Source organism: Durio zibethinus, chromosome 3, assembly GCF_047325235.1.
Source record: "Durio zibethinus cultivar Kanyao isolate XHJ-2024 chromosome 3, ASM4732523v1, whole genome shotgun sequence".
NCBI lineage: Eukaryota > Viridiplantae > Streptophyta > Magnoliopsida > Malvales > Malvaceae > Durio > Durio zibethinus.
The window spans coordinates 37893908-38011204 of NC_143164.1; the positions used below are offsets into that span (position 1 = coordinate 37893908).

The window sequence follows — 117297 nt, forward strand, 5'->3', positions numbered from 1 at the left end:
AAATATATATTTATTGATTTAAAATACGATACGAATACGATATGAATATAAAATATGAAAGTGATTAAATTTAAAATTTTAGTAAAATAAAAAATATATTTATTATATTTTTATGTCAATATAAATTATAATATCTAATTTTTATGTAAATTTATATATAAATATAAAAATTTTAATATTTTATATAACACGAATATACAAATTATCAAATTTAATTAAATTTAAAAAAAATCAGTTTTTTCAAATTTGTATATTTGGAAGTAAATATATAGTTAGATCTATTTATTAACGGCTAAGATTAAACAATAAATATTACATTTATCAAGTATCTTGAAAAATCAAATTATTAATCAATTATAATTTAAAATTTTTTAAGTAATGAATTTTTATATGATTTTTTATTGTGATTAGATAATTATAGTATTATAATAAAAAAATTATAAATGACATGTTCTCTTATTAAAAAAAAAAAAAAAACTAAAGTTAGTAATTTTCTAATTGTAATTTTGGACGTCAGAACTTGACGGGAGGAATGGGAAAACCTTGAAAATTAAGGAGAGAATGAAAAACTTTGGGTGAGAGTCAGTAAAGGAAAATTTATTCTATCAAATTAGGCTAATAGTTTTAACAAACTGCGTGCTACTATTAGATTAACTAAAATGAACAAACCAAGAAATTAAGCCATGATGACAACATTGCTTTACAAAGTTTGATTAAAATTTTGGGAACTTTGGCTCACATCAATTCTACTCAAATCTAAAGCCCCATAAAACATTTCTTTATACTCTCTAACTATATAATCTGATTTTTTTTAATTAGAAAAAATACCTTTTGTAAAAGAGCTCTGACTCTATGGACATTCATGTGTTAATAATGGCTTGGATTGTGATTTGCAGATAATTTCCCAAAGGTGGATCACAAAGAGTCACTATTTAATTATTATTATTATGTTAATAAATTTTAGGGTTCCAACCTAGGTTGGCTTACTTGAATTTGAGTGGTTTATTATTCAGTTAATTTATTTGAAGCATCACATCACATGGTTAGGGTGGACCCAGGCCTAAATAGACTTGACTTTTCTTAGGCATGCGTGGCAGAAGGGCATAAAAATGAGTGCTGACCCATGTGAAATGATGCTTTTCTTTTCATAGCATTTGGAGTCCTACGTTCAACCTCACATATGCATATGTACCATACTTTTCACACCAAAAAAGAGATTTGGGGAATTTCGTTTCACTCCTTTCATTCAATGGGAGCAGCAAGCATCGTGTCTTTCGTCAGCTATTTAATTGTTTTGGGACCAACAGAAGATTTTCAATAAAAAAAATGTCTAACTGCTCATAAAATGACATGCGACTTGTGAGTAATAATCGATCAAAATAACCTCGTTAGTCTAGATTCATGTTATAAGTAACTTGATTAAATTTGATTTTTTTTATTTTAATATATATATATATATATATTTTAGTTACTTTTATTTTGCAGCTAAATATAAAGAGTGGTAAAGGTTAAGAAACTGGGAGAAAAAGCATGATCTATATATATCAAAGATTTGGGCTTTGTTTGGCTTTCACTGGGCTTGTGGAAAAAGAACAAATTTCAAATAGGTTATAAAAAACAGGCCCATGTCGTGTCAGGGACTTTTCATACGTTAAAAATGTTATAATTTCTGTCACCATTGTAGGGATATTGATGGCAAGATATGGATTAGGACTTGATCCATTAGCACTTACATAAAATCTCCGACCAACCAGAGGTTTCTTCAACCTTCTCTAACTCATCTTCTCATTTCTGTCATGAGAAGATATATTAGCACCACAAAGATAATAATATCTCTGTCTTCAACGGTGTCTAAAACCACAAGATATACTACATTGTCATGGAAACAAAATCAAAGTACCTTGAAAAGTTTCTTGCAGTGTCATTTGATAATTTCTTATTGGATCTGAATCTAATCACTGGTATTTAGGAAATGATTATCTGAGTAATGAAAAGCCACCAGATTTGTTGCCTAATGACTATCTACGTAAAGTTTTAGTTGTTCTAATCACAACATGAACACCATTAAGCATATAAAAAAGAGCAGTGAATCAAACCTACGGACAAGATTTTCTAGAAATCAAAACTTTGGTTTAGGGCCTTCAAGAAAGAAAAACATATATAAATCCAATGCTTATGATTGTGCAAACTGCCAAGAAAAGAGGACATTCTCAATGAAACTTTTACTAACCCAGCAACCTGAGTCCTGCCCCTGAAAATGGTTCAGAATCAAAATTAACTAGATGGCATTAAATGAATGAACTTTTTCATTCCTTGTGCAAACAGTAAATTTTATCTTGTTTATCACATAAACAAACAAAGGATAATATATACTGAATTTTTTTCTATAATAAACAAGCTATATAGGCCACGCAGGCACAGGAAACAAATACAAAATATGCTCAGGCACTGTTTCCTAAACGGATGTTTGAACTTTAATTTTTGGCAAATACATGGAGTCAATCCAATTCATCCCCACTTGAATTGCTTATCTATACTTGAGCTAACATAGAGTTCAAGCACTTTCAATCTGCCTGACAAGATTTCCACTTTCTTAAAAGTTCTTCGCATACCCCTTCCTTTTTTGCTCTTCGAAGGCTCTGTTTCAATCCCGACAAGGTGCAAGATGCGACCTTGATTCCCTTCTCAATCATACCCTCAGCATACTTAACTGCCTCAGGAAGCATGTTTCCAGTCTCCTCCATATCAGAATCATAATTCTCTATCATGAATTTCCAAACTTTTATAGCCACATAAGGGTTTGTTTTACTTGGAAAAAAATTCGTTTTTAACCATTTCATTGAACAGCACTGAAGCCTTCTTCAATTTCCTATTCTTAACTAAGAAATGAAACAACACAATGTGTGATTGAAAATCTGGAAATGCCCCAGTACAAACCATCTCATCTAACATCTTCTTAACCACATCCGTGTAATTCTTATAACAATACAAAGCGATCATCGAGTTATACATCTCTGTATCTGGCTTAATCAACTTTCCCCACCATCACCTCACAAATCAACTCAGCTCCCCTAACATTACCAACTTTCTGAAAAGCCTCGCTCGAGTACTTCCTTAAAAATCTTCATCCCCGGATAACACTACCTCTTTAGAGTTTTGGTTTCTGCATTACTAAAATCTAGGTTATCATATCCTCTTAATAAGAGTTTTTAATCGTTAAGTTTTTATAGCTAACTCTTAAGAGTTTTGATTCCTACATAACTTTCTATATCTAAATTAGTAAAATTTTCTTCACAAGCATCAATATTTTTTATTTTAAAAGGATAAGCAGTAGATTTTTGTATTTAATAAAATTTTAAATTAATTTTTTTCAAAGGTAATATCTATTCTAAACTCTATTATTTTCTTATTTTTCATTTTTTAAGTTTTTTTATTAAAAATTCAAAAAATTTCACTTACCTAATATATATATATATATATATATATTATATTACAACATATAAAGTTACATGATAAAAATTATTTATGTGAATGCCTAGATGAATAATCTCTTTTAATGACACATATAATAATACTTATATTATTTTATTTATCAAATAAAATTTTTTAATAAATTATTTAAATTGAATGTTCTGGATAATTTTTTAAATTGAAATAAAAATCTATCTGAGATTGAAATTTTTACATAAAATTTGAATTCAAATATATTAAATCATAATTTATCTTTTTTTTTAATTTAATGACAATTCAAAATATATATACTTAATAAAATTTTATTTTCTGTCAAATAATTTTATTTAATAAATTATTTAAATTTAATATTTTTAGATAATTATTTAAATTAAAATCAAAATCTAAAAAAGATTGAAAATTATTATATAGATTATTTAAATTTAATAATTTTATATAAGTTAATAAATTATTGACTATAAAGCATATATTTTTAAAGTAATAAGAGCTTACATTTTTATATAAAAATATGAGACATTTGAATGTTGATAAAAAAGTTAGATAAAAATATGTTTTTACTTTGAAAACAAATATAATGTTTTATTAATGTTCTAATTCAAATATTTTGATATTATATATTTGATTAATTTATTTGTTTCTGTTTAGTCTATAACTTTTTTTAATTTTGCTTGGATTGATTATAATTAACTATTTGTATTATATATTTTTTTTATTCATTTTTTATGTTTTTATTCTTTATTAATTTATTAACATATTTGCTCTTATTATTATATATATTTAATTTTGACAAATTAATATGTAAATTTATATTCTTTATTTCCTTTTGCTATGCCTTTTATTATTGAATTTATTTATCTAGAATGGATGGTATGAGTAGAATAATGATCACTACCATATCTAACCTAAAAAAAATACTATCAATTATGTTAAAAATGATTAAAAATAAAAAAATATTTTAAAAAAAAGTTTTTAAGTATAATATAAAAAATCATTGTTTTCATTTTATCTAAAAAATAACTTTATTTTGTTGACATATATAGAAATAATTGTTAGCCTAATATATTTGTGTAATAATTACTTTAAAAGTATGTCAAAAATAAAAACTAATAAAAAGCAAATGATTATGATCAAATTAATAATTATGATTTATTGTCCAATCAAATATATATATATATATATATATATATATACACCCCATCAACATTATGATAAAAATAATTATTAATCTTAACTATTTAAATATTAATTTTTAATTTTTTATCAAGGAAGAAAAAAGCTGTAGCAAAATTTTTAGTATTTAGCAAATAAATTGAAAAAAATATTTTTTATGAAAAAGAAAAGATTTTTATAATTCTTGAAAATTGATAAAAATTTAGACTTATTTTAGATTAATAGTATCATTTATAATATATTGTGTATAAGTTATCATTTAATTATAACTTAACATTTATAAATATATAATTATATATTATATCAATAATTAAAAAAATTTTAAAATTACAAAAAATTTAATAAAAAATCTCGTGCGTTGCACGGATTAAGAAAGCTAGTTTTAAATATATAAATTAATATAATTAATGTGAATGCTTGATAATATTTTAGTTTTTTTTACAATAAAATTATTTAAGAATAAAATAAAAAAATAATACATGAAATCTGTTTAAAAATTTTATAATTATTTTATACATGCAACCCAATAAATTAATATTTTTTCTCAAAATTCAAAGGTCTAAAACCCATTTTAATTACAATGTTGTTTTTATATACAATTAAATTAAAATAAGCATAAAAAAATTCGTTAAAAGTTGATATTATTTGTATACAACTAAGCTTACTTCAGATATTATACACATATTAAATATATATTCATATAATATGATTTAATTAAACATATTTTTTATATATATTAAATATATCAAATATATTTAAAACAAGGGTAATATTATATATTAAAATATTTATAAGGTGACTATAAAAAAACATTTTTTACTAAAGATATTTTTTTTTGGCATCGTGTCGACTAAAAAGACGTCTTCATGATAAATACTTTGACGTATATAACCCTTACGGCCCTAGCCAACAGTAACACAATTGGTCTCTGGTCTTTGGCTTAACAATAAGTTTCAGCCTCCACTTTGGAGTTTGGAGAAAACTATGATGCTGTCCAAAAGAAAAAGAAGAAAAAATCCAAAATTGGAGAATCCCTCCTCAGATTTTCCTCAACCCGATCTCTTCAATCAACCTTCGGCTCCAGTCGAAGCTCCTGCTTTTGTCCAGGTCCCGCCTTCAGCTTCGCCTCAGGCTCAGTCATTTCCTTCTGGTAAGTATTGCATTCCAATTGTATTGGGCTAGTCTTTCTATAAAGATTTTGTATTCTATGGTTTTTTGGGAGAAAGTCAACATTTTCCTTCACACTTAAAAAAGTTTGGGTTTTTCTCTTTATAACTGATTTCTCTTAAATGGGTTTGAAGAATGTTTGGTTGAATTTGATTTGTTGTATTTTAATTTTGACGTTTGATTGTTTATGGTGTTTGACATGGTGCTAATTTAGCTAAGGTTTTAGACTTTGATGGTTTCCAGCACACAGAAAATAGAATAGGAAGGATTTTGAAATGTGGGTTTTACAGTTCAAAGGTGCTCTTTATTTGATGTTCCTATTTAATTTTATGAAAAAGTTAATTACTTAATTACTTATAAATGTGGGTTTAAGTAGTTAGAACTATAAAAATCTTGGAATAGTTTAAGTTTTCAATGTTACAGTAAAACTTGAGGAAATCTTCTTTCAAACTTGATGTTAATTTAAAACTATTTTAGCCTTTTTGTGAAATTTGAAATGGCATTTTTTTTGGTATTCCTTAAAATAGATTCTTGTTTTTAAAGGTCTTCATAACAATGATGCCTTGGCAAATGTTCTTTGTGCCATTTTCATTAAGAATTATAAAACTTAACTTGCTCTCGTTGTGAAAGGGAGCAATTTCTCTCTCTCTCTCTCTCTCTCTCTCTTTTTGCCTATTAACACGGAGGGACAAGGGGAGCTGGGGAAGGTGGGGGATGGGGCGACGGTGCTTCTTAACATGGACTGTTGTTTTGGAAAGTCTTTCCTTTCCAAATGTGCTTTGTGCTGTTTTCATTAAGAATTATAAATGTAAACTTGCTATTGTTGTTAAGGGAGCAATCGTTTTTTTTTTTTTCGTATCAGCATGGAAGATCAGAAGAGTGGGGAAGGGAGGGGAGGGGAGGGTGCGCTATAGCTGGTTCCTCCAAAAAAGTGGCTGGTTCCCAGCAAGCCAAGAGGTGGGTGACTATGCCTTCTAAGGAGAATAAGAAAATAGGGAAAGGAAGTAAATCTGTAGATAACCATCCTTTTATTTGGATGCTATTATAGAAGGCTAGGAATGAAAGGTGTAAAAGTAGCTAACATTATGTGGTTTCAGGGTGGCAAAGGGTGAGGATATAGGGTTTAAGTAAAGTGCTAAATAATATCGTTCACTGTTACACATAAAGAGGGGCTTATGAGGGTAGAATTAGAATGAAAGTCTGTCGGAAAAGTTGGCTACAGTAGCACAAGCATATTTGTAAAGATTGAAGGTTGGCCTGTTTAGAAGTGAAATATCTTTCCAAATCTCTTTCCATTTTGCTTTTCAGAAGCTTCCAAACATTGATCCAACACCATCCCTCCCTGTCATCACGAACAACCCAAAAGTACCTTCTCTCCTCCCATTAGCTTTCATCCAAATGGGCTGTGAGTCATTGTGTATGAAACATTGAAATGGTCAATGTTGGCTGATTTTAACTTCCTTTTGTTGGAACAGTGTGATATTTTGGCATTTCTCTCATTAAATTAAGGTTTAAATCGATTATGCTTGATAAAGGCACTGTTTCTTAGTCAACGTACTTCTAAAAGCTTGAATAATTTTGTGTTTTCAGAATTTTTTTCTACGATATATATATTTTTGTTAAATTCATGTTATATAGTTTAATTTACCTATTTTGCTTATAAGCAATGTTTTCATTGAGTATTTTGCCATATTTTAAAGTCGGCATCCCTTACTAATTCGTGCATTGATTTTGCTCAGGGCCTCTGGAACCCTTGATGTATAAGAATCGTTTGCAGGAGTATACTCAAAGATCATCCATACCACTCCCAGTGTATCAAACTTTTAATGAAGGATTGTTGCATGCTCCAAGGTTCAGGTCAAGTGTGATAGTTGATGGAATATGCTATGTTTCCGGGGAAACCTTTTCACATAGAAAAGCAGCTGAACAGGATGTTGCCAAATACGCTCTAGAGTGTATAACAAAGAAAATAAAAGATGAAGGATGCCCTCTTATTCCTGAGGTTTGATGCATTCTGCTGGAACTTTTGGTCTTTTATGGTACAATTATGTTTCTTTTTCTTTATTTAAATGTTTGTGGGTCATTCATAATGGTTTGTTTCTCTTGAAACTTACTAGTCAAAGTGGTACGATCTTGGGTTCCCTTTGTCTCATATCTTGATCCATGTTAAAAAGAGGACAAAGTTTTAAAAGGTGTTTTGACTTTTGACTTTGATGGCATGAGATTTTTTTTCCATAATTATATAATTTTTTTTATCTTTTAGTTATTGTTTGCGTTTAGTAGAGAATATAGTAGGATTGTTGTTGAGTATATAAACTTTGGAAGTAAGACAACAATATTATGTGTCAAATAAGTACAGATGTGCTTCTGCAGAAAGTAGAAGAACAAAGAAAAAGGGCAAAAAAGCTTAAGCCTCATCTAGTTTTAGAAAAGTTTTCCATTTTACATCTCCATTTTTCCTGTATAAATGATCAATAGCTAAATTCAGAATCCCTTGTTTTCCAGTTTTCTATAATATTGGAATATTAGTATCAATGGGTTTCGAAACTTTTTACTACATTTGGAATCCCTTTTTTCGAATTTCAAATTTATTTATTTATCTTATCTTGTTGTTCATGTTTAAAGTGTGATGTTATCTAAAACTAAACATCATTAAATAGTTTCATTATGCTTGCATATAAGCTAAAAATTTGACATTTACTTTGGAGTTTGCTAAACTTTTGGTGGCTGGTGTTCTAGGATACAGTATTTTGCAAGTCTATCTTGAATGAATTTGCAGTCAAGATGAATCTGGAAATGCCAACCTATAATACCATTCAGTTTGAAGGATTTCTTCCCCTTTTTGTGTCCTCTTTGGTCTTCAATGGTGTGACTTATAGTGGAGAAACTGGTAGGAATAAGAAAGAGGCTGAACAATTAGCTGCACGGGCTGTTATCGTCTCTCTTCTTGGTATCTCTCTCTCTCTCTCTCTTTTTGTGAAAAATATATGCTCTTATATACATATATATGCCATGATTTCTAGACACATTAGCTGGATGAGTCCTCATCTTTTTGTTGGATCAATAATGCAGATGATCCTAGGTATGGAACATTTCTTCCAGAGATCATCGAGTCCAAATCTAAACTGTATGTTGCTTTGAATAAAGTCAAGGATTCGAGCATCTTCCATCTTGGCACTACAGCTGCTGGAGCCGAAACATTGATCCACAACAATAAAGAGGTTGAAACTGCTGCAGCCCCTAACAGTGTGCCAACCATTGCAATTCTTCAGCCAAGCTCAGGAGCAGAACGTCCTCACCACAAATTCAAGATTACAAAATCAGAACAAGGTCCTGAATGTGTTGATCTTCCAATTTCTTTTGTGCCTCCAGTCGTTGGACAGTCTTCAGGTGTTGGTGAAAAGTCAACAAGAAAGCGACGTAAGAAGAAGAAAAGGGCTAAACCGGACACTGCTACTCAGTAAGTTTTGGTTTGTCATTCTCAATGTTCTGACCTGTTCTCATGTTGTCTTTCTAAATCACTTCCCTGAATGTCAGTTGATGAGCTTTGGTGTTGGATTTTGGAGGTCCAGTAGAAGTTCTACTTAATTAACATTCATGTACTGAAATTTGTAGGTTGGCTGTTGCTGGCGTTCCATTAAATCAAACTGCTCCATGTTCAGTGGCTCTATGAACCTTGCCAATGGCCCGTTGTATTTTATAGCAATTATTTTGTTAGTTTGGCTCATACCTCAGCCATTGTCCTTAGACACAGAATCCTTCTGGTTTAATATAAAGTATGTCCCATTATAATAAAGCATATGGTTAACTATTTTTCTCTGTTTAATTAATCTTTTGGTTATTGCTTAAATTCCAGTCCTAAGGGCTAAGGGTGTGTTCTGAAACACCTGTTTTTCACTAAAGCAGCTAAGAAGCTTTTGTTAACCAGCTCTTGTGCGGTATCTTTGCTTACCATCAGAGACAATAGTGGCTGGAATTGAAGAAACAAATAGCTTATTGCTGCTAAAAAAAAAAACCGTGGTTAAAGTTTTTTGTTTCATTAAGTAGGTGCTGGTTAATCTATGATTTGGCTCAAATGTGGAATTTTTGTTTCCTCAAGCTTGTCTTTCTAATGGTTGCTAAAACAACTATTTTTTGCTTAGTTATCCCACTTTGATGACATTTGTTGGACGGAGAACCAAGTGAAAATCTTGTATGCAGTGGAAAAATACTACCTGAAAGTGTGTTTCATTGCCATGAATTCATTTTTGTTTTTTGTGGTTATTTTTTTATTGTTATTTTTAGGTTTCTCATTTCCCTTTTCTTTTGCTCTTTCTTTCTTTTGATCATAATAATTAATGTAATAAAAATTTTAATGTATCCGTTGAAAATATTATTATAAATAGTAATTTTAACATTTGTTCTTAACATATTCGTTAGATAATAACTTACCAAAAATATTAAATTCCAAACGCACCATGGTCGCCCTGGCCAGGATAGTTTCCATGAAGAAGCATGTTTCATCACCAATGCATCAGCCTTTTATCTGAAATTTAATAAAAACATGAATATCGAATTATCCAAAGTGTTAAAGATAAAATTATTCATAACTTTTAATTGATTAAAGTTTTCGCCACATTAATTAACAAAATCGATATCAAATTTTTTTGAAGTTTTTTTTTTTTTTAATTAAAAGAAAGATTAAAGCTCAAATGTTCTTTTTAAAAGAAAACGATTCATCAATTAGTGAATCAAATTCAAATACTCAAATGCTTAATTTTATTTTTACTTTTTGTACAGTCATGGTGCTTAATTCTTGTCATGGATCCAAAGTTAGGAGAAATCCTCATTTAAGTATGTTTTAAAATTTAACATGTGGTAATATGACACCATGATCGTTTTCTGAGTAAGAGTTTCAAAATTCATGGTATAAGGACAGCTACATTACTCCTTAACATGGAATTGCTCCTCTCTAGGCCAGCTTTGCTTTCCTCCATTTCCCTAGACCATCGAACAGGAACAGCAACATGTGGAGGATGATCTTCATCGGCTTCATAAATGATTTAACTAATAATCGGATACAATTAACTTTCTTACATCCCATTAACTGCAATAAATGCAGAATATGTTTTGTTCTTTTGTAATCAAAGATACTTTATTTTATAGATATCCAAATAAAAAATAATAATTTAAGAATAGGAAAATCAAGCAAAAAATGTAAGATAGATCGGCGGAAAAAAATCTCACATCTAAAAAAAAAAAAAATAGATTATAATTTATAAGCAAAGATTATATTTCTTCTATGATAAATTTTTTAAAATATAAAATTACAAAAAACATCACATTAAGCTTTAAAACGAACAAAATCTTATAATTGGATGCAATCAAATAATCTTAATAGTCGTAGATGACATTATTTGTGAGGAACTATATTGATCTATCAAAGAAAGTACAATCCAAACTCTTGACCGAAAAGATTAATGTTGAAGGAAAAATGATCTCACATTTAAGCTAAAAGTTTTTCAAAAGAAAAAACTATAGGGGAGATTGCCTTGGGCTCCCAAAGTGATTAATACTTCATAGCAAGTACAATCTAACGATCCTTACATCAACAAAATATATACTCTCTTATCATTGAGATTATAATAACCCTTTGAGAGTATTACAAATTCTCACTCATAGAAATGAAGATTTAATAATTCAAAATTGAACTAATAATTATTATTCCACTTTAAAAAGGTTGAGGTTCAACATTTGAATCTATGCTTTTCCTTTAACATTTCATATATATCAGAAAAAATTGAATATTTAATTTCTGTTGCTACTGTTGAATTTACTAATTGCAAATGATCACTGTTAAATTTTAAATATTTTTTGTTACAAGTATTTTATTATTTAATGATCATATGCTGTCAATAACCACACGTTAATTAGAAAACAGTATGGTGCAGTAGGATGGAACAAACTAGACAGACAACATAGCCGTCAAAACGCATGAATGCTTGTAATGTTTGTAACCTTTTTTTTTCTTCAATTAAAGATATGATCGATGACTCATATTGGATTTTGATTTACATAATGAAAAATAATAAGTAATTTTTTAATTTATAAATCTCATCTCTTTCATTTCAAGATTTAAACTTGAAAACTCATTCTCTAGAACTCGTTTTCACTAATTTGAAGTCAATGGAGATAGATCACATTCACATTAAAGTGTTATGACTTGAGTAGTTAATTTTAGTTGTTTGTATTTTTCCTATGTTTGGCCCTTTAAAGTTAATTCAGTGGGAGTCTGGAAGTATTGGCAGGAGTGGTTGCCTATTAATCCATAAACGCGTATTCCACCTCATAGGGAAAAAAAAAAAAGAAGCAAAGAACTTAATTATAATTGTACAAAACTTTAGCCTTGTATTGGATATGAAATTTAATTTTTCCCTAAGAAATTTAATATTGAAATTTACTCTCCCATGAATAAACGCAAGACTTTAAAGAAATGATTATAGGTCGACCTATTATCACTTTGATAATGAAATTGAGCATCGAAATTAATTAGAGAGTTCTGAATAGTTTTATATATAGGTGGTTTATGCAAATGAAGGTGATTTATACTAATCTTGTATTTATTATTTTTTCAGGTGTATATATTTTCAATTAGATGGTTAAAGCTTTATAATTATGTAGATCGGATAATTATTCAGAGAAATCTCATTGATGTATGGTCTTAAGAATCTAATTAATATTCTTTTTCAGTCCTTTGTAATTAACCAAGTAATCAAGCTGATTCAGTTACGAAAACTCCACATGTACAATAACAAAATCTTCAGCTATAGATATGCATGGCCATATACTTTAAATTTGCCAGATAATTGAATTGAACCACAATGCAAATCACAGGGCCAAGTGCTAGATAGCTAGTTGGATAACAGATATGTATGACTTCCTTCATTCCATGATTAACTTAACAAGCCAGCATGAACCATGAAATTGTAAACAAAACAGTAGAAATCCACGTGCAGAAGTGAAGAGGAAGGAGTTGTAGGAAGCACCTAAGAAAGTGTTAAAAAAAAACTGTATACAAAACTATAGGAATCTGATAGACGTGGCGATGGCGAAATATCCGCCGAGGCTTATGCAGCTTTCGCATTCTTTTTCTTAATTTGTTTTCCTTTAATCTTCTATCAGCTTCCAATATATATTCACCTCTGCCAGCTAACAATCCCGATACAATCACATTATTATATATATAATTTGCTAGTTCATTACATCTATGCAATAGCAGCAATAGTTAATGCAGGTTTCTTGTTCCAAACGACAGTACTGAGACATTTTTTTAAAGTATTTTCAATCCCATATTTTAATTACTCTTTCTAGTTTAAAAATACAATGAAACCCATCATTATTAATATATATTTAATGTATCAGTTTGAATCTCTACATATATAGGCCTTGTAGGGAAGCTGTCTTCTGCATATGCCTAGCTATCAGCTTGAACTAGTCCAAATAGTTCTAGTCTAGTTCTATTTACTGATCTCTCAATGGCACTTGCCAAGGACCCTATCTGCTCAGTTCAAACCTCTGCCTTCACTACTGGAAACCTGTTTGGGGATGATTCTTCCCCTGAGCCTTACACAATTGAAGAAGGAGGTAGCTTGAAAAGGAGTTCTGGTGGGATTGTCAAGAACTTTTGCATGTCTACTTCTTCTTCATTTTCTTCTCCAAGCAGTGCGAATTCTGACGGTTTCTTTTTCCGGGCTGTGAACTATCAACCTGAGGAAGCTCATTCTTTGATAAACTTCAAGGGTCCCGGGTATGATAACTTCATTCATGGGACCAATGGATCTCTGCTTAGCTTTGAGCAAAATGAGAAGGCTCTGCAGAACCCTTACTTGAAAACTACTAGTTACAAAGATGATTACTCAATGTGGGAGGGGAATTTGAGTCAGAATTACCAGTGGAATCAAATGAATACAAAGAGCAGTACTGATCCTCGCCTGGTGGAAGATTTTAGCTGCTTTGAAACTGCTAGCAATTTTAATTCCATGACAAGTGTTACAAAAGAAAATTATGGGGATTGGTTATACTCTGAAGCAGCTCTAGTTGCAGATAGTATCCAGGAGTCAGGATCACCAGAAGCAGCTGGCCTCAAGCGTCCTCATAAGGTACTACTCTTCTTTTCCAATCAAACCATAATTAATATTCGGATCATTTAAGTAGCAACTGATCTTACTGCTGATAAAATTGGTTATAGGGAGAGAGCAATCAAGCTTTGAAGAAACAATGTACTAACGAAGCTAAGAAGGCAAAAACTAAGTCAGGACCATCAAAGGATCCCCAAAGTATTGCAGCCAAGGTTTGCTTCCACCTTAAGCATACTTGTTTTTTATTATGAAAAAGTTTGATTCCAAATTAAGAAAAATCAAGAATGAAAATTAACGTTGAGAGAATGTTTGCTATCCAGAATCGACGTGAGAGGATCAGTGAAAGGTTGAAGATACTACAAGAACTGGTACCCAATGGCTCTAAGGTGAGACATTGTTACTACTTATATGTGATTTTTCCAAATGCACTTTGCTTATGGTAAAAGCTGGAATGATCTTTCATCTTTGTGCTGCATAGGTTGATCTGGTTACCATGCTGGAGAAAGCCGTTAGCTATGTCAAGTTTCTTCAGTTGCAAGTGAAGGTGTGATTTCAGCATCTGATCTTATCAACCTAAATTAATCATATAGAGTTGATCAGTGGCAATTTCAGTTAAAATTGGATTATGATTTATGATGCAGGTGTTGGCAACAGATGAATTTTGGCCTGTTCAAGGTGGGAAAGCTCCTGATATTTCTCAAGTAAGAGAAGCCATTGATGCAATACTCTCATCTCAGAAAGAAAGGAACTCGGGCAAAGTAAATGGTTATGGAGAAGAGACTTAAATTTAGAATAATACAGTATAATTTAAGGACAACTTTCCAGGCAAAGAAAAGCTTTGTTTTGGATGTTAGTGATGTCGAATGGCAAAAAAAAAGTAACAAAAAAGGAGAATCTGAGTAGATAGCATTAATATTTCTTTTTTCTTCCGAAGATATTGTAATGGAAATTTTCATTTCTTTATCTAATTTGAACTAAGATGTTCAACGTTATCTTAGTTTCATTTCACAGAGAATCTGTCAAATTTGTTTTTTTCCCCTTTACATGTCAGGCTTGTACTATTCATTAACTATTAGATCTAAATAAATCTGACAATTATAATATATATTTTCTTTTTTAATTTTTTTAACCTATCCTTTTCAATGAGTCATTACAAGCTTGTTACAAATTTTAAAACTTGCCACCAACTTGGAATTAATCAGCCTACCGTTCACAAGTAGTAAAGCTAGTGACAAATGCTTGGCCAAATTAGTATTAGGAAAAAACAAAGTCAGAGTTGGAAAAGGTGCCCGTGCATCTATACTGTACAATGGGCCCTGAAACAAAACTACATCACATCTTTCTCTCCTTTGTTAAGTTCCAAGGTCATGTCAAATATTGGATTCAAGTTATTGTCTGTATGCACCATTACTCCAGAATCTTTTTAACACCAATTTTTCAATTCCTAGAAGCTTTTGAGGTATTTTTCTATGATAACTAATGGCATTACATTACAGCAATGTTGGAGGTGAAATATTACCTAACTAATTGCTATACAAATTCTTTAACTTTCCTTTGGCCCCATTCTGATTATGATATTAAAATTTTTGGACTGATATAGAAAATTAAGAAGTTATTTACATGTTTATCATTCCAAATGCCTTCATGCTGAGACTTTCATAAGATTATGCAAGAATTGTCCTAATGGATCTGTATCTACATAATATTGTACTAAATTAATTGTTTGCAAATTATCAAGACTTTCAGTTTGTTGTGTTTGGCTCATCGGTTGTTACTCTTCAATGGAGATTAAGGTTTAAGTTTCAAATCCTCACTATCCTTTGACTTTGTTCCATTGTATCCATAAAAGGAACACATTAATGTTGGACATGACATCCATGTCTCATGCATGAAAATCAAAAGAAAGATCTCCTCCAGAAGTCTTAACTTTGTTAATTAACAGTAATGAGCTCTATGCCGGTTTTCTCTCTGACTTTGTGATTTTTAACAAGAATTAATCACATGCTAATTCCAGGTAAAGTGGAGCATAAATATTAATCTACAAGAGCTCAAATTGAAAAAAAAAAAAAAACTAGATATAATTAAATTTTCCCTCAATACAATGGCATAAGACACGTAAATGTATTACAAAACTTGTGAGTACGTACCTCTGAATGTATTACAAAAAAAAAAAAAAAACTACTAATTTTAGAGCTCCACGAAAGAAGCATGGTTCTTGGTTGACATTATTCCGATTGGGGAAGGTTCCCTAATATTTCTGGACAATGGCGAATGAGATAGTACTAAACTTATATTCACTTTTACTACCATAGAATAGAAAATTTAAAGATCATGTGACATTGGAGAATGGCAGGGTGGACTTTTGATATAAGTACAATTTAATTAATGACTCAAATAATTGAAATATAAAGGTTGAAGTTAGCAGCCAGCTTGCTTGCACAGTTACACGCATGCATGCCAGAAATCACACAGTTCTGCAACCAAAGTTTGAAAGAATGGAATTCAATGGTCCAAATTGAAGGCACATTAAGGAATCAGATAGATATTTGCATGTTGACAACTTTGAAGACAAATTAAGCTTACAATAATAAAAGCTTGTTTTTTTAATTTGTTTTGCCAAGCTTTGGAACATGGAAAACAGGCTAGTATGGGGAACTATTCTGTGTTTAACAATACCATAAGGTGTGATGTGGGAATTTGGTCTCATGAATTAATTATGTAAAAAATGAGACAAAGTTTGATTTTAATCATTCAATTCCTCAACAACCATCTGACTTCATAAATATATGAATTTTTTTGCTAATGACTGCACTAGAAACACTATTTAAGGTTACTTTTTTTTTTTTTTATCTGCTAAGATTACTAAAAATACTATTTATAATAATATCTTGGTATTAAATGAGGTAAATGACTGTTAAGATTACAAATTCTATTACATATTGAAAAAAATAAATTACTTAATATAATAACCTTAAAACACTTAAGATTTTCATACTCATTAAATATTGATTTTCGATAATTTATAACAATAAGCAAGTCGCAAAATATTAATTGATAATGCATTTATTTGTGTGATGCTAAAGCAAGCAAAAAGACTTAAACCTGAAAATATCATGCCCAAGGTTTCCTTTAATCACAAGGCCACCTTTTTTTTTTTTATATATATATACTGACAACTTAATTTTGATTGCAAATTAAGTGAGCAAAAAGAATGTTTGCCTTTCAGATGCAATTAGAGAGGAGTTTCAACGAGCAAACTAGAGGATTTATTGCTGTTGGCACTTGCTTCTGATAAGTATAAACCATGCATGAGTGGTCCTTAACTTACGAAGTTAAACTTGATCCTTTAATTTGTTCTTTTAAGATTGGCCCTTTTTTCTGCTAATTCATACAGTAATTTAATTATTATATGAAGAATCAATTATACATGGTTGTTGAATGAAGAAAAGATTTATGGGATAGATAGCAAATTTAACTACTCTAATCAGTATACTTATTATAAAAATCCAAATTCAATTCAATCAAAATTCAACATTCAATAAATCAAGGTATGAAAATATTTTTTTTAATTTTACGATTTTTCGACCTCCATTAAGGCTATATACTTGAAACTTTAAAGATTCTTTTAGCCAATTACATTATTACAATTTTATGAAATTTATTGCTAGCCAATCGGAAAGAGAAAGGATTCACTAATTAATCATTGGCCATAATTATAGTTTATAATATAGTTCCTGCTTTAGTTTTAGTTGAATCTACGTATATACATTTGTTATGTACAAGATTAGTTTCTTCAAGATTTTGTGAATGAAAAAGGATTTTTTTTTTCTTTTTGATTTGCATCTTTTTAATAATCGAATTGAACACTTGATTAATTTCTATTAGTGTTAATATCATGAAATGGCCCTAAATTATAATAAAATATTAAATATAATATCTAATTTTTAAAAATTTTTAATATGATATCTAAATTACAAATTTATTAATTAATATAATATTCATCTTTAACATAATTAATTTCAAATGATAAATTTAACCTACAAATAATTTTTTAAGTATCATATTGATTAAAAAATTCATAATTCATATAATATATTAAAAAAAAGTTAAATTTAAATATTTTACTATAATTTAAAAATTAATCATATTATTATTCCCTTCTATTATTGTATGTGAGTTGAAATTCCATGCAAGTATTTAAAATAAGGAAATAGTGATGTGTCTCCCAATTAAACGGCCCAAAAAAGCATTCAAAATTCCTTTTTTTTCCCATTTGACCAATGCCCATGATTGAAATTTCTTTCTTCTTCGCTTCTTTCCAACGTAGTAATAATAATAATAATAATAATAATAATAATAATAATAATAATAATAATATTTATAAAATGCTATATGCAATATGCATAGTGAAAAATAATATAATCACTCCAACACAAGCATTTCTCAATGTATCGTGTGTCTGTCAGCTATCTGCATATAAAAATTGCTATGCCTCGCTTGATTACAATTCTATAGGTAGTATCAAAATATTACTGTGATAATAACAAAAGCATCAGATTAATTAAAAAGCAATCCATTATTAACAGTTATTAAAGATCTAAAAAAATAAAAATTATAATATTTTAAATGTCCTAATCAATGTAATACCAAAAAAAAAAAAGTAAATTTTAAGTTGAAAATTTTTCACTGATGTATATGATAATAACTCGATCTGTTCTTGAGGGGCGAATTATTGCTGTGACTGTCAACAGATCTATCAGCCCATTTTGTGTACATGGGTAAAAAATGGCAGTCGTAAATTCCATGATCCATATTCAGCCCAAAAGCTGTCATCTATTATCTAATTATGGCCCATTTAGAGCTCATTAAATATTGTAAATCCATAAATATTCCCACTTCCACACCCAACATTCACATTTTCTTTTCTTTTCTTTCCCTCCGAATATTTTCATTCCAACCAATCAAAAAATCAGAGCACGTAATTAAATTTAAACCTCCAAAACTGAAAAATTTTAGCATATCAATATGATAAAAATCTAATTTGTTTTGGTGCATAAATTAAAGTCTAATTCAAACATTATTAATCCTTCTTTCCTTTTATCTTTCCTATAAACATAATCAAACATTCTTCAATTATAATTTGTTACATCAAAATGGATAACTTTTCCAAAGTTTCGTGGCTAATTTGGTGATAATTAGCGTGAGTTCAATTATTTTGTAATTAAACTCATTTTCCTCTCTCTTTTCCTTTACACCAAATTGAGTGGTATTCAGCTGCATGCAGGGAGTTGAAGATGTGATATTCAAAATTATAATGATATATCCAATTCCAATTTCCACCGAAAAGGAAAACATCTTGATAAAAAAAAAAGTGAGAATTTTGCTTATTTATGTTTCATCTAATGTATATTTTGTCGGCATTCTCGGCATCCCTGACATGGCAGGGCAATATACTGCATTCAATCGATTACAATTCAATTTCATGTTTGAAAATTTTAATTTCTTTTGTTATTGACGACATGAGCAAAATTTTAATTAATTTTAGTATTATATTTAATCTGAAAACCTTGCCACTTGTTCCAATTTAAATCCACTAGAGCGTGCATATGAATCCATATAAATTCTTATAGGCCAAAGTCCGAATTTAACCCCTTTTCCATACGCGCCTTTGGTCCATGTATACTAATTTTAATAAATTTAATTTCTATACTTTTATAAAAAAAAAAAAAATCATTCAAGGATAATTGATAAGGTGTTAAACTTCTGTAGTTAAATTTGATTATAGAAAAATTTTGGATGATGATATAATATATTAATTTGAATTTTTTACCATGTGACAAGCGTTATTACAGAAAACATTTTATTTTTACTAAAAATACTAAAAAACTATTTTTTTTAGAATTTAGAAAATCATAATTATTATTTAATTAAAATAAAATATGGGATCTTTAATTGATATTATTACGTAACCAAAAAATCAATCCACCTCAACAAGCCAAATAATCACTCAAAATTTTATGTTATTCAAATTAAAGATAAAATCTTAATAGTGTTATCAATCATTTCTAAATTTCCTTTTAATAAAAGAAAAAGGACTAAAACAATAAAATTGGGATAGTATAGAGATCACATTTAGACTTTAACTTTTCTTACAAGGCATGCTTAAGAGCAAGAGTACTTAGGATGCATTTGGATGAAAGATTTTAAGAAAATATTTTATTTGTAGAAAGATTTTTAAAATTTTAAAATAAAAATTCTTTGTTTGGCAAAACAAAAAATGGAAATTAGATTTGTCAAAATTTTTGAAATTTGAATGAAAATTTTGGAAAACTCAAATTATTTTTTCTAAATTCACCTAAAGAGATAAAATATGTGAAATTTTTTGTTTTTATAATGAGAAGTAAACATTTATTTTTTTTAAGTAACTTTTGTTTTTTCAATTTTAATTGCAAAAACTCATTATAAAATTTATTTTTAAAATTTTTATATTATTAGTAATATTTATACATTTTTATAATTCTAATTACACCCATATTACATATATATATATATATATAGTATTTTACTTTTATCTATCTCTAATATCATTATATATTTGTTATAATTTTTTTAATCTCATCAAATTCTAAGATTTAAATTTTTTTCTTCTAAAAATAATTATCCAAACAATGCAAAAACAAATTTTATTATTTTAAATTGATACATTTCAAAATTTTAGCATTTTAGAAATTTTTCGAATTTTCAAAAATTTTCATATAAATAAACCCTTATTAATGACTTCATAATTACCCAAAAATCTGTGAAAAGCAAAAATTTAATGGCGCAAATACATTAAAATTTGAAAATGAAAAACAAAAAAGAGACATTATCTGTTCAATACATTAATTTGATTAAATCTAAAAAGAAATATAAGTCAAATCTCGAGCCTCTATTCTTTTTTAAATGGAACAGCGATAGTAAAGTGAAATATATATATACATATATATATATATATATGAGAGGAGAAATTCATTTATATTAATATAAATTTTATATTTTATTTAGAATTTTGATTAAAATTATTAAATTTAAAAATATTATTTTAATTCAAATGAGTAATGGATATAATTTTGATCAAAAAATTAAAAAAATAAAAATTACACTAATATAAGTAAATGTTTCCTCATATTTGTATATATAGTATTTAGCTTCTGGATTTAGTAATTAAAAAAATTTTACAAAACATATAAGATAGGAATTCGAATCCTATCATTTTTATCTTCTATTTTGTGGAAAAAAAATCTAAATATAAAAAAATAAGGCCACCTATGGGGTAATTTTTAAGTTTTAGAAGTCAAAGATTTATCGTAAAATGAATATTTAATTTCTCACAAGAAAAATATTGTAACTCCAAAGAAAAAGAAAATCAACCAACAGCAAGACAAAGGAAAAAAGAACCACCTTCGCTTTATTTTCAAAGAGCCTCTGCCTGAGGTTTGTCGGTTTCTTCTCTTTATTTTGTTTTTAATTTATTGGCAAAATTTTATATATGAAATATAAAACTATTAAGTTAGACTAAAAGTTAAATAGCAATCAAAACTATTAAACTAATCGAGTTCATTAAATTATCATTCATGCCAAATTTAAATAAGTTTAACAAACTGATTTAAATATTTCATTTAAATAAACATCCATATGAATGGCACTTGAATGCTCACGTGCTAAAATAATGTGAGGACGTTTGATTTTTTTAGATTGAGATTTATGGCATGTGGTGCTCAGGTGACATAATTAATTATTTTTTGGGTGCGGATCACAAATTATATAGATTTAAAAATATTTTTAAAAAGATCCACAAATTTAAAAATTAAAATAAAATATTATAGAAAAACCATAAAATTATTGGTACATTTTTTATATATTAAATGTTAATTAAGCATGAGCAATCTTCTATATGCTTTTAATTTTTTTTTTTTTAAGTCAAGCATGGGTAATTCACTTCCATTGTTATAAGGACACACGTAAAAGATGAGGGAAAAAAAAAAGACTAGCGAGGTCAATTAACAAAAAACGTTACTACCTATAATTGGTTGAACTACAAGTTATATCTTCTTACAATCACTTTTTTTTTACTTCCTTTAATAAAGTATAGGCAAGAGAATTGTCTTTATTATTTCAAAGAAAACTCCATTCAAACTAATTTTTAAAAAAAATGCCGAAAATGAAAAACGTGGAACATGAAATATTGACGATGAAATTTGTTACTTGCTAATTATTTGCTTGTAGAAAAGAATTAAATAATTGAAAGCTACATTTTCTTGTTGTATAATCACGATTTACATTTTCTTTTTATAAAACGCGATTGTTTAGAGGGGAGAGAATTGATTTTAACTCTTTGAATCTATCAAACACATACATTTTATGGTTAAATTGAATGGCAAAGCTTAACTAATCAATTTTTTACATTATTGATGGACAAGAGGAAAAAATGATAAAAGTGTAATAATTTTCTTTTTTTTTTTGAAAAATTACCATCATAATAAAACAAATTATTGAATGATCAAACAAAACAAATTATTGAATGATCAAACAAAACAAATATAATATAAAATTAAATTAAATTCATACATGATGAAATTTGAATTTAAAATTTAAAATTTTCTTTTTTACCATTAAATCATTATTTTATTGAGAACTAAATTATAATTTTGTTTAGAAGAATATCTATTATTTTTAATTTTTTAACATTGAATTGGATAAAAAAAGTTAAAAGAGTTTTTTTTTTTTCATAGATTTATCAAAATTTAATAACTCACAATCTTTAACTTTTAGATTTTGGTTTAACTTACTTTCTCTTTTTTCTCCAATAATTAAAAATTTTTCGTCTTTTAAATTAATATTTTTATAAAAAATTAGTTGTCTTTCAGAAAACAAAAAATTCAAAAGACATATCTTTTTCTTTGTAAATCCTTATATTGTTTACATATTCACTTATTAATTATGTTACTTTCTCTTTTATTTTTTTTTATAATTAAAGGAAATCGTGAAGAAATTTACTAATTTCAAGTTACAATGAGATAAATAATTATAAAATTTATTCCTGGAAATATATGGTCATTTTAGTCAAATCATACCCAAAAACAAAAGTTAAATAAAAATCCGTGTTCAAGCATTTTTCGAAACAACAACAACATCAACCAACCCCAACTGCCAGTTCCACGGATTACATGTCTTTTAAACTGTTGCTTGACGCCACCTCTTCAAAGCCTTCCTTTAAATTTCTCTCTCTTTCTCTCTCTCTCTCTCTCTCTCTCTGTCTCTCTCTTTACTTCCACTCAGATTTTTCGTTGTCGCTTCCGCAGCCTACTCTTTCTTTTTCCAATGGACATGGCTGCAGACAATCACAGCCCTTCATCGTCATCTTCTTCTTCTTCTTCTTCGGACGCGGACGTGACGCCGCGCGGAGCAACCTCTGCCGTCCATCGAGCTCTACAGTTAATCCAATCCGACGACTCGAGTTCGAAGGTGCAAGCCGCTAAGGAAATTCGGCGACTGACCAAAACTTCCCAGAGGTGTCGGCAGCTTCTCGCCGACGCTGTTATCCCACTCGTTTCTATGCTCCGAGTTGACTCACCTGAGTCCCATCACGAGTCCGCCCTTCTCGCCCTCCTTAACCTCGCCGTTAAAGACGAAAAGTACGTATACCCTTTTATTCTTTATATCATACTCCCAATTAATAACATTTATACATGAATAAAAATTCCTAACATGTTTATTTTAAAAAATAAAAAATAATTTTAGTGATTCGGGCTTTTTGGAATTAGTTTAACAATTGTGGATTGATTTACATGTTGATTATTCTTTACTTTATATGTTTCTCTTGCTTTTTCTTTCTTCTCGAGAAAAAAAAATTTATAAATATATATTTTTACACCTTTGGTTCAGGAAATTGAGAAAAAAGATTATAGTCTTTACCTCTTTCTATTTTTTATTAAAATTAATTTTATTTTGTTCTTTTTTTCTTATATATATATATATATATATATATATCTAATCTCTGATTACCTGTTAAGAGAATATGCAGAGCAGAGCAGAGCATCAAATTATAATTATCTAAAATTTCCAAATATTTTGGACCGTACAATTAAATAATTCAAAGTATTTCTTTTAAAAAAATTATTTATCCTCGCGTCACTGGCGAAATAAATAATTGTTGAATCACGTTATGTTATATTTTTTTAAAAAAACTTTTTTTAATATTATGGTTTAAAGTGAAGGTGAATTTTGGGATTATTCTTTTAATCTTTAAAAAGAATTGGATGTTTTTATTTTTTATAGTTAAGCTCTATATTTTTTGATTAATTCGATTACAAAGTGTGGTTGTTGTTCTATATTTTCTCCTTTTTTTCTTTTTTCTTTCTTTTTCACTTTTTTTTTCCTTTCCATTATCTTCACTTTCAAGTTATTATTTTGTCATCATGAATTTGTTTGGTGATGAAGAAATATACATGTACTTTTCTCCAAAAGAGGAATTTTTTTAATCTATCTTGTTTACCTTTTTGTGAATTTTTTTTCTTTAAAAATCTATGAAAGTATATTTTGTTCCTTTAAAATTATGCAACCCAATGGATCAATTAAAGAATTCTGGACTAGTAATCCTAGATTAATTAAGACATTCTATTTTTTAATTAGTTTGGGTTTTTTTATAACAATGAGTCTACTTAATAATCCTTGATTAATTAAGACATTGGTCCTGATTTTTTACTGCCTAGAGAATTAAAACAGTTATTCTGCAACACAAGAATCATTAGATTAAAGGCAGTTCTTTGGGAAATTCATCACTACAATTTATTTATTTATTTATTTTCGTTACTATTCAATCATGGGAAGATCATTTTAGAAACTTATCTATAATAACTTTGTCCAATTTCTTTAATTTTTGTTTATTGTAAGTAATTTACAGTGCTAAAACTCTCAAATCTATGATCTTGTTCTTGTCACTATTTGGTGTTTGAATGAAGAAAAATCTTATTATTTTGCAGGAATAAGATCACCATTGTGGAAGCAGGTGCCTTGGAACCAGTCATAAGCTTCCTTCAAAATGAGAACTTAAACCTACAAGAGTATGCAACAGCAGCTTTGCTCACTCTATCTGCTTCTGTCAACAACAAGCCAATTATAGGCGGATCTGGTGCCATTCCTCTGCTTGTGGATATCCTTAGACATGCAAGCACACAAGCTAAGGTTGATGCTGTAATGGCTCTTTCCAATCTCTCAACACATCCTGACAATCTTGCCATCATTTTTGGAACCAGTCCCATACCTCCTATAGTTAATTTACTGAAAACCTGTAAAAAGTATTCGAAAACAGCTGAAAAATGCTGTTCTCTGATAGAATCCTTGGTGGGTTTTGATGAAGGAAGAATAGCTTTGACAGGTGAAGAAGGTGGAGTATTAGCAGTGGTGGAAGTGCTTGAAAATGGCACTCTCCAAGCTAGGGAGCATGCTGTTGGGGCTCTACTGACAATGTGTGAGAGTGACCGGTGTAAATATAGGGAACCAATTCTTAGAGAAGGTGTAATCCCTGGACTACTCGAGCTAACAGTGCTAGGAACACCCAAGTCTCAGACAAAAGCTCAATCCCTTTTGCGGTTACTGAGGGATACTCCATATCCTCGATCTGAGCTTCAACCTGACACACTGGAGAACATTGTTTGCAACATAATCTCTCAGATCGATGAAGATGATCAATCTAGTAAAGCAAAGAAGATGTTGGCTGAGATGGTCCAAGTTAGTATGGAACAGAGCTTGAGACATTTACAGAAAAGGGCTATGGTTTGCACCCCAACTGATTTGCCCATTAGTAATAGTTGTACTGAAGTTTCATCCAAATGATTGCTTCTGGTTTCTGCTTCCTCGCCACCCCTTTATTGTGGTGTTTGTTACATAAAATTTTCCTTGTAGAAATGATGAAATAACATATAGTGAAAATGCCAGTCCAGGCCGCTTGTGGTGGTATCGGGGTGACTGGTAAAAGTGTTAATAAACTGGAAATTATATGATGTTGAAAGCATACATATAAGAAACTATTGTGTGAAATGTTTTACAGAAGTTTCCCTGTCGCCTTATCTCTCATGGTTTACGATTTGATTGAAGTAAACCTTTTCAGAAGACAAGAAAACGAGTTCAAAATCTGGCTTTGATATCATTGTCACCAAACTACTTCAACATACCTGAATGGTGACAGAAAATTTCAGCTTGGCATGCAAAACATGGATGGCTTAACTGATGTGTAAATTCGGTAGAGATGGCACTAGAGTTAGATAGAATTTTCACTTTTGTGGCATTGGACCATTTGAATATATATTTTTTAATCCCATACAAATGATATTGGATTTTGCAAATAGAGGTAGCTTTCTCTCCAACCATAAATCTCAGCTCTCTTGCTTTAGGATTTAGTTTTAAGCGTTGGGGACGATTATTTGTGTCTTTAACATCGTTTTTCCTAACATGTTCGGGACACAAAATATAGCTTTCGTATAGGTCAGCTAGAGTAGCAAGCTTACCATGAAACTGAAATTCTCATTAGAGGGAGATGGGGCGGATTTTAAATGAAGAAAGATGGGCATCAGCCATCAAGTCAGCATCAATCGTGTTTGTTGAATTGATATTTCCTTTGTGAGTGTCAATTACAATTCATTACTTGCTGAATTTTTGTATGAAACTGCTGTTGTCTCATTTCTTAATGGAGGACAGGTTAAATGGTGGGAATTTCCCAATTCTAAGTGGATGTAATTTTCCTGCTTTTTTACAACTTATCTTTTACATTTTTTTTAACTACAGTTTCAATGACAAAACTCACCAACAAAACCGATAATGCTTCAATCAATGGATTCAAAACAAGGATTAAATTATCACCACCGCATATACTTAGATCAAATTGGGGAACTTCCTGGATAGAAAGAGAGGAGAGGATTACTTCATTTGTGTAACTAAAAGCAAGGCCATGGACCTTCCTAATGAAGCACCCATTGACTGTGTACTTCGTATTATTACCTTGCTCGCTGGTCGCCTCCCTTCCATAAGTTTGCTATTGGCTGGCTCTCTTCCTTGTAATCAAGTTACCCAAATTTCAGACTCGTCTTTGAAACAAAGTAGTACATTTGGGCATTCATGAACCAACCTACAACTCACTTATTATTAGGTTCTGCCTACTTGTGTAGCCTAAAGTGAGTGCTCCTGCTGTCTTTCTTATTATTTAATGTAAAGGACTAATTTTTTCATAAATAGAGTGACTTCTGTGCTTACATAATTATTAATGTTAGTCGATTAGTACAATCTTAAATTGTTTCCCATTGGAGCTTGAATCAAATTATTAAGTCTACTCCAAAATTCAAATACCTCGATTTATTATCTTTTTTGAACTAATCGCTTGTAGGCGACAAATAATATATTCCACCTTGCAGGAGCTTAATTAATTTGTACATGTGGCCAAAAAAAAAAAAAAAACAAACTTAATCAGTCATTCAAGGCGTTCCAACTTGCTACAATTTCCAAATCTCCGATGAAAACTAATTTGATTACAACTCAATATCTCTAACTCAAATTATATCCAAAACGAATCCACTTTGACGTAATTATCCTTAAAAACCATCTTAAGACTCCTTCAAACCCTAATTATCTCTAAAAGAAATACTCCTTGCTATTTTTCACTTTCATTGCTTAACTATGGCTACAAAGACCGACAATATTATTGAAGAAGAAGAAATTTCAAAAATGGAACAAGGTGCAACTAATCCAAATGAATCTGAAATTGATCAATCCGATCTTTGTTCTTCAATTGCAATGGTAACTACAATGCAAAAGGTCAGTATAATCAGCAAATCCCGGAACTTTTTTTTCATAAAAATTATTGAATTGTTATGATATTCTTCTTATTCTTCCTTCCTTTTTTTTTTTTTTTTTAAATTTTGGTTTGTTTTAGTCAGTTGATTGCTGAGATTATTGGTACCTACTTCATAATATTTGCCGGTTGCGGTGCTGTGGCTGTGAATAAAATCTATGGATCAGTCACTTTTCCAGGCATTTGTGTAACTTGGGGGCTAATTGTCATGGTCATGATCTATTCAGTTGGCCATATTTCTGGGGCTCATTTCAATCCTGCCGTTACCATCACCTTGGCAATTTTTCGTAGATTTCCATTTAAGGAGGTGAATTAATATTTTCCAACTACTTTTTTTTTTTTTAAATCTGATTCTAATAGAGAAACAAACTTCACTTGCGTGAATCTTCAGTAGTCAAGTCACTCTACAATAAATGTTTCTGCTTTTAAGATTAGAGCTGCAATAATTGTTTCTACAAATGTTGTCAAAAATTAAAGCTTGCAGTAAAGTTTTATGGTAAGACATGTAATAGTTTGGTTGAATGGTGAATAATTTGTTATCTCATTGCACGAGTTATAGGTTCCACTGTACGTTGCAGCTCAGCTAATGGGATCTGTTCTTGCCAGTGCCACATTATCCTTGATTCTGGATGTAACTCCTTCTGCTTATTTTGGAACTGTACCAGCTGGGTCTAATGCCCAATCGTTTGCTGTAGAAATCATAATCTCCTTCCTCTTGATGTTCATAATTTCTGGTGTCTCCACTGATAATCAAGCGGTTTGTGATTCAAATCCAATTTGATATATTTTCATATTCTGTTTTCGTTAATGCATATTCTTTCTTTTTTGTATGTATAAAGCTCGTTTCAATCATTTCAGTATTCAAAATTTGATATCTCCGAATTTCAAATTTTAATCTTTGAAAATTTTTTTAACCATAAACTTGTCTATGAAGTAGTTGATATATCCTTCAGTTTCATGTGATGATATATAGAATCATGACTTATTTTGTTTTTGCCTGTGTTAAAAGGTGGGACAACTAGGAGGAGTAGCTATTGGAATGACCATTATGTTGAATGTCTTTGTTGCTGGGTAACCTTTCACTTCTTATTCATTAATATTGTGACTAAGGAGTAGTTAATTAAAGCAAATTACAAAAATGCGATGCAGACCAATTTCTGGAGCGTCGATGAACCCTGCAAGGAGTATGGGACCAGCAATTGTTAAGCATGTTTACAAAGGACTTTGGTTATATATAATATGACCACCTATTGGAACTATAGCAGGAGCATTCACCCACAACCTACTCAGATTTACTGGCAAATCTCCTTGTGACTTGGCCAGAAGCAACTCATCTTTCCTCATCACCTGCTCAAACCAATAATCCCATCCTATCTGCTAAATTACTTATTTTGTTTCGTGAATTTTTGTACATATTGTTGGGAACATTTTGATGCATGGCTTGAATTTCTAATTTAAAACAAAATATGGAAATCTATTACTTTTATGATGAGAGAAATTAGGTAATTTGTATTTTTTTTATGCAATCTAAATTCTAATAAACTTTGACAATTCGCATTTGTTGTTTTTTTAATGATTAATCAATTTTAAAAGAAAAGTAAATGCTACCTATGTTTATGTAAATGAAAGATTATACATTATGATTTAACCAAATTAGAACCATTCTTTTAATTTTATCATCAAACTAAGTTGAAAAATCAAAGATTCTAAATTAATCAAACCAAAATAATAGGCTCTCAACAAAAAAAAATTTTGAAAATATTATAACTTAATTGGGACATTTAGCCTACTTAAGCCCTTTTCGGCTTGGGAGGAAGCCCGGAACCCCAACTGGTATATTGATTCTACTTAGACTCCGTTTAGCAAGGCAAGGCAAGGCAATATAATGCAATAGGAAGTTCCTTTCCTTCCCCAAAAATGAAAGTCCTGATTTCGGTGTTGAGATGCCTCTTAGCACCGCCTCCATCGATGTGCCAAACAAGACCTTAGGGGGGATTTTTTTTATTTAAAATAAATATAATAATTTAAAAATAATATAATAATATGACATAAAATTAATATAAATAAAAAATATAAAAATAATATGATTTAAAATTTTAATAAAAATAAAAAATTAATTTAACAAAAGAATATATTTTATATTTTTATATAAATATGAATTATAATATATAATTTTTATATAAAATATAAAATAGAAAAACATAAACTATTAATATACGAATTCTTAACGAATTTAATTCAAAGTAGAACAGAAGGGAGCTGCAAAATGGAAGTGTACCAAACAATATAGAAAGCCGAAAAGAAAGGTCCAAAGTCCAACGTAGTAATTGAAACCAAAATCCTACTCACGTGCACGCTTATAGAAAAAAAAACCCCAAGTCGTACTCCTTCAAGCAAGCAACCCAGTAAAGACGAAAAAAAAAGGCCAAGATTAAAAGCAGCTGCCAATAATTTGTACTCACAAGGACTCCTAAAACCAAACAAGGAAACCCCCAAAAAAAAAAGATACTTTTTATTTTTCTCTGATTTTCGAAACCCTAACTTTGAATGGGAGATCCATTGGAGAGGTTAGGATCGGAGGCCGCCATGGGATTAGAATCGACGATTAAAGAAGACCTTTCTATGGAGATCGATCCTCCATTCAAAGATAACGTCGCTACTGCTGAGGATTGGCGGAAGGCTCTCAATAAAGTTGTTCCGGCCGTCGTTGTCCTCCGTACCACCGCTTCCCGTGCTTTTGATACGGAGCCTGCCGGTGCTAGTTATGCTACTGGTTTTGTCGTTGATAAGCGAAGAGGAATTATTCTCACAAATCGACATGTGGTCAAACCAGGTTGACTTTCATGAAGAATTATTATTTTTTTGTAATTTTTCTGGTTGGTTTTGCTCATGCTTTTGCTACTTACTCTTTGCAAATGAAAAGAAAAAAGTTCGTTATCTATGAATAAATTGACAAAAAATTAAAAATTTAACTGTTTTGAGTAATAAAATGGATGATTTTACTGTTGCATGATCAATTATGATTGAATATTTCTTGCATTTTAGCTATATGCTCATTTTTAAGTGAATATATGATTTTTATTACAATTGTTGTTTATTTTATTTTATTTTTTGTTTTTACTTTTGAGCAACTTTTGAAGAAGAAGAAAGCAAATACGAGGAAAAGCGATTGCTAAATGGAGTGTTTTTTGTGTCTCTAGAAAGTCGGAAACAATGTTTGTAAATTGAGAAGAATGACTTTCTGTCTTGTCTGTTTTTAGGACCTGTTGTTGCTGAAGCAATGTTTGTAAATCGGGAAGAAATTGCTGTGCATCCTATATATAGAGATCCGGTGAGTGAACTCTGCTTTGTTTGTTATTTTTTTTGGTTGGTGATTTTTCTGATTCTGAGTTGTAATTTAGTTCATTGTTCTGCACTAGAATTTTTGGACATGACTTTTGAAATGTACTATTGCCAATGTGTATGATTTTGGTTGTTGTCCAAGGAAGTGTTAATTTGTGAGCCTATTCTGCTTGAAATTTCCCGACTTGGGTTGTATTTATATCATCTGGCGCATCATATGCCTTGCATTCAAGTCGACTTTCCTTCTTGCTGTTGTGAAGCATCTGTTATATAGTGGGTTCTGCTAACTGACTAACATTATGTTATTCTTCACTAGGTTCATGATTTTGGCTTCTTTCGTTACAATCCTGATGCCATTCAATTTTTAAACTATGAGGAGATTCCACTTGCCCCAGAGGCTGCATGCGTTGGCTTAGAAATCAGGGTTGTTGGTAATGATAGCGGAGAGAAGGTAATTGATTCCCATGGTAATCTTTTCTTTACTTCCGTTAATTTTTTACATTTATTTTTTTTAATATTACGTAGCAATGTTTTGTTTTATTTTAATTCCATTTAATGAAAGATTGTTAAAAAAAAATTCTACTTAAATAAAGGAGTTCATTAAGTTGGCTTTTGATAAATTCATGGTTTTTCTGATTGGATATCAGTTATTGTTCATGCGTGTTGCCTCACCATGCAATGCTACTATAGAACATGAAGACCTGATACCTAACTGTTATTTTGCTGATTTGAATCGAAATTTGTAGGTTTCCATATTGGCTGGTACTCTTGCTCGTTTGGATAGAGATGCTCCTCATTATAAAAAGTATGTAGTACTTTTATTAATGGTTTTCTTTTGAATCATCTACATACCAGTGGGTGTACCTTCAACTTTGTTTTGACAAACATTAGTAAAGCCCCTTGATGACCTCATGCTTTTGTCCTATTAAACTGGTTTTCTTGTATCATGGTTGATTTTCTCGTTGTGCTTCATGATCTTGATTACAATAATAGTTTGACATATTTTCATCACATTTCAAAGATTTGTGGTTCCAAAATTTATCATTGCAACTCAGCTGTCATTGGATATTTCTTTTGATTTGCTGTTTGTATTATCATCTTATTATGCAATGTTTCAAATACGGTTGTCACTGAATCTGACTGAGATTGATTTTAAGCATGGTTTGGTTCATATCTTCATGTGGTATCTTCTACCAATTGAAGGCATAGTTCTCCCTCTACTTTGACTTCTGCAGTCATCATTCTCATGCTTTACTCCTGGTGGTGCGTGCCATACATGCACACCACACATACCACTTTTCATTGTAGGAGGTCATCCTGTGTCACATTTTTCTAGTAGGTATGACTTTAAATTAATTTGAGATCACATTTTCCTTTGACAGTATTATATTGTGAGGAATGCTTGATGTTGTGTTCAGTCTCTTAGGTTTTAGTTATGACCTCTAGTTAGTAATTTGATCTATGCTGTTTAGCTTATGATTTCTAGAGCTTCTTGTTTTTTATTGGTTCTTTTTTAGTTTTATGTGTGTCATGGCTGTTAACATGCTTATTTGTTGCAGGGATGGCTATAACGACTTCAACACTTTCTACATGCAAGTATGTATCTGGAGGATTTTCTCCTGGGGGGGGGGGGCATTTAACCCTTTCTGGATTTTTTAATTTATTCCTTCAAATGTTCTTTGAATATAAGCAAAAACATGGTTTTATCTTGGAGTGTATAAAATATATCTCGCTTAACGTATGTTTTGTAAAATATATACTCGTTAATTCCCATGTTTGATACCCATGTTTGACTTGCTAATAGTTTAAGAAAAAGGTTTGCCTTTAAGATTCCTTATATAAAAATTTCAATTCTTTTTAATATTGATGTTAAATGGTTTTTAATGCCAAAAGGAAAAAAATGTAATATGTAATATAAAAATGCAAGAGTTTATTTATTCAAAAAAGGAAAAAGGACGATCTGTACCAAAAAAGGTGAAAAGGACAATTTCCAAACTTCCCAAAATGAAAAGACAAACATTCAAGTTTGAAAAGGGAGACCATGTAATTGCATACATCTCTGATAGAAGTTTATTATAAGTCATTGTAAAGTTATATGTTTTTTTTTTTTTTCCTATGAAGAGAGTTATATAATGCAATCATGCGGGCAAGATTTTTTACAAGGTTCAGAATAAGAAAGAGTTGTAGACAGTATTAAATGCTTATAACCTGAACAACATTATGATGGATCTGCTGCATTTTGACGAGTATTTGTTGTAATATTTTCAATATTGTAGCATGTTAAGATGTTCAATGATGTTATTATTGTTGATAGTTTTGTTGGATATTGTTTTTGTTGAAGAAGGAAGCACCTTTCTTGGTTCTGCCATTGTCTGACTTTTACATGCATGCTTGTCTGTGCTTGATTGTATTGTGTTACGCTTATGCTTAACTTTCAGGCAGCATCCGGGACCAAAGGTGGTTCAAGTGGATCCCCAGTGATTGATTGGCAAGGCAGGGCAGTGGCCTTGAATGCTGGTAGCAAGTCATCCAGTGCATCTGCCTTTTTTCTACCTCTAGAACGAGTGAGTAGTATTTTTATTGCTTGACCTTTGATAGCATGCTTCTGGTATTATCTGGGATTTCTTTTTTCTTGTGAGGACTGAAGATTGAATAAACCCAATTGAGGGATTTAGACTACAATATTTAATGGTTCATTTAGCTCAAGCTTTCTATGGTTCCCTTAGAATTTGTAACCTAAGGGAGTAGCTAAAAGACCCGAATCTATGCACTTGAAACATTTTCCCAGGTTGCTTCTAGAAAGGTCTAATCCTTAGTAAAATTTGTATTATTTATTTATTATTATTATTTTTGGGTTGTATGCCTCGCAAGTATTATTGGCAATTGCATTCACTTCAGATTTTCCTTAACCAATCTGGAGCTTATAAAAGTTATTCCTAGCCTGGTTATACCTCTGTGGGTTGAAATGCAGAGCTTATAGCTTATAGATATTTAGTTACTCTCTGCATAAGGTACATTGTTTTTTCTTGCTAATAAATGTTTTTAAAATAGAGAAGATTTCTAGATTAGAAGAATAGCATTCTCAAAGTTACTCCAGCCAGTTAATTGTTGATTAGATGAGTATCTGTGAAGCCTTATAAACCATATTGACCTGCTCAAGATTGTTGTTGTGTAGGTTATTTGTTTATTCCATGTTTCTCCACCTATATTTTGCACTTGTATTATTGGGTCAGGATTTTGCTTTTGCAGAACTAGTTCATTTTACCTTTTTGGATATATTTTTGAACTTTTAATGTTTTCAAGTATTCTACTAACCAAAGTACTTCTTACTGACAGACACATGCTTCTAAAAATTGCTGTGTGGAACTCATACTTCTTCTAGAGTTTTATTTTCACTGAAAATAGATTTTCCCATGATTTCCGACAAACAGAACCTTCAATCTTAGTTTTGTGTCTACTTTGAATGAAAAATCAGATATTGAAACATTAATTATTTAATTTTCAGGTAGTAAGGGCATTGAAGTTTCTCCAGAAAGGAGGAGATTCGTACGTGAGTAAGTGGGAAGCAGTTTCTATACCTCGTGGTACACTTCAGGTTTGTTGTTGATTTTATCCTTGTAGAGCTTTACTTCTGTTTTTTTCTCCCCTTTCTTTCTTGAATGCATAAGGTTCGTTGTTGGTTAGATGATTGGAAAATCTGTTGATGTTCCTGCCTCTATGTTCAAGCAATCATGCGAAAATGAAAACTAGAACCACTGTTTTTTTTTTGGTATATTATTAGAATTAAGATGCTACGATACCTAGCTGGATCTTGGTTTTTTTTGCATTTTTTTTTAAAACCTAATAAATATGGTTGCATCTCCCCTTCCATTAACAAACCCTAAGAATATTAACTTACTGATAGAACAGTAAACTCTTCCTGATCCCACCTTCTGATGTGGTTAGGGCAGAAGGTAGGAGTGAGAAATAAGGGTAAGGGGATTGAAAAAGAGAAGACAGAGGAGAGAAGAGAGAGAAACATGAGAAAAGAGAGAGAATTGAGGGTCAGAAGGATTAAGAGAAACTAGTGAGGAAGAAGTAGGGTGAATATCCAATTCCAGTGATTCAATATATTGATAATCCATAATCCAGAAGTTCCCTAGAAAATTTCAAACCTAACTGTAGATAGCTTACTATTCATAATTCCTAACATAAATTGCTGATCTTCCTTTAACTGAGGCTCAATAAAAGTCCTGGATGGGGCCATATCCATTCAAGCACTGCAACATTTTGCTAATGCCGGTCATCACCATCACTACATCATAGTTTAACAACTGCTGCACTATGTAGATAGGTTTGTTTATGTTTTTTGGCATTTCTGTCAATGTTTGGGAATTTGCTTTTATACAATTTTAATGTAGGGTTTCTTTTTTTATTTAGGTTACATTTCTCCATAAGGGGTTTGATGAGATACGTCGGCTTGGTCTCCAAAGTGAAACAGAGCAGGTTCCTAGTTCTTTGTTGTGAACTTTTTGCTAGCTTCCCCATGTCTTATTTTAGAAAAAGTGATTCTTCATTTTATTTTCATTTTCCTAATTTAGATGGCACGTCATGCATCTGCACAAGGTGAAACTGGAATGCTTGTTGTTGACTCTGTGGTGAGTAAAGTTCAGTTTTCGTAATTCAAATTTTGCTTTAAATTTGCTTTCTTTTCTTTTTTCTTTTCCTTTTTCTTTAGTTTGTTCTATTGTCTTCTGAATCTGAACCTACCTTTAGGTGCCAGGTGGCCCTGCTCATAACCACTTGGAGCCAGGTGATGTGCTTGTTCGGGTGAATGGGGAGGTAAGTGATGCACTCAGTCATTGAAGAAACAAGGTTTAATTATTTTGTTAGAATGTTCGGATTTTCTCTTTTTTGTTTTTTACTCCTATATGATTGAACTTTTAAAGGAAGATCAGCTGTGTCTCTGCCTTGGCTAAATTTCGATAGTGATTATTGACATTGTGTATTAATTTTAGTATGAAATTCATCATGGATGGTCATGGATAGATTTTAGGGTATTTTCCTAATTTTTTGTGATATTGACTTGCCCCCTCCTTCTCTCAGATGGGAAGTTATCGTTAATGCGTATAACTTATAAGGAACTCTGGAAGATTTCCTACCTGGTTTTAATAAGTGATATGCATTGTATTTTGGTGCTTTCAATGATTTTTACAGTGGACACTTGATTTCTGGTTGCCTACATAACCCTTTTTTAGCTTGTCAAATTAGGAAGTTTGAATGTCCATACGTGAGACTTTCATTTTTTTAAAAAATACTGACAGTGGTATCTAGTCATTTCCCTGGTCGAATTTGCTTAATTATTGCAATTGAAATGACATTGCTTCAATATTACCTTTAATATGTTATTGCAAATACATTGCAGGTAATTACTCAATTTCTGAAGTTGGAAACTTTACTTGATGACAGTGTTGACCAGAAGATAGAGTTACAAATTGAAAGAGGTGGCACACCATTGAGTGTGCAATTAGTGGTAAAACTTATCTTTCTCATTCATGTCTATTTAACTCATCTTTATTTGATGCCTTGAGGTTTAAATTAGATCTTATGTTATATGGTTTGGAATTAATTGTGACTTTGATCGTGGTGACTAACACAAAGGGTTCTTTTGTAACTGTGGCAGTGTGGCCCATGCACCATTACTAATTAGCCTAATCTCAGGAAGAACAATTTTTACCATTAGTCTGCATGTCGATATAAATTTTTGATAATCAAGTTATTTTTATCTTTATAATGGGTTAATGTAGTTGTACCTCATTGGACCTGAAATGATTGTTCTTGTAAATAATATAATGTAGGAGCACCAGTTAATTTTAACTTGATTTGATTTGTCAAATTAAATGCTTATGAAAGTAGCAAAAAATGAATGTGGTATGTTTCACTTGTGAATTAAATTTTCTAATAAATGACGAACTTTATATCATTTAGTGAATTTGGATGCCCATTTTTTGTTTTTGATTTTGATGCATATGCCAATTATGGTAATTTGCTGTTTCTAACTCTAAAAACACGGATATTAGAGCAGATTAAATGTGTTCTCAATTGTCATTGTCATTAAGTATAGTTCTTACATGGTCTATTGCGTCTTGAGGAAAAGGATTATCAATAATGAGGTTGAGAATTTTATATCAACATGTGCCTAGATCCCTTAATATCTATGCCTTTGGATTGAGAGTTTTGGAAGGAAATTAATGTATTTCTATTTTTGTTCTGACACTTTCTTGGACAATGGTTCAGAATTTAGTATTAGCGGGTGTAAGGCCGTTCCATATGTTCTTATGAATGCTTTGAATTATCCACACTGTCAAATTGCTTGAAGCTTAATGTTGGACATTAGTTGGTAAAAGAATTCTGCCCCTGCATTTCCATCCCACCCGACCAACCAGAACATATTTCAGGGAAACCCAGATCTTAAGAGTGTTGACCCTGATAATAATCATTGTGGGATCAATCTTAGTTTGTTTGCGTGATATTAATGCCAATGATGTCTTGAAATAAGTTTCTTGTACTTTGTTGTAGAACTTTTTGGCATTGCTATTGACTGAACTTCCTGAGGCTCATTCTTTTAGTCTGTCAACTTGATGTTGACTATGATTGCAAAAGCTAATATGATTCCCTTTTTTTTGTCAGGTTCAGGATTTACACTCAATAACTCCTGCTCACTTCTTAGAAGTAAGCGGTGCAGTAATACATCCCTTGTCTTACCAGCAGGTAGGTTGCACATTCTGATTAACATTTGGAATGCCGGTGCCTCCTGCCCCTTCTCCTTTTTACTCTGATTTTTCATACATTTTTTTTCCTGAGCAGGTTTATTTATTTGCTTTTATCCTTATGCTGTTTGAGGATGGTACTGCTGTTACTGGCAGATAATTTGACTTATTTTTCTGTTACTTGAAACAGGCAAGAAATTTCCGTTTCCAATGTGGTCTTGTATATGTCTCAGAACCTGGGTTAGTGTACCTTATTCTATTTATGAAAAATTTCATACCTAATTACTCAAAATGTGTCTTGGAGGAAAAAAAAAAAGCTTAGTTTATGCATATGTTTCTGTGCCTACTTTCAGGGGCTATCCTTTGGTAATAAAAATCACTTTTGTTGTTGAATGCATTAGCTTGCATACAATGCGTTTCATTGCAATCATTGTCTTTCTAAATTCTTTATGCTAATTTATCAAATAAGTAAAGCCTGGTTTTTGGCCATAATCCATGATATAAGCTCTGAATTACCTATTATCATTTAATAAACTCTTATTTCTTCACTATGCTAGGCGTCCAGGATTGCTTCATCACTTTTGGAGGTTTAAAGATGATATATGCTTAGTTTTATTTTCAACAAGACATATTGTTTCTCAGTGAACATCATTGATTGTTTATCCTTTTGGGCCAAAGTGGGAAATATTGGACTCCTGTGTGACAGAACTACATTTACTCTAATCTGCATCAATAATGAGGTTGCTTCTTTATTGTTGTGGGCTTTCTTTAGTTGGTTGATAGTTAGATTTCATCTGTTGCAGATATATGCTATTTAGAGCTGCAGTTCCTCGACATGCCATCATTAAGAAGTTTGCTGGTGAGGAGATATCAAAACTTGAAGATCTAATCTCTGTTCTGTCCAAGCTGTCTCGGGGTGCTCGAGTGCCTTTGGAATATATAAGCTACACGGATTGTCATCGGAGAAAGGTATTTTGTTGTTGACCATGCAGTTTCACCTAATGCTTATGTTTCTACAAACTGCAGTGGCTGAAAATTGTGCATACAAGCTATTGATGAATTTTTAATTTTTTTGGAGAACTGAATGGGTAAGGTTTACTTTTATTCCATAAATGTTTTTAACAATAAATGGAATGAATGATGAATTGAGGTTGAGTGAGGAGCAATCAATGTAGTAAAGGGTTCTGACCTTACCTGCCATTGGGCTCTAATTTGTGCATGGTATTTTGTCCAAGTATTGCTAAGCTTGTTATCAAGCTTTGAGCTCTTAAGCATTGGGCTTAGTTGGGCTCATCTCCTTGTAGGATACAATCTTGAGCCAACATTTACATGGGATGTTTCTTTTCCAAATTACGGTGCAAAAGAGCATGGGGCTTCTTTCTTCGTTTAAGGAAAAGAAGAAGCATGTAAATTAGAGAAAACATAAGTAGGTGGTGGAGCCTGCTTTTGGGATTGGGTTGGTTCCTAAATGTCTCTGACAAATATTTCAGTATTTTACTTCTATAGTTGAGAGAAATTAGGGGTAAAAAATAAACCAGTGTACTAGTTGAACAGCTTAGAGTAAATTCATTTTATTTTAAACAAGTTTAAATGAAAGTTTAAAGCTTATAAATAAATGAGCCAAATCTGATCACAGGTGAGTTTTACTCGTTTACATTGATAAGCAGGCTTGATAAATGGTTTGCAAACATGATTGATAAAAGGCAACAAAGTCTACATAAAATTGACTCTGCAGGCGTTGAATTAAGTATTAATGTGGTAGGGTTGGATGGTGGTAAATTTTGGTTCAAATCTGATTCATAAAAAAGAACAAAACCTTCAATACAATATGATTTTTAAGTTGTTTGTGTGAATGTTTATAAAATAGCTGACATCCTTTAGAAGGAGCCTGGAGAAAGTATTAGATTGGTTATGCTAACATTAGAAGCATGGTTTTTAGGTTCTTGAGTGGTCTTATGATCCTAGTTTAATCAAAGATGCAAAGTGCAGTATTGCTTGAGCGCCAGGCACAAAAAAAAAGCTTACCCTGGTGAAGCGGGGGGTTAATTATAAAAAAGATTCATAAATATTTTATCAAAAAGAAAAAAACTTATTGTCTATTGTTATTCCCAATAAACTTAAAATTATATATTCTTCGATAATTTGACTCCATTCCTTGTCTAATGTGTTAAAGTTTTACTAAAAGCCACCATCAAATTCTAGCTCTAAGTATTTTTCATCTATAAGTAGTTATAAATGGACAATGTCACTTTTTCTTATTCTTTATAGTACACATGCATTGTCCACTTCTGTCAATTGAAAATGTTATGGATAAGAAGATAAAGGCATTTTCAAGAAAACTAAATGGAACCTAACTGATGCGTGCCTTTTTTTTGTTAAGGTGCTTCTTCAGAAGGAGGGGGTGGGGGGTTGAAGTTTTACTAGATTGGTATGCCTTAGCCCCTAGTTGCACTGGGGTGTATGTCTTGACTTCAATTCATGATTCTAAATTTCTATGACCCAAAAACAATGTGCTCCAACATCCAATTTCTGTTTAGAATTTTAAAAGGAAGGATCGTGGTAGGGTTTTGATCTGGGTCATTGGATCTGGTCAAATCTTAATTCAGTTTTCATTGTCACGTTTAGTTTGAATGGTAAAATTTTAAGTATTTAGAACCAAAAATGTAGTGAGGACAGTAGTTGCAGTTGTTTATTATGAAATTGGTTATTTTCGGAAATTGATTTTTGTTCAAGTGTATTGTGGAACTTATGGTTCATCATTTTTCTGATTTGCTTCGATGTTAGTCCTTCTATTTCTTCTTTGTATGCTCTCTTCCCTTCCTTGCTCGCTCCTCTCTTTGCCTCTGGGTGCCAGCGTTCTGTCTGTATCCTACTTGTTTGCACTGTGGGCATCCACTACTTTCATTTCAATCGAGATTATCCATGCTATTTTTTAATCTCTGTGATTCTGTCGATGTGTACAGTCTGTCTTGGTCACGGTTGATCGCCATGAATGGTATGCACCTCCGCAGATATACGCTCGTGATGACAGCACAGGTTTATGGATAGCAAAGCCTGCCTTTCAACCAGAGACCATAATGCCATCATCTGGTGTTAATGGTGAGGATACTCATATGGAACATATACATCAAGATAACCACCAAGAATTGACTGATGGTGTTACTGGTACGGAAACCAGTTGTGAGCATGCTTCTGTGGAATTGCATTCTCAGGATGAGACAGGTATTGGTTCAAAAAAAAGACGACTAGAAGAGGATATGTCATCTGATGGAGTTGTTGCTGACGGTTCCTTGAATGAAACTGGTGAAGTTAAGTTGGAGAATAATGTTGCCACAGAAAACGCTGTGTTAAGGGAATATCAAGGTGCAACAGCTGCAGCAGCTAATGCTTCAATTGCTGAACGAGTGATAGAGCCTACTCTTGTAATGTTTGAGGTAACAAATATCTGTTGATAGATGAACTACACAGTTCGACCTTTTCCTTTCTTTTGGTTAATTCTTTTTGTCACAACATAAGTTTGATGGTAAATGATGATGTTCCCTTTGTCTTTAAGTCATTAGTTATTCTTCTATGATCATTATACTGTATGAGTTCTTATTGCTTTCATGGTTGTTTGTCAAGATTGTTATTTTTGGAAATTTATTATTTCTCCTCTTGTTTTTCTCATTAGAACAACCTAGGATGATCTTCATGCTTGCAGGTTCATGTGCCACCATCATGCATGCTTGATGGTGTCCATTCACAACATTTTTTCGGGACTGGTGTCATCATATATCATTCTCGTAGTATGGGTTTGGTTGCTGTTGACAAGAATACAGTTGCAATTTCTGCATCGGATGTGATGCTGTCCTTCGCTGCTTATCCTATTGAAATTCCTGGAGAGGTATGCTATTTTATGAAACCACATTGAAAAACGATAGTGTTTTTTGTTGAGTTTCCTATTTTTTAACTGCAGGTTGTTTTTCTCCACCCTGTTCACAATTATGCTCTAGTTGCATATGACCCTTCGGCTTTAGGGCCTGTTGGTTTTTCTGTGGTTCGTGCTGCAGAACTACTTCCTGGTAGGTTCTACTTTTTTGCAATTACTCTACGGTTTAATCATTAGATGTATTAATTATTACTGCTTATATTTCTCCTATGCATCCATGTTTGCACTTTTTTTTGTTATAAATAGATGGTTCACCGTGTCCTGAAAATTTGGTTGGAAATTGATGACAAAAGGATAAAAACGTTATAGTGTTATGTTCTTAGAAGTCCATTTTGGTGAAAGGAAGTCTGTTCTCATATCTGCAGTGAAACAGGAGCTGGGGGTGGTAAATTTAATGTTGATTTCCTATTTTTGTGTTTTCTGTTATTTTTTGTTGGTAAAACAGCACAAGAATACTTTCAACAAGTATTTACATTGTGTTCTATTTGAAACAGAGCCTGCATTACGTCGTGGGGATTCAGTCTATCTTGTGGGTTTAAGTAGAAGCTTACAAGCAACATCTAGGAAATCAGTTGTGACCAATCCATGTGCTGCTCTGAACATTGGCTCTGCTGACTGTCCACGGTACAGAGCAACAAATATGGAAGTAATTGAGCTTGATACTGGTATGTTTGTTGCTTTTACTTAAGGAGGAATCTAATTTTACCCATGTGCTGATCTCAATGTATGAAATGCATCTTGTACTCTTTTGCAGATTTTGGTAGTACATTTTCGGGTGTGCTAACAGATGAGTTTGGAAGGGTTCAAGCAATCTGGGGAAGCTTTTCAACACAGGTTTCCACTCTGACCAAAAAATATAAAAAAGAAAAAAACCAAAGGTTTTGTCTTTTGGATAAACTCCATCATGCACATTTATTCTGATGCCTGCTATCGCTGATTTCAGCTGAAATTTGGTTGCAATACATCAGAAGATCATCAATTTGTGAGAGGCATCCCAGTTTATGCCATAAGCCAAGTTCTTGACAAGATCATATCTGGTGCTAGTGGACCGCCTCTTCTCATTAATGGTGTCAAAAGGCCGATGCCACTTGTTAGGATCTTAGAGGTTGAACTTTATCCTACTTTGCTTTCAAAGGCTAGAAGCTTTGGGTTGAGCGATGACTGGATCCAAGTATGTTTATTTGTTTCTTTATTCTATCTATTTTGTTTAGCAAATTTTTTTGAAACAAGATCTTCCCAATACTTTATCACATATGCTAGGGAGAATAGCCTTTTTGCAATCTTTTGTCAGTTCCATACTATCACATCACATTATCACATTAGTTGGTATTCTTTAGGCTTTGGTCAAGAAAGATCCAGTTCGACGTCAAGTTTTACGTGTTAAAGGTTGTTTGGCGGGATCAAAAGCTGAAAATTTATTAGAACAAGGTGACATGGTTTTAGCAGTAAATAAAGAGCCAGTTACTTGCTTTCGAGACATAGAAAATGTTTGTCAAGCATTGGAGAGTGGTGACAATGGTGGGAACCTTAACATGACCATTTTTCGGCAGGTAAGCAAATAGATACAGGCTGAAGGATTATCTATTTCTTTTTCCGCTTTGTAGTTATTACTATTATTAATTTGACTGAAACCATTGTCATAAGTTCTATGTTCTATCTAATGTATTGTGTGTTGTACTTTAATTTTTATTAAGACTAATATGTAAATCAAGAAATAATTTTATGCAATTTTCTTTTTTATTGTCTTGTTTGCCAGGGCTGTGAAATGGATCTTCTTGTGGGGACAGATGTTAGGGATGGGAATGGCACAGCACGAGTGATTAATTGGTGTGGGTGTATTGTTCAGGATCCTCATCCAGCTGTGCGTGCACTTGGATATCTTCCTGCAGAAGGGCATGGTGTTTATGTGGCACGGTAAGGGTTTTCTTCTCCTAGTAGAAAAGTTTTCACATTCATTTTAGTTGGAAATTAATGATGAGAATATAGCAGGTGGCAGTAAAGCGGTGGAACCATTTTTAGCCTCAATATATTTGAAGCCCTTAGAACCCTGCTACATTACTAACTGAATTCCTTAGCAAGCAAATTCATGAGCATACCTGAAGATAGAAAAATGCTTGCAAGTTTGATTGCTCAGGGCTGCAATTTGCATCTGATTTTAAGAATATGATATCAAGCTAATTTAACTTGTTTGTTTTGAAGTTTTCTATAAACCATGGTTGTCATGTATTGATGGCCTTAGGATCTGGCATATATTAATAGATTGCTGTCTTTAACTCCCTAATTACGAGGGAGTGACAATAAGATACCTTTTAGAATTTGTTGAACCTCTTTTGGACTGATTCACAGAAGCATTTTGATGTTTAATGTAGCTGCATTTGACAAATAATTAGTAATATATTTATCGAAACTTAAAGAGTTCTTAGGATTTCAGTTAATACAGTGGCAGATTTTCTGATTCTCCTTATGACTCTATCATGCTCTAGCCCTTAATCCGATCAGAAATTCATCCTTTTAATTTCTGAGTGATTGGAATAATTACTAGTTACTCGATTTCATTAGATTATGCAAGAACAAATCTAAATCTCAGAACTTCTACAGTTTTCTAAAAGACTTTAATTCTAAATCCCTAACAACCTAATAAAAATTTTTCTTGTTAATAAGTGAATTTTTACTCATTGTGAAAAGAGAAAACCAACTATGGCTTCTGATTTTCCAATCTTCAAGCTTGCTCTTGCCAAATCTCCAACCCTATAAAAAAGAGATGGTTCATCTTTCCTTCTTTGCTTTTTACATTGGTTAAATTGGCTGCAAGGTTAACTAATTTGGGTTGAAGTCCCTTGTTATGAAATTATTTTAATAAATCTCCACACACTAGTTGTTAAGAATGAAGGAACCAAATGCTATGCTAAGGGGTTTTGTAATACTCTAGTCGAAGTGTTATTTGAGCTAGATTGCTGAGTATTACATTAGGAATCCAATTAATTCTTTTGGTGTTTTTGTATTGGAAAATATTGCTTTACTGCATAGTTAGTTGTAGATACACTCACTTACACACAAACACATATTGTTAGTAACTGACTTTATATCGAAGAAATATCTTTCAGTATTGTAAGGATGGCAATTTCTTTTTAACAGAGGTTACACTTGCAATATTCTATTTGTTGAGTGTTTCTTGTGACAATTTGTTCCTTTCCTAGGTGGTGTCAAGGCAGTCCTGTTCATAGATATGGGTTATATGCTCTACAATGGATTGTTGAAGTTAATGGAAAACCGACTCCTGATTTAGATGCTTTTGTTAATGTGACAAAGGTAAGCCTAGTTGCTTCTCATTTTCCTTATTGGTTGCTTTGTACATGAGAGTATATCTTGTTGTATGGTGAATTGTTGGAACTTCTAATCTTTCTTTTTGCTTCGTCAATTTTTAGATTTTTAATGTTTAGTGTTAATGTTGAGTCTATTTGGTTTTTGACTAAACAACAGTATATAGTCTCTTTTGTTCCATAAACTTCAATTGATTTCCTAAGATTTGAACTTAAGACCTGTATATGAACAGGAATTGGAACAAGGAGAGTTTGTTCGTGTGAGGACAGTTCATTTGAATGGCAAGCCTCGCGTTTTAACATTGAAGCAGGATTTGCACTATTGGCCTACATGGGAGCTGAGATTTGATCCAGAAACCGCAATCTGGCATCGAAGGATGATCAAGACGTTAGATTGTCGTAACTTATGAACCAGATTTTCTGGTCTTCTTTTTTAGGAACCAGCAGAACAAGAGAATTGGATAATTCCTTGATATTGCCCGTGGGCAAATGACAATTTGGGTAGAGGGTTGACGCTGGCACGACTTCTGGAATGGATTCGGTTATGTAGCGAATTGGTGCCAACTCGGGAGGTTTAAGTTTCAACATATGTTTTGGACAATCCGGTGAGGCCAAAGCATTTATTCAGCTGGGTCAACAAATTATATACTGTAGGAAAATATAATTATTTTCATCTACTTTCATATTGTGGTAAATCAATTATAGACATGGGTAAATGATTGCACGAAACAGAAGAATAAAATTTCTGTAGTTTACTCCAGTGGGGTTCCATAAATATGGCAGAGAAGTTAACAGCATCTTTAATGATTTCTCAGCCACTTCTCTAAATCTATTCTGAAAAAAATTAGTACTTTTTTTTTATGGTAATTTTCTGATACATGTCTGGTACTTATTATTACCCTAGCTTAGATGATCAATATTGGAACTAAAGAGCTGTTCAATTCCAGAGCATGGCAATTCATTCAAAAAACAAGTGAATTTAGTTTACCATACTATATAAATAATGATCTCGAGATAACATGGATTTGTTGGCCATGTGTGCTATTTGTTCTCCATTTTCATCTCATTTCTTCTTCTCTAAAAAATAGCCGGAAACTTGCAGCCATGGCCGATGTCAATATGGAACTCTACGAGGAGTAACCATCTAACCTATTTATTAATGATCGATAACAAAAGTAAAACAATGAAAATTACTTTTGTATTACTTGCTCTTTGATCAACTGGCTTAGTTGAGTTTGATGATTGACTATTGAAAAAGGTAATTTCATTAATTATTGAAAAAATCCTAATGTTCAAGTGGGTTTGGGATTGTCCTGTTAAGGCTATAACCTACTAACGTAAGCCCAATCCAAGCCCAATCTTGAAAATTCCACACGTTGATCCGAAACCCGAACAATCTGACCCGAGAGACTGCCACGTCACCCTCAACCTCCCTCCTTCCTCTACTACCTTCTTTGAAGAGGGTTCCGGAATTTACATTTTGCAGAGCAACTTCAAATTCAAAAAGGAAAGGAAAAAAAAAAAAAAAAAAGGAAGAAAGGGGGACACGATGGATCCAGAGAAGGCATTGGAGTTAGTAAAGAGCGGAGCAACACTTCTCCTTCTTGACGTTCCTCAATACACTCTTATCGGTATCGACACTCAGGTACTTTACCAGCTGCCAATCTCTGTTTGTTTCTTGCGAAACTGGAAAGAGAATATCATATTATAATTAATCCGACTTCTGAAATTTTCGGTTGTTTGCAGGTGTTTTCGGTGGGTCCTGCTTTTAAAGGAATAAAAATGATTCCCCCGGGAGTTCATTTCGTCTTTTACAGCTCTTCTACCAGGTTATAAAAAAGAAAACCTTTTTTCTTTCCCTAAATAAAAGTTACAAAATAATAAGCTGAAAGTTTAGTGCTTTGTTAACTGAATTTGTCGTTGATGTGATAAGTGATTATTCTTTTATTATTATACTTTGTCTAGTAAGTACTGAATTAAGCTTTAAAATGATATTGGTTTGATGTTGTCCTTCTACATGAATAAATGTTGGGCAACTCAAATTATCAACATGTATAAAAATGAGTGTGGCTGTGATGAAAATGTTATGCTGGATGTGTTGGCATTCGCGGAAAGATAAGATTTAGGAGTAAATGCGTGAGGGAAAAAGTGGGTGTTGCACTTCTTGTGTGCTTAACAAGTGGATCATGTTTTTGGTGATTTTGATACGTAAAGAACAGGTCTACTAGGTACCTTTGAATACATGAGTTAGTGGAGGATGCCCCTGCCAAGAGAAGGAGAATAGATGGAGCTTTAAAATATCATTTTTACCAAGTTTACAAGTAGAAACAATAGGCCGCAGTTGTGCAATAAGATCTATATAGCCAATACCATGTAATAGAAAAGAAAAAGACTTAATGTTTCTTGTTGCTGCCTGGCAATGACTTGATAGGATCGTAGCCCATCACCTAACATAGGATGCATCACTAGTTCAAATTAGCATAACATGTTACCACAAAAAAAAAAAAAAAAAACCGTATGTTTCACCATTCGCCTTAACACTTCATTTGGAGATCTAAATCATTGGCTTTTATTGGTTAACATGCAGAGATGGCAAAGAGTTTTCACCAATTATTGGCTTCTTTATTGATGCTGGCCGCTCTCAGGTTTGAACTCCTCTAATCATATTTATGGAAAATTGTGATTGTGTAGTGGCATTACCGTATTATACTGATGCTTCTAATATTTTAAATAGATTATAGAAAAGGAACTGGTGGGTGTATGGTGTTTTATTGCTATACAATAAAGTTTATCGAGGAAAACTTATATATATATATATATATATATTAAATATATAATGCTTTTCTGTCTATTGATATCTGATCTTTATTGTATACTGCTGCATTATTATTATTATTTTTTTTAATGATGGTATTTATGGGCACTGATATTATCTAAATTACAGTAGTTGAGATGTTGGCATTGTTGTACAACATCTTTGCTGAGTAAATATGTGGACTGGTTAGAGTTTTAATTTAGCCGTTTACTTGTTTCTCACTTATATATTGGAATCTGTCAAGAACATGTTCTCAAGCAATTTGTCAAGAGCATGAACTCAAGCAAACACAAAATTCTTTGTTAATTCATCTCTGAATGGGAGCAAGACATAACTTGTATGAATATATCCTACCGTTTGCAGGTGGTTGTCCGTATGTGGGATAAAAAGGAGGAATGCTTACTTAAAGTATCAGAAGAAGAGGTTTGTATTCTTGTTAATTGTGTTTCTTATATTCTTTTTGATGATGCATGCACATACCAATTTCATATTAGACTGTTAACCTGCTATATTTGTTAACCTCAGAATGTAAAGCAGTCCTATTTCTTGAATAATGCTTTTATTAGGCATACGTCAGGGCATATGCATCTTAGAAACAAAACAAACTGACCTCTACTGTGCAGTCAAGTTTGCTCCCCAGTTCTCTTTGCCCTGTTCCAAGTTCTTCAACTGCTTTGGTCCAGCCTTGTACTCTGATGATTGAGCAAAAAAGTTGTCTGTTAATGCACACTTCAAGTGCATATGCACACTATCTGAGACATTCTGTTATTAATGGAGCTAGGAGTTTTGCTGGAACTTAAATAAAGAATCTGATCCTTTTTCTTAGTTGGTAGGTTCTTGTTGCTTATTGCTTAAGCTCTTCGTATTAGAGAAGTGGATTTGAGTTTTGTAAAATCGATATCAGCCATCCTGTGTTACTGTGCTGAGATATTTTTAGGTCAATGCATGTTTTGAGATCTCGAGGCAATGAATATTTATTGAGCACCATGAGGAATATATAGAATACAATGGCACAATATGATCCATATAGTTTGCCGCCACATAGTGGGCCTTGGCTTTGTTTGTAGTTGTTGTGATGGTGGTGATGGTGCTAGTCTCTTATCCATTACTATTTTAAATACTTGGTTTATGGTTTACTTAAATTTTTATTTGTTGGAACACTGCTCTGAGGAGAAAATGCTTATGATTTCTGAAGATTTCAATTGAGCTATTTTTTGCAAATATAAAGAGCTGCTTCTTTGTTTTTCCTTTTATAATGCATTTAATTAATTTGTCCTTTATTTCTGTTTTTAGGGAGAAAGATACAGTAAAGCTGTTAGAAGTTTGGAGTTTGACAAGAATCTTGGGCCCTATGATCTAAGCCAATATGTGGATTGGAAGAAATTGTCTAATTACATTACGAAAAGCACTTTTGATCGATTAGGTTTGTTCTTTTTAGATACAGCCTTTGGTTCACCTCGTGTATGACACTGTTGTTAGGATCTTTCTACTTTTGCTTATGTATGGAAGCTCATGCTTTTAACTCCTCACCTGGGCTTGCTTAAGTTTCTGTTTATCATTTTTCTTGTTTTTAGCATGGGAATATAAGGCGTGTAGTGAGATTAAATTTGGAAACATGTGAACTGGGTAGACAGCTCATTTACAACATAATTTTGTATGGTAATTTTTACTTCCTTTATTCTTTTTTTATCAGTGTGTAAAAAAGTTCTTAGAGTTCCATTAACATTTTTTAATAGAATCATCAAGCCCTTAACAATGGCTCCTCAAAGGAAAATTTTTATGGCTTGTGAAATTTCTTGATTAGGCTTCTTTGAAATGGGGTGCTTGACTTATAGCTGCCTAAGAGTTCAGTGTTTATCTGGGGTATGTCATGTGTGACATGTTGCATTGTTGATTTTTAGTGATACAAGGACTTTTGGTGGGTTTATATATATAATGTACTCTTTTAATTATAGTCAGCCTAGCATGATCTAAAGTGATACATCCAATGTGCAGAACCCATTGGCGGAGAAATTACAGTCATATATGAATCTGGGATGGTGAAAAACACTTGTAAGAGCACCATGGAGAGAGCTGTAGATGAGCATTTGAGGAATAGTAAGTTCTCTACACCTGCTGAGAAACCTCCGAAAAGAGGATGTTACTATACGCCAATTCCCCGTGTCATAAAGCAAAAAGGAATTGAAAGTGAACAACTTACTTCTTTGAATCTTGACAAGGCAAGTATTGCTAAATATGGTGTTAAGTATAATTAAATTTGAAAAGTTTCTAAATGGCATTTTCTCATTTAGATGTAAATTTTTGCTTCTCTATGCAGACAGAACTGTTAGAAACCTTACTGGTGAAGGCTTATGGCAGCTCTGAAGAGTCACTTATTGGGGAGCTGCAATTTGCATTTATAGCATTTTTGGTATGAACAGAATAACATGACATTTTCCCTTAAGATTGGATACTGTTTGAGTTTTACAGCATGTAATAATCCTGCAGATGGGGCAATCACTTGAAGCATTCATGCAATGGAAATTGTTGGTCAGCCTTCTGTTTGGCTGTATTGAGGCTGTAAGTAGTTATTTATCTGCCAATTTTTGCTTAATTTGTGAACTATTGTATTAAAAAGTGTGGTTTTTACTGTTATATTAACATCCTAGTGGACCCGTTATAAATGATTGGCCTGTATTCTGTTGGTATGGCATTTCTATCACCTAAAAGAGCTAGGCGGAAAAAATGAAAAATGTTGTTAATTTCTTCTTTGTTTTTCTTTTCTCATTTCTTCTCTATATTACCACAACATCTCTATCCATCATAATATCATTACCCTTATTGATTATTGTTGATGATTTTCTTGTCTCTTTATTAGGCAGAAAGTATTTTGATGCTTCTTAGATGTGTTGGTATCACTCTTCTTGTCAAAGTTGTCAAAGCACTGTTTGCAAACCTAAAGGGTTGAATGCATTACAGAGTTCAAGCATAATAGTGGAAAAGAGTCTTAAAGTATGTTTGGATAATGTTTAAGGCTCTTATCCTTGCTTATTCTGGTGTAATAGCAATTTATATCTTGCAATGGTTATAATTTCTTCAAGTTAACGTCTGCAAATGACCTGGCTTAGAAAAGGTGCCACTACACCTTCCACTTGTTACATTGGGGTGAATAAAATCTGAGATATTGTAGAGTACGAAGAATAAGCCACTTGAGGTCAATTACTCATGTAATGATATCTGAATATTAATGGGTAAGTTAATTGATCTTCTATCAACAATGGGGAGATATATTGATAAGAAGGAAACTCACTAGTCGGTCTTCTTAGTTAATCATCCTGATTGATTGAACTTTTAGCATTCTGAATAGGCAGCCAATGCTTGATGAGGATTGGAGTTAACCACACTCCCAAAATTTCTTGATCAGTCTGACACCCTCACATGAAGCTGCACAATTAAGGAAGCAAAAACTTGAACAGTAATTTATACTAATATGGATGCTTGATTTTGGAAAATTTGTTGGTAAGAGATCCTAGGTCTGCCCTTGGACATCCAAATAAATCCGTGCTAATTACTCAACATTCTGTTTCTGCTGCATAAATGTTTTATTGGCTCTATTTTTCAAAAGGCTTACATTTTTCTTCACGTATATTCAACTTTTTGCTTGTTTTCATTGCTAAATTACTTAATGTGAGTATGTAGCCTATGTATTCATTATTTTTTATTTGGCCTTGACTTTTTCGTTTTATATATTTTTCAGCCTTTTCATACCAGGAGTCAGCTGTTCACGAAGGTAATTTTTTGAATTGATAGTCTCTTTGTCTGGGGTCCTTTTCCTTGGGTAAATTTGTCATAACTAGTGTAATTATGCCCATTATGGTAATAACTTTATCAAAGAAAATTGGCTATCCCATGCAATTTTATGCATACAGAATTGGAGCGATCTTTCTCTCTTTAGTTTCTGTCTAATATCTATCAAAAACAGATTTTGCTTTTTGCCTGCTTCGATGTTTATAGTTTAATGTTAATATCTGACATGTGATAGGCTTGTGACAGTTCATTAAGGTCATCTATTATCAACTGAAATATGGACTTCAAAAAGATCGCACGGTTGCAGAGGCAGGGGCATCGGCATTGTTAGATGACTCATGGTTTTCTTCTGATAGCTTTCTGCACCACCTTTGCAAGGTAGTTACATGTTTTTTAGATGCATAATTGTGATGACTAATTATTAGCTTGATTATTTTGCCATGAGATAGTTGAAACCTGCATCATTTTGACGAGTTTTTGCATTTCTTTGGCAATAGGAGCACCTAACCTTTTTTTTCACCAAACTTGTTTACTCAAAGATTAAAGCAACCATTTGTTAGTAACATTAACCTTCTTGAAGATTGATTAGTAGATTGATGATGGAATTACAGGATTTCTTTTCATTGCTGCAAGATGCTTTAGTTGTTGATGGAGATCTTCTCTCATGGGTATGTGTGCTAAGCTTGCCTCTTCTATTTAGTTTTATTGATTTTATATTGCCAAAACATGTTAAAACTAGGAAAGGTTCTTTCACTTCTTCCATTTCTTCCTCATACCTTCTACCTCCTCTTTTTCTTTTCTTTTCTTTTTTTTTTTCTTCTTAAAAAGAGCCAATGATGGCAAATTATCAAGGCTAGGCTTATTATACGTAGTCTATTTCTCTTCCATCTGTAACTAATTATACCTAATTGTTATATAAAGACCGCCTGAAATTTTAGTTGTGTATGAAAGGCTTTAACATACTTCTGAAAACTTGAACATCCAAAATCTTTAGCTGTTGTGGCATCCATGATAATATAAAGCTAACTACCAATAAACACAATCTGTAATACTAACTAGTGTCTATTGGCGTATGGGTAATTTCAGTTCCTTTTTACGCCCCTGCGTTTCTGTATTTGCATATAGCCATTGTAAATTATGTTGGTGGAAATCCTGACTTCAGTCTTTGAGCACTTTCAGACAAGGAAATTAAAAGAGGTGCTTGAAAACAGTTTAGGATGGGAGTTCCAGCGGAAAAGTGCAGTTGGTGGAATCTACTTTGAGGAGGATGATGAGGTCTGTGTAATATTTTATCTCCCTAAAATTCACTAAATGCTCTCTCTCTCTCTCTTACCATTCCTTAACTTCTGCAGTATGCTCCTGTGGTTGAAATGTTGGATGAGCCAAGCGGGAGTGAACCAGCAACAGCTTAGACAGTAGCATTGTGTCTTGTCTTTGTTAACATGTTAGATAAGGTATTGGATGACTTGACTGACCCGTGTCTGTAACAGTTTTTAGAATGAATTTCCTTTTCAAAATCACTTTCATCTTCACCAATCCTATAGGCAGTGTTTGTACTTCTCCGTCTCTTTCTGGATGCCTTCCTGAAATCCTCTTCTCTGCCAAAGACAAAGAGGTCATAATCATCTGCCTCCCTCCATCTGCATTATGCATTTTGCTCAAGGAGGTGCAATCAAATGAAAGTTGCTACAACATCTAAATCCGTGATTTATAATTTATTTCAAGTAAATTAAACCACTAATTAGTTTTGTAGCTTATATATTGAGACCAACCAAAAGGCAAACATCATAATTGATGAAGTAACTCTAATCGATGTCAGACCGTTTTTTTTTTTTTTTTTTTTTTTGGTCCAAGCAATAATAACAAACAGAATTGCTTCTAAATTTAGCCCCAAAATGCTCAACAATCAAGTTCAAAGATTTTTTGATAATATCATTAATTGATCTAGTTAAAATAAAGCAACAGTCAAAACACACGAATTAAAAAGGTGGAAATGGTAAAAGTTTCCTTTACCTCGTTGTGTATGAATTGAATATTATATCAGCATCCATCAATTTGCCATTTCCATATCCTAATGACAAACATGCAATGTCTACGTCATAAGAAGGACAAGTTATTCCACACAATTTCCAAATATTACTATTATTATCTTATAAAGGGTAAGTTCCAAACCATCAATTAAGATCTTCGGATAGTTCTTTTAAAAGTGCATCCGGTGCATTAGGCAACCCATTACTGGCTTGTTGGTATTATTATTTATTTTCATCAAATGGCTATCAGAAATGACAGATTATGACATGTTACCTGTAGGAAGAAGAAAATTGGAATCTAACCTTTGAAATTTTGCGCCAAACTAGACAACAAAATGAGCTGTGGTAGTTGTCAAGCACGTCGGCCAGCAAAGATGCCAAAAGTAATTTAAAGTTTTTGATCCATGCAGAGGAGAAAGTGGGAACACAGCCTGGGGCCATCCTTTGACGCTTGACCAGAATCCTGCATTAAAAATAATAAATAAGAACAAAGAATTGATAAGTCACACTGGAAATAATAAAAGAGAATTGCTTCTTCTGGACGTTATGAGTAGCCCGAAATATTTTGATATTCGGTCGGATCCCTGTATGTTGCAAATTAAGGAATATTTTATTTGATTGGAAATTGATGAAGGCTTTGGAAATTTTCCTTGTCTATAATTTGGGTAAATTTATTTTCTCTAAATTTCAATATAGTTATTTAATTATCTCCTCATTTCAATTCATACATACAATTAATGTAAAATCAAAATTTCCCTTTTTTTTATTCCAATTGCATCATACCATAAATTTTTCTTGCAATAACTCGTGCTTTGACTTGGTCATTGTGACATTTCTATAAGAATTAAAGTTCAAAATTCAAATTCCTCCCTTTTAGGCTTCCTCGTCGCTACAATAAATATTTCTTGCCAAAGATACAACTTTATTTTAAAAAATTGGAAAATAAAACAAAATTTATATATAAATCTATAATTCGGAATGTACATTTGCAGTCCCCCCCCCCCCCCCCCCCCAATCATAAATCAACAAAAAAAAAAAAAAAACAAAAGATGAGTAAAATAGTGAATGAGAAAGGGAAAAAAAAATTTGAACATTGATTACAAGACTTCCCCGCTTTTTACCAGAACTCGAGTAACGTGAAGCTAGGAAGTATGGGCTTTTCCACTTCCCTAATACAAGAGAATCTAAAGAAAATAGTCAAAAAGGAAGTAATTTCTCTTTTTAACAAAAGCAAGTTGAATCAAAGCCACATTAATTAGTTTTCACATGAGAGAGTTGCTGTCACTGAATCCGCCCTGAACATCTCTGATAATGCATTGTGGTGTCCTGATGAGATAGGAGTGATATCAGAAGTGTTAGTCATGCTGCTGGAGGTGATGCTGAAACTGCTAGGTACTGGCATAGAAGGCCAAACAAAAGCAGGCTTGAAGGCTGGAACACGGGGCACATCCATGGACCCTGATATAATCTGAAGGATTGCCTGTGTTTTAGGCCTTTCACTAGCAATAGGATGTGAACATGCTAGACCAAGTAATAACAATCTCTCAGCTTCTTCAACTACATACACGTTACCTAACCTTTCATCCACTGCCTCGAGTATCCTCCTTTCTCCATGTAGCCACCAAACCCAATCTACCAACAGCTGGAATTCACCTATTTTAGTCCATGGACGTTGCCCACAAACCACTTCTAGCAACACTGCCCCAAAGCCATAAATATCAGACTCCCTGGTGGCCTTGGCAGTGTGGAAACACTCCGGTGCAATGTACCCCATGGTGCCAGGCACCCCCTCCATCTCTGCATAGGAAGTCTTCTCGTTTTCCAAGGCTCGAGCCAATCCGAAATCACCTAACCGGGCATTAAAGTTGGAGTCCAGCATGATGTTGCTAGCTTTAAGGTCCCGGTGCACCACTTTTTGGTCATATTCATTGTGAAGATAGTGTAAAGCTGATGCTACACCTGATATGATTTTGTACCTCAAATTCCAATTCAGTGTTGTCTTCTCCGACACACAAAATATATGAGTATCTAAGCTCCCATTTGGCATATAATCGTATACTAAAAGCAGCATACCATTCTTGTGACACCATCCTGGTGAATTTAAAATTGCAAGAACAAGTGATGAAGCAGCTATAACAAACTTTATATACTGAATGAAGAAAACTGCTCTGCTATGAATAAAATATGCCTTTGGATACTTAGAACAGCAGCAACCTAACTCTTGCACGTTGGGATGTGAAGTTTCATTGGACAAAAGACCAATTAAAAGAAATATAAAACAGACTGACATTTCCAATGTTTGTAAAGGAGTTGTTTGTGAGTTATAACCCAAAACAGACCCTGAGTTATCATAGCTAATCTTTTATTTCTCTTACTAGCCCCCAACATATGCTTCATGCATCAAGTGATGCAAACATTTTAGTATTCTACTCAAATGGGTAATTTAAAATTGGAATATGAAATTCAATTATAATTTTATTATAGTTAATAAACAAATATAATAAACTTCACAATTTTGTTCAGATATGATCGATTTTCATTTTATTTAGATACCTATCTCTCCTTCCTATCGTTGTTCAATATGACAGACTCAGCAAAATTAGGAACATGGTGTATTTTCATGAAAGAGACCGAGGAAGATTTTACAAACGTACACCTTAAACTCAAATCTGCTAGTAAACTTTTTTTTTTTATGCTAAGTTTTATTTTATGGCCTAATTTATGTGATTAAGAAAGAAAGAGAATTTGGGAAATATTAGCAGATAAATGTCAATGTCTAAATCTTAATAGAGAGTAGAGTTTGGAAGAGTAGTTACCTAGCAAGGGAACAAGTTGCTTGTGGCGCAACCGGTTGATGATAGTAAGCTCAGCCAAGAAATCGTCTTTACCCTTAATGTCCCCGGAAAACTTCTTGACTGCAATTTCCAGATTCTCCTTCTGCAGCAGCCCTCTATAGACCACCCCAAATCCGCCCTGACCTAGCTTGTGCTTATCATTAAAATTGTTGGTAGCCTTTTTCAGTTCTCTAAACCGAAACTCCCTGGGAGTTCCTGGAAGACTCTTGAGTGCTCCCAATATATTAGGGTCAGATCTAGCCCTCCATTTCTTGTACCAATAATAAGTCAACCCTCCGATTCCAAGCAGGAAAAGTACCACTACTGGAACTCCAATCGCCAATCCAATCTTGAACCATTTTTTTCCTTTGTTCTTATCAGGAAGCACTTCTATAGTCAAGTTCCATTTGAGCACACAGTTAAGCTGAACATGGCTGCCTGTTGATGCTGAAAAACCCAAATAAGAGTTTTGTTTGACAATGCTGCTGAGATCAAGATCAGAACTCAAGACTGGCTTGGAGGGTTTGGAAGGTGTTGGGGAAGACACCTGCTCCTGCTCTGCCATGTAAACTTGTATCGACTTTTGTTTACCATCATATTGGATCCACACGACGTAAAACTTAGTACTACTTGGAGCAATTTGGATGCCAAATTCGGAAAAAGACACAGTCTTGCTGGATCTAACACTGTTGATGTTTAGACCAATATGGTTGTCATCTGGATCAAAATCCTGTTTAAAAGTGTCGAGTTCGATGGCCACAAGGTTGTTTGAAGAAAGGCCATCGATGGATGAGTTTGTCAATCCTAGGTATCCGCCAGAACTACCAGGAGGAAGGATGAGGTCAGGAGCAATCAGGAAAGCAACACCTTCTCCAGGAACAGAGTTATTAACTCGAAAAACATTGATAAGAAAAGAGGTATTAAATGAAGCCACCCAGGAATTTCCATCCCAGAGCTTGAAATTTTGATTGAAGAAGATTCTGCCAGACCTGTTGCTGAGACTGAAATTACCAACGGAATCAGGGGTGACTTGAAGGGCATCATTGCTGATTGTAGCTGGCTTTATAACTGCAAAACTGTTGTAGTAGGAGCTGTCAAATGGCCCAAAGTGGTAGTTTAAGATTTCCAGCATCTGTTTTTCTGCCATCGCCAACATTAAATGAAAAATCATTACCCCAATAAGCCATACCACTTGAACCCTCATTTTCGAAACTAAAGCTGCTGAAGCCGTACCGTCAAACGCAATACAACGAAGAAGGAAGATGCTGCAAACATCAAACATAAATCTTTTGACAGTGCTGTTTCGGGTCTCTCCCTTTTATTATTTTTTTTATATTAAATGCACCATCCAAGAAAAAGAGGTGAATTTGACAGGGTTTTGATCTTATCTGTTGCAACTTTCCATTGAAATATTGTGATTGGAATTATTTTATTATACCTAGCGTTGCTCCTCACAATTCGTCACTTTATGTCTTATAATTTCAGTGCTTCGCTTTTTTAGAAAAACTTTGTATTTCCCTACTTTATTCATGTTACCTCCAGCTGAGAATTATTACATACTTGAATATTTAAAGAAAAAATAAAATAAGTAACAAACTTATTACGTGCTAAGGCTTCATAATAAGGGTTGAGAATTATTACATACTTAGAATCATTTCCTAATTGTGAAAATTGTAAGGAAGAAAATGTTCAACAGGTTTTATACATGCTGACAGACAATATGCTCGGACTAGAATTTTGAGTTCTAACAACTTACTAATAATTGCGTTAGGCTTAGGCAGAAGGAAAAGTCCATCCACTTGTGGGCTTTTTAGCACAATCATGGCTACCATCTAAGCTGTAGACATCTTTTAATCGATCTTAACGGATAGTTAAATAATATATAATCTTTACAGATAATTAATCAAATTCTTAAAGAGCATTGGCGGTGGCTTAGACAAAAAGCAGAGCGTGCCTGCAGTGTGCACCCAAAAAATAAAAAACATATGATTGTTACCAACATTTGTTTAATAAAGTATGCAAAATTCTTGCAATTATTTTATATGTTTATATGTTTATCTTAATAATTCTTGCAAGAATTTTGTGTACTTTTATAAACAAATGCTATTAATCATGTGTTTATATATATATATATATATATGTAACAGCCACCTTTGCAGATTTGTGGCATAGGCCAGCAAAGAATGACTCTCAGTTGACCACACCAACCAGCCTAGTAATCCCTCACCATTCAAAATCAAACAATATTTGAAGGGCAAAAATTACAAGAGACGAGAACGCAGCCTGTCATTAAGCCAACATGTGAGCCCACGAAATGGGCCTCCTTGTGTTTTGTATTTGTTAGAACCTTTGTTTGTCAACGGAATCACACTCTCTTCATATTTTGATTAGTTTTTAAGGCCCAATTTTTTTTTCCCTTCTTTTCTTTATGTAAATTGTACATATGCTTGGTGGAAATTAAGTACATTAGTAGAATCGGATATGACTGTGCAGTTCCTTAAGATTTGAAGCTGAAAAAGGAATCTTGCTTGCTAAAATTGAAAATTTCCAGAACAAGTGGTGGTAACAATTAATCTCAAAATTTCTCGCAAGAATTTCACACTAGCTAATACCAAATTTCTTGTTGTCCTCATCTCTAAAGCCATCAGGATTTTATCACATGCACACTTTCTGCAAGAAGAAAGCACAGACCCTTTGTTGTTTGTGCACAAATTTCAGTTTAACGTTTGAATTTTCTGAAGTTTAAAATTTTAAAGTAAAAAAGATACTAAAAGAGCAGTATACATGTCAGCAGTGCATCCATCAATCCAGCTAGCATGACTAGAGAGAGAGAGAGAGAGAGAGAGAGAGAGAGAGAGAGAGAGAGAGAGAGAGAGGAAAAAAATGTTCACAAAGTTTTTTGTTTCTTGAGTCTGATTTGCAGGTGTTGCATGAATGCATCGCACTATTTCCAAGTAGAACCACCTAGCCTAATCACCTCTTCACCACTGTTGTCCCTCTTAGGTCCCCATTCCAAGCCATCTCCTTTTTTATCACTTAAATCACCGTACAAATCCTTCAGCTTCGCCAAATTGCTGGATGTAGACGTCTTCTCCTTAGTTCCCTCTTTTTGTGGACTTAAATGACGATCTAAATGACTGTTGCCGGCTTGCAGACTACGACTTCTGCTCCTACTGGGACTTCGGCTTCTGCTCCTATAAGAATGCCTATTGTCATCACGGACCTCTTCAAAGTCCCTTCTATCCATGTACCTTGACCTTCGATCATAATCATGCCTTCGCTCCCTATCCCTCTCCTTGTCCCTGTTTCTTTCTCTATCACGATCACGATCCCTGTTTCTATCTCGACTATCACGGTCCCGATCCCGACTCCTATCATGAGCTCGGTCACGGTCCCTGCCCCTTTCTCTTTCTCTTTCTCTTTCTCTTTCTCTTTCTCTTTCTCTTTCTCTTTCCTTGTCAGAATATTCTCTATCAGAATATTCACGGTTCTGGCTGTGATGGCGGCTGGGAGATCTTCTTACATCATCACCACTGGATCTGTCATATGGTAGTGGTGGTAGGGTGCGACGCACAGGAGAAGAATCCCTAGTTGATGCACGATGGGGGGCACGCTGACCAAAGGAGACAGAAAGTGCAGCCTTCACAGAAGGCGGGCGGCGAGCAGTGTCATCAGATCCATGACGATTAGTATCCCCAGTTGCACCAGAAGGTTTAGTAGGCAGCTTCATCTTCTCAAGATTGGATACAACCTGCCGCAATACAGGAACAGGGATTCGGGGGAAAAGAGTATCAAAGTAGTACTGCAACAAGAAAATCAAGAGTATCAACTTTTTTCCCTCTATGAAAGCAAACAAAAAGAAAAAACGTGACAGGGTCAAATGTTGTTCATTTTTAACATAAATATCAAGCCAAATGGCCTAAAGGAAGTCAGACAAATAAACTGGCATTCAACTCAACCAAAGAAAACAAATCCTAAGAATCCTGGGAGCTTACAAAAGTAGACTTAAATAGTTAAGATCTAAATGGTGACTTTCTGTTAAGTATCAGACCCTATACAGAAGGAAGTTCTAGGCTGTGCTTCATGCTCCAATCCAAGCATTCGGCCTGCATTACTGCTGCAAACCAATGAAATGAATTGAAAATAAAAAGTAAAAGAAAAACTCCACAAAAAAGAATAAATTGGAGGGACCGAGAAATAGTACCTTCTTTGAACATACAACTGCAGCTAGTACAAAAATCTAATTGTCCAGAAATTCTTTGCCAATTCAGAATGCAAATAGTTTAAAGGTCATCTTGCATTTAAGTTCTACATTTCAGGATCACGCAGCATGCACTACTTAAGACTAATTATGTTCTGCACTAAGAATTTCTTAAAATATCACCCAAATTTCTTCTACAACCGTGAAATAGACTTCAAATGATTTTTGCAGGAATCACAGTAGATTTAACACAGAATGTGACTTTGAACACAGTAGATTCAAATATTCGCATGTAATCGTAGCTTTAGTAATAAGTTGACCAACTCTATTCATTTCACAAACAAAATTCCATTTGGGACATTGACAGAAGCTGTTCAGGCAAACTTCAATGCACTCGTCCACATCAGATAAGGATTCCCTCATATGTGCATCATCTTAAGTAGGTATATTTCAAAAATCTAAAATCATGAAAGAAAACACTTTTTTAAAATTTTTAATAGCTGCAGGTAGAAGTATAAAATTAAATGACATCTCTGGTTGATTTATTATGGAGGATCACAAACATTTGGTGTAGCAACCGTCCTTACCACCAGATAGATTATCATAAATAAAATGCCGATTTTAATAAGACAACCTAGGATCTGACACTTACTTTTTTGCACATTATGCTTACAAAATTCAAATTGATCAAAATATCATTAAATGGTCACTAAAAGGTGGAGCAAGTTGACTTGCAAACAGAAGGGAAAACATTTTTTGTATCGTAAAGAATGTTGAATATTCACTCCCACTAACCTGTCCAAGAAGTAAATCACGCACGTATACACCCATTGTGGTCATTCGTCCATTAGATCCAGGGGGGAATTCCTGAAACAAGAAACGATGATTTCAACTTTTGCCCAAAACAGAAACCAAGTTCCACATGCTAAAACCAACAAAAAAAAGGGGGGGAATAAAATGAATAAAATGAATTGTTATTCCTAATATATTTATATAGTTTTTTTAATCATCAATTTATTATCACTAAAAAAACCAGTCAACGAAAAAGAAATATATATATTCTAGCCTGAGTGCTTGCAGAGTAATGATGACAGAAGTTATGCCACAAGAAATCATGATAAATTAGAGAAGGCTTTGTTTCAATCTATCCATCCAAACCCAAGCTTAACTGGATTAACTAGTCAGCCTATTCTTCACTTAATTCATGCAGGAACATAAGCATGAATGTCGAGGTAACAATCATCCCTGAGACAGATATTTACCTACATTTAAACATGAAATGGCTCATTAAACAAACTACAAGCCATGATAGCACTAGAACCAAAGGATAAAGGACTAATTCGGCCATACATTCCAACCATTTTACTACAACCATAGCATCCGAAATTCTGGTGCAGAAATGGACCTAAAGAAATTTATAGAGTAACTTAACATCAAATATCAAACATTACTAATAGCCAGATATAATACAAAGTAAAAAACCTAATGCCGTGTTTACATTACTAATAGCCAGATATAATGCAAAGTAAAAAACCCAATGCTGTGTTTTGGAACATAAATTTGAGAAGGTCAATTGGGAATTGGATTCAAACATTAACTTAGGCAAAATGGATTCTGGGCCTGAAGATCAACTCATTTTTCAAACCCAAGTTTGAATAACAGAAAACAACTCTTATCTACTAGTCATATAAAAACTGCCAATACTTCTCTTCCTCCTTACAACCACAGCAGCACACCATAACTAATGGAATCCCTCCATTCTCCCTCAACCCCTTTTTTTCTCACTTGCACTCTCCAACATCTTTTCATTCTCACATCAAGAGCAATGGCTCAAAAATAAAACCTATCATCCTACCTCCAACCTTCATCTATTTCCTTATCTCTGCTTTTCAATCACCTTCTTCTGCAGAAGCTGAGTCCAAACGTTCAGGAAAGTGTCAAACGTTTATCTCAAACCCAGACTCCTGTCGACATAGGTTTGGCACCCTATATTGCAAAGTCCATGTAACAAAGCCAAAGAAAAATAGCAGAAGACTAATGTCTGAGGCAAAAAGTGAACTTTGTTAAACAAAATGTAACACTAGATGATATCAGTATAAACAAACCAAAATATATGGAACTTTATTGGAAGATAAGGCTTTTGTAATTCTTATTTTAAAGACACCATACACATTATGAGGCAGAAGTAAGCATCATTAAATGGCCAGATTCAACATCTTGTGAGGCAAGAAGAAATTTCTTAACCAATAGAAAAATAAAAATATCCACAATATATTGACCCACAATCTCACATACCAAACTAATGTAAACGATGTAGTACATAAACAGATTTTACCATGTTACTAATTCAAGATACCACAAAACATTTAAGCGGTCAAAACTCCTAGTACCTCCTCATCTTTGATGTATGGTTCAAACCAAGTCCATAAAGTCTTTGGATCTGCAGCATATCTCAAGTAGAGGAATCCAATCTGCAACCAAAATTTTAAGCCATCAACTATATGCTTAATAGCTCAAAGCAGCATATCAACCATACACGGATATAAATTGTAAAAAGACCAGAAAATAGGAATAATGAAACTGTAAAAAGATGCAAGTAAAAGTTAAATTTTCATGCTTAATTTCAAGAAACTAGATAGCAAGGAATCTGAATTAGTATAGTTAGGCAATTCTTAAACTGTGGGAATAGTCCACACAATATAAGTAAATTAGTAGAGTTAGAACAAGAACTACTGGTTCATTATTTCACAGAACCTTGACTGAGAATATCTTAGAAACCAATAAAAAGAAGCACAAAAACTAACCAAACCAAGATAAACGATGACAATATACTGGAGTGAAGGGTGAAAAAAGCATCATAAAAGAAAAAAATGAAAACTCAATCTTGGTTTATAGTTTCTAAAAGGCAAAATATGAAGTTAGAACACGCAAGAGAATTTGCAAACCTACACAACGTCTAACCTTGGCTGTAGCAATATGGAAATTGGATCTGGTTCCTATGTTCATATAACCACTACTAAATCCATTGCTATAATACATAAAAATAATAAGCAAAGTGAATGAATTGTGAGAACTGAGTCAACAGACATGTTGATCTATCATTACATAAAACCCATGACTGAGAAAATCTCAGTAACAATAAAAGAGACTCATCAAACCTTGATATTGTAGATAGCAAGGTACGAAAATAGAGGGGTTGGTCAAACTCTCAGTAACTCAAAGAAACAAGGACACCTCAACCTTTACTTGTAGAAATCTGCTATGTAAAACAATAAAATTATAACATTTATATATTTACTTTTACACTAATACAACGAAAATAAGGCAAGCTTGGTCAGGCACACCACTCTAATAAACAAGCTGTTTTAACTTCTGAAGTTCAAAAATACAAACAACAATGATAATAACACAATACAATAGTCATGTTTAAATCCTAATCAAGTTGCAATGGCAACTTCACTTTCACAGAAGTACTAAAGAAATATAACATCGATAATAAATGTTAGTTTCTATTAACAAAAGTAGGAAAGTTCCAGCCACACTACACATCAAAGATCAAAAAACATGAAGAAATACAAAATAATGGTGAAACGACTATCTCTCCTTTCTGCCAACAATTTCTACCATGGTCGAAGGATAAATTTTAGATAAATGGGAAAGGTTCCACTTACTGCTCTAATATAAGGAGAATCGGGGTGCTTCAATAGCCCATGCATTTGTTTGACAGTAAGTTTCATGGTAAAAAACTTGTAAAGAAGGCAGAATGCAGTAGAAGGACCACGACAGTTCCCAGTCATCCACGGCTCAACATGATCAACTTGATTGTAAATTTCATCAATGACTTCGTGATATGTCTTTAATCGGTAAAGCTCTTTGAAATAATCAGAGGATAGTATATTCATACAAAGCACCTTCTCTAACAATGAATCAATCGGTTTACCACATGTCTGTATCTCCATGACGATAACTGCACTGTCAACACAAGAATACCCCAAACAAAGTGTCATAAGTCATAACCTTATTCCACTCAAAATAACATCATGTGATTTTTGAGAAAGATACTTAAAAAAAAATCAGAATCAGAACCAGAAAACCGCATGCCGTTTCTAATAAAAATAAAAAGAAAAACCTCGCAATTATTCCAGATACAAGAACCTACCTAATTAAATTAAACGAAAAAGAAAGCTTGAATCAAAACCCTAAAAGGTTGAATCGAAGAAACAAATCCTTTGAAATTTTTTATTTTTAGGTAACAAAAAGGATATCCTAGATCAGAATCGATGAATTAATTAGTCAAATTAATAAGGAAACTAAAGAGAAGCAGTTGATAGATTCAACAGAAAGATCAGAAAAAAAAAATAAAAGAAAAAAATACCGAAACTTCGAAAAGAAAAGGTGAAATTTTGAGAAACGCACCACTAAAAATCGAGAGAGTGCTGATAAAATGGGAATGAAAGCAAGTGAATGGTATAGAAGAGGACAAATAAAATAAACCCTAACTCGAAGAGAGGCTCTCTGAATGCCTGCCTATCTCTTTTAGTTAATCGACCTTTGGGGTTGTATAAATTATTAGTTGTGTGACCGGTCGGACCGGGTGACGCGTTCACAACATTGCCCAAAGCCGACTCGTCCATTTAAAATAAATATTAAAATATTGTTAATAAGTTGACCAATTTGTAATTGTCGTTGTATTTGAAACTTCAGAGTCGCTGTTCTATTTCACTTAACGGATAATCTCTTCTTAAATTGTAATTAAATATAATAAAATATTTAATGTAATATTTAAATTTTAAAATTTTTTAATATTTTATTTAAATTATAAATCAATAATTAATATAAAAATTAATTTATAAAAAAAATGTTTGAGATCTTTTATTAAAAATCTTGCCATATAGGATGGAATGCAAAATGTTTGTTTTTTTTAATCAATGAGAAATGTATGAATGCTATTATTCAAAGAGTTCGAACCACCATTTTCAAAATTTTAAAAAAAAAATGTTAATGGGTTCAAGAACTTGGAGGCTTGGAAACAATAATTAACCTAAGACTAATTTCATAGATAGATTTCATTATCCTCAAGTAAAGACGACTTTGCTTATACATTAAAAGAATAAATAAAACATTTTTTTTTGTTCGAAAACAAAGAAGATATTTACTTATCTCTAATTTCTTATAAATAATTCAATTCAAGGGAAGTAAGGTGGCAATGAGAGCCTATTTCTTCCCTATCATCAGCCTCACAGCTATCACAGTGAGAGCCAATTGGAGCCAAGTGTGTTCCATAACTTAAAAATGAAAAGCTGGACTACATTTCAAATCTAAAGTTTCAGATTAATTCATGTAAGATAATATGCTTCCAAGGGAAGCAATTCACGTCAAATTAAAATTCCATGAATTCTTAGGGATCATGTCAACAGTACCACCACATCCTAAATCAGAAATCTACTTCACTAGATCACTATCAACCAGATAATTGAGCACTGCAAACTTCAATCATTAGGGAGAATGGAAATTAACTTTAACAAAGGAACTGTAGATAATAACATTCAACTGTCCAAGCAACAATCAACGATATGACAGCTGACAACCGGGATCAAAACCTGAATATTAGACACTCAAACACAAGATAACACGCTGAGAAAAAACTAAAGCAAACTTCAAAATCAAAGCAGACTCTATGAGCACTCTTTATTCTTAGTAGCAGAAAACACCTTCAAATGCAAAAACACAACCTTTAGCAGCGACCATCTGCAAGACAGAGGCATCATGTCATTCCTCTTCAGATTCGGATTCTGCACTCTGGAGCCAATCAATAAAAGGCTTAGTATTCTTCCATATCTGGGAGTCTTTGTTCTCCCCCTTCAGACCTTCTTGATACCATTGCAGTATGTACTCCTCCTCCAACACATCAGCATCATAGAGTGCTTTCAAAACTAAAGCAACTTCCTTCAACGAACTTGAGCTGGCCTTTCCACAAAATGACCCAATAGCTTTAAGCAGAAGCAGCTGTGATTCCTCATCTTGAGCAACAGCAGCAGCAAAGTAGTTTTTCTTCTTAGCCACCTCCTTCGCAAACCCTTTCTTGATGCCATCAAAGAGTGCCTCTAACAGCGCAATCATCTTTTCCTGGCCAGAACCAGAAAGAGATCCCAAAAGGGACTTCAATTGATTAGCAGAAACACCTTTCTTCAAATTTTCTTTCAACTCCTCAACAATGGTCTCATGAAGGTCTGAGTAGCCATTCTCGGCCTTGTGATCATCTTGCCTTGGTGAAGACATAACGTTTGAATTGTTGCTTGCCTTACTAGTCATCTTTGTTTTCTTTTCTGATTCATTTGTAGATAATATGACCATATCTGCTGTAACTGCACTCAGTTGCTCTTGGATTCGCTGCTGAGCTGCCTCTAGTGATGTATCTGTTTGCCACTGCACATCATCATCATCATCATCATCCTCATCAACCTCTTCCTTTTCATCAACTTGACTGTGAGGTGGTGAAACGTGATCATCATCAGAGCCACCAGCTTTCTTCATAGTTGGGCTGACTTTACTGCTGCCTTCCTTAGACGAGGAGCCTTTCTTCTTTCCCTCTTTCTTAAGTTTTTTCTGCTCTTCATCTGCAGCCTCACCTTCCTTAAGTCGTTCCTTTTCAGCCCTCTTTAGTGCCTTCTTGTCTTTTGATCCTTTCTTCACTTCAGGTGGGTTTTTCAAGATGAAAGTTGTCAGCTTATCTCTCATATCAACATCTGAAACAAAACCACATGCAGCACAGCTCAATTGGATCATCTGATTCTTAGTTATCAATATCTCAGTTTCAGGGTTTCCACAGCCATAACACTGCACATATTTCTTGATGAAATTCTCAAGAAGTCCAGCAAGCTTAGCAGTATCATGGGATCCATTAACAAGAGAAATCCCAGTTTTTCCATCAAATTTAGACTGAGCACCAAGCTCACAGCCAAAATACTTGGTTGTATAAGAGGCTGGCCTTGCCAATGCCTTTGCAATATCAACCATGTTGACTATGTTTGTTTTGATGCCATTTCCTCGGCCCTCAATCTTGGTGATCATTTTGGGCATCTTATACCTGTAGAAGGCATCATCGCTATTTCCAGCACCAATATTCTGCAAAGCCATTTTCAACAACAATTCAAAACAAAATAGCTGAAAGCCACAGGCAACAAATACTAGAAATCAGAGTGTATGCAGCAGTAAAATCTTCTAAAGTTTCGTAAGGTATGAGAGAAGACTGATCTTCTGCAATCACAAAAGGTTGCAACCAGCTGCAACCATGAAAATCTGGTTGTTCTTGAATTGATCCAAGACGCATACAGCCAAATTTATGTGACAAAGGTCTGATCTTTTTTCTAACTGAAGGACAATGCTCTCCAAGCAAACCAATTGATCCCAAATAGGGAATGGCCTGTATGGACATAAAAGAAACTTCGAACTTTTACACACTGCACCTTGAAACTCTGCTGTTAGCAGCAGCACCTGCAAGCTTGTCAACAAAATACATGTCCATAAGGAAACACAAGATAGATATACATAGAATTGGTAACAAAATTTCATGTCCACAACTCATAAGCAAACCCCAAACATGCCCACAAGAAACTTACGAGGAGATCATGTAAAGAATACATAATTCATTCCAACACTTATATAAAGCATTCTATTGACCAGCTGGAGTTTCAGAAACTAATATGTTAACCAATAATATGTTTGTCTTCAATATATTAGAAGCACATATTCACATCGTTACACTAAAAAAGCATACCAACAATAACATTTATTATTTTTTGGCCAAAAAGAACATTTATTTAAAAATTCAAAGTAAAATAAAGCTCATAACAATACTAATTTTACATCATGCATTAAAAAGAGTACATTTACGAAAAAAAAAAAAAAAACTGAAAGTTCACAATTTTTTAAAATTTTCACTAATACTAAATACTATGCCATTATGTTGTTTTTAGATCTAACTTATTCTCTAAATTTTCAAATGAATTAGCTATTTATTCAATTTAAATTTATTTTTCTCTTATTATTTTTTTAACCTTAAAGATTACAACTTTTTTTTCATTTAAAAATATAATCAGCTTTGTAATCTAAATAACACATATAACCGACATGGAAAATAAATCAAATACAAAATAAATATATCTCAAAAAAGAAAAATCAAGACAACCAAAAAATAATCAAAGATTCAATTTTTCTTTCATATCCAATTCATCCATTGATTCCTTCAATAAATACCGATTAAACAAACAAAGATCCCGCACCGATCATTACATAAAAAAATAGAAATATAAAAGGAAACGATCATCGAATTAAAAATAAATCGAAAGTTTTAGATTATTTACCTGAAATATCTTTCGTTAAGGGAGATATACACTAGGGGGTATGGTTTCAAGGGATTTGCGCGTGTGGGATGTTTTGATTTGGGGTTGAGATGGTTTATATAGGGATTGCAGTTGAGGTCAAGAATTTTGGTTGCGGAATGCAGGGACCACATTAGGCTCCATGATTTTGCATGCTGTTTTTTTATTTTTTGACGCTAATTTAAATAAAATAAAATAAAAGGTAAAAAAATACTAAATATTAAATTCCTTTATTTCCTTTTTTATAAACTTCTTCTTTTTTAGGAGATAATAACAAACCCAAAAGAAAATGAAGAATGGAGAAAATTAATATTAAGAGAAGGAAAATAAAAAGGAATTTGATTTATTTTGGTTGAATGTGTGGCCAAAAGTAAATTGTAGTAATATAACAGTGAACAAGAAAAGAAAAAAAATTAAAAGTGGGTTTTTTTTTTTTTTGTAACATCAAAAGAGTGGGTTTTTCAAGTCGAAGAAAATTTCAATTGATTTGATTTTTTATTATAATTTACAACACTCATTCAATTAATAATTTATGTGTATACCAAACTAAGAAAATTAAAAAATCACATGAAATTAAAGAAATTTCAATTACTTTTCTTATTTACCAATTTAGAAAAAGTTTCACCTCATATCTATGTAAGTAATACAAATTAAAAGAACCAAAAAATAAATACAAATTAAATGGTAAAAAGAGATTTTGAAATCTTGAGGTCTCATGTTCATATATTAGCATGTGTAATTTTATCCAATTTTGCATAGAATTTATCTTATTAGTTTTAGTTTATTAATTGATTTAGGTATTTTGTTAAATTTTATATGAAATGTGATATTTAATATAGTGTGTTTATAAATTCTACTTGTAAATATAAAAATCATATTTCTGATATTTATTTATATATATATATATATATGAAAATCTTATTATTTTTATTTCATAAAAATTCTTGTTTGCCTTTTATAACCATCATATAGCTAAAATTAAAAAAAAAAGAGCCTTTAATATAATATATAACTCGAGATTTTGATTTGTTTGATTAAATTAGAAAAGTGACATATCTATATATTTATTTAATTTGTCTGATTAAATTAGGAAATCAACATTTAATTAGAGTTTTTTTATGGGCCAGCAAAATGGTACACAATTGCAATCTCACCGCCCGTAGTGTCTGTCTTTCGTGGACAAAAAGATAAAAGAAGAACAAATCACAAGTGTAGCCCATTAATTAATTCATGATAAATTAATACGACCCAAGCTTAAATTTAGTTCCGTCGAAATGCAACAGTGGCAACGCGTGATCTCATGTATAGATCCACCACATTAACATGTAGGATAAGTCCGAACGTATCTGAGTGTTTCTTGGTACGTATTGGCCCTTGGGGCATTGCAATAAATATATATATATATATTTCTTTGATTGAATTTTCGTCCTCTAATTACACCAATTAATTCATGCATCTTTTTTGTAAACTATATTATTAATGCAAAATATATTTAATCACCTACAATTAAGCAGCATTACATAAGAAGAAAAACATCTTTCTTTTGACACAACTTACAGGCATGCATGCTCTCAAATTGAGCTATACTCAAGATTGACTTGAAGATTGTTTAAACTTAAAACTCTGTTAGATCAGTACAGTCAAGCTCAAAAGCTCGAATTATAAGATGACATTCAAGTCGTCCAGCAATTGAAATCTTGGCTTGAGCAACTATATTTTAATTGTACAATTATTCATTCAATTTATGAGATTCTATCGGCATATATGGACAGCAACTTCTTAGATAAAGGCAGCAGCTTTATTTGTAAGGATGAAATTTGCCATTTATTTTGTACACGGATAAAATAATATTGAAAATTGTTTATTTTACTAATATTAAAAAATTATTTTGTACACGGTTAATGACATTTTTAGTCAAGAGTTTCTTTGTCATTTATATAAGATAATAATTTTTAAAAATGTGTTTAACATATAACTAATTAAATTTTTTATTTGCAAATTAAGGAGGATTCGAAATTTATTTTTTGAGCAAAAGATCAATCATGCATCTATCAATTCAACCAAATAATTGGGTGTCAATGATATGAAAGTATTTTTATGTCACTGATTAAAAAACTAATTTTGTATAATAATGTAATGTCCAAATAAACAAATAAAAGTAAATTAAGAATAAAGGGAATTGAATGAGGAAGTTGCTTGAAAATGAGGCAGCAACAAGCCCGTACGTGGTGCAGCTACTTACTGGGCATATGAATATGATGAGCTGCATGCCTGCGATTGAATATTAATCTGAACGTGAACAATGGACAACCGACACCGCCACCGGCATCCTTTATTAGACACAGATGACACCCACAGGCCAGGTGACTATGATCATCATGCCAAGTCATTGACTATTCATTGTAAGTCAAACTAAGCTTCACATGCTTTTCCATTGCTTGAACGAGTAAATTAGATACATGATCTCGATATAGTATTTGAATTCAAGTCAATTATTAATTCAAACTTATATATAAAAAATAAACCATATTTTTAAAAGAAAAAAAAATTGTTCATTCTTTAGGGAGTATTGATTGATTGAGTTACCAAGAAGTTCATTTCAAGTCTATAGTCTCGAATTAAATGATGCAACTTAATTTTTTGAAACTTTCGGGGATAGATCAGATTGGAAAACGAGCATCTAGAAGTGCTCATTCATCCAATAGATTTGGACCTAAATATTATTACGACTTAATTTTGTATTTTGAAGGATAACTTTTACTCCTGATGATACCATCATTTGATAGTTTTGTATTAATGAAATTATTATACTTCAAAATAAATAAATAAAAAAGGCTTGTCATAAGTACGATCGTCTCAAGAAATCTGAAAACTTCCAACAGGTAACCTGGGCACCACGCGCAATTAACCAATAGGATTTTAGTGCGCATAAAAGAAAACCATAGAATAATTCCTACATCTTGGAAAAAAGCATGGAATAATTCCAACAGCTTAGAATTTGTAGCTTCCATTCCATAACACCCTCGCTTTCCTTGACGCGGTACTCAGCTAATCAAATTTGTCAACCCTTTCCCCTCACACCAACAACTGCCTCTCCCCGTCCCCTCAAGAATCTTCCAATCCCATTTCTGCTTTAATTATGACCTTTTCCATTTCCCCCTTTTATAAATGTATCACCTACTCTCAACAATTTCCATCTCCATCACCTTCCAAAGTAGACAAAGTCCTTTCCTCAAATCCCAAGACGTTCTCTTTAAATCTTATCTTCTTTCCTTCCAACCCTTCATAAAAAATTCCATTTTTTTCTCTATCCAATTTGCAAAATCTCCCCCTCTCCTTCCTTTTCTCTTGAAAATCCTATCATAAAATCGGGACGATACAAGACAAAGAAGAATAGCCTTTAGAATCAATATGGGGAACTATGTTTCTTGCACTTTATCAACCCCGTTAGGCAAATCAACAAAAGTGGTTCTCCCAAGCGGGGAAATCATACAATTCAATGAACCCATCAAAGCCGCTGAGCTCATGCTTGAAACACCAAACTTCTTCCTCGTAAATTCTCAATCCCTCAAGCTCGGCTGTAGGTTTTCTCCTCTCAATGCAGACGAAGACTTAGAGTTGGCCAACGTCTACGTCATGTTTCCAATGAAGAGAGTGCACTCTACGGTGACAGCAGGTGACATGGAAGTTTTGTTTCTTGCTGCAAATTCGGCTGCCAAAAAGGGTTTTGATGGAAAGATAAGTATCTTGCCAGAAGCAGCTGAAGAGGTTAATTTACAGGATGTTTCAATGGGAAATGAGGAGAAAAAAGCAATGCCGAAGCTTAACTTGGATGATATTGAAGAGTTTTCAACTCTAGAGTTCATGCATAGATTATCCATGTCAAGGTCTAAAAAACCATTGCTTGAAACCATAGCCGAAGAGCCTGTTTGTGCCAGATGATGTGGTTCCAATGAACAGAGAAAACTATAGAGAAATGATATAGAGATATTGGTGGAGAAGACTTGCTGTGAAGTTTCAATTTGTGTTATTATTTGCAAGTTGCAAGCTTTGTAGGGGAATTGTTTTGGGATCTGAACAGAAAATCGAAGATTTGATGTACAGATTTTAAAGAAAATATGTTTTGGAATGTGAAATAGCATAGGGAAAAAAGGGTCAGGTTGAATATATATATATACATATATATATATATATATATAAGTTTCAAATTCCTTTTGAGTTTTGAATTTGATTATAATCATATCTCTTGTATGTGGAAGTCATGTGCTGACTGCTGAGCGGTGAGCATGCAGCATATGAGAAGTTAGGAAATTATATGTAGGAAAAAGATTTATGTAATGCATTGTATGTAGGAAAAATATTTGTAAAAGTTGGATATGATTTTTCTTAAATTATTTTGATTTGATTTGTATGTTGTCCTACAATTATTTTAATCCAATTCTACCTTTATTATCCTTTAATTTAAATATTCAAATTTTAATTTTAACATTTGAGAATTATAAATAATGTACCAGAAGGGCAGCACTATAGTCGACATCCATTATATAATAATAAAAAGATTTTTATTTAGAGTTGCATGAGATCATTAGAAATCTTAAAATTTAGAAGAGATTTTCATAAGACTTTGATTTTTGAAATAAAAAGTTATTTTTACTTTTAGTTTATACCATATAGTGACAATAAAAAAAGGCTTATGTCTTATACTTCACTCAACAATTTAAAATAAATATAAAAAACTTTTGGTATTTTCTATTTCATAGCTTCTTAAGAAAGCTAAAATAAAAACTAGAGAAAAGAAAGAAGAAAGAAAAAAAAAAAAAAGGCACAACATTTGTTGCATATGTTCCTCCATAAATTATAGAAAAAAAAAAGTCTTTAAGTAAAAAAGAAGGTAAAGGTGTGGAGATCTATTTTATTTTACATTTAAACAAGGTGAAGGGAGAAAGAAAATTCTACAATTGATGAGTATGTAAACTTTCAAATTTTAATTTTAAATTGAGAATTAATTTTTATATTAATAATTACTTGAATAATAAGTTAAAATATTACATTTTTGTGTTATTATTATTATTATTATTATTATTATTATTTAATAGATGATATCATATTTCGAGTGTTTGTTAAACTATTAGATGAATTGAATGTATGTGAATATAGTAATTTACTTACTTTGCAATTTAATTATAATTAAATTGTTCGATTAATAAAATTATTAAATTTAATAATTGAGTAATTTTTTTTAAAGAATGATAGATGGTTTGACAATTTCTAATGATTTTTAATAAAAAAACATTATATTAATTTTTTATATAAAAAATTATAAATAATAAAATCTCGAATCTCTTAAATATCAAATTTTAAAAATAATTTCACTAATCAATTCAACTAAGTTCGAATTTTATTATATTAATTTATTACCTTTGCTTTTTAAAATTTTCTAATCAAATGTAATTATATTTTAACTCTTTTAATTTTTTTTCCCCAAATCGCCTTTCTTTCGTTTCCCTCCCTTCTTTTGCTTCTGCTTCCAAACTCCCTCGATTCCAATTTTAATTAAAATTTTCTTTCAAATTCCAAATCCTAAAAATCTAAAAATCCCATTCAAAGAAAAACAAAATGCCAAACTTTCCTTTTCCTTCTTTTCGTTGTTTATTTTTTGTTTTTTAAATCTTCTGTTTCTTTTGGCCCCCTTCTGCTTTTTTTTTTTTTTTTTTTTTTAGGGTTTTTATTGGGAGTTTGATGAAGGTTCGAGAAGCTACGGTTTGGATTAATCGGCAAGATAATACTGTAATTTTTGGTTGATTCGAGACAATGAGTGCCGTCAACATTACAAACGTTACCGTTCTGGATAATCCGGCATCATTCTTGACTCCTTTTCAGTTCGAGATTTCCTACGAGTGTTTGACTCCTCTTAAAGACGGTACTTTTTCTAAGTTTTTTTTTTCTTGGTTTCAAATGCTTTTAGTGTTTTAATTTTTGTATTCTTTTAATGAATTTTTAAGTTAGGGTTTGGATTATGGTTAAGGTTGTGGATTTTATCTTTGTTCCTTTTTCTGTTTGTTTAATGAGAAAATGGTGGGAAAAGAAAAGGATTTAGCATGCTTTAATGAGGTTATTTAGTTAGTTGGTGGTGTAACTCAGGGTTAGGGTTAGAAGTGGAAGATTACTTGCAGGTTTTGATGCAGGTTTTGGTTTGACGAGCGTAGAAAGCGTGTTTTCAAGAATGAAACTTAGAAGGGGGAATTTGTTGTAATTTCTATTCTGGAGAAAATTAAGCTTTGTGTGAGATGGCAAATATATATATATATATATATATATATATATATATATCATTCCTGCTTTTGAACAAGAAAAGAAAGAAGAAACTTGTTTTAAGTTGTAAAGGAAATTTCTTTTTACTTAGTTAAGTTTCCTTTTGGGTTTGCTTAATTTCATCGGCAAGTTAATGGTTACTCTCTTTGATTTCCAATGGATTGCCATATGGATATTTTCAGACAACTTAAGCAAGAACCTAGGGAATGGACTAGAGTTATGGTTTAAGTAGAATGGATTGCTCATAGTCATCATGTACGAAAGCATTCTGAAGTTTCTAGAATAAAAAAATGTGGGTATGTATGGTTATGCCAATTGTATGGGTAGAAGAGCTGCCTTTTGGCTCATTGACCTGCTTTTGTATGTTTTAGCTGGGAAGACTTTAGTGCATGTTACTTGGACTTGGAGTTGAGTTCCAGACATGAATATGTGTCTAACATGGTTGCTGTCCATTTTTCTCAAGTCTTTTGTTACATTTGGAAGGTTAGAATTCCATACACATCCACATTGGGGGTTGGAATGTGTCTGAATGGGTGCTTCAGGAAAATGAGGATTCACAAAACATAGATTTAGGTGAATCATTTCGAGCTTCTACTCTTTATTTATGGTTTCTGAGATCTATTTATTAGCTCCTACAATTCATATTATGTCAGTGCAGCAAGATGGTTGGCCTTATTGCCAATGAGTGGTAAGAGATGCATAGATGCATATGTAATTCTTGCTGACTCTGAATGGAACAGAGTTATCTTTGATTTGGAAATTGAATCAATTTAAAAGTTCCTGGATATGTTTTGGCAGAAAATTATGAGGTGCATCAATACTTTAGCATGTTAGATTAACTTTCATTCTGAGTTTTTATGTGGGGGTTTTCTGACACTTCACTGTTACATAGATTAGCTACTAACATTTGCTGTCTTGTATATGCTTGTACTCATTATCTAAATGTAGACCCACATTGTCAATCTTGATTCCCTGCTAAAAAATAGGAGTATTGCAATTTTATCTGCAGTAGATCACTCATTTGGTTTCTCATGTCCTTGGTTTTAGTTCAGAATAAAGCTTAAAGCTTCTTTAAATTAGCACTTCTTAGCATGGACCTATATTTTATTTTTGTTAGGCATGAATACCTATTTTGTTATGATAAGTTTTTGTTAATTTCTCATCTATTTTCGAGATTAAAATATATTCATGTTTTAATGGAACTGCAGATTTAGAATGGAAACTTATCTACGTGGGATCTGCGGAAGATGAGACTTATGATCAACTACTGGAGAGTGTACTTGTTGGACCTGTTAATATTGGAAATTACCGTTTTGTATTACAGGCAATCTCTTCCGACTCCTAGTTTTAGTTGTTTACGATTTATGTATTTAATGTGTCTGTTTTTACTTCTTACTTCTGTCCTTGAATATGTTGTAGGCAGATCCACCAGACCCATCAAGGATACGTGAAGAAGACATTATAGGTGTAACAGTTCTTCTCTTGACATGTTCATATCTTAGCCAAGAATTTGTGCGAGTGGGCTACTATGTTAACAATGATTATGATGATGAGCAGCTTAGAGAGGAACCTCCCCCAAAGGTCTTGATTGAGAAAGTCCAAAGAAATATTCTAACTGATAAACCCAGGGTGACAAAGTTCCCCATAAATTTCCACCCTGAGAATGGTGGAAACGAAGAACCCCCTTCAGCTGATCACCCTGTTGAGAGGGAGGGAAATGAGGAACTCGCTGCTTCACCAAATCAAAAAGAGGAGCAGGAACCTTAAAATTTCAACTTGTAGGCATTGCCGGTATTCAAGATACATATCCCGGTAGCTATTTTGGTGATTGAACTCCAAATCTGAACCACAGCTTGACAATTGGATGAAGATGGTTAATGAAGTAACGGTTCAGAAATGCTGGGCTGTTTTTGGTTGTTAGAGTAACTGTTTAACTCGGATGATTGCCTCCGGCACTTAGCAGTGGATTTCCAAGTTTGTAGCATGCTTCTGTCAGCTTTACCATCTCAAACATACCCTTTTCTCACTTGCTCTTACTAGCATTGTGATTTTGTTTACATTGACTGTTGTGAATTAAAATAAAATTTATGTGATATTAATAAATTAAATTAAAATTTATTATATAGCATACTTAATATACGAGAAAAATAAAATAAAATAAAATTTTTTTTTATTTTTGTTTATTTAAAAATTTTTTTAAAAGATTCAACTGATTATAATTTGATTGATTAGATTTTAATAGGAAATTTTATTTTATTTATTTAAAAATTTAATTACATTAAATAAAATATTTAAGTTTTAATTAATTATAATAAAAGATTAAAATTTTAAATGAACATTAAATTATAATTTAAAATATTTTTAAACCTCTGAAAAATGGGGCAAGCTAACCATCACATCAGCAAAAACATTTAATTGCCCTGACAATAAATTCTTTTTTTTTTGGTTCACAGATCGAACATATGTTTCCCAATTACATTGAAGTTTGTGGCACTGATTTAATTGTTAAAATTTGTCATAATCTAAATCTATTGAAGACTTAAAAAAATAATAATAATAAACGGACAGAAAATCCACCACGGAATGTAATTTCCGTGATCCCACGTGATGAACGCCAATAAGGGGCCTTAAATAAGGGGTTTGTCCAAAGAAAGAACAAGAAAAAAGAAGAAAATGGAAGAGGCATTGCTAGGTGGAAAAGAGGAAGAAAAATGGAAGTTAACATGGAATGGGTTTGGAGAGGAGCTGAAGAAGGTGAGCTACATGGCGTTGCGGATGGTGGCTGTATCTGTGTCGCGGTACCTTTCCCAATTACATTGAAGTTTGTGGCACTGATTTAATTGTTAAAATTTGTCATAAACTAAATTTATTGGAGACTTTGAAAAAAAAAAATATAAATGGAAAGAAAATCCGCCACGGATTGTAATTTCCGTGGTCCCACGTGATAAACGCCAATAAGGGGCCTTAAATAAGGGGGCTGTCCAAAGAAAGAACGAGAAAGAGGAAGAAAATGGAAGAGGCATTGCTAGGTGGAAAAGAGGAAGAAAAATGGAAGTTAACATGGAATGGGTTTGGAGAGGAGCTGAAGAAGGTGAGCTACATGGCGTTGCCAATGGTGGCTGTGTCTGTGTCACAGTACCTTTTGCAGGTCATATCGGTGATGATGGTTGGTCACCTTGGCGAGCTAGCTCTTTCCGGGGTTGCCATAGGATCCTCCTTCACTAATGTCACTGGCTTCAGCTTTATTGTAATGTTTCTCTTCTTTCCCTCCCTTGTTGTCCTTGTGCTTAATTTTCACTTTCAAAACTAAAATTTGCACTCATAATCATCTAACCAGCTTGGAATTTTGGATGGACATATAGTTGAAAATGGTGTACACACTACTTATTTGTTGTAGAGTATAAATATATATATATATATATAGCATAACTAAAGATCATATATTTGGTTATTAGAAAGGGAATTCTATATGGTTCATCACCCAAATATAGAATCAATCTTTGTTTTCAATTAGTGAAATTAATGTTAAATGAACTTCTGGGAGAAAACAAAGTTAAATCCTCATCCAATTTAGCTTAATTTCTTAGAATATAAAACTCTTTACTTTCATATGGACTTTGGATAAATTCAAAAAAGTACCAGACACAGGACATGTACAAGATAATTTACAATTAATAATTGGCTACTTAATTGGTTTTTAGCTTCATTTGTTTTAAAGTTATAATATATATATATTTAAGAAAAGAGAATTGCAATTAATGCATTGATTCTCTTTTTAATGTATTAAATGCAATTTTTAAATAAGTAATATATTAATTTCTTTGATTAATGTCTATAAACACAAGTTAATTGACCCTACAATATATAATTCATAAGCTTAATTTCTATATTCCTTTCTCCCCAACCAACTTATTGAGGTAGCATCAGATTAGCAATTTGTCTAACTGTATTTAATTAGTGTAACAGATTGTCAAATAAAAAAAATAAATTGTATTCAACGTATCAGGCTTGAGTCATAAGTTCATACCAAATTTAAGAATATCCCTGACCCTCTTATAAAAATAATATTAATGAGAATTGATTTTTAAAACGAAAAACATGGCTTAGCTGGCAATCTTACCCAAAAGATCTTTCCGGGATCTTCTAGGATTAGGTGAACTCTTTTGTCAAAAGCTCAACCGGAAATTTTATGTGAAATTGATATTTTATCGGAACATCCTGTGATTTAGATGGACAAAAGTTGATTTACTGCTTCCATCCCTACTTCTCTCTCCATTAGCTTTCATGCATATTCGAAAAGAGTTCAAAATTTTAACGATATTTAATGAAGTCTACTTTTTTCTTGTAAAAAAGGCACATGAAAAGAGACAGCTTGATTTCCTAAAAGAATAATATATATATATACACACACAGAGAACAGAGAGAAAGAGAAACATTGTCTCACTTTACCATTAGTTGTCATTTTGTGAATTATTGCCATTACTCAGCCATGTGGAGTGTGGACCACAAACTTTATTTGCTTTTAACGCAAGAAGTTTGGTACACTTTATTCATCCCTTTTTATTTTTTATTTTTTAAATGAAACCTGACAATTATAACTTAATTAAGGGTAAAACAGTTTGGTTTGCATTCTTCATAGCTAGATGTTCATCACTTTTCTTGATTAATCCTCATCCTTGTTTGGTAAACTTTGAAGACCAACTCCAAAATTTAAAAAAAAAATAAAAAATTTAAACAAATGAAAATTGAAGTATCAATACTAAAACTGTCAAATCCATTGTTTCTAATTATATTTTAAACAACTTGTATCAAAAAATTCATCCATGTTTTTAGAATTCGAACATGAAATTTTTAATTCTAATTATTAAAGCCTTCGTCTCTTGAGTACTTGAAGATATTTTATTCAATTTTGGTCTTACGGGCTTTGGATGTTTGGATAAGATATAATATTTTTTATTTTTATTTTTTAATTTTTATATTATATTTATTTTTTTATTTATACTTAATAAATATTTTAAATTTATTATAATTCTTATCTCATGTGTATTTAATAAATATGAGTAATTTTTATACTCATAACTTAAAAAAAAAATTATTTTTTTAATATTTTTATTTTTATCTTGTATATTTAGATAATTTTTTATTAACATATACTTTTTTAATAAAATATATTAATTTTAATTAATTTAAAATAATAATTTATATTATTTAATAAAAAAATTTATTTATTAAATATATAAAAAATATAAGATGTAAATATAAAACATATACTATATTATCTATTCTCATCTCCATATTCAATAAAAATTTAAAATCATACATCTTCATCCATATTCCCGTAATATAATATATGTTCACATCTACGTTTGAATAAAAAATTGAATTTCCTCTTACATGCGAGTGAAATTGACTTTATTAACCTTTACACCACTTTGGGTTAAAGTGTTTTATTATGGAAAAAAAGCTGCATGTGATAATTTTGCTAAATGGACATTAATTTATATGGAGGCCCAACAATTTTATTCCATGGTTCCAGCCCATGGAATATGCGACACAATATTCAAACGCCCAATCTTTATCTCATATTTGTTAGAAGTTTTTTTTGGCATATATATATATATTTCTTACATTTAATGAGTCTTTTATTTATTTATTGTTTTTTAATATATACTAATGAAATATGTTACAATCTTCTAATCCCATGGTGAAATTTTTGAAATCCACGGACAATGTATTTGATATTTTATATTTATATATAATTTTAACGATATAGCATTTAAAAACATGAAATGAACTTTTTTTGCTTGATTTTCAGAATGTTTCATTGTTCATAGAAGTCTTGATTCTCAATATCTGAATTTGAAATTAGTGACATTTATTTTTATTATGTTCCAAATTAATAGTTTGGAATGGCTGGTGCATTGGAAACTCTATGCGGACAAGCTTATGGAGCACAACAATATCAAAAGTTTGGAACTTACACTTACTGTTCCATAATTTGTCTCATTCCTGTTTGTATTCCAATATGCTTTCTGTGGATATTCATGGACAAGCTGTTAGTATTGATGGGGCAGGACCCTGAAATTGCAATGGTAGCTGGCAGATATGCAATCTGGCTCATTCCTGCATTGTTTGCCTACCCATTTCTTCAGTCATTAATTCGCTATTTCCAGTGTCAGGGCTTGACTCTTCCATTGTTCTTGAGCTCTTCTGCAGCTCTCTGTCTCCATATACCTCTCTGTTGGACTCTACTATACAAAACAAAATTAGGAATTATCGGGGCGGCTTTATCAATCGGATTATCTCTCTGGTTTAATGTCATATTGCTTGGGACTTACATGAGCTACTCTTCATTATGTGAGAAATCTCGTGCTCTCATCTTCAATCACATTTTCTTAATCATCAAGGAGTTCTTTAGCTATGGACTCCCTTCTGCTGTAATGGTTTGGTAATGTACAACCTTTTCTTTGGGGGTACTTTTTCAGCTTTCTTGGGTTTAGATTTGTTTCCAGTTTCTAACAATACTCTCTTCTATTCTGTTAATTCTAGTCTTGAATGGTGGTCATTCGAGCTACTTATACTGCTATCAGGACTTTTACCTAATTCAATGCTTGAAACATCAGTTCTGTCAGTATGGTAAGCTTCTAAACGAGAAATTTTGTGTTTCGAAACTTCAATCTTCAGTTCAGCTTTTTTTTTTTTTTTTAGTACAAGTTTCTCAAACAAGAATGCTACTAATGTCTCTTGACTTTTGCGATGGGAAGCCTTACAATCACTTCATTACACTTCTTCGTACCATACGGGATTAGCGCTGCTGCAAGGTTAAATCCTTAATTTTTTTTCTTGTACAAAAATTCTGCTTATATTTTAGCAGTAAACATATGTTTCTACTCTAAATTGTGTGGTTTTTATGAGTATAATTGATTATATGCCTATGCTACTTTGCAGCACCCGAGTTTCAAACGAATTAGGAGCGGGTAATCCACAAGCAGCTCAACTATCTGTAATTGTTGCAATGGTAATTGCAGCTATAGAGCCACTCGTAGTGGCAATTGTCCTCTTTTGCTGCCGCTACGATTTCGGATACTTGTTTAGCAATGAAAAGGAAATTGTCAATTATGTTGCAGAAATGATTCCACTACTTTGCATTTCGGTTTTAATGGATAGCTTACAAGCAGTACTTTCTGGTAAGTTCCCTGCTTTGACAGCAACTATTATATGCAAGTTCTAACACGTTCCCTTGTGTACAAGTCGGATGGATAGGATACTAGGTGAAGAAATATAAAAAAACAGAGAAGGATTTTTTGGGACTCGAACTGATACAACCAATTACCCCAAAAGTATAAATTGATAGAAAATAAATCAACTATTTAATTAAGTTGTAAAATAATTCTTGCTTTGTGTGTTAATTAGGTGTGTCCAGAGGAACTGGGTGGCAGCACATCGGAGCCTATGTGAATCTTGGGGCATATTACCTTGTAGGAGTTCCAGTAGCAGCCGTGTTGTGTTTTGGTCTAAATTTGAGAGGGAAGGGGCTTTGGATGGGAATATTGGCAGGGTCTACTGTTCAAGCATCGCTCCTTGCTCTCGTTACTGGCATCACAAATTGGCAAAAACAGGTTTCATTATAAATTCTCTCCTTTATGCATAGGCATATATAGCAGCTTATTTCTTCTGCCAAAGCATACATAAAACAAAAAAAAGAAAAACTTTTTATTGAAAATTGCAGGCAAGGAATGCGAGGGAAAGAATATTAGAGGGGTCAATCACAGCAAAGAATGAGTCAGCTTGAACAAGTCCAAGAAAAAGGAAGGAAAAGACCATGAGTATCTATGTTTCCTTCAATTGATTTTTAATCGACCATTTCTTGTATAAGTTTGGTGTAGTAGTGATGTGCAACCCAGAATTCTAGAATTATTTCTGTTGGGTTTTGAGTTTGAGTTTCAACGTTAAAAGAGAAATAAAGATTGCCAACAAAATGTTGTTTTGAATGATATGATGGATTCCCTGAAGTCATTTCCGGGCTCAAGAGTCTAATCCCAAATTCTATGTGTTTGCTCCAACTTGATATTTGATTGTCTTCAAGTAAATGTTGGTTTGTTGTTTTTTTCCTCAGTATAAATTTATTTGATTTATTATATATGTACCTGCTTTTTTTTTTAAAGCTGACTCTAAAATATTTCGACCCTAAAATTTGTCCATGAAATAAAATATCCTTTGACAAACAAAATAAATAATTCTTTCTGTAGACCGTTGAGTTTGTTTGTTGTTAACATTTTGATTTTATGATAGATTAGCAAAATGGTAGACTCTAAATTAGTTTGAAGCAGAGAATATTGTGTGACTCTAAATTCTTTTTACTAACGAATCATGGGATCTTGACCATCGCAAAACTACAGTTTAATATTACTATAATATTAAGTAGTGTCTTTATCATGCTTCGTTTTGCCATTTTGGTTTCAAGGAGCTTAATTAGTGGACAAGAAAATTTTGAATTAGATAATAACATGATCATGATTTTTAACCCAAAATTTTTATTCAAGTCCTGCAGATCACATCTTATTCAGCAAATTAAGATTAATTAAAAAGTTCAACTGGAAACTTTATGTCCAAATAATATAAAATAGCCTCATAATAAAACCAAAAACACAATTACCAAATAAATTTCGAATGGGAAAATGAAAAGAAAATTCATTTCTATATACAACAAGTCAAATTCATATATATATAAATTTGTTTATACATAACTACTACAATTGCAATTGAAAAAGTTACATATCTTCCTCGATAGATCAAAGGAAAAAGGAAGGAGAAGAAGAGAAAGCTACATAACCTTCATTTGCTTCATAGAGAGACAGGAAGTTTCCTTGAGCCGCAGCTTTGCTTGTTTAGTGCTGGAATATAAACTCCAAAGGCTATTATTAATTTATAACATCGTAGTAACTAGTATGGTGGAGGAGGGCGATTCCAAGGCGGAGGTGGTCTATATGGATCAAAATATGGCGGCGGAGGAGGTCCAGGTGGTCCTGGCAGTGGTAAGAAAGCATGAGGTGGCGATGGTGGTGGACCTGGTGGAGGGTGGTGATGTGGGGGTGGAGGAGGAGGTGCAGCATAGTATTCAGAACGTGGTGGTGGTGGCGGTGGTGGTGCACCATAAAAGTTTGGTGGTGGTGGTGGCGGTGCACCATGAAAGTTAGGTGGTGGTGGCGGCGGTGCACCATACAAGTTCGGTGGTGGTGGTGCAAAAGGGTCTGGTGGTGGTGGGGAGGGTGGGTGCCTATGGAACGCCATTGTTGTGGTAGAAGAAACTGTTTATCTTTTAATTATTCACTAGATTGATAGTGGCCTATGTAGATGGAAAGAAATTGAGGGAATTGAAAACGAAATAGATGGCCAGATGTTATCGATTGATTTGAGACGGTTAGATATTTTTTTTTGGCCAATATTTGAGACTGTTAGTTGGATGACTGGTAGACGAGGAACGTGCATATACAAAGAATTCAAATCGATAGTATATAGGATACATCACTAAGAAAATGACGCATTAGCGATAATTTTATAATGATTTTTCATTTACAAATATCATTAATTTTTGTGTTTTTATAAAATTTAATGTGTTTATTATCAAAATATCATTAAATATTTAAATAATAATATTTTATTTATAAATGTCACATAAAATTTAATATCAACGATATTTCTTGATTAAAATGTCTTAAATAATTTTGTTTTAAAAATTTTAGTGAATATTAAAGGTATATTTTTAGCAGATAATACTTTCAATAATTATCTAATAAAAAATTATATGAGATTATTAAAGATGTTTTTTACAAGAAATGCTTTTAATAATTGAACAAAAAAATTTCATAGGCTTATTGAAGTTGTTTTTGTTTAAAAATGCATTCAATAAATATCATATTAAAATGTTTAGATTGTACGGATATTAACCATTAGGCTATATTTTTGATCCCTCATTTTAGCCTTTTTGGAGTTTTTGCAGAGATTATTTGTAATTGATTATTCTAAGTATTTTTTTGACAAAAATGCCATCACCAATTGCTTTAAAAAATTTTACAAAGAATATTGAAGGCGTTTTTTTGTAGAGAAACGTCCTTAATAATCTATAAGAAAAATATGGAGCCAATTCTTGAAGGTGTTTTTGGCAAAACTCGCCTTCTATAATTCAATCAATAAATTTTTGTTGTGATTATTAAAGATAATTTTTTGTAAAAAATACCATCAATAATCTATAGACAAAAGTTTAAATGGATATTTTAAGGTATTTTTAGCTCAAAACACCTTTAATATTCTAGATGATAAATTTTAATGGTCGGATTATTGAAGGTGGTTATATCCCAAAACGCTTTCAATAACATTTTGTTAGGGATTATTTAATGTGTTACCCGTAAGAAAACACCTTTCATAATCCATTCGATTAATTTTTAGTTGGTATTATTGAAGGCGTTTTAAAAAAACACCTTCAATAATTTATACAAAAAAGATGAGACGAATTCTTGAAGGTATTTTTTACCCAAAACACCTTTAATGTTTCACACAATAAATTTTTGAGGGATTATTGAAGGTGGTTTTGGTAAAAAATACCTTTAATATTCTAGACGATAAATTTTAATGATCGGTTTATTGAAGGCGGTTATATCCAAAAACGCCTTTAATAACATTTTGTTAAGAATTATTTAAGGCGTTATTCGTAGGAAAACGCCTTTCATAATCCATTCGATTAATATTTAATTGATATTATTGAAGTCATTTTTTTAAAAAATACATTCAATAATCCATACAAAAAAGACGCGATTGATTCTTGAAAGCGTTTTTTTGCCCAAAACGCCTTTAATATTCCATACAATAAATTTTTGGGGTGATTATTGAAGGCAGTTTTGGTTAAAAACGTCTTTAAATTTTTTTGTTAGGGATGATTCAAGGTATTTTTTTGCTAAAAACGCATTCATTAATCCCATAAAAAAATATTTGATATTATATATGTCAAGTTAGTTGTAGGTTTATGCTTAGAAAACGTTTGTTGTCAGTTGTATATTATTGCCCAAAAAATATTTGGTTTATATATGTGATACTACGAATTACATTTTAGAATTTACATAATAAACATTGTTGTATTTCAATAAATTGACCACACATCTGAAATTAAAACTGATAACATTGTCATATTAATATATTTTTCTGAAATAATCGTACTTAATAATTTATTAAGTACACATAGTGTATTCATATTAAGTATAACAATAATATTAAACCAATACCGCAATGTACAAACTTAAAGTTTCCATTCAACATGACATGTTCAAAACATTATAACAATTTGTTCCTTATATATTTACATTCAACCAACAATGTCTAACTTGAAGGTTTATCAACACTGATAAATGATAATACATAATCAAACTACTTTTTACGGACTTCATCCAATTCCTCTTCCGTGAATCTTTCTTTACTCTCCCATTAAAAAAAAAATCAGAAGTAAATGCTAAAAAATGAGAACATAATGTACCTTTTTATTTTTTTGAAGATATAACAAGTTTATGAAATTTATACTAACCTTGAATGGTATGGTCATAAAATCATGTAGCACTATCTTCTGCATAAAACGAAAGATATAATATCCACATGTAGTATTACTGGGTTGACAAAGTGCCTGAAAATTAAATTGAGTAGGTTTAAAAAATATTTATCTACACAAACTCAGCATAAAAGAATATATTTCATATTTACCGGTAATGACACCCATTTCGATTTCTTTATCTTCTTATCGAATGTAGATATTACCTTAAATTGAAAAAAAATTACTTAATACATAAGTAAAATTACTTATGAAGAAACAAAAGATATATAATATAATAAAGTGTAATACCTCTTTATAAAAGTTTGAATATCGGGGTTAGGCATCGCTGTTAGATTAACTGAATTAAGTAAGTATGACGTTAAGGATTTGGTGTCAATCACAATAAGTACCCAATAACGACTGCAAAATAATAACAATGATATACTCAGATTACGCATTAGATCAAATTTGGGTAAGGTTCGAGTAATTAAGGTTGAAATATAACTATGCATTATACGAGAGCAAATAATAATCAACTGATCTTTTCATACATAGGATCACATGATTAGCACGATAAGCGACTGTGCCACTCTGCTCACTAATGAAGTTGGGGTCAATGAATCTAAATATGTTGATCAACTGTCTCCCTTTGAGCTCTTTATATAAGAAGTTACACGATAATAATCAACCTGCTAGTTAGTATTACACCCTAATATAGATTATTACATATTGAATGTGCATATTTGTATTTATAAGCTAACCTCATATAAGCAACGATATCAACTGCTAATAATTCATTCAGTTCACAAAATTCTTTAACCTCCATCATGCCAATGAAAGAAAATGATGGTTTATCAAATAACTCATCATCAGACTCAATGGTTATGAAGTTTCCTCTTGATAAATGCTCCAACAAATATTTGGATAACTTATTCATGGAAGCTTGAGCAAAGGTCATACTGCGAACATCCTACTACAATATTTAATGAAATATAAGTATTAAAACCAAATCAATCAATATAATAAACAAATTAATATTAAAATTATAAATAATATCATACTTTTTGGGTGGTAGCAGAGGATAAGTTCACTTCCTTACTTGCAACAGAAGCTTTTCCTACGGGGATGATGCTGTCAGACCGGTGTACTAGCATGTTATGCTGTATTGCTACCAACATGGACTCTAAAACAGCTAGTCATTGAGGCTTTGCTCCTGATTATCAATTCGTTGCTGTTATTGCTCAATGATTGCTTCATATTGTGTATTTTTCATTCGCGAAGTTTTTTGTTGACTACTAAAAAACTTTGATGGCAAGATAAATTTATCAACCCACGAACCTGACCAGGTCTTTCTTTAGCGTCTAATGCTTAAGACAAATGATCTTCACCATACTGGGTTGCCAGTTCACCAGATTTGACTTTGACAACATAATTATCTTAAAAGATAATAATAAGATGGGCTGTAAGAATAAATCTATACAAGCTAGTATACACTTATACATACAACCACAATGCCAGTCATACATTATAATAAAAAATAGTTATACATATAATTTTTTTTGTCATTTTCTCGGTTGCTTATCTGTAAAGAATCTATCCTTTCATAGATGTCCTTATTTTCAGACATCCCATATGAAAAGTTTTGTACCAGAGCTCGCTAATTTCTATTAAATTACCGTAATAAAAAAATCAGAATGTATGAAATGAATGTTCATAAATATTTATTAATGAGTATAAAATAAGTATGTGAATACATATAAGCTCATATTTCACATTTGCTTATCCCTTTCTTGTTGTCTGATGGTGATATTATTGTTTGGCCCGAATGTCCTGTTGCTATTCTTTGATTTTCTACAAAATCAAGAAATTACGTCAATCACATATGAAGATCAAAGGCTATATTGCATAAAGACTCATAAACAACTTTTAGGAAATGGGTTTGCGTATTGAGAAATCTTTTGAAAGTCGATATTAAACAAAATTTATCCAATCTTCAACACTTATGACATTTGCATATGCCGCATGTGGAATAGCTAATACATCACCTTCACTAGCCAGCGGTAAAGTATATTGGGTTCTCAATCTACTTTTAAAGTCTCTAAATGCTTTTCCAGCAGATTGCAACATAATCTTTTTATAGTCAATTAGGACATCGAATCGTTCCTAAATAAGTTAACACAATTAGTATGAATAAATTAAATTTTAATTATAAGATCATTTAACAAATTTTACGAAATAGTTGAATAAATATAGCACAATCGACTGCCATATATCATCATTTAGATCATTAGGAACTCGTCGCCAATCGGTGTACATAATGGAAATCTTATGACGGACAACGACTCCAATATGAGTAGCCATCTTGGCAACTCTTTCAGACACAGGCTACCCACATTGGTTGAAGTCAACATGAATTTTGTGTAACTCACTTTAATTTGTTTATTTGAGCCCCTTTCCTTTCTTTTTTGGCCTACAACTATGTCTTGTGCATGTTCATTAAAAAGAGAATGATGTTGTTCGAAGTCCATGATACCTGTAATCTTGATCATAATTATACTAATTACATATTATGACCGTTTAAATTTAACGTCATACGTAATTAAATACAACCAATATTATACTATGTACAAAAACACCATTTAGCACACCAATAAGCAATGTGCTGAGACACACCCTTCAACAAACCACTTAGAAACACCATTTAGCAAATCATTCAGCATATGATTTAGCCCCCCAATATCATACAAAACTATTCAGCAAAACAATATCAAACAACAAGGTTCAACAAATTATTTAGTATATGATTCAGCCCTTCAATATCATACAATACCATTTGACAATACAATATCAAACAATAAGGTACAACAAACAATTCGACATACGATTTAGTCCCCCAATATCGTACAATACCATTCAACAAAAAATATTAGACAACAAGGTTCAGTAAATTACAATATTTAAGGCGTACTACATAGAAACAACATACTTGTAATGAAAGATGCTTGGACGACTATGCTTACAGTGAAGTTAATGAAAATATATAAACGCATATGTAAATATTAAGGAATTGAAAAAAAATCTTTATCGAATATTATAAATAATACAGTAAACTAAAAAAAAAGACTCACCAATTAAAAAAGAGGTGCACACATTTGATTTGTTGAAGGTCGGTGTGACAATAGGGATAAAAGAAACCAATGGTCTTATAAAAATGTGTTTAAGGGTTTGGTTTGATTGAATAACGCAGCTTTTAATTATTTTGTGTACTAGCAGTTTGTGATTCTGATGTTCAAGGCAGGGAAATGAATATAAAAATTATTATTAAAGGCATTTCTCTGAAAACAACATCTTCAATAATCCACTTAAAATTTTATTAGAGATTATTGAAGATGTTTTTTTACAAAAAGACGCCTTTAGTAATCAAAAAAATAAATTTTCAACAAAATTATTAAAGGCATTTATCTTAAAAAAATGCTTTTGATAATTTTTAAAAATTATTAAAGGCATTTCGAGTAGAAAATCACCTTCACTGATATGTTTGTGATAAGGATGGAGGGAATTATTGATGGCGTATTATGTAGAAAACACCTTAAAAAATTATGGACTTCAAAAGTTTATAACAAATTATTGAAGGTGTTTTATAATTAAAGACGCCTTTAATAAACCTAAAATTTTTTTAAAGAAAATTATTAAAGGCGGTTGTTATCTGCAAACGCCTTCATTAATTATCTACAAAAATTTTAAAAAATTATTGCAGGCATTTTTCTTGAATATACGCCTTCAATAACCGTGTTAAAATTTGTGTGACAATATATTAAAGGCGTTTTACATTAGAAGATGCCTTTAATAATCTCAACAAATTCTAGAAGAAAATTATTGAAGGCGTTTATTATCAAGAAACACCTTCAATTTTTATGAAGATAATTTAAAAGGAATTGTTGAAGGCGTTTGTTAGTAGAAGGCGCCTTTAATAAATCCAAAATTTTTTAGGGGAAAATTATTGAAAGTGTTTGTTATTAACAAATGCCATTAGTAATTATGTACTAAGTTTAAAGGAATTATTAGTGGTACATTGAAGGCATTTTTCAGTAGAAGATGCCTTAATAATCTCCAAAACTTTTTAAAGTAAATTATTGATGGCGGTTGTTATCTGTAAACACCTTCACTAATTATCTACAAAATTTAAAAAGAATTATTAAAGGTATTTTTTTAAAAATATTTGTATTCAATTACCATGTTAAAATTTGTGTAGCTATATATTGAAGGTGTTTTGCAGTAGAAGACGCTTTTAATAATCTCAACAAATTTTAGAAGGCTTTTATTATCTAAAAATGCCTTCAATATTTATGTAGATAATTTAAAAAGAATTATTGAAGGCATTTGTCAGTAGAAGACGCTTTTAATAATCTCAAAATTTTTTAGAGGGAAATCATTGAAGGTGTTTTTATGGAATAAATGCTTTCTATAACCGTAGTGGTATATTGAAGGTGTTTTCCAGTAAAATACGTCTTTAATAATCCAAAAATTTTTAAATTGAAATTATTGAAGGCAGTTGTTATAAAAAATACTTTTAATAATTATGTACGTAATGAAATGTACTCAGTGAATGTGTTTTTTTGAAATAAACGCTTTCACTAATCGTTAAAAATTTTAAATTCTCGATTATTGAAAGCGTATTTCACTATAAGATGTCATTAATAATACCAATAATTTTACTTAGAAATTATTCAATACGTTTGTACTTAAAATAAACTAAAAGCATTTAGTAATGGCGTTTTTCTACAATAAACATCTTCACTATTCGTCTTAAAATTTAAGCAGTGGAATATTGAAAGCGTTTTGCACTAGAAGATGCCTTCAATAAATTACTTCAAAAAATAAAACCAATTAGTCAAGGTATTTTTCTGGATTAAAAGCCTTCAATAACCCCTTAAATTTAAGTTTTGTATTATTAAAGGCATTTTTAATAGAAGACACCTTTAATAATCACAAACAATTTTAAAAAAAAAATTATTGAAGTTTTTTTTTTTTGTAAAAAATCATTTTCATTGATATTGTAAGATAAAAATGAGAGAGTTATTGAAGGCGTATTATGTAAAAAATACCTTCAATAAATACGCAAAAAATTTAGATGAAATTAGTGATGACATTTTTTTTTGCATAAATGTCTTTAATAATCCTAAACAATTTACTATGACTCTTTTAAAGGTGCCTATAATATATTCAAAAAGTATTTAGGATGAAAAAATTGTAGGCATTTTTCTTAGTCAACGCCTTCCAGAATCTGGTCTAATAAAAATTTTTCCAAACTTAGCGCATCCAATCACCAACTTCAAGCTTCATCTTCATTATTATACTATTTTTCTTTTCAGATCAAGTACAATTTACTTTCTCTTTCTTTCAGCTTTTAGTATTCGAGCATTATCTTTTAGAACCCTATTTCGACTATTCATTATTTATTTACTTTAGCTTTTACTTCATTCAACTATTCCTTTAGCTTTAGCAATTCACAATTTTTTTTTTGGTGTAAATAATTTTCTCCAAAACTCACCTTATTTCACCTTATTTCAACCCCAACTACAAATACTCTTTGGTACTAACTACGTTAGCAGCAGAGTTTTAACATTCATAATATCTGGTAGCTAATAAATTACTTCACAACAAAGAGTTTTCATTTTGTGTAAGTATTGGTCTTGTTATTATCTTTTGTTTAAAACATAGTAAACTTAAGTATTGTACTTGTTCATTTTCATATAAATTATTTATATACATTTGGTCTGATAATGTAATAAGTACTAAATGGATAAGAGTTGGATGCAAAAATCAAGATTAAGTCAAGAGTACAGAGATTGAGTGAAAATTTTTTTTAATTTTGCATTTGAGAATACAAATGAAGATAATATGATATTATACCCATGTGTGAAGTGTGCTAATATTGAGTGGTAAATGCATCAAGTTATTTTTGAACATTTAATTTGTATTGAATTTCTTTCTGGATATGTTAATTGATATTTTCATGAAGAGTCTGTAGCGTCATGGTCTTTCATTAGAGTTCTTTCAATTTCAAGGGCTCTCCAACACCAATATGATCCTTTTATAGTAAATGACATTGAAGGCATGTTGTGAGATACTTTTAACATTCATAACCAACATTTTCATAATCTTTTTCCCCAAAATGAAGGATTTAATCAGTCCAATGTTGAAATGCATGAATTTAGTAAACCTGGGATAGGTGTACATGACCAATAACCTAGAGAAGAAGCATCAAAGTTTTATAGGTTGCTTGAAGATATAAATGAAGAACTTTTTGAAAGATCGAAGCATTCAAGTTTATCTTTCTGTGTTCATCTTTTTCACTTAAAATGCTTATGTGAATGGACGAAAAACTCTTTGACTTTATTATTAGAGTTTATGAAAGAAATATTTTTTTTTTTGTGAAAATTCTTGAATCTTGTAAGAAATCAAAGAAGATGATCAAAGATTTAGGTCTCAGATATGAGAAAATTTATAGTTGTCCCAATGATTGCATGTTATATTAGGGGAATAGAAAAAATCAAGAATCTTGTCATTTGTGTAGTATTTCTTGTTGGGTGGACAAAAACCTCGATGAAAGATTGAATGAGGATGGTGATGATGTATGTGTCAAAAAGAAGCCTGTTAAGATTTTATACTATTTTTTATTAATATCAAGACTATAACGACTTTTCATGTCTTCCAAAACTACAGATTCAATGAGGTGGTATCATGAGAAACAGATGGATGATGGATCATTAAGGCATCCTGCAGATTCTTTGGCATGAAAATTATTTTATTCTAGGTTTTCAGACTTTGTATCTGATCCTCAAAATATTATGCTTAGACTAGCATTTGATGGATTCAACTTATTTAAAATAATGAGTACTTCTTATAGTACTTTGCCAATTATATTAATTTCTTACAATTTGCCACCATAGATTGCTATGAAGCAAAAATCATTTATATTGTCTGTGATAATTTTCAGGGAAAAAAGTCTGGCTAATGATATAAACATCTACTTACAACCTCTTATTAAAGAGTTAAAGTAATTATGAGAAGGAGTTGAGACTTATGATGCATCAAAAGAAGAAAACTTCAATATGTGTATTGCTTTATTATGAACTTTCAACGATTTTTTTACTTATGCAAATTTATCTGGTTAGAGTACAAAAGGTCGTTATGTTTATCCATGTTGTGCTGTATAGACATGTTCAACGTGATTACCTAATGGTAGGAAGTTCTGTTATATGGGACATCGTCGATGGTTAGATGATAATCATCGATTTAGATTTCAAAAATATTTCTTTAATAGAACTAAAGAGTTAAGGAGATCGCCTTTACCCATTAGTGGGTTTAATATCTTATCAAAGTTAAAAGATATCAATTTCACATATGAAAAAAATGACTCCATCAAGAAAAATAGTGAGGGACATCTTTGAAGGTGTCTGGCTTCGTATTACGCAAGTTGATGATACTCATACTCAAGTTGGTGATCTTGATGTTCAAAGTGATGAAGAAGACAATAAAGCAGATGACTCCAATGAGTCTGAGTTATGAAAAAAAATATTTTTTTTAAGTTACCTTATTGAGAATATAATTTATTATATCATAACCTTGATTTGATACACATAGAGAAGAATGTTTGCAAAAATTTTAGCAGGACAATTCTTAATATGAATAGAAGATCCAAAGATTACTTAAAGAGTTAGCTTGACCTAGTTGATATGGGGATTTTTCTAGACCTTTATTTGAAGTTACTTTCTAATGAAAAATATCGATTGCTTGCTACTTGTTTTAGGATTTCTAAAGCTAAAAAAGATGTGTTTTGCAAGATTTTGAAAAATGTCAAGTTTTGGATGGCTATGCGTCAAATATATCGAGATGTCTGAATTTGAAAGAGCGAAAACTTTTTTCATTGAAGTTACATGATTATCACATTTTGATGCAAGACTTACTTTCGATTGCTTTACGTTCATCAATGTCAAACCAAGTCACTTCTGTGGTAATTGAATTGAGTAACATATTTAAATCTCTATGTCAGAAATGTATGAATGTGAAAGAGCTTGAGAAACTTCAAGATCGAGCCATGATTACTTTATGTCATTTAGAGAAGATCTTCCCTCCAAACTTTTTTACTATTATGATGTATTTGGTTATCCACCTTCCATATGAAACAAAAGTCGGTGGGTCGATTTATTATCAATGGATGTATCTTATTGAAATGTATTATTTGTTAATAGATTGATTACATTTTTATAGATGATCAAGCCACTTTACTTAAAATAGCATATGACTAATGTTTTATCCTATAGATTTTTTGGGAAGTTAAAGTCTTATTGTCATAACTAATGCTATCCGAAAGGTTATATTGCTGAAAGATATTTAGCAGAAGAGTGTATGACATTTTGTTCTCGTTATTTGGAAGATATTGAAACTAGATTTAATAGACCATCGAGAAATGTTGGTATGTAGCATACAGACTTTGCCTATAATTATCTTTTTTAAAGTTTTGGACAACCAATAGGTAAAACTGAATTGGTGATGTTAGATGATAAATTTTGGGCACAAGCATATCGATATGTTCTTTTTTATCATGACTTAACTAAATCGTTTCATACGTAAGTTTTTTAGCAAGGAAGTTATTCATTACATTAAGAATAATTTATTATCTTTTATTTTTTTATTAATACTTTATCATGAGGCTTTATAGGGAGTATAGAAATAATTTGAGAAATCTTGCACATTATCGATGATCAAACCCTTGAGAGCTTGATAAGTTATTCGCTGAAAACTTTCATAAACTATTAGTAGTAACTGTAAGTAATGCCATACTTCTCATTATGAGAAATCTACATAGAATGCTTATGGTATAAATAACATTAATAACATATATATATTTATTTCACTTTTATAGGTTTGGAGTGAAAGGCTTGTTAGTGAAGAGGTGGAGTGTTTTTCACATGATTCAAACTGGATTGTGAAATGATACAAAGATTTCATCATCAATGGATTTAGATTTCACACTAAATCTCATGAGAGATTTAAAAGTACATAAAATTCAAGAGTTATTGTGACTTCATTAATTACTAGCTATGCTAGTGCTAGAGACACAAACCCTTTAGAGGAAAATATTGACTATTATGGCATGATTAATGACATCATTGAGTTAGATTATTATGGCAAGTGATAAGTTGTCTTATTTCAGTGTGATTGGGCTGATATGAATAGTGCAAAGAGTATTAAAAAAGATCAATATGGATTTATACTTGTGAATTTTTTTAGATTAATTTACATTGGACAACAACTCATCGATGAACCTTATGTTTTTTCATCTCAAGTCAAACAGTATTTTACTCTGAAGATCTCAAAGAGTTGGGTTGGTTTGTTGTTCTTCGAAATACACCTAAAGACTTATTTGATATGGGGTTAGATACCAAAGATGATGTTGAATATAAAACTGGATGTTATCCTTTTACTGAGCAAAACTTGGATGAAAATATCTCCAGTACCTACGCTCAGTGGGTTTGCGAAGACGTTATTGAAGACATTTATGAACCATGAAATGGTGCATCCATAATTTGTAATTCGAGTGTTTAAGACATAATGTAGTAAATGATTGTATGTAATTAATGTCACATTCGTTATTGTATAATTATTGTATTCTAAATCATACATTATCTTTTGATTTAATTAAATCGATATGTTTTTTATATATCATAGGTTTTGATTTATTAACTTTTCAATGTCTTTATATATGTTCTAAACTAATATCTTTTCTATATTCACTTTTATGATGTAGGGTAGCTATAATACGAAGGAGTAGGTTGAAAAGAAAACATATAAGAGATATTAGTTCAGAAATATTTGCGGTACCTGTAAATATTGGCTATGGACTGAATCTCTTGGAGGGAAATGAACGTACTGTTGGATCTAACTCCATCACTTCTAACCCTTCAACTTAGATTGGATCTAGCAATACGGGGGTCCAAATTTAGATAGTATCCCATCAATTGATTATGCTTTAAATTTGAATGTATGTATAATATACTCCAATTTTAGAATTTGAGTATAATGATAAAAGTATTACGATTTTACAAATTTATTTTTTATTTGTTATAGTTGATAATAGTGGTCGACGGAGGACCAGAGGCTAGACAACTTTGAAGGAATTGTTTGCACTACCTCCTAATGAGCGTATTGTAGTGTCTATAAATTCTGCTAGGCAATCGATTGGTGATGAGGCTCAACTGTTGGCTGAATTTCTAGGCATGCTAGCCCATAGTGGAATGAAATTGCCTATTTATTATGAAACATGGCATAAAGTTTTAGAAGAAGTTAAGGCTGATGCTTTAAACTTTATTGAGGTATTAGTGTAATTAATTAGATATAAAAATTTTTTTATTTTACATTTTGTTTACTTATTCAAACTTTTCTTATTGTATTATTACAGTCAATATTTGTACTTGAAATACCAACTTCATTTGTGCTTAAGTCATTGGAAAAGAAATGGAAAGATTATAAACATAGTTTGAAGAATAAATATTTCGATTGAAATACTACTATAGAGGCGATGATGGAAAATCTACCCCGTAATGTGATTAGGTGGCAATATGAACAATTAGTTAGATTTTGATTTTCAAGAAAATGAGAGGCACTAGTTTATAACTTTGTATAGTAGAATGAAATGATGAAAGTATTTTATGGTTTAAGTTGATAATATTTGTATTTCTATCATATACGCAATTAGTTTTTTATGACAGGAAAGAGAACATATTGGGATTGGTAGCAAAAAGCAACAAAAATATAGCCACACAAGTGGATCAAAAAGTTTTGCAAGAAAGCAAAAAGAAATAGTAAGTTTATGATAATAAACTTATTTTAATGAATGAACTTTTTCTACCGTTAGGTAAATATGCAAATTAACAGTTATTGTTCTATTTTAATAGTTTTGATAGTTCTAATACATGATATTATCATTATTAGTTGTTTTGAACTTAGTTGACATGGATGATATGTATGAAAAAGTTATTGTTTACATATATTTAGGTAAAAATACAAATTTGTTGTTATTGTTGTATTTTAACAGTTTGGACAGTTTCAATACTTGATATTGAACTTGTTTGATTGATTGAACTTGGTTTCTACGGTTGATATGGGAGAAAAAGTTATTATTTATGTCTATTTGGGACTATTTTTGCATATAAAAGACAAATATACAAATTAAACTTTTGGATGGCTTTCAATATATTAAATGGCTTCAATCCTTGATACTAAACTGGAAGAAAATAATTGAATTTGGTTTTCATGATCGATATGTGTGAAAGCCCAAAATGCTTTTATTGTTTATGTATGTTTAAGATTATTATGTTGTTACGGGGCCAAAATATAAATATATGAGATTAAAATTATTCGAAATGTTAATACTTGATTGACAGGCTTGATATGCATAAATAAGTTATGGTTGATATGTATCCTATCAAATAACATATGTTTTTGTATAAGAGAATGAGATGGGCAGTACAATTGGATGTGTGGAACTTTTTCGCATAACACACATAAAAAAAGATGGATCTTACATGAATGTCGAAATACAAGAAATTATGATAATTTGTATCATCTATTTTAACAGAAAGTAAATATTTACTCTTTTTAACATATTATTAATTAATCATTAATAGTTGTATATGACACATTCACAAGAGAAAGAGAAAGAGAAAATGGCTGCTGAGATTGAAGTAGCATTTGATGGTTCTCTCAATATACAAGAAATGAAAAATCGGATATTCATAAAAGTTGCTGAAAAAGAAAGGCATGGATGGGTTCGAGGCCTTGGATTGGGTCCAACACCATTGCCTATTATGGACATAGCTTTAAGCAATTTACATTCTCAGTAAGTCAGTCTTCGTGAGACATTTCAATATTAAGAGGGGAGTTACAAACTATGCAACAATATTTTCAGCAAATAGAAGCAGAAAGAGAACATGAGCAAGCCAAAATTGAGGAAGAACATGCTAGAATAGAGCAAGAGTGTGTAAAATTTTAGTAGTTGCATGTTGACTCGATCATCTTATGAAATTTGTGTAACAACAAATTTCAGGAAATGATCTTGGTGCTCCACCAACTCAGGTATTATATTTAGTAAATATTTAAATTTTTAAATATAAAAAAGCTTACAATGAAGTCTTAAAAATTGTATGGTAATATTCAGTAGGTTTTTGAGCACGCTAGTGACCAAGGTGAAAAAATTTCTTCATCAATTGGTAGCCAGCAAAATGTATGTAGTCATCCATTTCATATATTTTAATTTTTATTTTGTTAATGTTTTAAAAATATTTGAATGTTATTATACTAATTATTAAACTTTGTATTAATTAGATGCATATTTAAACATGAATTAAGTTTATATTAATTTTAATTTTTGAATTTAAGCTCTTTAATGAAAATAAAATTTATTAACAGAAATTAAAAAAAATATTTTTACATAATGGCGGCATTTGCATTCAACATTGTTGCTAAATGAATAATTTAGTGGCATTTGTATCATAAAACGCCACTAAAAGTAGTAGCACTCTTACTAGCAAACGCCGCTAGTTAAGCGACATTTTTATACAAACACCACCAAAGTAACGACATTTTTCTCATAAAAATACTACTAAATTAGTGGCATCTCAAAGATACAAACACCGCTAATATAGAGGTATATTCATATACAAATACCTCTAAAGTAATGGCTTTTTCAGTTACAAACGCCACTAACGCAATGACGCATTTTCTCATAAAAATGTCACTAAATTAACAGTATTTCAAAGAAAAAAATGCCACTAATATAGATGTATTTTCAAATACAAATGCCTATAAAGTAGTGGCGTTTTCAGTTACAAACGTCACCAAAGCAACGTTGTTTTTCTCATAAAAACGTCACTAATATAGCGGCATCTAAAGATAGAAACGTTGCTAAAATGGAGGCATTTCAGATATAAACGTCGCTAATATTGAGGTATTTTTTTGAAAACACTACTATTTTTCGTGACGCGTGTATAGATAGCACTTTGAGTGGCATTTTTTGCAAACGCCATAAATCTTTTAGTGGTGTTTATAAATGCCGCTAAACGTTAAAAAAAAAAACACCACTAAAAACCTAAACCCTTTTAGTACATATAAGATGTGATGCATTAATTAATTTTGTATATTTAATTATATAAATACATTGTCAGAGAGAATGTGAACGAAAGTAAAAATAATATATATTTAAAATTAATTAGTAATTATTATAGTTTAAAATTAATATTGTAAATGCTTTTTAAATTATAATAAAATATCATATATAGTATTTTAATTTAAAAATTTTTTAATATGATATTTAAATTATGAATTTATTAATTAATATAATATTTATTTTTAACGTGATTAATTTCAAATGATGAAATATGATGCATAAATTATCCATCAAGTGTCACATTAATTAACAAATTCATAATTCAGATATTACATTAAAGATTTTTAAAATTTATGTATTATATTAAATATTTTAATATAATTTAATGGCTATTCATAATATTAATCCTATAATTTATTAAAGAGTAGATAAAAGTTGAGATAAAATTATACAACATGAAATTGTGTATTGTTGCAAGTCGTAATATCATATAACTGAAATAAAAAAGTAAGTAGTCACATCTTTTGAAATATAATTTGATAATTTTATTGAAAATGGACATATCATATTTTTTTTATATGATCATCCTGTATTACATTTGATTTGTAAATAAAAAAAATAAATTACAAAAAGAATTAAATATCTTTTTGGTATAAGATGACTTAATCTTTTCAAAATAGAGAAGATTATTTTTAATTAATAAGATTGAGCTTACATGTGCTATTATATGCTTAAAAATTATATCAATAATTTAAATTGTATAAATTTTAATGAAATATAATTTTGATTAATAAATAAATTATTTTATTTTAATTTTTACACATATTAAACATCAAATAAGATAATATTATTTAATTTAATCTTATTATTAATATCATTTTATTCTATTCTATTATAATCTTATATACCAAACACATTCATAAAAATGAGAATATGAAATTAATAATAATAAAAACTCTTAACATAATTAATGATCCTATATATGAAAAAGATAAGTTGAATGAGAAGTCTCATATATGTTGAGTGAATGCATCACTAAATTATGAACAAAATGAACACCTGCAAAAGTTAAAAGCTATATCTAAACTGGGAATAAAAATTAAAACAACTATGTTAGAAAGTTGCTTTATCCATATAGTTCTTGAGTAGCTATTAAAGCCTTGTAAATCTCATAAACCAACCTTTCTTCAAATTCACTGCTGGAATAAATAGTAGGGACATTTCGAGCTTTAGGAATTCGTTTTCCTCCGAACGTATTATCGGTGTTCAAGTAGCCAAAGTTCCCAGCCAAATTGATCATCATGTTCATATAAGCATTTTTGAGCTTCTTCAAAAGCTTTATAGGCGAAGCAATCTTCCAACGCAGCTTGGGTATTGCTTTGATCCTCCAAAACCTTCGTGATCCCCCTGGAATCCTTGTAACTTTTACGTTGTTTCTGTTCTTGGTCACTTGGCCGTTGAGTCTTTGGTATTGCCTTCTTCTCCAGTGTCTCTTTAAGGTACCAGGAAATGGTTTTTGAAGTAAATCATTTTTTGAGAGTAAGAAAGAGAGAATTTTGAGATGGCTAATCCATGAAGACTTTTATATAGCCTGGGTTATACATAAAGTTGGTGTAGTGATTAGAATAATTAGAAAGAAATTGAAAGATCTAAGGGCGAAGAAAGTCTAGTACTTTTGAGAGGTCAGCAAAGTCGGTTTTGACTGATAAATTCAATAATTTTAGGAGGATTGATTTAGTTAATCTTAATGGAAAACATTTATAGTTGAACATGATTCAACTCAATTTAAAATGTATGGTTAAAAAAAAACAATAAATTTTAATTAAACTTTTTCATTATCATTAAGTTTGAGCTATATAGAAATATCATAGAGACAGCTGGGTTGTGAGTTGTGAATTAGCTGGTCAAGTCAACTATATATTAACATTCCGAAATTCTATTTCAACCCACTATATAGAAATTATCAAGTATATATCTCAAGAAAAAAAAAAAGAAATTATCAAGTATATGCACTATATATATATTAAATTGAATTACAATTTACAACAGTGGTTGTTTAATTTTATTTGTAGGCAGAGATGAGGTATACATAGATAGATATACGCAAGGCATGATATAAGTAAAAGAAATTTAAGTAGACTGAATTAATCTAGAAATGTTTCACACACACATATATATATAGATATATATATATAGTGGCTTTTTTTTTTTGAAAATTCTAATACGTCTAACACGTGTACTATAGGATAGGGGCATTGACAAATGATGAATGAAAAACAAAATTTCTTCTTCATGCTATATATCTGTTTGACTTTTAATTTCTCAAATTAATATTAAGTCACTACACATATAAATATAAATATATGGAAAGTTAAAACATTCATGAAACATACAAAAGCAAATTTTTGTTTTTGGATATTCTATTTGGTCAATATCATATATCTTTGTTTTGGTGGATGGTTAAGTTTATAATTTTTTTTTTATAATTGTGATAATTAAATTCTTAATTTTTAGTTATCTATCAAATAACCTTATTCAATATTCAAAAAATTTAAATTTCTAAAAATTAAGCTTATCCTTATTTCCATATATGATTCCATCCAAAGAAAGTCTAATTAATTGTGTTGCCACCCACAATACAAATGTTGGCGCTTGATTTGCTCATTGAAAAGAAATCTTAACAAACCGTCCTGGGAACTTCAGCCTCATAACAAATCCCTGCTATTTTTGCTGATTTGGTCTTTCATGAAAATGATCTGACTACCATCCTCGTCTTGGGAACTTCTGTCTCATGGCTAAAAGTTTTATCACCAAAGTTAGTGATAATCATCACAAGGGAGTCTTTTCCTTTTTTTCCTCTTTTTACTTTCTAAATTTACCATCGCATTTAAAAATATATATCATTCATTAAACCTCTTATTCTTTTTACCAGAGATTTTGGTGGTAAAAAGTAAAGTGTTAGTTAAAATGTGAAAAGAAAAAAACATATAACAGATCGAACCAACAATAACATGTAAATGGTACGATAATAGGAAAATTACAGACTACATCATCATCATCATAAAATTTCTAGCGAAATTAGAAGTTTATCACATTTTACATTAAGGTATATATTTAAAAGAGATAGTAAATTCATGTGATAAATAAAAGATGTGTGACAATATTCTCATATTGGGTGAAATTTAAAAACTTTACAAATTGCGTATAAAATATTAGTCCATAATAATAATAATAAATTAGTGATTAGAAGAACAATACTTACTGTAGACACCCAATTAGGTCCAGACCCAGATCAATTGGACCTGGTCCAAATGGATAAGACCCAATTCAATTTTTATCCTGTATATTTTTTTTCTGTTTTTTTTTTTTGTATTTTATGTATTTTATGTATTTTATTATTATTATTATGTATTAATATATATATATATATATTTATTTTTTATTATTAGATTAGATTTATATGTATATAGTTATATATTTATTATTATTATTATATTAGTATTATTATTATTATTTTTTTTGTTTTGTAATATATTTTTGGGTTTATCTTATTTTATTTGTTATTATTTTTTTTAATTATCTGTTCTGATTTTTTTTCCCGATTTTCAGATATTATTTTTTAATTTTTTTTATACTATAATATCTTTTGATTTATCTTTTCTAATTATCTAGTATTTTTTTTATTTTGATTTTAATTTTGAATGGCTGGGATTAAAAGATGAAGAATCCCACTGTGGAGGGGAACTCAATCAGAAGAGTCCAATTGGATTCAAAGATTGAATCCCCGTCCAAGGAGAAATTGGGATTGATCAGGAACTCCTGATCAACCCCTATAAAAGGCACCTCCTGGAACAGATGCTGGAGGGAGAAAACAATAAGCAAAGCTACTGATTTGAGAGAAAATGAGGCGTATAGGAAGCTAGGAAAAGTTTATGAATGTTCTGGGAGTGAAAAAAATTTTTAGAAATTTTTGGTGAAAATTTTTTTTGGAAATTTCTAGGAAATTTTCAGATTCCGGCGAAAATTTCGGCGAAATTTGAATTTTCCGGCAACAATTCCGACGAACATTGAAGTTTTCGGCAACCTGCCCAGTTTTCGACGAAGAATCCCAGAAACCGGTGATATTCCGGCCAACTTCTGGTGAAATTTTCAGATTTCGACGACATTTTCCAGAATCCGGCACCGGTGTTCTTCAGCTTTTAGAGAGAAGGGAGAGGAAAAGGGAAGAAAAGAGAGAGAGGGGAGGAGCGTTCTGCCGAAAAATGAAGGGGATTACCTTTTATACCCTCCCAAAACGACGTCGTTTTGGCCTTAAGTAACTAGAGGATCCGCGCGTTTTGTCGAAATCGACCCGACCCGAACGTCGACCCGCTTTCCTGACCCGCGCGTGCTGCCCCTCCTCCAAGCCGAGCCGAGCCGAGCCTCGATCCGAGCCGCTCCAGGTTTTTTTTTTCTTTTTTTTTAATTAATTAATTTATTAGATTAGGTTTATTTAATATTCTTTTTATCTTTATTTTATTTTATTTTTTTACTTTTCTTTCTTTATTTTATTTTATTTTATTTTTATTTATTTTTTTTATTATTCTATTTTTTTTAAATAAAAATAAAAAATTCCAAAAAAAATATTTTTAGGGAAAAGTTGAAAGTATCAATTTTCCTTAAAAATAAATTTTCAAAAAAAAAGATTTTTGAGGAAAAGTTGAAAGTATCAATTTTCCTTGGAAATCAAAGTTTCAAAAAAAAAATATTTTTGAGGAAAAGTTGAAAGTATCAATTTTCCTTAGAAATAAATTTCCAAAAAAATATTTTTGGGGAAAAGTTGAAAGTATCAATTTTCCTTAAAAATAAATTTTCAAAAAAAAAAAAAAGTTTTTGAGGAAAAGTTGAAAGTATCAATTTTCCTTGAAAATCAAAGTTTCAAAAAAAATATTTTTGAGGAAAAGTTGAAAGTATAAATTTTCCTTAAAAATAAATTTTCAAAAATTTTTTAGGAAAAATTAAAAGTATTAATTTTCCTTAGAAATAAATTTCCAAAAAATATTTTTGGGGAAAAGTTGAAAGTATCAATTTTCCTTAAAAATAAATTTCAAAAAATATTTTAGGGAAAAGTTGAAAGTATCAATTTTCCCTACACAAGAACAATCATCCTCTCCTTTCTTTCTATTTTGATTTTGATTTTGATTTTTTATTTTTCTTTAATTAATCCGATGATGGAGCCTCTGCAAGTGAAACAGTAGTTTTTTTTGCATACTCTTGAGGTGAGGGAATTTTCTCAATTTTCTGCTAAAAGTATTAGAGTCAATTGAGAAAAATTTTCAATAATTAATTACTTGGTAAAATTTTAAGGCTTTTGGATAACACGAATTTCAGTTGGTACCATCTTTTGATGGACGTTGTGAGGGTGCTATAACCTTCCTCACACGTAACCGAACTCCCGAACTCTGTTCTGGTTAGTAGACCTGAACCTATTCTTTTAGGGACCCTTAAACTTAGGTGTTCCCTGAAAGGACAGATTCCTTAGGTGACCAATTGCATCTAGATAAAAAAGATTGGTGGCGACTCCCTAAAGTTAATGTCTAACGATAGATCCTCGGATCTAGACGTTATGACACTTACAATAACAACCTGATTGCAATTCCCATCTCTTGATGGGGAATGTCAAATGGAAAACCATTCCTTTATCTTTTAGCCGTAGAGTAACCAAACCAACGATGCTTATAAAAATTAGTGATCAAAATATATATTATTTTTCAAAGTTTAGTGATTATAAAATAGAAAATCATAAAAATTGATGACTAACAAAGTGATTTAACCAATTATTATCTTGGCCAAACAACATTCGCAGCCTCCCACTCTGATCGGATTGATGGGTAAGAAATGAAAAATCAGAGATCGGGGGACAAGCATGAATGGAGATCCTTATTGCAATTTACATCCACCATTTATACCATTGGATAGCTTTACCCTATTTTAATGATGCAATAAACAATATCATGTTCAAGACTATATGGTTGTTTGCTTTTGTTATTTGTATACCTTTTTGTTTGGCATTTGATAAAACCTTGTCACATATTTATATAAACCTATTATGGAGGCCTATGTTCTTTGGAATTTGAGACTTCTTCACATCATTAGTATTAATGCCACCAGTTTTTCTTTTTTTTTTTTTGAAAAATATTTTGCTCCATGCTGATGTGATTTCAGTAATTTTGCGGTCGGCAAGTAAGTTTATTAATGCAATATGGATATAACTTATTTGATGCCTTCTATGTATCAAGTACTATATTCCCATCATCATAGCTAATGGACCGGTTACTAGATTGATTTTTCCCTTCTTTTTCTTTTTTTTTGTCTTTTCATACCTATCAAATAGAAACATTTTCAATTTAATTTTACTAATTATTTGGATATATTTGTAAACCGTGTTTGTGTATTGTAAACTTGCATGTTATTGTACTTTTTTCCTTTTTTTTTTTTTTTAAATTATCATTGCATATTTGAAATTACTGTGCCATTACTTTTACCCAAATTAATTTTGTATACGATCCTGACCAATGAGTCCGAAAAAGTATTAATCAGAAAAGTCTAAATGTGAAATTTTATATTATTTACACACAATTGATAATACCATTAATTATTTTTATTCTCTTCACCTTGGTATTTTTACTATATTTATCATGTCCTTAATACTAGCCATTAGTTCTATTTCGAGTGCATTAATTTAGGCATTAAATGGCATCATATTTTGGAGATCATGGTAGTCTGACACGCGGTTCGAAGCCGGGCTTTGATAATATGTTTCGGTGGAACTCGTTTTTGTTCGTCTTTCGAAGACAAGACTGATAGTTTTGATTTCTTGTGAACATGCCAGTCTCTTGAGCGAGAAAATAGACAGGTGACACCATTTTAACAAAAGCACATCTACCTCAAAATTTGTCATCAATGGTGGGATCCACCTTCTTCAATTCCCCAAATAACCCCCTCCTTTATAAACGTGAGTCATGATAGTTTGACACCCGTAAATCATGGTCTAAAAGTCTCAACGGTTATCATTCCAACTGCTATAAATTGTGCTACAGCTCATGCCTAAACTGCACCAAACACCATTTAAATTTTATTGTTTTAATCACAACTATTAGCACTTCGTGTAAGAAACAGTATGAAGATGGTTTCTTTCGTTGCCTTTTGTGTGGTGGCACTGGTGTTGGCGATGTTTTCAGGTGAAACACGCACAACGGAAGCAGTGACATGTAGCGCCACAGAGCTCAGCCCATGCTTGTCAGCGATCACGACGCCTACGCCTCCATCAGACACTTGTTGCAGTAAGTTGAGGGAGCAGCAGCCATGCCTTTGTGGGTATCTTAAGGACCCAACTTTTAAACAGTTTGTTGACAATCCCATCACTAAAAAGGTTGCTAGCACTTGTGGAGTTGCATATCCTAAGTGTTAATTGTTGCTTGATTAGAAAATCTATGGGCATTGTAGGGTTGCCTTGCTGTCAAGTATAATCTGAAATAATAAATCAAAAATGAAGAGATGAAATAAATTAAGGTAATTTACTTGTATGAGATAAAAGAAAATTCATAGTCTTGAGTAATAATAATAATATATTAGTGATATTTAGAATTTTCATGCGATGTTTTGATGAATTATGATCGATGTTTATTATGGAAGCAGCTCATAGAATGACAAAAAATAAAAAACCAAATAGGTTTTAATTCAAGTAAAAAAAAAAAAAAGATTGAAGTTAGAGGTTCGATTCCTCTTTCTCTTCGTTTTACTTCTTCATATGTACCAAATCCCCACTCCACACCCCCCCCCCAAAAAAAAAAAAAAAAAAAAACTAAGTTTTGGGATATTTCACTTTCTATCTCTCTAGTCCATTAGTTTTTTTTTTTCCATTGAAAATTACCATTTGTTCCCAACCCAATTGAAGAGTGAATGTCAAGGCAATGCGATTAAAGTTTTTCTCGTGTGCTGACTCTAACTTTCTCCTTTTACTACTAAAAGCAGAATCCATTTGTCACGAATCAGTTAATGCCACTTAAATTTAATTTTCTTCCCAAGAAAGAAAAATCCAGCCCATACAGTACCACTCAAGTGACTGAAGGCCTGAAAAGAAGAATTAAAGTGATATTCAATAATGTTTACTACATATCAACAAATTTTAAAAAATATGAAATATAAAAAACAATTAGATGTTTTACAACAAATAAAAAGAAAACAATAATTTTAGAAAGTCAAAAAAGAAAATATAGACCAAGCAATGGAACTGATGCATAGAGTAGTATATAATCAATTAAGAAAAAAAATTATGCTGAAAGATCTAAAGTTCAAAAAAGGAGAGACAGATGATGAGTGTGTAATGCAAATCAAAGTATTACTGGGCCACACTTTTTACCATTTCCCTAAAATATTTTAAATAAACCCAATATTTTATTTTACATGTGTTGGACAGATGTTTGGGTGGCATGGGTGAAGCAATCAATAATTCCTGCCCTGCTTGCAGGGTAGATCCTGCTTTATTAGTAACACATTAGCTCAACCTTTTCCTTCAGGAAATAGAAGAACACCATCGCTTGGACCTTGGCTACTAGCTTGTTCCACGAGCTCTTGGCATTGTAAAACATGATAATCGTGGATAGCCATTTGCGAATCAGTTTCAATCAACTCAAGTACCATACCTTATTTTTTTTAGGGCAACAGATATCCATGGGCCGATGGGTCGAATTCACACTTCTAAAATTTAAGTCTAATTATTAAATATTACAATTTTTTAATATTAAATAATTTAATATTAAAATTACATAAAAAATTATTTAAAAATGTTTAATTCAAAAAGAAATTAAACTTGAAACAAATTTATAAAGAACAAATATTCTACCTTATCTCATTTAAGGTTATGGTATATATATTTATATCATGAGAGAGTATAAATATATTTACACATAATGAAATGTACAAATATTGATAACATATTTTAATACGCTCTCTCAAGCGATTTGAGAGAACTCCACAATAGTTTGTTCTTAAATGGATGAAAAATTGAGGAAGAAATTCCCTTGATAAATATCAGTTAGTTGTGATTGAGAACGAACAAAAAGGACTTGAAGAAAATGCTTGCAAACAAGGTCTCGAACAAAGTGATAATATGTCTTTATATATTTGGTGCGAGTATGAAAGATTGGATTGCGGCAAGTTGAGTAGCACCCATATTGTTAGAATAAACTAAACAAGGTAATGCAAGAGGAAATCTAACCTCCTTATTCAATATAAAAGAAATCCAAAGTATATCTCAAGAATCTATAAAAAGAGCCATATACTCTATTTTAGTACTAGATTAAGCAACATAAACTTGCTTTTTATTACACCAAGAAACAAGATTGCAACCTAAGAAAACATAATAACCCATTGTAGAACGTCTAGTGTCTAGACAACTAGCCCAATCAGCATTAACATAGCATTTTGGATTTGGTGTAATACAAGGAAGTGATCCAATACCACAACTAATAGTTCTTTTAAGATATCTCAAGATTTTTTTCACAACCTGAAAGTGAATATCATGAGGCGCATGCATCAATTGACAAACTTGTTGCACAGTATAGGTAATGCCAAATTTAGTAAAAGTAAGATATTGCAACGCTTTAATAATGGTGCAATATTGTGATGGAAAGTAAAGTTCCATCATATAAAGAAAGCCTCTTACCAACAGTTACTGGAGTAGAAGTTGCTTTACAGTTTTTCATACCCAAACATGAAAGTAGAGACAACGCATATTTTATTTATGTCAACAACAAATGTTTAGGTGTATGATGTGCCTTTATTTTAAGAAAATAATGAAGATCATCAAGATCTTTTATTGACAATTGTTAAGAAAGCAGTTAAATAGAATAACACATAATAAAAAAGTCATTGGGAATGATATCATCCACATAAAGTAAAAGTGATATCATGTCAGATAAGGAATGCCATATGAACATAGAGGGATTTGCTTGACTACTTTTGAAACTAAAGGCATGAAGAGTAACCAAATCTTTAAAACTAAGCTCATGGAGCTTGGCGAAGACTTTAAAGAGAGCAATGTAATTTGCAAACATGATGAGGATGATTAGGGTCCACAAACCTTAGTGATTGTGCCATATAAACTTCTTCATACAACTTGTCATGTAAAAATGCATTTTTGATATTTAATTGCTTGATGGATTATTCTCTACTTACAGCAATAAGAGAATAATTAGTGTAGATATCCATTTGTGTCTGGGGTTAATTAGGCTTATTTCATTTTTGTTTTTAGTATTATTATTATTATATTACTATTATAGTATATTATTATAATATAGTATAGCATATTATATTTATATTATACTATTATTATGATATAGTAGGGTATTTTATTATAGTATATTATTTTTTTTGCTATTATTATTATTATTATTATTATTATTATTATTGTTATTATTTATTTTATTTTATTTTATTTTTTTCTTTCCACCATTTCTTTCAATCTGTGATTACAGATTTAGGAAACTGAAATCCAAACTCGATCCATACAGTTAAAGGATTTTATCACATAATTGGGGGTTATAAATTCACTTTAGAAAATCAACAAAAAACCTAAACTTAATTTAATGTTTGGGCAGAATCCAATCTCAGGATTCAAGCTTGGGATTGGTTTTGCCCGTTTCCTAAAATTTGTCGTAAGGGTGGCTATAAATTGAATAGTTCTTAGAGAATACAGAACACAGTTAATTTTTAACAAAGGGGATGAACTGGGTATTTTGAAAATTTTTTGGGCAATAGGGAATTTCTGGGACTTTGATTTTGGGAATTTTGGATTTGATTTAAAGTTTCTAGGTTAGATTTAGGTTTCTAGGTTAGATTTAGTTTTCTAGTGTTTTGATTAGGATTTTGGAGAGTTTTTGAAGAAATTTGGAAAAATCTAGAAATTTTGGGTTTTTTTTTGAAAAAATCTGGTTTTAGGATGGATTTTCGATGAAAGATGAATTTTTGATTGAATTTTTTGTCGGGCCTGAATTTTTTAGTGAGATTCCAATGACTTTTCTAGAAACTAATGGTTTTTCAATTTTTGGTTGAATATTTTGATGACTTTTTTAGAAACCAATAGGTTTTCAGTTTTTGGTTGAATCTCCAGCGGTATTCTTAGGGTCTTTTTAGAGAAAAGTAAGAGGATTTTGGTTTAGAGAGAGAGAGAATTGGGAATTTTTGAAGAAAAACGCTAAGGATTTAGCTTATATAGTGACTTAAAATGGCAGCGTTTTGGAGGCCCTCAAACCCGCGCATAACCCACTAACCCGTGTATTGATTCGCGTGCTGACTCGACCTGAATCGCAAGTTTTCTTTTTTTATTTTAATTTCATTTTCTAATTTTATTTTTTATTATTTATTTATTTTATATTTTGATTTTATTTTTAGTTTTATTTATTTCATTTTACTGATTTTTATTAAGTATTTATTTTTATGGAGTGATTTGTCATTTATTAAATATTTTGTAATAAATTTTTTTTTTGGAAAATAAAAAATAATAAAAGAATAAAAAAACAAATTTTAAAATAAAAATTTTTACAAAATAAATTCATGAATTCTACCAAACTATTGGAGAATTTTCATAGATTTAATTTTTAAAATGAAATCCACCAAACTATTGAAAAATTTCATAAATCATTTTTTCAAAAAAAAAAAGAGAGTAAAATAAAAAATAATTTTATCCTCCAAATGATTAGGAGATTGCTTTTTAAATTAAGTTTTATCAAACTATTAGGAGACTTAATAAAATTCTTAAAAATTTTATGAACATTTTTGTAATAAAATCACACCAAATTATTGAGAGATCTGTTCCAAATTAAGTCATACCAAACTATTGAGAGACTTTACTAATTTTTTTTGAATAAAAATACATTAATAAATCCAACAACGAAACATCTTCAGGATGGGACACTAGTCTCTATGAATACTTCTAAGGTAAGAGAATTATTTTAGATTGCTACCAAACTATTGGGATAATTTTAAGACTAATTTTCAATATTTAATATTTTGGTAAAAGCATAAACATTTTTAAGGCTTGAATAATTTAGAATCAAGCTAGTACTATCTTTAGATGGGCACTGTGAGAGTGCTATAACATTTTTCACGTGTAACCTCACTTAAGGACCTAAAATCTGATTTCGTAGATCAAATTTGATTAGGTGACTAATCATACCTAAGCAAAAAAGATTGGTGGCGACTCCTTTGATTTATAACTAGTTGTAAGTCCACGGATTTATACGTTTGACAACTAGAATAGTGGTGGCCTTAACAACAAGGCTAAAGGTAGAGTCAAAGTCAATACCTTCTAGTTGTGTGAAGCTTTTGGCCATTAATCTTACTTTATACAGCTCAATGGTACCGTTAGCTCACTCTTTGATTTTATGGATCCAACAACAACCAACAACATTCATGGGTGAATTATGAGGCATTAAAGACTAAGTATTATTTTGCATCAAAGCAGAATATTCATCATTTTTTATCTTGACATGCTTATTTGAAGGATATTGGCTCAAGAGATGGATAATTTGTAGCATATAAAGAGTATAGTACTTTGGACCTTCGAGTACTATCTTGACTTTATGTAACCATCAGATGTATGGTTTTAGAACCAAAATAGTGGAAAGCTCAGATGATGGTTGAGCAGAGGGTGCCAACATAGTTGTATCAAGTTTAAAAATAATTGTATTTGGGATTGAAGCATTTGGTAATGGTTCTGTTACAATTATAGTAGGAGGTATGGGTACAGATACCTTGAAACTAATCTCAGAAGATGTAGAAGAGTCAATGGGATAAGAAAAAACCCAAAAGCTGTAGAAAAAGAGTGTTCTACAAAAAAAAGCAATTTTCATAAAAAACAACATACCATGAGATATAAACTCAGCCATTAGAAGGGTCTAAACAACGATATCCTTTATGGATTGAACTATATCCTAAGAAAACACGAGTGGATTTTGGGAAAAGCTTATATTTTCGATAAAAAACTATATGAGGATAACAATCAAATCAAAAAACTCTCAAATGATTATAGTCTGGCATAGAGTTAAATAACACCTCAAAAAGAGAATGATTGCTCAAAACTGATATAGGAAGTCGATTAATAAAATAAACAGATGTAAAAAATACCTCAAGCTAAAGAGATCATAATAAGAAAGCTTGAAACAACAAAATCAGGTCCATTCCTCAATATGTCTAAGTTTTTGTTTTGCTAAACCATTTTGTTCATGGATATGTGGACAAGAAATTTGAAGAGAAATACCATAGAGATCAAAAAGATTTTTAAAATTACCCTTACCAAGCTCATTAGCTCTATCATACTAAAAAAATTTGATTTTGTTGCCAAATTGATTTTTAATCATAGTCTTAAAATTTTCAAAACAAGTAACATTATCAAAATGATGCTTCAATGGATTAAACTAAGTATAACGACTGGAATCATCCATAAAAATAATATAATAGCAAAAACCAGTAACAATAACAGTGGGCGATGGCCCTAAAAGATCACAATGAATTAATTCAAAAACATTAGAATTTATCCTAATAGATAAATCAAAATGCAAATGTTTACTTTTTCTTGCTGGACAAGTTGCACAAGTTAAGTTACAAAAGGAAAAATTCTTATGACAGATAAACTTATTAGATTTTAACTGTGCTATAATCTTGCTAGCTGGATGTCCAAGTTGTTGATGACAAATTATTCTAGAAACTAAAGAAGAACTATCACTTAACAAAGCTTGTTTGTCACATTGCCTCACACCAATGAATCACTCGACATCTCTTGTAGGAATCATATAAAGGTTGCTTTTAACTAGTCCATCTAGAAGTATCTTTCCCATGCAAAGATCTTTAATAACAAAACCCCAAGGAAAATAATAGAAATCATAGTTATTGTCTTTGGTTAGCTTAGCAATAGACAATAAATTTTACTTTAATGCTGTAATAAATAGAATATTTTTCAATACTAATTTTGTAAAACCAAGACATATAACAGAAACACTAACATGAGTTATGTTTAAAGAATTACTATCACTAATAAAAACACCTTTATTGCCAGTATAAGAAGTAGACCGATGTATCAACAATGGATTGAAAGTCATGTGATTGGTAGCACCTGAACTTGTCAGCCAGTAGGCATCATTATCATTATCCATTGGGGCATTAAGTAGAGTATTATTTGAAGTAGCAGTAGAAAATAAAGACTACCAAAAGAATTGCTCAGACAATGATTAAATTTATTGTAATAGTATTGACATGTTATAGCAGTATAGTTGAACTGATGACAAATTTGACATTTTATGGCATGATTTGCATATTGAAAACGTGAAAAGTTCCTGTTATCTCAGTTATTTGATTGAAAGTCTCGTTAAAGCATATGATTTGTGTGAGAAAAGGATAAAAATTACGATGATCATACCTTTGATTAATCTGTCTAGTATGCCTAAAATCACGGTGATAATTATTAAGGTGCTGACCTCGATTGTTTGGGTGAGTTACTATGACTGTCTCATGAGAACTAACAATGACATTTATAGGTTGTGATAACAATACCTGCTAAATTATTAGAAAGAGATTTGATCTTGGCAAGATATTCTTTAATAGACATAGTTCCTTTACTCAAACTCTACAACTCATCACACAATATATCTAACTTTGCTTGACATTGTTGATGAAAAATAGTTTCTAAAGTTATCCAAACTTGGTGAGAAGATGACAAACCCAGAACTTGTGCATGTGTACTTGGCGACAATATTGCCTTCAGATAAGAGAGAACAAATTGATCATTTTTCACTTACTCTGTATATGTAGGATTGGATGTGGTTTTATTATCTTTGGTTATCGTTTTATAAGAATATTAATTTTTTAATTTCAACTTAATGGAGATAAAGATAAAAATATTGAGGAAGGAAAAGGACGGTATGAAAAATGATTAATTGTTGAAAGCCATTAGAAGGTTTAAGAAATAATATATTATAAAAAAAATTGTTGGAGCAGAATAATATAAAGTAACTATTTTTAGATTTGATAACAAGAAAAATATTTGAATCAGAATTGAAGATAAGAAAAGAGGGAAGGCCGTTGCTCAGATACCATAAAATGAATTTGTAAAGAACATATGTTCTATTCTATCCCATTTAAGATTATGACATGTATATTTATATTATGAGAGAGTACAAACATATTTATATATAAATAAATATACAACTACTGACAACATATTCTAATGGAGCCAAGCTCAAAAAACATGACCAGCACTCCACATGAATTAGACCTACCCTACAGGGCTGAAGGTAGCTTAGTATGTGGATACCTTTATTTAGGACTATAGTAATGTAATTATTTCTTTTTTTTTTGGACTATTCAATTATTTGCAAATAATGCTGATTTATAATTAAATTTGCCTTGAAAAGAACATACCATACTTAGAAATTTACAAGAGGTCACATGGTTTGGTTGAAGGATTCTATAATCCAGAAATCTATAATCCTCAAGAAGGTAAATTTCTTACAGGTCTAAAGTTTCATCCCGAATGAATGAGGCTTTCGAATTCAAAAGAATTTGATTATCTAGGCTATGCAATTACTTATAAGATAAAACAATATATATATATATATATAAATTTTCTTATGATTGATATATTTATTGAAGATATATATGGAAAAATGTATCCACTCTCTTAAAATGAATTACTCTGTAGCAATTTGTTAGAGTGATTATTGCATATCAAAAGAAGGTTAATACCCAGCCAGAGTTTTCAAGACCTATATAGCTTAATCAAGAAATTAATGGAGAAGAAGAGAAAACTAATTGCTCAAAGTTTCTCACTTGGTCCATTAAAAGATTTACAGTGCTAGTTGAGGCTAATTGAGGTATATACATACCACAAGAAAACAGTTGGAATTAATAAATGTTTATTGCTTTCAACTGATTGTGGAGATTTTTTTTATTTAATTATAAGTATTTTTAGTCCAAAATGTCCAATGCAAAACCTATTTTCTAGGAAGAGGCAAGGTTGATGGAAATGGGTGCAACAGTTAAGATTCATCATCTTCTTACTTTGATAAAGTGAAATCAAACAAGGAGAAAGAAATTGTAGCAAAAAAGGTAATTATAGGGAAGATGTCAACAAGACAACCATGTAATGGCATATCATTCTAGTTCTACCAAATGATGGGGCAAATTTGTTTAGAAGTTTTACAAACAAAGCTTCACGAAAGTTTAGTTTTGATTACCCAACTGCTTGTTATTGTACTTGTAGACCATATATATACTAGGTTGGCACATGAAAATGAAAAATGTTGATTTTTTTAGTTTCAATGCCTCTGTTAAGGAGAAGCTTTTTCAAAGATAAGAATAATTTGTAAGACTTTTACGCATAATCTTCAAGACCTCTACCTATGTTCTTTAAAACTTTAAGATATGATCTTTGAAACTCCTTTTAGATTTGATCGTCAAAAGTTTCAAAGCCTCAATTGTGGAGGAGCATTTTATTTTTTTCAAAAGTTTCAAAGCCTTGAAAGCATTTTATTTTTCAAAGTTTCAACGCCTCAATTGTGGCGAGCATTTTATTTTTCAAAAGTTTCAAAATCTCAGTCGTGAAGAGCATTTTATTTTTCAAAGCTCCAAGGCTTCAGTTATAGGGGAGTATTTTATTTTTCCAAAGTTCTAAAGCTTCAGTTGTGGGGAGTTTTTTTATTTTTTAAAAGTTTCAAAGCCTCAGTTATGGGGGAAATTTTATTTTTCAAAAGTTTTAGGGCCTTAATTGCGGGAGAACATTTTATTTTTTTGAAAGTTTCAAACCTTTGACAAGAAAAAGCCTTTGTAATTTTCTTTTTTACTTTTCTTCACCTAAACAAAATGGATGTTTTTTTATCTTTGTACAATTCCTATTTCACAAAAAATGAACAAAAAAGGGTAACTGTAGACACTCCATTTTATTTGGGGATTTTTTGAAATTCATTGGGTTTTGAATTTTGATTTTGATTTTGATTGTGCAATTGGGCCTTA

General features: G+C 31.4%; 12 protein-coding genes and 3 pseudogenes across 25 annotated transcripts; 11 read left to right on the plus strand and 4 right to left on the minus strand.

Annotated features, from left to right (window-relative positions):
• The first annotated feature begins 5537 nt into the window (after positions 1-5537).
• Positions 5538-9634, plus strand: LOC111283945 (double-stranded RNA-binding protein 1-like). The gene is made up of 5 exons (XM_022872642.2): positions 5538-5791; positions 7548-7810; positions 8548-8758; positions 8881-9268; positions 9424-9634. Exons 1-5 carry the CDS (start codon positions 5626-5628, stop codon positions 9479-9481), a joined length of 1086 nt encoding a protein of 361 aa, XP_022728377.2. The 5' UTR covers positions 5538-5625; the 3' UTR covers positions 9482-9634.
• Positions 9635-13273: 3639 nt separating this feature from the next.
• Positions 13274-14937, plus strand: LOC111283613 (putative transcription factor bHLH086). Its single transcript, XM_022872175.2, has 5 exons — positions 13274-13946; positions 14036-14137; positions 14246-14311; positions 14404-14469; positions 14567-14937. Exons 1-5 carry the CDS (start codon positions 13323-13325, stop codon positions 14708-14710), a joined length of 1002 nt encoding a protein of 333 aa, XP_022727910.2. The 5' UTR covers positions 13274-13322; the 3' UTR covers positions 14711-14937.
• An 8225-nt stretch (positions 14938-23162) lies between these two features.
• Positions 23163-26015, plus strand: LOC111283454 (U-box domain-containing protein 9-like). Its single transcript, XM_022872029.2, has 2 exons — positions 23163-23599; positions 24947-26015. Exons 1-2 carry the CDS (start codon positions 23286-23288, stop codon positions 25797-25799), a joined length of 1167 nt encoding a protein of 388 aa, XP_022727764.2. The 5' UTR covers positions 23163-23285; the 3' UTR covers positions 25800-26015.
• A 1617-nt stretch (positions 26016-27632) lies between these two features.
• On the plus strand, positions 27633-29098 carry LOC111283834 (putative aquaporin NIP-type). Its single transcript, XM_022872460.2, has 5 exons — positions 27633-27770; positions 27893-28114; positions 28367-28564; positions 28817-28878; positions 28957-29098. The coding sequence occupies exons 1-5, from the start codon at positions 27633-27635 to the stop codon at positions 29048-29050; spliced, it is 714 nt and encodes a 237-aa protein (XP_022728195.1). The 3' UTR covers positions 29051-29098.
• A 1169-nt stretch (positions 29099-30267) lies between these two features.
• Positions 30268-45906, plus strand: LOC111283510 (protease Do-like 7). Its single transcript, XM_022872102.2, has 24 exons — positions 30268-30640; positions 31068-31138; positions 31466-31600; positions 31896-31954; positions 32709-32745; positions 33588-33713; positions 34655-34744; positions 35569-35634; positions 35730-35786; positions 35905-35970; positions 36554-36661; positions 37819-37899; positions 38089-38138; positions 38702-38867; positions 40862-41332; positions 41599-41781; positions 41854-41959; positions 42321-42491; positions 42581-42660; positions 42770-42997; positions 43164-43376; positions 43583-43740; positions 45024-45135; positions 45380-45906. Exons 1-24 carry the CDS (start codon positions 30355-30357, stop codon positions 45554-45556), a joined length of 3297 nt encoding a protein of 1098 aa, XP_022727837.2. The 5' UTR covers positions 30268-30354; the 3' UTR covers positions 45557-45906.
• Positions 45907-46598: 692 nt separating this feature from the next.
• On the plus strand, positions 46599-53267 carry LOC111283512 (AAR2 protein family). Of its 3 annotated transcripts, none has more exons than XM_022872105.2 (13): positions 46601-46791; positions 46893-46975; positions 47734-47791; positions 48325-48384; positions 49255-49384; positions 49957-50180; positions 50279-50371; positions 50449-50520; positions 51698-51730; positions 51994-52125; positions 52359-52415; positions 52927-53022; positions 53100-53267. In XM_022872105.2, exons 1-13 carry the CDS (start codon positions 46696-46698, stop codon positions 53157-53159), a joined length of 1194 nt encoding a protein of 397 aa, XP_022727840.2. In that variant the 5' UTR covers positions 46601-46695; the 3' UTR covers positions 53160-53267. The 3 variants fall into 3 exon arrangements, with proteins under 3 accessions (XP_089614964.1, XP_022727840.2, XP_089614963.1); XM_089758837.1 differs by having other exon boundaries at positions 46603-46791; positions 49957-50184; positions 50283-50371; XM_089758838.1 differs by lacking the exon at positions 53100-53267 and having other exon boundaries at positions 46599-46791; positions 49957-50184; positions 50283-50371; positions 52834-52972.
• A 1560-nt stretch (positions 53268-54827) lies between these two features.
• Positions 54828-58020, minus strand: LOC111283980 (putative L-type lectin-domain containing receptor kinase S.5; annotated as a pseudogene). The gene is made up of 2 exons (XR_016341128.1): positions 56594-58020; positions 54828-55868 (listed from the first exon to the last, which is right to left on the minus strand). The product of XR_016341128.1 is annotated as a putative L-type lectin-domain containing receptor kinase S.5 (transcript).
• Positions 58021-59122: 1102 nt separating this feature from the next.
• Positions 59123-65350, minus strand: ATSRL1 (PRP38 family protein). 6 transcript variants are annotated; one of them, XM_022871881.2, is made up of 6 exons: positions 65229-65350; positions 64972-65078; positions 64484-64779; positions 63203-63283; positions 61608-61679; positions 59213-60413 (listed from the first exon to the last, which is right to left on the minus strand). In XM_022871881.2, the coding sequence occupies exons 3-6, from the start codon at positions 64769-64771 to the stop codon at positions 59556-59558; spliced, it is 1299 nt and encodes a 432-aa protein (XP_022727616.2). In that variant the 5' UTR covers positions 64772-64779; positions 64972-65078; positions 65229-65350; the 3' UTR covers positions 59213-59555. The 6 variants fall into 6 exon arrangements, with proteins under 6 accessions (XP_022727613.2, XP_022727612.2, XP_022727616.2 ...); XM_022871879.2 differs by having other exon boundaries at positions 64484-64784; XM_022871878.2 differs by lacking the exon at positions 64972-65078 and having other exon boundaries at positions 59123-60413.
• Positions 65351-66308: 958 nt separating this feature from the next.
• On the minus strand, positions 66309-69245 carry LOC111283458 (eukaryotic translation initiation factor 5-like). Of its 5 annotated transcripts, none has more exons than XM_022872037.2 (3): positions 69176-69245; positions 68279-68306; positions 66309-67937 (listed from the first exon to the last, which is right to left on the minus strand). In XM_022872037.2, exon 3 carries the CDS (start codon positions 67890-67892, stop codon positions 66582-66584), a length of 1311 nt encoding a protein of 436 aa, XP_022727772.2. In that variant the 5' UTR covers positions 67893-67937; positions 68279-68306; positions 69176-69245; the 3' UTR covers positions 66309-66581. The 5 variants fall into 5 exon arrangements, with proteins under 5 accessions (XP_022727772.2, XP_022727771.2, XP_022727773.2 ...); XM_022872036.2 differs by having other exon boundaries at positions 68279-68313; XM_022872038.2 differs by lacking the exon at positions 68279-68306.
• Positions 69246-72465: 3220 nt separating this feature from the next.
• LOC111283614 (uncharacterized) lies at positions 72466-73270 on the plus strand. The gene has a single exon (XM_022872176.2). It carries the CDS (start codon positions 72605-72607, stop codon positions 73133-73135), a length of 531 nt encoding a protein of 176 aa, XP_022727911.2. The 5' UTR covers positions 72466-72604; the 3' UTR covers positions 73136-73270.
• Positions 73271-74681: 1411 nt separating this feature from the next.
• LOC111283900 (histone chaperone ASF1B-like) lies at positions 74682-77623 on the plus strand. Its single transcript, XM_022872570.2, has 3 exons — positions 74682-75113; positions 76714-76829; positions 76925-77623. Exons 1-3 carry the CDS (start codon positions 75005-75007, stop codon positions 77270-77272), a joined length of 573 nt encoding a protein of 190 aa, XP_022728305.1. The 5' UTR covers positions 74682-75004; the 3' UTR covers positions 77273-77623.
• Positions 77624-78499: 876 nt separating this feature from the next.
• LOC111283696 (protein DETOXIFICATION 8-like) lies at positions 78500-83499 on the plus strand. 2 transcript variants are annotated; one of them, XM_089758841.1, is made up of 7 exons: positions 78500-78752; positions 81409-81953; positions 82055-82141; positions 82270-82326; positions 82454-82692; positions 82919-83124; positions 83210-83499. In XM_089758841.1, the coding sequence occupies exons 1-7, from the start codon at positions 78516-78518 to the stop codon at positions 83285-83287; spliced, it is 1449 nt and encodes a 482-aa protein (XP_089614967.1). In that variant the 5' UTR covers positions 78500-78515; the 3' UTR covers positions 83288-83499. The 2 variants fall into 2 exon arrangements, with proteins under 2 accessions (XP_089614967.1, XP_022728016.2); XM_022872281.2 differs by having other exon boundaries at positions 83235-83499.
• Positions 83500-94902: 11403 nt separating this feature from the next.
• Positions 94903-97057, plus strand: LOC149519837 (uncharacterized; annotated as a pseudogene).
• Positions 97058-101178: 4121 nt separating this feature from the next.
• Positions 101179-103044, minus strand: LOC149519838 (uncharacterized). The gene is made up of 2 exons (XM_089757851.1): positions 103016-103044; positions 101179-101816 (listed from the first exon to the last, which is right to left on the minus strand). The coding sequence occupies exons 1-2, from the start codon at positions 103042-103044 to the stop codon at positions 101378-101380; spliced, it is 468 nt and encodes a 155-aa protein (XP_089613977.1). The 3' UTR covers positions 101179-101377.
• A 4273-nt stretch (positions 103045-107317) lies between these two features.
• On the plus strand, positions 107318-108073 carry LOC149519839 (non-specific lipid-transfer protein 2 pseudogene; annotated as a pseudogene).
• Positions 108074-117297: the final 9224 nt, after the last annotated feature.

Coding starts and splice junctions, on each gene's coding strand:
- LOC111283945 (XM_022872642.2), top strand. CDS start 5,626: ATGATGCTGTCCAAAAGAAAAAGAAGAAAAAATCCAAAATTGGAGAAT. Junction 5,792..7,547: donor GGCTCAGTCATTTCCTTCTG/GTAAGTATTGCA, acceptor GATTTTGCTCAG/GGCCTCTGGAACCCTTGATG. Junction 7,811..8,547: donor GATGCCCTCTTATTCCTGAG/GTTTGATGCATT, acceptor CTGGTGTTCTAG/GATACAGTATTTTGCAAGTC.
- LOC111283613 (XM_022872175.2), top strand. CDS start 13,323: ATGGCACTTGCCAAGGACCCTATCTGCTCAGTTCAAACCTCTGCCTTC. Junction 14,312..14,403: donor TGGTACCCAATGGCTCTAAG/GTGAGACATTGT, acceptor TGTGCTGCATAG/GTTGATCTGGTTACCATGCT. Junction 14,470..14,566: donor TTCTTCAGTTGCAAGTGAAG/GTGTGATTTCAG, acceptor TTTATGATGCAG/GTGTTGGCAACAGATGAATT.
- LOC111283454 (XM_022872029.2), top strand. CDS start 23,286: ATGGACATGGCTGCAGACAATCACAGCCCTTCATCGTCATCTTCTTCT. Junction 23,600..24,946: donor CTCGCCGTTAAAGACGAAAA/GTACGTATACCC, acceptor ATTATTTTGCAG/GAATAAGATCACCATTGTGG.
- LOC111283834 (XM_022872460.2), top strand. CDS start 27,633: ATGGCTACAAAGACCGACAATATTATTGAAGAAGAAGAAATTTCAAAA. Junction 27,771..27,892: donor TGGTAACTACAATGCAAAAG/GTCAGTATAATC, acceptor TGTTTTAGTCAG/TTGATTGCTGAGATTATTGG. Junction 28,565..28,816: donor TCTCCACTGATAATCAAGCG/GTTTGTGATTCA, acceptor CTGTGTTAAAAG/GTGGGACAACTAGGAGGAGT.
- LOC111283510 (XM_022872102.2), top strand. CDS start 30,355: ATGGGAGATCCATTGGAGAGGTTAGGATCGGAGGCCGCCATGGGATTA. Junction 37,900..38,088: donor ATCCCTTGTCTTACCAGCAG/GTAGGTTGCACA, acceptor TACTTGAAACAG/GCAAGAAATTTCCGTTTCCA. Junction 42,492..42,580: donor AGTAATTGAGCTTGATACTG/GTATGTTTGTTG, acceptor ACTCTTTTGCAG/ATTTTGGTAGTACATTTTCG.
- LOC111283512 (XM_022872105.2), top strand. CDS start 46,696: ATGGATCCAGAGAAGGCATTGGAGTTAGTAAAGAGCGGAGCAACACTT. Junction 46,792..46,892: donor TTATCGGTATCGACACTCAG/GTACTTTACCAG, acceptor GGTTGTTTGCAG/GTGTTTTCGGTGGGTCCTGC. Junction 53,023..53,099: donor ACTTTGAGGAGGATGATGAG/GTCTGTGTAATA, acceptor TAACTTCTGCAG/TATGCTCCTGTGGTTGAAAT.
- ATSRL1 (XM_022871878.2), bottom strand. CDS start 64,771: ATGGAGATACAGACATGTGGTAAACCGATTGATTCATTGTTAGAGAAG. Junction 61,680..63,202: donor CATACATCAAAGATGAGGAG/GTACTAGGAGTT, acceptor TTCTTGTTTCAG/GAATTCCCCCCTGGATCTAA. Junction 60,414..61,607: donor GTGATTTACTTCTTGGACAG/GTTAGTGGGAGT, acceptor TTCTTGTTGCAG/TACTACTTTGATACTCTTTT.
- LOC111283458 (XM_022872035.2), bottom strand. CDS start 67,949: ATGGCTTTGCAGAATATTGGTGCTGGAAATAGCGATGATGCCTTCTAC.
- LOC111283614 (XM_022872176.2), top strand. CDS start 72,605: ATGGGGAACTATGTTTCTTGCACTTTATCAACCCCGTTAGGCAAATCA.
- LOC111283900 (XM_022872570.2), top strand. CDS start 75,005: ATGAGTGCCGTCAACATTACAAACGTTACCGTTCTGGATAATCCGGCA. Junction 75,114..76,713: donor TTTGACTCCTCTTAAAGACG/GTACTTTTTCTA, acceptor ATGGAACTGCAG/ATTTAGAATGGAAACTTATC. Junction 76,830..76,924: donor ATTACCGTTTTGTATTACAG/GCAATCTCTTCC, acceptor AATATGTTGTAG/GCAGATCCACCAGACCCATC.
- LOC111283696 (XM_089758841.1), top strand. CDS start 78,516: ATGGAAGAGGCATTGCTAGGTGGAAAAGAGGAAGAAAAATGGAAGTTA. Junction 82,327..82,453: donor GGGATTAGCGCTGCTGCAAG/GTTAAATCCTTA, acceptor GCTACTTTGCAG/CACCCGAGTTTCAAACGAAT. Junction 83,125..83,209: donor TCACAAATTGGCAAAAACAG/GTTTCATTATAA, acceptor AACAAAAAAAAG/AAAAACTTTTTATTGAAAAT.
- LOC149519838 (XM_089757851.1), bottom strand. CDS start 103,044: ATGAGACAGAAGTTCCCAAGACGAGGATG. Junction 101,817..103,015: donor AAGTTCCCAAGACGAGGATG/GTAGTCAGATCA, acceptor TTCATGGATTAG/CCATCTCAAAATTCTCTCTT.